The 144,179-nt window shown below is 38.7% G+C and overlaps 5 protein-coding genes across 9 annotated transcripts; 2 read left to right on the top strand and 3 right to left on the bottom strand.

Moving 5' to 3' along the window:
- Positions 1 to 18,471: 18,471 nt before the first annotated feature.
- On the bottom strand, positions 18,472 to 21,202 carry LOC146673760 (type-2 ice-structuring protein-like). The gene is made up of 7 exons (XM_085402325.1): positions 21,099 to 21,202; positions 20,924 to 21,011; positions 20,666 to 20,728; positions 20,281 to 20,387; positions 20,038 to 20,172; positions 19,840 to 19,948; positions 18,472 to 18,789 (listed from the first exon to the last, which is right to left on the bottom strand). The coding sequence occupies exons 2-7, from the start codon at positions 20,982 to 20,984 to the stop codon at positions 18,713 to 18,715; spliced, it is 552 nt and encodes a 183-aa protein (XP_085258451.1). The 5' UTR covers positions 20,985 to 21,011; positions 21,099 to 21,202; the 3' UTR covers positions 18,472 to 18,712.
- Positions 21,203 to 42,158: 20,956 nt separating this feature from the next.
- Positions 42,159 to 56,011, bottom strand: LOC146673759 (uncharacterized). Its single transcript, XM_085391208.1, has 6 exons — positions 55,910 to 56,011; positions 55,045 to 55,129; positions 48,261 to 48,593; positions 47,502 to 47,789; positions 47,048 to 47,197; positions 42,159 to 45,224 (listed from the first exon to the last, which is right to left on the bottom strand). The coding sequence occupies exons 2-6, from the start codon at positions 55,118 to 55,120 to the stop codon at positions 42,217 to 42,219; spliced, it is 3,855 nt and encodes a 1,284-aa protein (XP_085247334.1). The 5' UTR covers positions 55,121 to 55,129; positions 55,910 to 56,011; the 3' UTR covers positions 42,159 to 42,216.
- Positions 56,012 to 64,326: 8,315 nt separating this feature from the next.
- LOC146673758 (uncharacterized) lies at positions 64,327 to 105,031 on the top strand. The gene is made up of 34 exons (XM_085401013.1): positions 64,327 to 64,373; positions 65,374 to 65,488; positions 68,296 to 68,637; positions 69,034 to 69,321; positions 70,048 to 70,197; positions 72,026 to 74,094; positions 82,068 to 82,113; positions 82,330 to 82,437; positions 82,596 to 82,657; positions 83,146 to 83,256; positions 83,452 to 83,565; positions 83,764 to 83,850; positions 85,782 to 85,877; positions 86,230 to 86,328; positions 86,591 to 86,689; positions 86,938 to 87,129; positions 87,212 to 87,325; positions 87,448 to 87,546; positions 88,106 to 88,288; positions 88,674 to 88,796; positions 90,586 to 90,702; positions 90,803 to 90,898; positions 91,065 to 91,160; positions 97,715 to 97,774; positions 100,234 to 100,362; positions 100,446 to 100,514; positions 100,682 to 100,780; positions 101,198 to 101,209; positions 101,392 to 101,484; positions 101,804 to 101,926; positions 102,311 to 102,424; positions 103,759 to 103,845; positions 104,734 to 104,850; positions 104,966 to 105,031. The coding sequence occupies exons 2-34, from the start codon at positions 65,383 to 65,385 to the stop codon at positions 105,029 to 105,031; spliced, it is 5,766 nt and encodes a 1,921-aa protein (XP_085257139.1). The 5' UTR covers positions 64,327 to 64,373; positions 65,374 to 65,382.
- Positions 81,145 to 122,090, top strand: LOC146673757 (uncharacterized). Of its 5 annotated transcripts, none has more exons than XR_014910609.1 (12): positions 81,145 to 81,227; positions 112,293 to 112,338; positions 112,549 to 112,628; positions 113,378 to 113,434; positions 114,333 to 114,380; positions 114,672 to 114,785; positions 114,933 to 115,049; positions 115,984 to 116,097; positions 116,223 to 116,339; positions 116,729 to 116,842; positions 116,973 to 117,068; positions 121,813 to 122,090. XR_014910609.1 is itself a non-coding variant. In XM_085402323.1 (11 exons), exons 2-11 carry the CDS (start codon positions 112,299 to 112,301, stop codon positions 117,009 to 117,011), a joined length of 840 nt encoding a protein of 279 aa, XP_085258449.1. In that variant the 5' UTR covers positions 81,145 to 81,227; positions 112,293 to 112,298; the 3' UTR covers positions 117,012 to 117,673. The 5 variants fall into 5 exon arrangements, 2 of the variants coding, with proteins under 2 accessions (XP_085258449.1, XP_085258450.1); XR_014910608.1 differs by lacking the exon at positions 121,813 to 122,090 and adding an exon at positions 118,621 to 120,814; XR_014910607.1 differs by lacking the exon at positions 121,813 to 122,090 and adding an exon at positions 117,279 to 117,673.
- Positions 122,091 to 137,178: 15,088 nt separating this feature from the next.
- On the bottom strand, positions 137,179 to 140,613 carry LOC146673756 (sialoadhesin-like). Its single transcript, XM_085401012.1, has 4 exons — positions 140,530 to 140,613; positions 138,794 to 139,057; positions 137,794 to 138,042; positions 137,179 to 137,288 (listed from the first exon to the last, which is right to left on the bottom strand). Exons 1-4 carry the CDS (start codon positions 140,558 to 140,560, stop codon positions 137,179 to 137,181), a joined length of 654 nt encoding a protein of 217 aa, XP_085257138.1. The 5' UTR covers positions 140,561 to 140,613.
- Between the last annotated feature and the right edge of the window lie 3,566 nt (positions 140,614 to 144,179).

Raw genomic sequence — 144,179 nt, 5'->3', positions numbered from 1 at the left:
ATGGGATCAACAAGACAAGGTTTTTAGAATATCAACAAATTAAATCCATAGTAAAAAAGAAATTTAACCTCAGTCAAGTTGAATTACAAACACCACTAAGTGCGGCACATTTTCTTACTCTTAAATCCCCCAAATTATTATCTAAAATATACAGAACACTTTCTAAATTAGATGAATCAATATCCCTTCCTACTGCAAAGTGGGAAGCAGATTTATCAGTCAACCTAGACCAAAACTTCTGGTCTCAGATTTGCTTAAAAACTTTTAAATTAATTAAAAATCCCAGTCTGCAATTAATACAATACAAAATACTTCATAGAGTGCACTATACAGGTCATCGGATGTTCAAGATGGGCTTTACATCTTCCAACAACTGCTCACACTGTCAAGGCAATACACCAGACAATTACATCCACGCTCTTTGGTTCTGTCCACCAGTGCAAAAGTTTTGGCGCGAGATATGTGAAGACTTATCAAAGTGTCTGAAATGTAACATTCCAACTTCCCCCTTAGTGTGTCTACTGGGCAGCTTAGATAATGTCACTTCAGAAAAGAATATAGCCCATATGATCTTCACTGCCCTATGCATAGCCAAGAAAACAGTCCTCATGAACTGGAAAAATAAAAATAATCTTAATTCTAACCAATATAGAAATTATCTATTAGATTACATTAGTCTTGACACAGCCTCTGCCACCACATTAGATCAATTGCTCTGGGCCCCTTTTATCAGCTCCATCACCTAGTGGGGGTGGGGGGTCATAGTTTGGTCCCGCCTTCACTGTTGTGATTGGTGAGGGGGTAGGGACAGGCTTAGGGCGTCGGGGGGTTCCCCGGAGGCATCTTCCTTGGGGGGCTCAACCCGGGGTAGCGGTCACGTTCGGTTGGGGGCTCTGTTGGCTCTCAGGTGACTGTTTCCTCGCGGCTGCGTGCAGCGGGGCTAGGGGAGGGTCTGTGCTGACGGACGTGGGTTACTGACCTGGCAACCTGGCTGCCCCTGGGTAGTGAGGTTCTGGGGGCGCTCCGTCTCTGGGCTGGGGCCCGGGCCGGGCCTCGGGGGCTTGGGTCCTGGTTGGTGTGTTGCCGGGGTTGTGGGCGGGTGGGTGCATGGGGGCCCGGCCCTGGAGCAGGGTGCCGCCGGTGCGTCGAGCCGCCTGGGGGGCTCTTCAACTGGTGGGGGGGATGGTCACATCTTGCAGGAGCTTTCTTCTCTTCAGGAACTCTCTGCAGGAGGGGGAGATACAGGAGAGGTGGAGGAAGATCTCAGCCTGGGCGTTTACCGTCTTATGTAGTCTGGAAGATGTGTGGATGGTGGGGTGGGTGCAGTTTTCTCTGTGGTGGGGTTGGGTGGACTGTCCAGGGCTCTGTGGAGCCGGAGGGCGCTACTGCACTGGGCCCCGGTCTGATGGGCCTGGGCCCCCCTTCCCTGGCGGGTCGCGAAGGGTGGGAGTGCCTACTGGGGTCAGCGGGGGAGCTGGCCCCAGGGAGGGGTTACCTGCCCCTCCCTTCCTTCCCTCCCCATCTCCAGCTGCCTCCCTCTTCCCGCTCCTCCACAACCACCCACACATGCAGGGCCTTGGAGTGGGGGTATGTCACCAGGGTGCAGAGGAGGCTACCCCCCCCCCCCCCCCCCCCTGTCCCCTTCTGGCTGCCTCTGCCTCAATTTTATCCCACAACTTAGACATTCACATTATTCACACTCTCATTACACATACATATAGGATCTTGGGGGTGGGCACAATCACGGAGTCCAAATTACCATCAGGGTGTATACCTCACCCCTGACGTCGTTGCCCACCTCTCAATTTTAAATACACTTAGTCATTGAGGGCTAGCAGGAGGGACTATGCGCTTACCTGCTGCTCCTTGGCAGGTAGCTCCATGCCCTCCTGGGTTTTAATTGCACCTTAGAACACATATGCATCAACACTACAATGAGCGGGTGGAGGGAGGTTTGGAGTCTTCTCCCACCCCCATTCTCTGCGGCCTGCTGGAGCGGGAGGGCTAGTAGGAGGAGTTGGCCGTCCGACTGCGGTCTGGGGTGTGGGGCCTCCCTGCTGCTGCGGAGTCGGGGTGGTCTGCCTCTCCCCACCGCAGGGAAAAGGGTAACACCACCTGGGTCTGGGTGCAATTCCCCCCTCCAGGGGCAAGGGTACCTAGACCCGGTTTGTAGAGTACGCTTGGGGAGTGTGATTGTGTGTACAGCGTCTCTTTATGTCTGTCTCCACGTTGGTTGAGTGTGGAGTGAGTGCATATGAGAGCATGAGGGTGGGAATGGATGTTTGTGTCTGTGTGTGCCTGTATGTCTGTGTCTATATGTCAGGTTGGGTATCAGACGCCACCTCTCTGGGGACACCTCAGGCCCTCCAAGGTTTGGAGGCCTATCTCCACCCACCACCACTTCCCCTGCCGGTGGCGGACTCCCTCAGGTGTCGGTGTGTTGGTGGTTCTTTGTGTCTGGGGGTGGGCGTCCGGGTACACACCGGCTCACTCCTTGGCGGCCGCTTGTCGGGGCCTGGGGCCTGGGGCTCGCTCGGGCCCCTTTGGAGGTGGGGTGCCCCCGGCCTCTCGGCCTGGGGCTCGGTCACTCAGGCGCAGTTGGGGGCCGGCGGAGCTCACGGGCGCGTCACTGCAACTCCCCCTGACTTCTGCTCCGCGGCTGCTGGGCGAGCCCTCATCTGGGACTCTCCTCAGCTCTTACTGGAACAGTGGCGCGGTTGCCCCTCTGTTGGTCTTCCATGGTCTCTTGTGTTCTGGGGGCCTCTGGATGTCTGGAGTTTTGATCTCCTCCATACCCACTTCACACCCTGGAGGACGGGGCTGTGGCCCCCCCACACTCCCTAGCAGATCATTACATGGAGAAACCTTTGGAATGCAAGCATGCTGATCCACACAGGTATGCACACATGGGTATTCACAGACGCGGACTAAAGCTTTCTTGGCTGCTGCCTCAAAGCACACTGTGCGCTGTCTATCTTGCGTGCTGCACAATATCGTTTATTATTTAGTAAATATTGATATCTATGACTAGCTAGTTTATTGTGATGGTGCTTTGTTTTCTCTATTATTATGTTGCTCTTTGTTGTTTGCTGTCTCCTCTGTTTGTTTTTTTTGTTTGTTTTTTTTTTTTCTCCATACAGGTGACCCAGGAGTTCTTTTTTTTTTTTTCTCTCTCTTCCCCCCCCCTTCTCACCGTCTCTTCTCCCCTTTGGTTTTCTTTCTTTCTCTCCCCCTCTTTCTCTCATTCATTCCCCCTGTCCTATTTATTAAAAAAAAAAAAAAAAAAAAAAAAAAATGACAAAGGATGAACTGAAGCTCTGCCATCACGTAATGTCGCATACTGCTGTTTCTGATGTCATTTAAAAAAATAATAATAATAATATGTATGCATTACGTCTATAGTAACTTCATAAATTAAAAAAAATTGCAATAAAGTCCACAAAAAATAAAATACTTTTTGTTTTGTTTTTACACATATTTCATTTTATCTCTCAAAACTGTAAATACAAAATAGTTGCACAAAATAGTTTCCAACCACAGGAAATTTGTTTTGAGTGTTTTTATAGTTTTATTTTTGAGATTGGTTTTTTTATATACTGCAGGGAAATACTAATAATAATGATAAATAAATAGTATAATGCAAATTAGCAAAGAAAACAGCGTGTGCATGTGCATCAAACTAAACTATTTCCAGCACTGAAGTTTTAGTTCTTAGCATCCCAGAAACTATACAGAAAAGCATAAAGTCAAACATAACTTTTAAAAACACCAGCATGGGTTTATAAAGGTCGTTAAGGGAAAACCAAACTAAGTTTCCCACGAAATATGACGTCACTTCCGGTTTTAGCAGGTAATGGCGGACATGCGACAGTTCGCACCGATGTCTATTCTAACATAGGAAGTGTTACGAACAGCTGATCAGATCAGCAAAGCGTGTTTCTGGAATATTATGGGTTTTTTTTTTTTTTTTACTGCAAGTGCGTTTTATGCAATTTTTGCAAAGCCATATGGGAAAGGAAACTGTGACCTAGAACAAGCTGAATGCATAAGATTTAAGTACAACTTCTCCGGTTTGCTATGCAAAAAAATAAATAATAAAAATAATAATGTGCTAACTTATGTGGTTGCAGTTCTACCGGTATTTAAAAATAGATACGCAAAACGAAGTATTCCTGCTCCAATAGGTCTCAAACGGTTAATGATGACAGATTACCATTATCTCAAAATGTAAAATCAATTGACATGAATCAATTAAAAGAAGCTTAAATTATATAATAAATAATATTTGAGATTCACCAGCTGCCTACATTGGTTATGTCAATTAAATAAAGCTGATTTCACAAGACTTTGGCTAGGCATGATCTTTTGGCCTGCCCGAAATGATGCTATCAATTTCTGTCTTCTAGGAAAATGTTTGGCTGTGGAGTGATGGGACCCCTTTCCACTATACACACTGGTGCCCCGGAGAGCCTAATAATAGCGGCAAGCAGGATTGTCTGCAGATGAATTATGGCGGTAATTCAAAGCACAATATTTAACATGATTGCCTAATTTCTGAATAATTTTTTTTTTAATGAATTTACTAGTGCCGTCAGCATTAATCTCGTTAAAATGACATTAACGCCATTACCGTGGCTCACGCCGTGCATGGGCTGCATGGCATCAACCTGTCAGTGTGGTTGGTTCATTAACGCTTTGCAGCCGTGTGCAGCCCCTTGCATGGGGCGAGCTGCGTTGACTTGCTAAGGGCGATTTGCTGCGTTAATGACGGTATGGCGTTAACGTCATTTTAACACGAATAACGCTGACAGCAATAGAATTTACCGATTTCTGGTTTTGAAATTTGCAGATTCCAAGTGTTGGGATGATATGCAGTGTCACGAAAATCGGCCATCTGTCTGTGCCAAGAAAATATCAGAACACCAGGGCTGAGACTGAAGCATAAATTTTCCAGTAAAACACAAACCGATGTATAATAGTGTTTGTGTTATGCTTGCTCCTACTTCTTTTCCTAGTTACATTTTTCCTTTCTTGGTACCAATCTAAACATCAAAATGACAAATCAGCAAAAGCTGCATTGTCTTTTAGGCCTTGTGTCTTTAACAAGAGCAGACTGATTGTGTTACCACAGCATTGATCCTACAAAACTGTTGTTTCTTTGTTTTTTCTTGTTTTGCAACATTAAAGCTTTCAGTGAAGCATCTGTCTGTGTTACATCTCTTGTGTCAAGGCATATATATATTCAGCAGTCAAAATATACATATATTAAAATTAGGGAAATAAATATTTATCTGCACTTGCTGGTGTTAATAATATGTCCTTCTAGTCCAAGACTTTGGACAGTTAGAAAACAATATGTCATCATGGGAATTACAATTTGATCCCCCCCTTTTGTTTTGTTTTTTACTACTGTGTGGCTTCTATTAATAATATTCCAAATAAATTAGCCACTTTTTAGATGTCTCTGTGCAGTTGAAGTAAGGGGAGACAAATACGAGTCTCTTATTTTCCCTTACTCCTGTGGGTGGTCTTTATCCTTCAAGCTTGGGTTCTCTACCAGAGGCCTGGGAGCTTGAGAGTATCTTTGCTGTTCCTAGGACTGCGCTCTTCTGGACAGAGATCTATCTGCTGGAGCCACTCACCTAGTTTGGGATTTACCGCAACTAATGCTCTGATTACCACTGGGACTACTGTTACCTTAAACTTCCAACTTTTATTTCTTAAGATAAAGTGAACCAATTTTTTTGGAAATGATCATGACTGATGCTGCTGGTATTTCATAAAATCTCAGCTTTAACTTTGACAATGCTGCTGCCAGTAAATGAACTGGCCCTAGAGAAAACACCTCTTTCACAACCTAAAAAGAGACAACCAAAGGTAAAGAAAACAACAATTGTTGACACACATGACCAAAACACAGGCAGTTCTGATGAAGAATACACTTACCAAAGGATTCTGTGTTAATGTCTGGAATTGTTGTCCATTTTTGTAAACTTCCCTTGCCATCCATCCCCAAAAGTTCTCAACTTGATTTAGATCATGGGAACACGTAGGATGGTCCAAAACAGTGATGTTATCCTCCTGGAAGGAGTTCCTTGTCCTGCCAGCATTGTGTACTGTAGCCTTGTCTTTTTGAAAAACCCAGTTGTTACCACACAGACGAGGGCCCTCAGTCATGAAGGATGCCCTCTGTAACATCTGGACATAGTTAGCGGCTGACACCCTTGCACCTCCTGAAGCTCTATTGTTCCACTGAGGGAAAAAGCTCCCCAGACCATAATGGTGGCCCTTCACTGTGGCATGTAGAAAACATCTCAGGTGGGATCTGCTTGTAGATCTGCATCTAAAGGATAAAGGTTACTGTTTTGAGGATGCCAATGTTCACATTTTGGACAGAGAAGACAAATGATTTGTTTTTTGCCCTCCAGGCAAAAAAAAAAAACAAAAAATGAGAGAGAGAGAGAGAGAGAGAGAGAGAGAGAGAGAGAGAGAGAGAGACATGAAATTAATATGTTTGAGGATTATGTTTTTTTTAAGCTGGTGACCCTCTGAACGAGGAAGGCATGCCCAAGAATGCATTGCTAGTACAGGACACCACCTCTAAAGTTTTGGAAAAAACTTTAGTTGTCAAGGTAGAAATATAGTATATATAGCATTGTTGATTTCTGCAAAAACACGGCTGCCAATCTATCAGCTACTGACTCACCTCGTCTTTGTAACTGAATGCCAACAAGCAGTGTGTTAGTAGTAAATGAGAGACATAATTACAGTGTTGCTTTAAAGAATGAAAATTGATGATGGAGTCGAACTCAAGTCGAGTCGACCTCTGCTTGCATGAAACAGTTATATAATACACTGCCATTTAAGCGATTATATATTGTCTGGCACACTGTATACAGGAACTTCTGTCATCTGAAAAGACTGGAGGATTGTTTCGTGTCACTCACTTCTAGCTGAAATTACTTTAATTTAAGAAAAATACCCAGAAAGATACCCCCTTGTACTGTATTCATATCAGCTGAGTTAATCTATATGAACAGTGCAGGACACCCTAACTGCTCTCTCTTAAAACCCTCTCACGATGTCTGGTTTAGACACTGGTACTACCTACATTTAATTATTCTACAAACACAGGTCTACTATGTCTACTATGTTTGCATTTGGAAATAAATATCTGTATTTTCTATGTGTCTTTGTGTGTGAACTTTTTGAATTCTTATGTAACATAATTCTCCACCTTGGTATTATATACCAAGGTGGAGAATTGGTATGTAATACCAAGGTGGAGTAATAATAATTAAGCAACATGTCCCTCAGGTCCAGAGATGCACAGGCCTATAATACATCCAGGGCTAAGCTAAAGAGGGGTATCAATAAAGCCAAACACCATTTTAAAAAGAAGCAACACTTCTCCAACTCCAACCCCCGATGCTTGTGGCAAGGACTCATGACCATTAGATCGATGTTCCCTCTAATTTCTCATGTGTCTGAGCGAACGCACAAACTCCCTGAGCGGCTCCTTGGACCACTGTGAGCGACATCAGACGTGTGCACTGTGGTCACACCAGCATCAAATCCATCCAAGTTACATGGTTTATTAAAATAATCAAATTACAGCATTTACATTTATGTTAGACTACTTTTAATTAACTGCTTTAATCCACTTACAATGAAAGTTTAAACACATCTTGTTCATGACCTGTTTAGTATGTTAACACTATTGGAAGTAAAAATAACTTGAACTCCAATTTTGACAACACAACTTTCTTTTCTTTTTTTAATATAAAGCTCTGACTTGTATTATGAGATGAATCAGATGTCTGGGAGTGAGTCCTGTAACTCTGCAAAATACAGTATATAATAACCAATGTTTGGCAATTAATTGTATAGTTACTTCTTCAAAAAAGTAACTGAGTTATGCAAAAAACAAAGTTTTTTCCAGCTGTTTAACTAAAAATGCAGCCAAGGCATTTTTTTAAATAAACATTTCAAACTATTTACAGAACAATCAGGTGTTCTGCATCAAATTTGATGCCACACAAATTATTTGTGCAACTCCAAAAAATAATTTGTGTCCACTATGAGATAAAGAAGAACAACAGGCTGATACCTGCAGGCCTGACAACAGGAGATGTATCACTCCTGTAACACCTGTAACATTTAGCAATCGCCTCATTGTTCTGACACACACAACTAAACTATTGACTACACTACACACTAACTACACAGATTTGCATTAAATGTTGCAAATCTGGCCTGCTTTAAATCCACCTCCATCGTCCTGATACCCCAAAACTCCAACCCATCAAGCCTCAATAAGTACCGCCCAGTAGCCCTCGCCCCCATCATTACTAAGTGCTTTGAGTGGCTGGTCCTAGCACACTTCAAATCCTGTCTTCCCCCCACCCTGGACCCCCACCAATTTGCATACTGTCAGAACAGGAGCACGGAGGATGCAGTCTCCATCGCAATGCACTCTGTCCTCTCACACCTGAACAATAACAACACCTACGCCAGAATGCTGTTTATAGACTTCAGTTCAGCGTTCAATACAACCCTCTCCTCACAACTCATCAGGAAACTGACAGACCTGGGCATCAGTTCCCTCGTGTGTAAATGGTTAGTGTACTTCCTGATGAACCTGCCCCAACATGTCCGTCCGGCTGGATAACCACTGCTCATCTACAATCACAATGAACACCGGTGTACCACAAGGCTGTGTGATGAGCCCTTTCCTCTACTCCCTCTTCACTCACGACTGCAGACCTTCTGATGGTTCCAACACCATCATTGAGTTTGCAGATGACACCACAGTGATTGGCCTCATCAGTGACAACGATGAGGCCGCCTACAGGGAGGAGATGGATCGTCTGGCTGAGTGTTGCGACACAAACAACCTGCTGCTTAACACCGAGAAGACCAAGGAGCTCATCGTGGACTACAGGAGGAATGCTGACCCACATGTAACAGGTATTACAATTAAATAACATGAGATATGCATTAAATTATTGTCTCGACAACTTTGGACCAGTATCAGAAAGTTCTAGGTAAGACTATGGAGCCTTGAAAGGATCAGCAGAGAAGGAACCACACAATGATAGATAAGATGTGATTTGAATAGAAACTGTATTGAAAGTTGTAAAGTTTGCAAACCCTGCCTGTCTAAAGCTGGCTTCCTACAGTGCACAAACGCACATTAAAGGGCTCAAAAATAAAATCAAAACAAGATCCTCTTTAAGGAAATTCTCCAAAGAGTTTCAATTAAAGAGCTTCCGCTCCTGTTGCTCAGTCCACTTCTTTTTGGAAAGAGAAATTAGATATGGATATATCACTGATATGGAGTTTTTCATGTTTTACATAAAGACTTAGAGCTGCTAGTTTCCTAGTGGCATTTTCTCATTTAAACCATGGTGACTTAAAAGTTTAGTAGCAAGACACTTGTTTCCTTTGTTCCATCAAACATTTCTTTCAGAGATCTGTGTTTATCAGAGCGATATGTGACTCATTTTTTATTGAATCACCAGGAAGTACACAAATACAAGATTAAATATTTTATTTATTTATCAAAGATACATAATTACACATTGATACAATGAACAAGGTGTTTATAAAAATTAAAAATTACACATGGTGTAAGAAAAACATTATAACATACAAATAAGTGTTTTATGATAATCTGACATACTTTAAAAGCATAAGAATAAAAGTTTAAAAAAATCATGTTCTTTGATGATCACATTACATGTATCATATTTTTAAAGCATAACATAGGGAGCAAAGAAACACTGGGTTGCAGAGCAGTTGGTAAGGACTTGTATATTTCTGGAGAGTCTGCAAAAAGCTGTCTTCCTCGTGCTCCTGATTGGATATGTGGAGCCCGGCTCTGATATCTCACTGGTGGCAGCTAAAGGTATGCATGCCTTGGGGGCAGAGTTGGTCTCGGGCGCAATCTTTCAAACGAGCCTCACGGCATTTCAGGCAAACTCAGGCCAGAAACAACATCCGGTCACTCGCGGTCAAAATCCACGCAGAGCTGATCTAGCGTAGAGAGCAGATGCTGTCTATCGTGTGTGGAGAGACGGATGTTCTTGCCTGTGGATCGCTCAAGCACTGGTTGAGAAGAATTCGGCAAACTCGAAAAAATAAAGGTGTCTGAGATATCTAGAAAGTTTGATAAAAATGAAAAAGAGGGTAAATGTTTTGTTTTTCTTGTACAATTAGCTGTTAAGAGGGCGAATAAGAATGAACCAAACCTACCAATTCGATCGAGAGAACCAAAAAGAGACGAGTTGAGCACGCTTATCTCAGAGTGTGAAAAGAAGTAACAACGAGTATTTACAAACGGGAAAAACAGTAAAATATAAACATTATATGAACAAGAGTGAGAAAAATGAGGTACAAACGCACTTTTTAGCTCTGAGTGTTAGAGGCGAGCTTATATATATTTTTAAAAAGTGTATTCCAAGTGTTACAGAGCCTATTTGCATGGCTTTTGAAGATGAAAAAGCTTTTTTTGACAGAATGGTAAAAAGGAAAATGCGAAAATGTAGTTAGAGGGGGAAGATTAACACTTACTGAAATGATATGCGGATAAGGAAAGAGACGCGGAGCGGCGCCAGTTGTTGATATGGCTGAAGGCAGAGGTCTTCTGGGAGCTCGACGGCAGTCTTAACCTCAGCGGGAGATCATAAAAATCGCACCTGCAGCAGATTGGCTAACCGGAGTGCGAAGGGAGCCGTGCCATTGTTATGTGATTGGCAGGGGGGCGAAGTCAGGCGGAGTTGGTCTCTGGCGGAAATTTTCAAACGAGGTAAGCAGCATTCGGGAGCAGAGCGGGGAGCGAACAAGCAGGAAAAATTGTGCTCTGGAAGCGGTTGCAGGTCGGTGCGATTAAGAGCGAGGTAGAACTTAGACTCTGCGTAGAATTTTAGAGGTAGCTAGTAAGAGGGATGGTTTTGAAGAAAAAAGACTAAGGATTTTTCCCCTGTTTTTGAATATAAGGTTTTGGGAATAGAGGGGTACATAACAAGTTATTCTAGGGTTTTGGAGAAAACGCGGAGGATTTTTTAAAGGAGTTTTGCCTTTTGCTCGGTGGAGGATCGGTGGGCGGGAGCCGCGGGGCGCTGAATTTGAGAAGAAAGACTAAGGATTTTTTCAGGATTTGCCCTGTTATCGAATATAAGGTTTTGGGAATAGAGGGGGTACCTAACAAGTTATTCTAGGGTTTTGGAGAAAACGCGGAGGGTTTTTCAAGGAGTTTTCCCTGCGTAAGGAGGGTTAGGGTTAGGGGATCGGCGAGAGTTTTTTTCTGACTATGAGTTTTATTCTAAATCTACAAATGCATATAAATCGAAATAAAGTTTTGCCCCAAGGCATGCAGCCTGTATTTCTGGCCATACTGAACGTTACAAAAGCAGAAGTTTAACTAAACAATTTTAATATGGTTTAACAGATTTTTAAACACATAAGCACGGAGCCCGAGAGAGCACGGTCCGGAGACACGGGTGCGCCCCGCGCGCCCAGACACACAGCCTCGGGCGCGCGCGCGCACACACTGACCCGCCACCAGATGGCGTTTTTTGAGCATAAAAAAGTAAAAACTTTTTAATGGTTTAAAAAAATAAAAGAATGCTATTTGATATATAAGAAACTTTGAAAATAATCAATTAGTTGTTTTTTTTGGGGGGGGGGGAAAGCAATGAGCTATGAGCTAGCATATATTTATGAATATCATATTTTTTATGAATATCATATTTTTATGAATATCATATTTTTATTACTTCCTTTATTACTTTATTACTTCCTGAGCTCATGAATAGTTTATTGGGCGCCATCAATCACTTTGGGGGGCCATAAATCACTCAGTTTGACATAAGGGGTATAATATCACTCTCTCACAAGGTCTTAGTGCAACAGAAAATATACCATAGATTTACCCTTTTGGGAATAAATAAACTTAGATTCACTCTCCCATATTTATCCTTTTAACAGCTCACTTTTAACTGTTCTTTTTTCAGATATTTCAACCTGAATTATTTCTCAGAAAAATATATCAACTTCTTTAAACATTAATACTTCAATAGAGTAATGAGATCCCTCACATTTTATAATCACATTTTATGAACTTTTTGCATCTTTATCAAATGAATTAACTTCTAAGTCAACAAAACTGAAAGGGTGCATTTAAGCACTACATGACAATATTAGGGGAGACCGGGGATAGTTGTAACATTTTTCACATTTCTGTCTGTAAATTGGAGCTCTTTTAAGGTAGTGGATTCAAAATGTAATGCAAAGTATTTACATGTCTCGGCTATTAAATAGTGCAGCTATTTTCTCTGCAGCACAATTACCCATTGCATGGTATGGTCTCAAACACAAAGAGTGAAATGTTACAATTAACCCCATAGTCTGGGTTAGTTGTAACATATCCTGGGGTGAAATGTAACACAATGAAATAAGGGTACTAACAAAATATTAACATGTAATCTTTGTTTATTCAACACATGAATGCACTTAGAGCCATTTATGTAGCTGTGTGTGTGTGACAGAATGCAGAAATCTAGCTTTTGAACATATTCCAACCCCCCAAAAAAGACAAATTATGGAATTTTCTGCAACTGAATATTTCATTAATTTTGGTTGGTCTTCCTTGAGTTTGGCCTCATTGGATCAGTGGGCATTATAACCTACAACTCTTGCACCAATTTTGAACATAACAATGAAGCTGAAAAAATGTAGTTGTTCACCAGCATCGCAATTCCATTACTTTTTATCATGGCTTACCTTGGTGTGGTTTGCAAAGTGCTTCAGAAAGATGAGGAAATCTGTTTCTTGCATCCATCCTGATTTATTTCCACTACCAGTACTTCCTACTGGTCCAACTCTGACACAGTGGTCTGCATAATGTATGTGTGGGAACACAAACAGTGGAGGAATTGTGTTGCCAATGGCATTAACCACATATACAAAAGCGACCAGTGAACCTCTCTCTGCTGATGTCGTTCACAAACTTGTTTAATATAAGTTAAAGTAATAGTGTGGTAAGTTGTAACATCTGCATTATTGTTACAACTAACCCAGACTGTTGCTGTTACAACTGACCCAGACTCCTATAGCCATGAACTAGCTAACATTACAGCCAACGGCTAAAACATTAGCACTAAAGACCTACACAGAATATATCCCCATAGACATACAAATAACATAATTTAGGTTTGATGAGTTTAACTGCAAAGCAGATAATGCTATTAGAAATTGAAATTAAGTAGAAAAACTTACTTTTTGGCATACAAATTACTTTTTTTCGTGTTAAATTGTCTGTGTTTGACAAAATGTGCTGATTTTTCACATGTGATAGCAGAACTGAATTGGGCATGCACAGGATGAGTCACATCATTTGAAACTTAGCCCTGATTGGAGAAATTAGAAGTGTTACAACTGACCCACGTTACAACTATCCCCGGTCTCCCCTACTGCTTCTCCAACGTTTTGGAAAGCTAACAAACTCAGATGAATCACAGTAATGTTAGAACACAGAGAAATCGCTAAGCAGTAGCTTAATACTAGCGGTTAGCTGGGCACATTCTAATGTATACTTTAGCACTTAAAATTAAACATCTGCACATCAGTGATGTTACAGTACTTTAAACATAAATATCACAACTCCGACTGGTTTTGTTTTTTAAAGCAGAAAATATATTAACAGCAGTCAACTACATGTCTTTATGGTGCTAACATTCATGTAGCATCCCTTACCGGAGCTCGTGGTGAGATAGCTCGTCCGGCTGACGCAGCTTCCCACGGCCGTATTTCACAGATCTCAGATCCTAATAAATAGCCATCTGTTAACAGCTAGTATGTGAAGATAAATTGCGAATTTAACTTTTATTTCAGCTTTTCTTACCAGGATCTTTCAGCTAATTTGGCGGTTGCCTCATGAGTAATGGCTTCCACAACAGGAAATGTTGACTAACAGAAAGTCATCTCAAGGCATACTCGCCTCCTAGCGGCGGGGAGGGAAAATTACACCTCCAACCTTATGCAGCAGCACAACCCAAAAATCTGATGTGGGTTACACACATCCACCAGTCTACATTAAGGGAACGGCTGTGGCGCGTGTGAGCAGATTCAAGTTCCTGGGAGTCCACATCTCCGAGGATCTCATCTGGACGACCAACTGCTCCAAGCTGGTCAAGAAGGCTCTCCAGCACCTCTTCTTCCTGAGGACTCTGAGGAAGAACCACCTGTCCTCAGACATCCTGGTGAACTTCTATCGCTGCACCATTGAGAGCATCCTGACCAACTGTATAACAGTCTGGTACGGGAACTGCTCTGCCTCGGACCCGAAGGCGTTGCAGAGGGTCGTGAAAACTGCCCAGCGCATCGCCGGAGCACCACTTCCTGCCATAAAAGACATCTACAGGAAGCGGTGTCTGAAAAGGGCTGGGAATACCATCAAATACCCTAGTCACCCATCACATGAACTCTTCACCCTCCTGCCCTCTGGGAGGCGCTACAGGAGCCTCCGGACTAAGACCACCAGGTACCGGAACAACTTCTTCCCTACAGCTGTCAGACTCCTGAATGCTGCCTCCTGACACATTAAAACATGGACTGGACATACAGAAACCCACAACCACCTACACACATACACACACAATGGACAACTGTACCCTCAGACACACAATAATAACATGGACTAACCCACATTAAACTTTTTCATGGATTGAACATACACACACCCACAACCACCTACAACTGAACACACAGACAGTGGAAAAAACAAGCAAATGGACAACTGCACTTTCATACACACAATAATAACATAGACTGAACCATACTACCACTTATATAACCCCACTGATCTAAACTGCACTACTGTAAATGCTGTATAGACAATCATTCTGTACAACCAATAATTATAATTCTACAACTGTTTACAACTGTCTATGCATAGTTCAGTGTTCTGTCCTCACTAGATGTGGGCGTGATTTAGCTTATCCGGTTTGACAGACAGTGAACAGAATGAGAAGAAGAGAATGCTTTGAACTGAGATTCTTCTTTACTTCGATCTGCATCTCCAGTTTACAGGCCATGTTACTGAGGCTTCTTATACATGGTATCCTTTATCCATTTTCATTACTCTCCTTTCTCTTTTCATTTTGTAAAACTAAATAAACACAAAACAGATAATTACCTTCTCATTCACTGAACATACATAATGTACTAATTGAAACTTAGTTTTCATGACAACCAGCAAAAACATAAATCTTAAGTTTGCCTAAATTAAACATAAACATCACCTTCAGTTAACTAGCATTATTGATCATAGCAAGTTAGTAAACACATGCTAATATACAGTCGCTAGCACACATGTAGCTTTACAGATGAGTAATGACCACACAGCTGAAATAGTAACTCAGTATATGCACATTACACATGCATCACAAATCAGATAGTTAAGGTTATAGTATGTAATGAAAACTTACAGGCATGCGTGGGCAAAGGTTTCACCTCCACTGAGCACTTGTAGCAAACTAGCTGGGCATAACAACTTCTCAAGTACCAACTGTGGCCACAAGAGGGTGCCAAATCATATAAACAAAAGCATATTACCACAATAAAGTTATACCAACACATTCAGATTTCTGTATATTTTTGATAATGATATCCTGTTCATAACCTGTACATAACTTACACACTCACTACAGCCTATACATACTTATTGTTATATCATATTCATAACCTACCTTCATACCATTCATACATACATTCATACATTGCAACATACCCATAATAGACCCATATTTTGTACCTTCATTCCTATAATAGACCCATTTCTGTAATATATCTATATCATGGCTAAAGCTCTTTTTGGATGGATGCAAACTGCATTTTGTTGCCTGTACTTGTGACATGTGCAGTGACAATAAAGTAGAATTCTATTCTATTCTAATGCTTAATAGATTGATATTATTCTAAAGTGTTGTCCAAATGTATTACTTACTCTGCGGTGGACTATGAATGTAATAGAACTGAAGATGTATCACAAAACAGACAAATTTATTACAATGCTAATAGTTTTAATTTGCATGCAGAAATGACCTGCAGCTCAATATACAATATAAAGCTTTGCAGAAAGCTTTCCTTTTTTTATCAGGCAGAATTTTAAAGAGAAAACCCAGTTCCAATTTATTGCATGTGATGCTTGATTGCTTGCATCATAGCAAAAATGCAGACATACAGAGAAAGAAACAGTAATGAAGACATTGTGCTTCTTACTAATGAGTCACAGAATTATTGCAGGATCATATGATAAGGTTTCCAGTTTCACAGTCCATGGTATCCAAGCATTCTCTCTTTTCTTCTGCAAAAAAACAAACAAAACAAACCCAAAACACAACAAAACTGCAATAGTTAGTCTCAGTCTGTGCCACTCAAAGCTCATGTATAATCAGAATCTCCATAATAATGAAACACATTTACAACAGAGGTGAAAGCGTTTAGCGAGAAAGTCTGAGTATAGTTTTTCAGTACTAACTGAGAAAATGTGTTTTTCTACATCTACATCACCTGACATACTCATGTGAGTGAAGTTGCCCCCCCCCCACCTTCTTCAAATCCAACAAAAGTGGTATCAAACGTTTGTGCTAGGTTTGTGCTGGTTTGTGCTGCAAAAAAATTTGTTTGTGCATTTTAAAGATATTAATAAAATAATGTCTTGATGCGTGCTTAATCATCCAGGGAAGTCAATCCCAAAAGGTTGATTCTGTTCATTTGGACATTTTCACTAATCCAAGTGACTTCTTCAGTCTCAGCTGACTGCAGGTTTCCCCTTCTTACATGTTTTTACATTACATGTTTCTTACATGTTCTAACATGTTTTTACATGTTTTACATTACTTTTGATGCAAGTGAAGAGAGATGTTACATCTCTCTTCACTTGCATCAAAAGTCACGGAAGCGTTGGAGGTAGTTCATAAGTAGGGCTGGGTATTGTCACTGATTTCTAGAATCGATTCGATTCAGATTCACAAGGTCCCGAATCGATTTGATCCACGATTCGATCCAATTTGATTTAAATCTGGGAAATTTGCCTCAGACAGTCAGAAATATTATAATTCAGATCAGTACATTTTTCATTTTTTATCTATAAAAAGGAAGCTGACACTCGCAAGACTTTATCAAAGGTGTGAGCATCACAGCAGATGCCTTTGTGTCAAAGTAGCTGAGAAAAACATGAAGGTGATTTTCCTGGCCTGAGATTTTATAAAAATATTCTGCAGTACATCAAAAACAAAAGAAAACCATTAATGAACATATAAACATCACTTGATGCTGCTGAAGTGAAGCAGAGCAAAGTTACAGAGGTTTTATTAGAGACACAGCGTTTTGCAATTTTGCATAATTTAAAAAAGTTTACATTTGTTCAGTAGCCTATTGAATGGCAGAAATGACGTTTTCTTTTCGGAAGTAAGTCAAAGGAAAAAAAAACAGCGGCCGACAGCGCTGTAAGAATGGTGGAGTTGTGCGTAACAAGCAAGCGAATAATGCAAAAAAAAGATTTTTAGACGGGAAACTGTTCTTGAAGTATGCTGAGCGAGAGAGAGAGAGCTGTGCATGTTGTGTGATTTTATCGTGGTGGCAGCAAAACAATAAGAGGGAATTCATGACGATGTTTATGTGAAGCATAGTTTGCTGCTTTTTTGCTGCTGGTTTACTCAATATTGTTTGGAGAGAGATAAAACCTGCAGCTTCAGAATCAGGGCAAAAAAGGCGTAAAGACAAAGCCGAAACTTCAGAATCAGCTCGTGTCCGGTTCCGTGCTTTCGGGAGAGAAAGAAATTTTGTGAGGTTTAACCTGAGACTCTGGCATTTCGGGGAAAATAAATTTATATTAAAAAATCGATTCAGGATTTTAATGAATTGATAACAGGTTATCCAAGCGAGAATCAATTTTAATCGATAAATCGATTATCAAAACCCACCCCTACTTCTCAGTATCTCAGACATTGGGGAAGGTGAAGGAGGCTCACTGTGGTGCTCAACAGGGTTAGCACCTCGTTCAGTTCCAGCCCCAGCTCGGACAGTCTCGGTCGTTGTGTCCTTGGGCAAGACACTTCACCCGTTGCCTACTGGTGGTGGTCAGAGGGCCCGGTGGCGCCAATGTCCGGCAGCCTCGCCTCTGTCAGTGCGCCCCAGGGTGGCTGTGGCTACAATGTAGCTTGCCATCACCAGTGTGTGAATGTGTGTGTGAATGGGTGGATGACTGGTTGTGTAAAGCGCTTTGGGGTCCTTAGGGAGCTATACAAATACAGGCAATTTATCCTTTTCAGGGTCGCAGGGGGTGCTGGAGCCTATCCCAGCTGTATAGGTGTACACTAAAAATTACTTACTTCATGTTGTGCTTTGAATATAGTAGAGCTATAGCTGTAACATGGAGCAACAGACCACCAGTTTCTTTCAATGCTTTAGTGTTTTAATTTACATAAGAATATGAAATACAGTCCACTTTCCAAAACAAATGTGTACATTGTGTGAAAGCATTCTTTTATTTTTAAAGACTTTTCAAACATAAAATCCTTCTGCAGCTGTGTTGTTTGATTCCTTATGCTGTAGCAACAGAACAGAAATACCAAGAAAGACTCAATAGCTGAAAAACACGTCAGTGTTTTTACTGATGAAGTGTAGGTTTGCATTAGTGATGAGATCACATGATAAGGCTACCACAGATAGATGGGAGCTTAGTCTCACACTTCATGTCATCCAAGCATCCTGCCTTTCCTTCTGCAAAAAACACAGAAAAAATAAAACAGGAATTGGTCTCAAACAGTGACACTATGACTCAACGATCCTCTTTCATCAAAATTTATAAAATGTAACAAAAACTTTCTGAAATGAGGGGACAATTTTTAGCAAAAAAATGAGTGTAGCTAGTTGCTAAGACACAACTAAATACAATATTTGTCAACTTATTTTAATTAATTACATTTGGCTATATCATCATTGATGCATGTGTACCCAGTTAAAAGCAGAGGACAGTTCTGTGGATTCAGAGGAATATGCATCAGTGTTCACCAGCTACATCAGCACATGCATTGACAATATTGTCATGCTACAAAACGTATCCAAACCAGAAGCCACGGTTGAACTGTACATGCCATGCTACATGCATGCTCCGCTGCATTCGCCTCTAGTGATGCAGATAGAAACAAAAAGGCCAGCTATGATCTGCGTAGATACATCATGGAAACCAAGAGGCAGTACAGACTGAAGCTGGAAGGATACTACAACAACAGGAAGGCTTTCCAGCGTGTCATTAAAAAGGCACACTTCATCAGTAGAAAACTGGCAGACGCTACAGGAGTGTGAAAGCAACGACAACCCGACTAAAGAACAGCTTCTATCCACAGTCTACTGAATCACTGACTAGTTGTTGTTGATTATCTTTGACCTGAAAAATTGCTATTTTGTACATACACAATCAATACAATACAACTTCATACAATATAAACATGTTAATATTGCATACTCTGTAAATATCACCACTGTGACAGTGTTGCAACTACTTGCACTTTATTCTAAATTCCGTCTACACCCACAGATAAGCTACAAAGCTCTTGTTTTACTTTATTATCTTCTGTGCTATACGCTCAGAGTTAAGTTTACTCTTTATTTTAGTTAGTTGATTATTTAGTTGTGTGAAGGGAACCTGCAAAGTAAGAATTTCATTGCTCTGCATCACCACTTGTGTTTTGCAGTGTATATGACAATAAACTTCTTGAATCTAGCAGTTTTTTTTTCTTTTTTTTGATGGGGGTTGGGGGGTAGACTTACCACCAAAAGTTATCTGCAAACAGTGGTGCTTATGTTTAGCTTCCTGTCCTCTGCAAAACTCAGCAAAAGCAGGCACGCCCATATAATCACTCCAGGACCAGGAAGGATTCTGTTAAAGCAAAATTTTAAAAAAGTTGCTAATTCATATTAATTAAAAATGCAATTGTTTCATAAACTGCTAGACACCATGCTATTTACCGCTGGAGTATTATGGCCTCCAACCCAAAACTGTCCATAGCCACGTCCAGCATGTTGCACCTCCTTTTGAATCTCGGAAGCTTGACTGGCACTATACACAGATGCAAGCTGTCCTCCACAAGACTGACAGTTTCTCTACAGCGTAGACAAACAGACAGAATTAAGTGACCAAGAAATTTTACATCATTAATGTACTCCAAGCTTTCATAGTATACTTAGTGTAAAAATCAATATCTTTGTTACTTGAGCCTCAGCCCAGGTCATGTATCTTGGAACAAAGAGGAGGCACTGTTGACTGTGCATACTCCATCCATCAGGGCAAGATGGAACCCAGCCACCAAAAGGGTCCTCTGAGGACAAATGGACAAGAAATGTTGATATTGAGCTGCCAGTGAATAGTTAATCTGTTGTCACTCTTCATTTTTTTTTGGCTTTTACGGGAAAAACTAAAATAAATAAATATTGTTATATTGCATCTGTTGTAAATGGTTTCATTCACCAAATGTCTGCATCTGCATGGGCTGAAAATGTTTTTGGTTGCAGTTACTAATGTAGAGCATGTGCTGTTCTAATTTTTTACAGGTGGATCATCGAGATATTCATCCTAAAATAACCATCTTACATTCACCTGGTACAGGAGGAGCATCTGTCAAGGGTATATTACTGTAAACTGGAACAGTTGCAGGGACAGCTTCAGCCACAGACAAGAAATAAAGAAGAGAGTTAACACAGTATCATAAATTCAGTACCACAAAGATAAAATGCTCATGAACAATTAACACTTAAAAAAATCAGACTGATTGAAACATCTAAAATCTGCTATTCTTCAATCACGTTTTGTATGTAAAATCTAAAAATATCTACACATTTGCCTTTAAATACTCACAAGAAACTTGGGCAAGAGCCATCATGGTACACACAAGCAGAGGCACAGTAAGCGCCTTCATCACGGAGCCTTAACCTCTGATAAAGACCTAAAGGGGTTTCATTTGCATTGGGTTTACAAACCAGTGGTGAGAACATTCATTTTAATGAAAAGAAAAAAACTTTTGCAATGTTACCTTCTGTTCTTCTTTCTTGGTCTCAGTCTGCGGATCCTGTGTGGGGAGCTGAAGACTGCTGGTCTTAAATATGCCTATTCACAGGGGGGGAAACAAGAAAAGAGGTCATACATACTCATAACACACAAAGAAAGAAAAGCAAATATAAATTTAGCATGAAAAATGAACCGGGGCTTTTACTGGCACATAAACGCCCTTATCCTGTGTCAATGAACTGCCGGAGGATCACCTGATTTTTCTCCAGCACAAGCAAAGTTCAGTTTATAATGTTCATGTTTATTCAAGGATTTATCAGTAAAGAAATGTGATAGATTTGTGTTTGAATATGAGACATGACCCAGCACCAGCCCTACCATCCACAAAGAGGCTTTATTATTTAATCCTGTGATGTCTGTAACTCTTTGTTAAAAAATCAGCAGTTAGACACCCTGCATGTCTGTTTACTTTATCTTTGAACCTTTTCCTCCAACTCCATTCTTTTCTCCCTCTTTTCTATTTCTACCCTGTCTTTCGCTAGTCTGGCTTATTATTGCAATCAACCAGAAAACCACTCTGATAACAGTGCACATCAAAAACAAACTATGAGCATGTACTGTGTATTTCTCTCCTCTGTGAATTACACACAATATGTTTGTAGCCAATGCTTATAATAACAGACGTCACAGTCATGACTTGTGTGTTTATGGTCCCCGTGTTGCATAAACTGTACTTGACAGCTTTTCTGAGTACCCTGTGTCACCCTACCCAGAAAAACTTCTCCACCCATATTTGCATATCCAGTATTTGATATGAGGGTGTCTGTTGGTCAGTGTAGCAGCATGCAGCAACAGTGCCAAACAGCATTATAGTAAACAGTAAACCCTCAAAACTGCAGATGATCTTTGGCGGAATGATTTTAAAAAGTTTATTTAATTGTTTCGAGGTTTAATTCACCGTGTTGGTTAAAGTTGATTTTTAGAAATAACATCTGACGATTACTCCCATTAAAATATAATCTCTTAGAGTAGAGTTATCTGCTGTGAAAAGCAGCTCCTTACCTTGCATTATCAAAAATAAACATGTCTTTGCCTTTAGGTTGTGAACACAGATTAGGTTCAGCAGAATATGTGTAACCTCCAAGCTGACACATTTGGAAATCATTTAAATAAATTGAACCAGAGAGTAAAACTTGTAAAATAAATGACCTTGAGGATGCTACTATTTACAACAGATGTGTATACACAAATATTTATTTATTTTAGAACATCCTGTTCCCAGTCGCTCCAGCACCAGGTTTCTTTTTCTGTTCTTCGAAACACAAGCAGAGGAACTCTGTCACTGCCACGTATTACTGGAGCAAACACAGCATCTCACATCTTCACTCTCTATCCCACACACACAGTAAGTGCAGAATGATTAAAGACCCCAGTTGTGTGTGTATAACCTGGAAATAACTAATTTTCAGTTCAAACATGCAATATTCTTATACACAGTCTTCAAATCTTAATGGATATGTATGAACATAGGGTTATATATGCTTCTAAAAGTATGTACTTTTTAGTACATATCAGTATGTGTTTATATATTGTATTTTTATTGTATTTATGTCAGTAAATGTCAGTGTTAAATGTTAGCTAGATGTCAGTAAAGTGCAGATAACAGGTCAGATTTCTTAGCCCTCCAGATTAAAAGTGTAAAGTCCTAGTTATAGGACATATGTGTTTTAATCAGCCAAGAGACACAAAAACAGTGCTGTGTGATACTACAGATTTTAGTGTTGATCTGATACCAAGAAAATACAGAGGCAGTATTGTTGATGCCAGTACCAATACTGATACTCCAAAAAAAAAGGCAGCTTGTACAGGAGAGCACTGTGTCATGATTTTTATTTCTATTTGGAAATTATGAACGGATTTTAATGGCCACTAAAATCCTTAATTTTGAATTACAAGCTTCCAGGCAAACATGGTCTGGTAGTTTGTGGCTGTGGTAGGAACATTGTTGAGCATCTGTGAGTAATGATGTCACTAGAGGGAAGCAACAACCGCCTGCTCTTCAGTGACTTACCGTATCAAAGTAGAAATTGCGATATAACCACACAAAGGTTCTTTCTCTAACTTCGAGTGGTTTAAATTCCTTCAATCTTACTACACTCTTGGTGTCTTCTCTCAGTATAGCAATCAACAATTGATTCTGTTAAGGAGATCAGGTTGCCTTAATCTTACTACATTATTAAAATAATTTAAGATGTTTATGTTTTTTTGGCATTCCTGTTTTCTATAATTTTCTTAAACAAAAGTTAAAAAGAAAAGGTTTGAATCATGTTTGAGGTTGATGTCTTAAAATATCATATCAATAATGCAAAAATAAGGCTCTGGCTAGACAGCAGGGCACTAAATGTTTAAGCCTTCAGAAAAAAAAGAAAAGAAAAAGAAATCATCCGTAACAGTAAACCTGAGAGTCTGATTTACTCATATTAATATTCAAACTAGAAACAAACAAACAAACAAACAAAATCCCCCCACAAATTTCACATTATGTGGCCTTGCAGCAACCAGCAAAACATGTGTTAAACATGTACTATAGAGTCACCTTGTGGAAAAAACTGGAAATAATTAAATCAGAAGCGAGCCCATTTAAGCTGTACTGAGGTATAATCCTACTGAAGGTTTATTAGCAAGAAAAGTCCCAATAGGCCAGTATAGGATGATCTAGGATTGGCAGGAAGCCAAGGTATAAACATCAATAAGGAAGGACCACACCAGGGTAAACAGTGCACAAATTGTTATATTTGACTATATCAGCTGCAAATAAATGTACTTAAAATAATAAAATAAAATGCTAAATATCCCCCCCCCCCAAAAAAAAAAAAAGAATAACAAACTAAATTAAAGTGCGCACATATAGCTTTTCTCTGAGTCATATGTATGAATGAATAATGTCTGATGACTGATGGATCATTGGGACCTGTTCTGTTTATTTAACTGTTGTCCTACCGCTGTAAAAAAAAAAAGTTTGTAGTCTTGCAGGTATCTGAAACTTTGATGGGAACGAAGCTCTAGATTCAATAAAACCTCAGCAAATCCTATCCACTTTTGAACAATAAGTATCAGTGTAACTTTTATCTTAATATAATAACTATAATATTGGCCATATCATATTTACACTGACATAAGTCTCATGAACAACATTAGCTAATTGTTATTTACTAGCTAATCTTAAATGACTGTTCAGCACAGAAATGAAGCCCAACAATCATGTTTTACAGTCCTGTGGTCTCAGCCTCAGATACTTATTAGATCACACAAAGCTTGTGTAGAAACAAACAAACAAATGAACAAAATATGCTCTCCTTCATTTCTGTCAACCACACGTTTCCAGCTATCATGGTTGCTAGGCGACCTGGGCAGCACGACGGAGGCTAGACCGTCCCGTTTCACAAGCCTCGCACTTCAGGCCTTAGCGGTCTTTGAGTACGCGGCCCTTGAGGACCGTTGAGGCTGCGTACTTTAAGGCTGCAGACCCTGAATTGGGATACAGCCTGTGTCTGAACTTCTCTGTGCCATAATGGTTCTGAGAACTACTCACATTTCTGTTATGGTGAACAGAAGAAAAGCACCTCAGTGTCCTTTATGATGTCCAGCTAAATTTGTAGCAAAACAGTTATGTATTTTATATCTGAAGTGAACTGAATAAACGAAAACAAATATTGAATCACTCCAAAGAAGTGAGGCATCAGCCACTTCCGGGTAGGGTGTTGTTTCAGCTCTAGAACAGCAGTCAGCCATGTGTTGCGACCCCTGGCCTCATGTTGGTCCGCCTTCCTGTATGGAAAATCAAGTATGCCAGGAATCACAGGTGATTGGCTGGCCAGGGACCTATGCCCGCCAAACTTCATGCAGATTGGAGTGTGCCAGTCCACACACACCATTGGCTGCTGCTGCATCCTCGGACGCAGTGGACCAATGATGTGGCTGCCTGCTTTTACCTGGTGTAACAACCCTTATTGTGTTATAGCACCACTAGGGGGGAGTCTCCTAGGGGTGTGTGTGAGTATAGCGTGGCAGCCATTACATGCTGCTCGTGTTCTGTTCTCAGGATAGACCTCACCATTGTAACGGCCTGGCGCCGGCGACTACCGATCCCTGCACATGTATGTACGGACAGTGTAGAGCCGTGGAGACCTGGCTTGTATGGTCTTATGTTGCTGACAAGGAATAAAGGTCTGTTGTTTAATTTAACTGACTGGCTTTGAGTTATCCGGCTAACCTCCACACCACATGCCCGTGGGACCTGCCAGCCGCTCCTTCCTCGCCAGACTGCTGTTACACTGGGAGTACAAAAAGCTGAGGATTCTTCAGTCGTGGAGGAGTCTTTGGTTTGAACAGACTGTGTAGGTTGTCCCTCCTGCCTCTGCCTTTGTGCTGGTGGCTTTTGAATCTCTGTTTTTGAGTTGCTGCCTGTGAGATGATTAGTGTTCTATTAGTGTTCTTGTGTTATTTGAATATATTAGTTTGTTTTTTTGTTTATTTAAATTGCCTCATTGCCTAGTGCAGACCTTCCCAAAGTGTGGGGCCTGCACCTTAGGGGGGGCGCAGAGCCATGAGGGGGGGGGGGGTCTTGGACACTGCTAGCACGGGGCGGCCACAGAAACGCAAGATGAAGCATCGCTGAATATGTTTCCAAACCAACTTCATTCCAAGCCAAAGACTAGAAAATATGGTGAAGCATATCTTCCCTTTGGCTTCACCTGCACAAGTGTCGAGGTAGGTCTCCCCTGCATAACTGCTTTTCCCTTCCTTTCCCTGCGTCGAGAGCACGCGCTGGGCTCTTCAAATCACAGACGAACAGAATCCCACATTCTTGATTTTTAGTTCACAAACTCTTGTTGTAATGACTAACTACTCCTGACATTTTGGAGATGTTAGCTCTTTATACGGTAAAGTTACAGCGGGATACAAATAACATCAGGCTAATCCTGCCACGATTTGTTCCCCTTGTCCAAATCCCGGACTAACAGTATCCCACAGCTGTTTATGTTTTTAAACCCATTTTGCACACAGAGGCATTTTTTGATTTGATTGCAATGTTGAATATTATTACACAGGAAAAAAAAATAACTACAGTAAAATACTCACACCGTGACGCCTCTGCCTTTGTAAATGGAGGGACATTAACTGCGTGTTTATATGTAAGCATGTAAAACCTGAAGATAGTCAGATTAACAGTATTTTGTCTCTATCTGGCATTCTGCAATTCATCTCATGTAAACAATAACGTGGCGCACAGCGTGACGTGAAAAAAGGCACATACCTTTGACGTTGCGTGACGAACTCTGTATTCCTCGTCCACACATAAACGCAAAAAAGGAGTTTAAAAATTCTCCGTTTTCGGTGATTCGAAACGACGTTTACGTGTGGACGAAACAGCTGCGTTTTCAAAAACACCCGTGTAGGTGCAGCATAAAAGAGTTAGTAGTTTATTTTCTTACTACCTGTAATTTATTGCAGATTACTTGTATTTGCTTAATTGTTTACTAAATGTTTGAGGTGTGAAATAAACCGCAATGGAGCAAAATATGGGTGTGTGTGGTTGGAGGATGTGTGCACGCGCTCGGGGGGATGGCGCGAGCATTTTTCTTGTAAAACAAAGGGGGGCCTAGCAAAAAAAGTTTGGGAACCACTGGCCTAGTGAGTCATTTCAATAACAGTTTTCAGTTGTGGTAATAAACCTTGAGTTTTTTTAATCTGGGCTCCTTTATGTTACCTCCCCTGTCACCTAGCAGAGTCGGGGCGTAACACAGTGTAAGGTGAACAATGTTTTAATTAATTGTCTTTATCACTAAGGATTATCATGATTATGATAAGAAAGAACATACTGATAAGCATTGCTACCACTTCCTACCTGATACAGTATCAGCTAACAAAATCAAGATGCCTATGCCCGGCTCCTCATAGTGGATTTGGGTCTAAACTTTTACATGACCACTGAATGTCAGCTGGTGCTGGATGTGCTGAGGAGCTGACGTCGCTTTCCTACATAATTACATCAACTACCTAACGTGTTAAACTTCAGAGATGGAACAGTAATGTTTGTGAAATTATATCTCATTATCAAGGATATCTATATTGAGTCCTCTTAAACTGAAATTGCTTCCTTAGTGCTCATGAGTTTGCTATGCATCGTCTTGCTTATGTAATATTTAGTTATATATAGTCATAATATATAGTTATCTTTTGTTCACTGCTTGCCTTTGTTAGGGTTTTTTCCCCTTGAAATCTGTCTTCATCTTTTCTATTCTGTGTGTAACATTCGTTGGTGCAATTCTGGCTTTGGTCATATTTTGAGTTCTCTTTGTGCTTTACTTAGTATGTTATATTTTGTTCTTGTACAGGGAGTGCAGAATTATTAGGCAAATGAGTATTTTGTCCACATCATCCTCTTCATGCATGTTGTCTTACTCCAAGCTGTATAGGCTCAAAAGCCTACTACCAATTAAGCATATTAGGTGATGTGCAACTCTGTAATGAGAAGGGGTGTGGTCTAATGACATCAACACCCTATATCAGGTGTGCATAATTATTAGGCAACGTCCTTTCCTTTGGCAAAATGGGTCAAAAGAAGGACTTGACGGGCTCAGAAAAGTCAAAAACAGTGAGATATCTTGAAGAGGGATGCAGCAGTCTCAAAATTGCAAAGCTTCTGAAAAGTGATGATCGACCAATCAAGCGTTTCATTCAAAATAGTAAACAGGGTCGCAAGAAGCGTGTGGAAAAACCAAGCCGCCAAATAACTGCCCATGAACTGAGAAAAGTCAAGCGTGCAGCTGCCAAGATGCCACTTGCCACCAGTTTGGCCATATTTCAGAGCTGCAACATCACTGGAGTGCCCAAAAGAACAAGGTGTGCAATACTCAGAGACATGGCCAAGGTAAGAAAGGCTGAAAGACGACCACCACTGAACAAGACACACAAGCTGAAACGTCAAGACTGGGCCAAGAAATATCTCAAGACTGATTTTTCTAAGGTTTTATGGACTGATGAAATGAGAGTGAGTCTTGATGGGCCAGATGGATGGGCCCGTGGCTGGATTGGTAAAGGGCAGAGAGCTCCAGCCCGACTCAGACGCCAGCAAGGTGGAGGTGGAGTACTGGTTTGGGCTGGTATCATCAAAGATGAGCTTGTGGGGCCTTTTCGGGTTGAGGATGGAGTCAAGCTCAACTCCCAGTCCTACTGCCAGTTTCTGGAAGACACCTTCTTCAAGCAGTGGTACAGGAAGAAGTTTGCATCCTTCAAGAAAAACATGATTTTCATGCAGGACAATGCTCCATCACACGCGTCCAAGTACTCCACAGCGTGGCTGGCAAGAAAGGGTATAAAAGAAGAAAAACTAATGACATGGCCTCCTTGTTCACCTGATCTGAACCCCATTGAGAACCTGTGGTCCATCATCAAATGTGAGATTTACAAGGAGGGAAAACAGTACACCTCTCTGAACAGTGTCTGGGAGGCTGTGGTTGCTGCTGCACGCAATGTTGATGGTGAACAGATCAAAACACTGACAGAATCCATGGATGGCAGGCTTTTGAGTGTCCTTGCAAAGAAAGGTGGCTATATTGGTCGCTGATTTGTTTTTGTTTTGTTTTTGAATGTCAGAAATGTATATTTGTGAATGTGGAGATGTTATATTGGTGTCACTGGTAAAAATAAATAATTGAAATGGGTATATATTTGTTTCTTGTTAAGTTGCCTAATAATTATGCACAGTAATAGTCACCTGCACACACAGATATCCCCCTAAAATAGCTAAAACTAAAAACAAACTAAAAACTACTTCCAAAAACATTCAGCTTTGATATTAATGAGTTTTTTGGGTTCATTGAGAACATGGTTGTTGTTCAATAATAAAATTATTCCTCAAAAATACAACTTGCCTAATAATTCTGCACTCCCTGTATATATACAGTATACAGACTGTTTACACTTCTGCCCTCGGGACGGAGGTTCAGAAGTGTGAAATCCAGAACATCCAGACTCAACAACTCCTCCTTCCCCACTGCCATCAGACTCTTGTACAGCTGACCTAGTTTTGAACAGTAATTATAATTTTTTGCACATCAGGTCACCCTGCATATTAAGCTATAGCTCTTTTGCACACATCTCTGTTTCACACTTTAATATTTTGTCCCCTTTTCTTTCTCCTTTAGAAAAGGGGACAAAATATCTCCAAAATATCTCCTTCCAAACCATAATCGGGCCAGATGTGGCCCGATTATGGTTTGGTTTTTGTGGCCCAGGCTCATAGAAAACTGGACTGGATATCCATCCAGGTTGTACACTCAGAGGTCCTGATGACCTCTATACTGTCAGCAGCAGAGTGACTGTGGAGACTGCAGGTAATCTTACTGCGGTGTCCCTTCAGACTCCAACGAATGAACATCAACCATAGCAAAGAGACACATATACATGTTCCAGGTAAAGTTCATGCATATCCTAATGTAAATTCTTTGGAAAACCTGGACAAGTTTGGTCAAATTATATATGACCTATTGTACATTAAAATTAAATTTCAATTCACTCAGTTTTGTTTTTATAGCACCAAATCAGAACATCAGCTGCCTCAAGGTGCTTTTTATGCTTTTTAAGGTAGAGACACCTGTGGAAGAGAGCATGAGATTAATAATGACAAATGATGAAATGCAGATTGGTAGTGAGTGATAAAGGTGAGTGAAGAACAAAGACTAAGTGCATGAATGGAAGCACCCAGCAGCCTAGACCTATTCCAAGCTGTTGTCACTTCAGATGATTTCTCCATGGTCATCGGTCCTTGTGAACTACACTTCTTGGGCAGGGATAGCTCAGTAGGTAAAGTGGTCACCCCATGATCGGAACGTCGGCGGTTCGAATCCACTTAATGGCTACCCTGAGGTACCCCTGAGCAAGGTACCGTCCCTACACACTGCTCCCCGGGCGCCTGCTTAGTGGGCTGCCCACTGCTTCACTGAGTGAATGGGTCAAATGCAGAGAAAAACAAGTAATTTCCCCATGGGGATCAATAAAGTATCCGTTATTATTATTATTCTACAGAGTCCTCTATGTTGCATTGTGCATAGTATATAGTATTTTTTGCTATAGTGACATATTTTGGTTTTTGGTCTTCATCAACTGCAACTTTAAAATGATGTTTTTGGTCTGGGCCCCCCCACACCCTCTAGCAGATCATTACATGAAGGAACCTTTTAAAAACAAACGTGTCCTTGCTCACAGGTGTACACACGGGTGCTCGCACACACAAAACTACACCTTTTTTGGCTCCTACCTCAAAGCACACTGTGCGCTGTCGATCTTACGTGCTGCACAATAATATTTAATATTTAGTATTTACTGTAAAGTATAGTTTAGTATATTCCCATATATCATCATGATGTTGTTTATTCTATTGCTCTAGTTGTTAAGGAAAAAAAGTTATTTTGTGCTAATAAAAGTGTTCATATTTTATACACTGTAAGAATGTATCAAAATGTACTCATCATCATGCTTGTGTTTTGCAGAACAAAGTGTTCATTTTGCTGTTGACACTTCATTTAGATATTTTGAGACTAGTTATACCGGAAAGAAATGCTATCACGCGCAAGCAGCTTAGCTTAAACAGGAACTGACTGTATTACGTAACTCTGCATGCTGTGCTATAAATAAAGGAAACGCCTGCAGTCCGGTGTGAGACTTCGCTGAGCTCTCACCCATGCACGTTCTAAAAAACAAACCCAAGGTCTCTGTGTTTTATTGCTCCAAGTATTTGTTTAAACCAGGTTCTCCACTGACACTAGTCTTCTTCTGCTTGTTTTCTCTTTTATCTTTTTCAACAGGTGATCCAGGTGATTGATATATGTATTTTTTGTCTGCTTATTTTGTTGGTTTTTGTTCTTTGCCCTTTATCCCCGTCCCTCTTTTCCGCTGTTTTTCTTTCCTTCTTTCTTTCTCTCCTTTCTTTTCCCCAGTCAAGTCTGTCCCGTATTTAGCAAGTGAAAATAAAATAAAATAAACAATAAATGGTGAATCAAATAGGCCATTGCGGCAAGGCTGGGATGGTCCATTTGGGAAAGTAAATCCGTTGGGCATCTTTCTTCGCCTTTAGACAATAATTCTGATGGCAAAAGAGCCAAACAGGACAGGCAAAAAAGATCCAAAAAGATCTAAAAATAGACTGTGGACCATCGTATTTTATTTCTGTCAATGTTCCAACAGCTCCAATGAACACTGTTTCAGCACCATCTGAGAATGTAGGTACGAAAATACTTCAATAAAAGCAAACAGAATACAACTAAATAAATACAATTAAACATATTCACATTTTTACATGTATTTGTATTTTCTTGTTTCTCTGTTGTTGTTTTTCACAATTAAAGAACAGTTTAGGCATCTAATCAGTTGTTCTTTTATTTAAATGTTACTACAAGGGAACGTGTAATATTTTAATGATCTAACAATGATACCATTCAACAGAAGTAACATGGTGTTACGTCCCTCTGCAGCCTCTAATCTGCTCAGTGTGTTCAGCTGGTGCTAATTGGCCACACCTAGTCAGGTGTGGATAAAAGCATACCTGAGGCAAGCGTCCAGAGGAGCTCACTAGTCTTTGCATCGGTGGCACCAGCCATTTTAGCCAACGTGATATTCCATTTTAAGATAAAACCTCTTTTCACCTACACTCTAGTATTCGTCTCCTTTTTTATGTTGCGGCTTTTGAGCTGGGTCATAACACATGGTACAAATGATTGAAGCAGGTTTAAATTGTACGACTTAAAAAATTCTGCACAGGTATACATGTGAAAATAGATTATACATATGATTTACAATGATGAGTACTTTCAAATTATATACATTTCTTATTATTTTGACAATTGTAGCAGTTAAGTAAAGGTTGTTGTTTTTTTTGTCTTGCTTTGTTTTAACTGCTCCTGTCATATTTCCTGCCAGGTCCTCAAGATGACCTTTACTCTGACATTGTAATCGCATTGTCTTTCCTTTGGTTGGAATGGATGACCATGAACAGGCTGGTAAACGTGTCTCAAAACTTCTACATTTCACTCATATGAAGCAATTTTCATCTCTGGCTAAATTTGACTGTTTTTTAGATTAATGTGTGATATTTAATAATGGTAATTATGTATAAATTTGATTTGAATGATTCACACTAACAGCTACATTATTCTCCCATTTGTCATAAGTCTGTATTTCAGTAGTTATTATTGCATAAACTGAAACATTAACCACAAGGATTAAATTATGGAAAATGTCATTTTGGATGGCACTGACATGTTTGTGTGTATCTGTCTGTGTGTGCAGGTACAACTTCAAGCCAGGACACAGACTGTACAAATTGTTGCATCTGTTGCAGTTTTAACACATTTCTGCGACACTGCTGTGATTCTTTATGCATTTTACCTGCTGCTTTTTGTGAATTATGCTTGTCATTTGCCTGTGACACATGCCTGGACTAATTTCTCAGCTCTTTATTTTAAGTTAGGACATCCCAGAACTATAAAGTTTTGACTCTTTGGATATTATGGAGATTACGCCTACTGTGCACTTTTCCATTGCTTTCAAGAAGACAACATATTGCTGACTTTCCCTATACTGTGCCCATTTTTTCCTTTATCCTATATATTGTTTAGGTGATGTCTGTTACTTTCAAAATTACTTTCTAAACCGGGATGTCAGTGTGAAGTGAATGGCTGTCTCTTTTGCCTGTGACCTGCTTGCAATAAATTACCAAAAAACGGAAAACAAATGATCTCTTTTTAAATAAATTGTTCATGTAACAATACTATAAAGTACATAGTCAAGGTGGTTTCACACTGAAAGTGCCATTCATTCATTTATTCACAAAGACTCTAAGATTTAATGCTTATTTATTATTATTATTGTTATTATTATTATTATTATTATTATTATTATTACATTTTACATTCCAAGTGGAATGTAAAACAAAGTGTCAGGAGAGAAAACCATTGACTAAGCCTCCAGATAAATTAACTGTGCAGTCAAAGGAATTTATTTTACAATATCAAACTGGTCCCACAAATTTGTCACTTTTATCTTATCTCTCCTAAATTCATCTAGCAAAAACAGCACTAATCCAGCAGCCATTCACTTTTCAGTGGCGAAATGGCAAGGGGTACCTGCTGCTGGAGCTACACATGAGGTTCCTCAAATGATCAGAATGCTGTTGAGTTTTGGCAATCAGGTGTGGGAGACCTAGAACGATCATGATTACCGGTATGATCAGTATACTTCTACTGGGTCAGCACTGGAACATACATAAAGAAAAGAAAACTCACTTGTGGCTATAGGTGGCTCTTTCCTCCTTGCTTGCTAAGGATTATTTGGTACATGTGTTGTGCTGTCCTGGAGCATTTAATTTGTTTGTGCAAAGTTTGTGGTGGGAGTAAGAGGACTAGGTAAGTCTGGGGGACCCTGTACATTTCCACACGTAGGATGTTTTCTGTTAAATACTCTAGGTTAGGAGGTTGGGGCCACACATACAATACAATTTTATTTATATAGGACATTTAAAAACCAGAGGTACGCCGAAGTGCTTCACAGAATCAATTAAGAGCAATAAGAGATACAAATACAAACATACTGACAAGTAGGTGGGAGACATAACTATCCAATATACAGTAGGCACAAGCCAAAAGGCTGAAGGTTAAATCATTATAAATGATTTAACCTTCAGCCGATAAAATACAGTAAAATACGATAAAATACAGTACCCTTACAAATGCGGGCTGTAGGAAGCCGGGAAGGCTAGGCTAAATTAACATATTTTAATCAAGATTTAAAAGACTGAATTGAATCAGACGTGCGAACAGCTCAAGGTAGATATTTCCAGGTATACCTCTGGTCTTAAGCTGTGATCTCGTTCGCGCCAGGAGCATTTGGCCTGCTGATGTAAGCACTCTCCCGAGGATATAAAAGCTGAGGAGATCAATAAGATAGCTGGAGACGGTATGTTTATGATTTTAAAAGTGAACAATAAGATTTTAAAATCAATGCGATATTTAATGGTTAGCCAGTGTCGGTCGGAGAGAACTGGAGTAACAGACCAGTAACGTACCAGTCCCAGTTAAGAGACGTGCAGCAGCAATTTTGAACAATAAGAGATACAAATACATGCCCATGTTCACAGACTGCAGCTCGCAGTCTGTGAACATGGGCAGACTGGAGACCAGTATAAAGGGAAATAGAGTAATCTAATCTAGATGTAACAAAGGCATGAATACGTTTTTGAAGGTCCTTATGTGGTATGTAGGGCTTGGCCATAGAGATTAGACATAATTGAAAGAAACTAGATTTAACTACAGAGGACAAATGTTTGTCCAGTTTGAAGGGACTGTCCAAGACAATACCCAAGTTCCTCACAGCAAATGCCCTAAATATATCGGTGAGTTTAGCCTGACCAATGGGACTATCGAAGATTACAATTTCCGTCTTCTTATCATTGAGAATGAAATAATTGCTCAGTATCCAAAAGTGTTGCAATGATGATATGACATCCTCAGCCAGTTCAAAATAGATTTGAATGTCATAAAAATGAAAAGAAATACTGTATTTTTCAAACATTTGGCCCAAGGGTAACAAGTATAAAGAGAACAGCATAGGACCCAGCACAGACCCCAGACTGAAGTTTTTCCTCGATGTTGTTTGCATCCAAATAAGTTTGAAGTTGTATTGTTTGTGAGTTGAGGATTGGGGCATTTTTCTTTGTCTTTGTTTTCCTCCTTAGTAAAGCTTAGCTACGTTCTGGTTTTGTGTTACTCCTCCTGCCAGCTAGAGGGGTGTAAGATTAGTAATTCCCAATTGTATTATGCCTAGGTGGATGGGAGTAAATATATGTGACTGTGTGAACATTGTTTAGTTATACCTGACAATGGCTACTATAATTCTGTAAAAAAATCATTTTTTAAACCAATCTTTTCTCCTGGCATTGATTCAGATGTCCACAACTTTCTAAATTACCAGTTTTGATACATATCAGAAAGTTACACAAGTAACACAATATATCAAGATTAATTGTTCATTACTTGTTTCATCTGAAAAAAAAATACAATGGATAATGTTCATCTTGGTCTTTAGAAAGACTAGCTGGTAACTGTCATGATCCCTGTGTCTGCCCAGCCGGCTCAAATAGGCTACAGGTATTTATTTGTTATTGTTTTTCTCCCCCACTCTCTCTCTCCTGTCTCTTTCTCACCTGGGGCCCGTTCTTCGTACCTCGCTAAGTAAGTTAGCTGGATTTGATTGTTGACGATTTCGCGTGATCTTGGATCGTTCAGTTCCCCGAAGCTCATCCGGGACTTGCTGTCATAGCAACAGAGCCGTAAGCGTAAACCTGCTCGGGAGCAGGTTTACTTTATGTAAACAGGATTAGATCGCGGCCACTCAGGTATGTCCACTTCATTTATACGAAAGCAACAGCGATATTCCACCACTGTTTCACCATAAATAAATAACATCAATGTAACTAAAGATAATGCAGCACTTGATCCTGTTATTGATGTCACACAGATACATACAGGTCACTTCCTAAAAAAGGGAAATGTACTATTAACATTCTATTACATGTATGTGATTATTACAGATGTAATTCATATTTCAGAGTAGTAATTGTAAATTACTTCGTGTAATCAAGATGAGAGACCACGGCTATAAAAGCGAAGGTGGATTTGGGAAGTCTGTCACAGCCATGTCCTGTCCGTTTACGCGAGCCACCCATTGCGGAAGGTGCAAGATTGATAAGGAGAGTCCTCAGAATTCAGCGTATATTGCGGGACAGACAGGATCCTTTAGCTCAGCGCGGCAGTGTGCTCATAGAGAGATATCGATATTCCCGTGAGGATATTATTTACTTAACCAACTTGTTGACGAGGGGGTGCAGGACCACCACCTGTCTTTTTTTTGCTCTGCCCTTTTCTTGGTTGCTGTTATGAACAAACTAACAGATTATTTCAGGGTCTCTGTCCAAGAGACGAAAAGCAATATAAGTGATAAATATTACCATTCTGTAGAATATTCTTATATTTCACTTTTACTTGTTCCCATGTTCTAGTGGGTCCTGTTGTGGCTCTAATGTGAAAGGAGATATAATATAACAATATAATATAATGTAATATAATATTGGATAATATAGTGTAATATAATAAATCTATAAATAAATAATAAAGTGACTGAATAGTGGTATTGTCATGCGCTTTGGGTGCCTTGAAAAGCGCTATATCAATCCACTCCATTATTATTGTTATTATTAAATTACTTACGAGTTTAATTTGTCAGCAACTTTCTGCCAGCCCTCTCTCTTTGCTTTTGCAGCCGCGTTCTGATTAAACTCTGAAACTCCTGAAATCCCTCACTCAGGAGTTCTTGCTCTGCTGCCGAAAAATACCGAACGCGCTCCTTCGACATTTTCACCGACCAATCAGAGGGTTGCCGATCAATGTTTCTACTATCGATGCGTAGCCCCTTTTACTACACCCAGTGATCTCACATTACTTCATCCAGCTGTACTAATCGTCAACAGCAGGTGTGTTCGGAGAACCGGATTAGCGAGCTCACGGTTAGCGCGATGATTTGGTCTTGGATGTGTCATTTGATCTTGGATGTAGTAAGCGACGTACGAAGAACGGGCCCCTGGACAGAGCTCACTGTGGGCTCCGCTTTTAGCCAACACACCTGCAAGAGATTGCTCACCTGTGGCTCACTAACCTGCCTCTCCCAGCCACAATTTAAGACAGTGATTCAGTCCTTCTTGTTGCTGGTACATTACTCTCGTTAGTCTTCCCTGGCTCTAAAACTGTGTTGCCTTTGTGTTTTTTCTAGTTACGATTGTCTCGTCTGTCTTATCTAGATTCCCTGGTCCTGTCCTTGTTCCCGGTCCCTGCATTAGTTGAGTGCAAGTGTGAATCGCAAGAGTGGAGTGAAGTGGAGCATGGCAGAAGAGGATCGTGTGTCGAATTCCCCTCACCATTCCCCATGGAGCCTTGGACCCCCTTTCCTTCCCTCACCTCTTGTATATAGTTACAGCAATGAGTGTTATCAAACAAAAAAGAACGAGAAACAAGAATAGACTGTCAACTTTCACTCTATGATGCAAGTGGTTCATGGTTGGCTAGCTGAACTGAAACTAGAAGATCCACCTGTTAGCTGCAGCATTAAGGTCGATAGAGCACTCTCTAAATGAGGACTGTGTGAGGACTGCTTGTTTGACACGGGTGCACTGTTGATTCATGTCCCAAAGAATCTGGGGGAAAAGCAGCCTAGGTACTTCTGTTGCATGAGGAGTAATAAGTAACTGAGTTAATGATAGAATGACTTTGAATTGAACTTTGAATGGGGTGATCATGGCTCAAGAGTTTGGAGTTCGCCTTGTAATCGGAAGGTTGCCGGTTCGAACCTTGGACAGTCTTGTTCGTTGTGTCCTTGGGCAAGACACTTCACCCGTTACCTACTAGTGGTGGTCAGAGGGCGCCAGTGTCCGGCAGCCTTGCCTCTGTCAGTGCGCCCCAGGGCAGCTGTGGCTACAATGTAGCTTGCCATCACCAGTGTGTGTGGATGACTGGATGTGTAAAGTGCTTTGGAGTCCTTAGGGACTAGTAAGATGCTATACAGGCCATTTACCATTTGAATTTAAAAATTGTTTCCTCTGTGAAGATCTGACTCTTACTCCACATTGTTTGTCCTCCATTTTCCACAGAATCCTGGGGAAGTGACGTCCCATTACGCTTATTATTGACTTTGTTAACACAATTATAACAGACAACAATGCTTTCTATTATTGCAATAAATTTGGGCTTGGAGGCTTAAAATCCTTAAACCTCAATCCATTGCTAATGCAATTTAAAGATGAGTCAACTGAAACAAGTGTAGATTCCTCAATGTGTGCAAGGAAAAGCTATTTGCAGGCATGCAACATTTATATGTTTAACAGTTTATATGTTTTAAATTTGATAAATAATTAAGCATGGTACAATTTGTTAAATATATTATGTCGAAGACTTAACGGTAGTCTTACTAATAATGTATTGCTCTCAAACCGCCCAGCAGAAGGCCAACAATGTATTGTATCCATCGCTGTAATTTTAAGATGCGTACATGTTGAAAGATGCAGGAATCACTCACAAAGGATTTACAGAACACTGTTAAAAGCAATACATATGGAAATTATAACAGAGTATAACTTTAAAATACGCAGAATTTCTACTTAATGGAATGACCTGACAAGCTAGAACATATCCATTTAGTTTCTTTAGGTCCACTCAGAAAGAAAAAAAAAGTTTTCAGTGCAGAGATGTATATAAAAACTCTATCACCAAAATATCCCTCTTTTTATATTGGGGGTAACTGTGAGAGCATGTACTCTTTTCCTTTTAAACAATTTTACAAACAAAAACAAAAATTTAATATCAAGTAGGAAAAACTAGTGGTGTGCGATACTGCATATTTTGGTATTGATCTGATACCAAGTAAATACGGGCCAGTATCAGCAATTCCGATACTGATACTTTTCAATAAATACGACAGATGCGTCATTGAATTGCTAAATAAAACACTAAAAAAGTGTTTTTTGTGATGTTTCCTTTTTTATTATTAAATAGTTAAAACCCAAGACATAATTAGGAGAAATAATTTATTTATAATTAAATAAAAAAATGCTTTATTATTGTGGCAGGTCGTGGTCTGCGATGTTGCTGCAGGTGAGATGGACTTACCTTCACGGCATCTACAATCATGCCTCGCCGCCTTAAAACCTGTTCTCTGCTTGTGCTGTTGTTGTTTTTGGTGTTGATGTGTACTGGCAGCAGGAGAGCTGCAGCCGTTGAATGTACTGTTACAGCGACTGTGTGATTATTGTAAGAATAAATGATGCTGCGAAGCATGAAAAAGCCATCGGGTCTGCCGTGGTGGCGGTCTTTTTTTTTTTTTTTGAAAAATTTTAAGTGCACTCAAACCAGTGAAGAAATTAATACAAATACTGTTGATAAACTATAATACAAAAATTACAATTAAAATTCTCAACAATAAAAACAACTGGTAAAAATATAATTAATATGTAAACAACTTAACAACCCCCAAAGTGTCTAAGTCATGTGAGTGTCAGCGCAACACCGAAACATAAGAGTGGGGGAGAGGGAGCAAAGTGTTCCTGCTCTTCGCTGACACAGGAGCGGTGAGTCCAGCGATCTGGCTGTTTCGTCTTTGCCGAAAGCACAGCGTTTTGAAAGAGCAGTACTCAAAGTAAAGAATCGCTCTCACCAGACTAGTATCGATCCGATGCCGACTTGGTATCGATACTATCAATATTTGGAACGATCCACCCACCACTAGGAAAAACTTACATTTATGGAATTTGGGTAGTAGTGTAGATGCCACGTCTTCCAGTGTTACGTTTTAAGGAAGGCACCATCCTCAGTCTTGTCACACATACCCAAAGAAATAATTCCACAAAACTCTGTCGAAGCAGCTGAGAAAAGTTACACACCCATGCATAATCCATCAACACTCGCCTAAACAAATTTCAATTTAATTTGCAAGGTTCAAACAGAGCTTGAAAAAATATTCCTCTCTCAGATACAACTATCAGACTAAAAATTTGTAAAAAAGAAAAAAGGCAGCGAAGGACCAAAGAACAACTTTGAAAAACCTTCATAAAATATATAGAAAGGATGAGTACATTAACATGCATGCACAATATTAGGGTTTAAAGAAATCTGAAGAATAATTTAAAATATTAAGTTGCAACCAAACAGAAAAAAATATAAGCAATCTTAACAAGTAACAACCAAGCAAACAATAAGCTAAATGGAAAATTAAGTTCTATATGTCTTAGAAATTTTCTGAATTATTTTTCTTTTAAATTGTATTTATTTGATTAGATTGAAGTGGACAAATAAAGAACTGTTTATTAGAAATAGAGGCTAGTCAAACAACGAGGAACCATTTACTACTTCAGTGACAGAGAGTGAAAGAGGGCCATATCCATGACTTCTTAACATAAAACTCATTGTTTCAGCTACAGGCAACAATAAAGTGACCCCATTAAACTGAATTTTAGCTTTAGCGGCCTTATTTCCCCCTGAGTTATTGGTTCTGTTACTAGTTAGCTAACACAAACTAATGCAAGTCTATTACCAGCAACCAACCAAACCACTGACATAGCGTTCTGTTCTAGCACAAGATGGTGCTAAATCCAGCTTCACAGACAGTGTTACATCTATGCCCGTTTTTGAGAGAAGGACTTTGTTATGTAAATTATTCTTTTTCTTATGTCCACTTTAAGGGCCCACTGGCAAGTTGTTTATAATACAAGTATAATAAAAGGGGGGGGGGGAGTCAATCATTCTTTGGTGTTTTATCATTGTACTTTTGTGGTTGCTGGTCTGCTGTTGCAGCTCTCTGCTGCTGAGAGCACATACAATACAATTTTATTTATATATAGCATCCCAGCTGAGAGAGCTGGGATGCTACAATTCAGCTTTGCAGATCTTGTTTGTGACTTTACTGTAATTTAATTACAGTGACATATAGAATGATGGCATTATAATCAGTGATGGGAATAACGGCGTTACAAGTAACGGCGTTACAAGTAACGGCGTTACTAGTAACGGCGTTACAAGTAACGGCGTTACTTTTTTCAGTAACGAGTAATCTAACTAATTACTATTCCTATTGTTACAACGCCGTTACAGTTACTAACAAGGAAATGCGGTCCGTTACTATTTTTCAATAAACAGATAGTTGAAGCTTTCTTCAGCTTACCGCATCTTATATCAGTTGCACGGAAGTAGCTGTAAGTAATCTGGGCGCTACAGCTTTAAGCAGCTGCGCGCGCTCCCGCGGATGATAATCATGATCACTGTCTAGCACAACACCTGGAGCTAAGGGGGCAAAACAATCGCATGAGTGCTGCTGTTTGACTGAGGAAGAATAAAGTAGTCGTGGTGAGCCAATCACATGACCACTTAAAGACAAAGCAACAAGGTGATATATACCAGTTTATAAATTGTGTTGATAGGCCACGTAAAACCAGAGTCATGATAAACAATATATACGCGGTGTTTTTTCCTCAATAGTTTCGTCATGTTTACTGTCTAAGGACAGCACAGCGAGACCTCTCTGCTTATGAGAGAGAGAAAGAAAAACAGGGCAAGTTTTAGGAGTGATGGCGAGAGAGAGAGAGAGAGAGAGAGAGAGAAAGACAGCAGAAAAAGAGAAAGAGCGCGTTTTGAGATGTGAGAGATTTGTGACATTTAGCATGTTTGCAGTGTGTAGTTAATGTGTTGTCTTGTGTAGTTAGTGTGTAGTGTTGTGGATAGTTTTGTGTTGTGTGTCAGAACAATGAGGCGACTGCTGTCTCCAGGTAGAAACAGGAGTGATACACCTGCTGCTGTCAGACCTGCAGGTATCAGGCTGTGATGTTCTCCTTTATAGTGGACAGAAATTATGTTTTTGGAGTGGCACAAATAATTTTTGTGGCATCTTATTGATGCGGAACAGCTGCTTGTTCTGTAAATAGTTTGAAATGGTTATTTACAAAATCAAGGTAAAAGGTAAATGGACGCAAATAACTTTCTTGTTTGCAAAACTTGTGCACATGATTTTAAAATTGACAATTTAGACTTGGATTTAAAGTTATGAAATATGATTCATTAAACATGTTTGTTGCTGTTACAGTAAAAGAATAACTTTTTCTACTCAGATCTTATGTTTTTGTCTGATTTTAGATCAATTGTGTTAATACAGTATGCCAAAATGAAAACATAACTGTAAATTCAGACACATGAGGTTGTGCTAAAAAGAATGATACCAAACAAGGCAAAGTAAATAGTTTTCAAAGGTAAAATGTGGAGGGAAAATCACAGAGTAAATGCAGAACTGAAGAATATGATATGAACAGAAGACATATTATCTTTAAATGTGTTTTGATGCATTAGCAGATATATTTATTCAATAAAATGCCAACATGAAATAAATTAATTTTAAAGTTGAATATTTCCAAGTCACATAACCTTCAAATTGACTTTCTCTTTGCAGCAGAGGTTTTGAGTTTTAACTAAAACAAGCTGCTCTTTTGTTCCTGAATGTTAATCCACCTCCATCTGATCCTGCAGATCTTCATGGTTTTCTTTCAGACATTCTTGTGAATCTGTTTGAACTGGCAGCTTCTGCTGATCTTTGGTCCATTGAATGGGTTCATACGATTGTGATGTTGCAGCATATTGACTGTGAGCTGCATCATGAACATTCATATGATAATCATTTTGTTTTTTCACATACTTTTTTGGCTTTTTAAAATTCTGATGCTTGCGTGGTCTTCTTTCTTCCTCAACTTTCTGTTTCTTGACTGGTAGTGTGCAGACCTCATTCAGTTTCAGTGCATTTGGACGATGTCTAGTCTGGATATTCTTTTGATCAAAATCACATGTTCGTTGCATCGGCGGCTCCTCCTGTTTTTCTTCCACACAGACTCCTCTCTCTGTGAGACTGACAGATTCTTCCAGCTGCTGTTTTTCCTTTACCTTCACTCGTTGCTCCGCCTGCAGCTCTCCTTCATGTGGGAGTTGTAGTTTTTCTCTCTCCTTGTCTTTCCTCTTTGTTTCCTCAGATCTGAGCCCTTCATTAACCTCCAGCTCCTTTCCCTGAGCTCTTTCTTTCCTCTCTGCTCCTCTCAGTTTCTCTGGCTGCTCTCTGATTTTTTCTCGGCTCTGTTGACATGTTTCCTCTGGTTGTTTCTTGTGGTTTTGTCCTTGTATTTTCAGATGTGTATCCAGTGGAACTTGGACTGATGAAATCATGCTTTCTGTCTGACCCCTCTGTTCCTCTGGTTGGTTTTTATTGTCTTTCCTTATTTTCAGTTCTCCCTCATCTTTCTTTCTTTCCCTTCGTGTCTCTGATTGAAGCTTCCTCTGGTTTTCCTCTCTCTGTGGTTCTGCCTCCAGTTTTTCTCTCTGTGTCTCCTTCTGTGCCACAAACACAGAATATAGATTGTTTACTTCACCACTGTTTTCCTCTGCTCTCTTTTTCTCAGTGTCTGACTCTTTCATGTCCACATTTCTCTCCATCTGTCTTTTTTCTACAAGCTGCTCTTGTTGTGTCTCTTTTTCTCTCCATGGTTCCTGATCACTGCTCAGATGAAAAGAAAAATTAAAGGACTTTTCTTCTCCTAGAAGCATGGTCTCCTCTTTATGTTCTTCTGAATATTCTTCAACCTCCATCAGATCTTCATCATTTTCTTTCAGACATTCTTGTGGTTCTGTTTGAACTGGCAGCATCTGCTGATCTTTGGTCCATTGCATGGGTTCATACGATTGTGATGTTGTAGTACATCGACTGTGAGGAAAATTGTCAACGTCCATAAACTGATAATTTTGTTTGTTCTCTTTTACCTTTTGGGAATTCTGATGCTTCCTTGCTTGCATTTTCTCTTCCTTGACTGGCAGTGTGCAGACCCCATGTGGTTTTCTGCTCTGGGTGTCGACCTCCATCAGCTCCTCCTCCTGTCTTTCTTGTAGACAATTTTTTGTTCTTTGATTCTTCCTCTCTGTTTTTTCTTTTGTGCGATATTGGTTTTTATTGTCTTTCCTTATTTTCAGTTCTCTCTCATCTTTCTCTCTTTCCCTTCGTGTCTCTGATTGAAGCTTCCTCTGGTTTTCCTCTCTCTGTTGTGTCTCTTTTTCTCTCCATGGTTCCTGATCACTGCTCAGATGAAAAGAAAAATTAAAGGACTTTGCTTCTCCTAATGGCATGGGCTCCTCTTTATGTTCTTCTGTAAACGGTGAAAACTGACATCCTAAATCAGTTTTTCCTGCTTGCATCTTTTTCTCTCTTTCACTTTCAGCCACCTCAGCTTTCATTCCCCTTCCTGGCATCTCCTTTTCTTCATCTGTTTCTTGTTCTGTTGTAGACTGAGACACTTTTTCAATCATAATAAACTGATTTATCCTGTCCCTCCCTGTCCTCTGTGTTTTTATGTCATCTTTATTTCTCAGCTCTCTGATGTCCACATTATGTGTTTCATGTCTTCCTCTCCTGCTCTGCTCTTCAAACTGAGGCTCATTCACAGTCACAGCAGATGTTTTTGTTCCTGGACTGTCAGTGTTGCTCCTTTGCTCAGTTTCTTTTGTTTTTTGGTTTTTATCATGATCATTTTGTTGTGTCTCTTTTTTCTGTTCTTCTCTTCCTGTCATGTCTTGTGTTTGTTCTACTGTAATCAAAGACTCTTTGTCACTAACAGTTAATGGATTTATTCTCTTTTCTTCTGGCCTGTCAGTGTCCCTTATTTGAACTGTTTCTGTCACATGCTGATTTTGTTGTGTTTCTCCATCTTTATTTCTCTGCTCTCTGATGTCCACATTATGTGTTTCATGTCTTCCTCTCCTGCTCTGTTCTTCATGTGTTTCTTGTTTCATTTTAAACTGAGGCTCAGTTTTAGTCACAGCAGATGTTTTTGTTTCTGAACTGTCAGTGTCCACTTCTTTGCTCTGTTTCCTTTTGGTTTTTTTCATGACCATTTTCTTTTGTCTCTTTTTCTTTCCACTGTTGTTCACATCACCCTTTTCTTTGCTTCCTGTCATATCCTGTGTTTGGTGTTCCATCTTAATCAAAGACTCTTTGTCATTAACAGTAGATGCATTTATTCTCCTTTCTTGTGGACTCTCAGTGTCCCTTCCTTGCTCCGTTTCTGTCTCATGAACAGCTTGTTGTGTTTCTCTTTCCGATTTAAAGTTTTTCTCTTCTCTGTTGCCCACATCATCTTCTTCTTCTCTTCCTGTCACTTCCTGTTCTTCTTTTGTTTCTTTTTCTATTGTAATCAAAGACTCTTTGTCATTAACAGTAGATGGATTTATTCTCCTTTCTTGTGGACTGTTTATCTTCTTTATTTGTTCTGTTTCTAAAACAAACTCATCTTGTTTGGTTTCTCTTTCATCTTCATGTCTTTGGTCTTCTCTGCTGTCCACATCATCATCTTCTTCTCTTCCTGTCATGAGTGGTTTGCTTTGTTCTTCCACCACCTGCATCCCACTGTTTTTAGGGCTGATCGTGTTTTTCTTCCTGGCCTGTTCAGCTCCGTCCTCCTCACTCTTCTTTTTTTCTGTTAAATAAAAGAAGCAGTAGAAATGGATGAAGAACAATATGAAACAAAGTTCTTGTTGTTTTTTTGTAAATAGGTAAAAGTGAGAAAAAATAAATAAATAACACATTAAAGTATTTGAAGCAACCTCAATAAATGAGCAGTGATTGAGATTTGGTGCCATCTAGTGGTGAATTTACAGATTACAACCAACTGTTTGCCTTGCGGATGCACAGAAACAGCTACAGACATCACCAGTGTTTGGGAGTAACGCAATACACGTACCACCGTTACATATTTAAAATACACAAAATGAGTAACTGTATTCCGCTACAGTTACCGTTTAAAAAGGTGGTATTCAGAATACAGTTACTCTGTTGAAATAAATGGATTACACGGTGGTATTTTCCAGTTTCATATGTTAATCTATGCCCTCTCTATTTTTGGTATTTCCACATCGTGGAAACCAAACAAAACATTCATTAAGAGGCTCTAATGTCTGTGTCTCAATCTCCCAGCCCATGTCACCTCTACTTCCGGTCCACATACTGACCTGAAGAAATATTTTTGAAAGTGATTGTTCAAAAACTTATTCAATATGAAGGCAATAGGCAGAGTGTTACAGGCACAGCCCTAAAGAATGTAGCCTCATGGCCAGTGTAGCCCAGTTGTAACTAAGCTATTAAGACTCGACTGCAGCCTTTCAACGCCTCTCTCTGTCTCTCGCTAGCAAAGTTGACCCAGACAACAAAGTAAAGCTAGTTTTCGGCTACGAGCCCGACATGAACCCGACGTATTAGCCAGAGGTCCGTTTACTACGGTTCGGAGCCGCAGACCTGTTTTCTATACGCGTGGAATAGTTTTATATACGGGATCACTCCAAAAAGGCCAGTCTTACCTAATGTCCACCCTACTCTTACTCATTTTATATTAAGATTTAAAAATCTAGTTGGTATTGGTATGGCAAGTATCCTTCAGTAATAGTAATAAATCACACAGCCATAGTACATGCATGTAGTTGTAAAAAGCATGATAATATATTAAGTAATCCAAAGTATTCTGTTACGTTACTCTCATTGAGTAACGTAACAGAATATATTACAAAATACTGTTTGGGGCATGTATTCTGTAATCTGTAGTGGAATACATTTTAAAAGTAACCTTCCCAACACTGGACACCACACATGAGTAGTCATCTATATTCTTGAACTTTTTGGCTCCATCTATCCTAATGACCTCATAGTACCAAATCACCCCAATATAACACGTTGTCATGAGACTGATATCTAAAATATTCCCTCTCTCATGCTGTCTCCCTCCTCTCCCTTTGTCTTTAACCAACAGTAGCACTGTTTCCATGAGCATCCTGTTTATCAACAGCTCTGGAGACACTTGTTGTTAATCCAAGCCTCAACAGATCCGGTATGGAAATATGGGACCGGCACTGGGAGTACATTGATTTTTTGGGGGGAAAGTTTGCGTCCTGTGGGTTCCTAGTTGGTGACAGTTTCTGAATATGTTTTTCTTTTATTCCATTCATTCATTCAAGCCAAAATACATTCTTACAGCCAAAAAATACAATACACTAGAAATGTTGGTGGATTTTGAGTTTCTCTACTAATAAACAATGATGAGCAGAAGACAACAATTCTACTCTTCAGGTGATTTTTGTGCTAATAGATCCCTTTAAATCTTTCACACTGGACTCAGAAATATTTTTAGAAGTAACACATAAAATAATTTCTTGATAGATTGATTGATTATAGGAGAAATAATATTAATTATTATTATTATTTACGAGGTTAAAACAATTATTCATCATTCAGAGAAAAAAAATGACTTACTGAATTTGCCTCTTCTCCACTTCCATACAAAGAAAACTGCACCAATTAGAAGAAGAACAACAGCAACACTGACAGCCGAGGCAACAGTGACATTTGGATTACTGATTGGACGACTGGGTGGACCAGAAGGACTGACCAAGAAGAAATCATCTGAAATTAATAAAACAATTCATAATTCATTGTTTACAATATATATTATACATAAATACTTTTTTGCCCCACTGTATATATTAGTACAATATCATTCTTTGATTCATATCTTTAACACTTCTTCTCTCAGACCTTTATGGGTCACCAAATCATATGCGTCCATCTCTCCCCATCCCAGCATCCTCCTCTGTCACCTCTCTTACGCACTTGCCATTGCTCGTTGTCGCCCCCCCCCCCCCCCCCCCCTCAGTCCCCCAATTCACAAAAATTTAATTCACACCATTAAATAAAACATTCGATTTACCTGGAACATGTATGTGTGTCTCTCTGCTCTGGTTGGTGTTCCTCTGTTGGACTCTGCAGGTGATGTTGTTGCTGTGTCTCTTCTCCACAGTCACTCTGCTGCTGACAGTATAGAGGTCATCAGGACCTCTGAGGGTCTCTGTAGGTCCAGCAGAGAGGAGGTTTCCCTCACCGTCCAACCACAGCAGCTCAGGCTCTGGATACCAGCCTGCAGACTCACACTGTAACACCACTTTACTGATGGATTTATTGAGGCCTGGAAAAGTGATATCAGGTGAGGAGACGGCACCTGGAAAAAGAGGCTTGTCTCACTTCACAGCTGGTGGACTTTGAACATAGTTCTGACTTCAATCTTTTCCTAACTGATAATGAGTTGTGTAACTTAATGAATGATAAGGCTTGTTTACTTTGTTGTAATATTTGTAATACTGGACACTACTACCAGAGAATACTGGAGAATAGAGAGATTATTTCTCAGCATAAACAAATGTTTTTGTGATATGTACCAATTGCTTGCCATGAAAATTGTCATGGAAATTGAAATATTGTCTTTATCTTTCTCTCTGCTACTAGCCTCTGAGGTGTGTGTTATGGAGACAGATTTTGGCTTTTTCAGGTAACTTCATGGTTCAATTCTTATCAACTCTGAGTTTCAGAGTTTTCTATTCTTTTGGCTAATGTTAGCCAATGTTAGCTGATGTTTAATAGTAAATGAATTGTTCTTAATAGAAGAAGCTAAATAACTTAGACATCCACTTACTAACAACAAGTTGAACATTAGAGTCTTTACGCAGGTCTGGAACAAAGCATCTGTATTTTCCCTCATCAGACGGTTTTACTCTGGAGATCTTCAGAGAAAGTTCTCCATGTTTCATTTCATTAATAAACAGAGATGTTCTGCCCTTGTAGGATGGATTTTGTAACTCAGGTCTCTCCGGCCACACATGGACTAATCTGAGGTCCAGGTCAGGTCTACTCCACTCCACAGTCATGTCTGAAGCATCCATGGTTGGGTAGAGGTAACATGGCAAAATGATGTCATTACCAATGGTTGCAGCAACTGGCTGATTTGCACCAATCACCTCTGACTGACCTGAGACAACAAAGGCTTCTGTTTTTATTTCACACAGAAATGAACAACAAACCTTGTTATTACTGTAAGCACATAACAGTTTGGTATAATTCCAGTGAGTCAGTGACTGGCGAACTTAACTAATGTGGTAACTTTGAATGTCTAAAAAAATAACATAAGCAGTTATGGATATTATTAATTAAATAATATAAATATCACAGATGGGGCCAGTTCATCGTGTTATTCCCAGTGAGAAAAGTAATAAAGAACTTAACCTTGAGATCAGAGTATGTCATGGCTGCACTTACAGCCACACAGTGGCAACATAAACCATATTAGTGTAGAGGCTTTTACATAACATTGCATTTACATTTGTGTTTAAATATAGGAATTAATTTACAGGACAATGAAGTTTGGTTTAGAATTAATTCACATATCCACATAACACTGCGTGTGTTACTGCGTTACTAAAACCGTGATTTTTTTTTTGCGACAATGTCTCATGACATTGACGTAAGCGAGTGCGACGTTCATGACAACAGATCAACAATGGATAATAAACTGAGTGCGGGAGAGAGTATGACTGTGCAGCGTTTAAAGCGTGGAAGTACTGACCTTATTTTAAGTTTGATTCCATAAAAAGTGACAAAAACATTAGTGTCCGTTGTGCGTGGGAAGAAAACTTCTTTTTACAGCGAAAAACCCCCCTAAACTTCCAAGCAAGCTCCAAGTGCGCTACCACGTAATGGGAAACTCACAGAGAAACTCGCGGATTCTTCAACTGACCGCTGCAACACACCTGCACCAGGGTAAACCTCCGCCTACCCTACTCCTGGTTTACAGGTGAAAATAGAGCAACAGGACCGCTAGTCTTTGATTTTATTTATTTTCTGCTGTGTTTTACTTGCATCTATTTGAAAGACTGAGTGTAAACACAAAAAAAATATTTTATTTTATGTGCTGGAATGTGTAGAAAATAGGTTTAAATGTTAAACTAATTTCTTCAAGTCAGAGAATATTGCATATAATTTAATTTTTACTTGATGCATAAATTTAAAAGATTAAAAGTAATAAAACAAGTTTTATTGTTTCATTAGTTTTTTATTATTTTTTAAAAGGGACTTTTCCATTTGATTACATTTTGTATGATCGATTATGCAGAAAAAGTAAAATTGGGCTGAAAGATCTATCGCTTTATCACCTATTCAGGTTGTAAATCGTGTTTTTAAAAAGTAACTAAGTAACTAAGTAATTAATTACTTTTGAAAATAAGTAATCTGTAAATTAACGGTATTACTTTTTGGGGGAAGTAATCTGTAATTAGTTACTGATTACCTCCCTGAACCTGGTTTCTGCCTGTTAAAAGGGGATTCTTTCTTCCCACTGTTGCCAAAGTGCTTGCTGATTGGGGGTCATTTCATTGGTGGGGTTTACTCTGATCTCTCTGTATTATTGTTATCTTTACCTTTTAATACAATGCACCTTGAGGCAACTGTTGTTGTAGAAATAAAACTGAAATGAAATTAATTGAAATAAAAGTACACTGAGAAATTTTACAAGAAAAAAAAACATTAAGGCAGTTTTTTAAACAGAAATAGATTTTGGGAGTCCTATGATATAAAATAAATACAGTATCTAAAGTTGCTTCTATGAATAAATTTGCTCATAACCTGCCAGAAAAAAAAATGCTTGCTTGTTTTGGATCTTGACTTTGTCTCTTTGTTGATGTTGCTGGCCTTTGCATTTTATTACTTTTAGAGTAACATTTTGTGTCGGTTTTTTTAAACAGTGTATGAGGTATTTGTACATGGTATATGGAAGGCTGTTAAGATGTTTTTAGTATATTATATGTGTGTGTGTGTGTTTGTGTATGTTTATGTTTGACCACACACAGTGCTAATAAATTATTATTAGTAGTATTATTAGCATCATTGTTATAGATTATTAAAGATTGTTATTTACTTGCTCTAAATTGTAGAATATTTAGTTTATTTTGGGTTTGGTACATTTTTTAATGACTGTTATTTGTAATTTCATTTTCATTTTCTTTACACCACTAGAAGGAGATCCTTTCAGATTCAAATCACCATGGTTAACTGGAGTTTGTTGGATTTTCCTCTGTAATTGTAAAGCTTCTACGTTGGTAAATGTAGCACCACCACTGTTTGTGTGTCACCATTGTTTTTGGACTTCTGGAACTCATTGGCGCACGTGATTATGGTCACGTGATCCATGTCAACCCTTGACTGTCTAAAAAGTAACTCATTTTCAACTCATCAGACATGCACTGTCCAGACTTAATCCTTAATCTGAGAAACTGGGCCCTATTTCAGGAAGCCGGTTTAGAAAACTCAGAGTGAAAAACGATACTCAGGGTTGAGTAACCCTGAACTGTCCAACTCGGAATATTCGGTTTCAGAAAGGCTGATAACAAGTAGTTCAATCAACGCGGAGTTGCTTTAACCCCAAGTTAAGCGCGCGCACGAGGATACATAAAGCCCTGATTAGTGGAGCAAAGATTAAGCGAGTCACCATGGAGACGGAGGGAAAAAAGGCGCAGTCAATGTATTTTACAGCGCTTGAGGCCGAAATTCTGATGGCAGCATATGCTGATAACATGCAAATCTTGCAGGAAAAAAGTAACACAGCCACAGCTGCGAAAGAAAGGGAGCATGCATGGCAAAACATAGCCGACAGAGTCAATGCGTGAGTGTTAATTTAAACATTGATCTAGGGATTTCCACCCATTTAACACGTTATTTTATTATATTTCATTTTTTATTTTATACATTTTATTTTGTGACGTGATGTGAGCGCAGGTGCAACCCAACAGGCCCCAAACGTGCCTGGCAGCAAGTAAAAATGAAATATAAAAATATAGTCCAAACAGGTAAGGTGTAATTGTATTATGAGCCATAGTGCTTGGTCTGTTTGTCCGATGTAAATCAATTGCAGTTAGAGGCTACATTAATTTTCTTTCTGTAAGCACTTATTGAAATTATCTGAGCACATTACAAGTAAATATTTGCTTACTCTGTATGCTCAAATGTGGCCCGTTATAGCCAACAGAAAAAAAGCGGAGGCCCGAAAAACAGGTGGGGGTCCTCCACCACCACCACTCACAGAGGCTGAGCAGTTGGCTTCCACATTTGTGATAATGTTGGCAGCATCACATATGATCTTCACAGTGCAGAGAACACAAATTAGCATCCATTACTATAATGAAATAATTTGTTAGTTTGAAATGCTACAGGGAACTATGTACCTGTACATTAATGCTGTGGAAAGACTTCCTGTTCACATAGTCTCCTTCATTTACTGAAGGAGCAATGATTGGAATGTGAGTGCCATCTGTACAGCCAATCACGCCTGGGAACCCTGAAAATAAATGTGAAATTTAAGTAGTAGTCCAAGTATCACTACATCATGAATTAAGTTTTGTTCATCCTGATACCTGCAATTTTGTGGCATCCCTCTTTGATGAATCTTGTGGGTCTATGACCAGGGAACACCACAAACGCGTACAGGAGACGTTTCAGTGCAACTGTAACATTCCTGACTGCCCGACAGACGGTAGCCTTGGAAACGTGCTCAGCGTCATCAATATTATACAGAAAGCTCCCGTTTGCAAAAAACCGAAGTGCAATACAAATAATATGTACAGAACTGAGAGGATGTCCGCGATGTGTCACATGCGTAATATATGGCCTGAGGATGTTATCCAAATAACTTATAGATTGTGCTGAAAAACGGTAACGTTCGCACAGAAGATCATCAGGAAATGATAAAATGTCCAAACGCGCTCTAATCACTCTCTCCCGGCGGAGAGCTCTGCGGAGAATTTGGGCTTCACGATCTACTGGCTCTTCAAGGAAGGGGCACGCCATGTCCGACACTTCCTACAGTCAGGTCAAGGGTTAGTTGAAGTAAACCTGCTAGGGGGCAGGTTAGCTTCACGGAGTGTGTCGTCATAGTAACTCATTCAGGATTAATCTAAACTCGCTTTGTGAAACCGAAAACCCAGAGTTTTCGTTAACTCAGGGTATACTTACTCAGAGTTTGCACTAAACCGGCTTCCTGAAATAGGGCCCAGGTCATAGATTTTGTTCCATCAAGTGTACACCCATAAGGAAGAGGATTTCATAGTTAAAATCTCATCATGCTTTAATATTTTCATAATGGTTTAACTATGTGTCAGTAAATATTATTATTAATAGAATTATTATTTTGCAGGTTCAACAAACTCACATAGCTTGATTCAATCTTTAATATGTACAGTTATTTCAACTGCTTCAGATATTATAAGTCCATTCAATGGGTGTCAGAAATCAGATTCTAAATTGACTGATAACATCCGAAGCCAGTGGTTATTTAGCAAATAACAGACTTTGATATAGTCCCTCAATACTATAACATTTGTGAATTAATGTGTCAGATGATTTGTAATACTAATGCTCTTACCATCAGAATTAAGAGATATCAAAAAATGTGTTGCCACCATGAAATTATACTAGTACTACTTGCTAGTCATGACATTTCATGATCTGATATACAAACCCAGCTTCCAAAAAGCGGGCATGCTCTAAAAAGTAATTAAAAATAAAATGCAATGATTTGCCAATTACAGAAAATCATTTTAATCATAATAGAACATAGAAAATATTGTAAACCTCAGACATTATGCTATTTGACGAAAACTATTAGTTCATTTTGAATTTGTTTGCCGCCACACGTTTTAAAAACATTGGACCAAGGAAACACAAGGCTGGAAATGTAAGTGATATTAAAAAGAAAGAACATCTGGAAGAACATTTTTCAAGTTATTAGATTAGTTGGCAAAAAGTCAGTAACATAACTGTGTATAAAAAGAGCATCGCAGTGTGGCAGAGTATCTCAAAAGTAAAGATGTGCAGTTCAACAATCTGTAAAAGGACTGTTTACAAATTGTGGAACAATTGTAGGATAATGTTTTACAACGTAAAATTGTGGAGACTTAGAATATCTTATCATGTACAGTACATGATATTTTAAAAAGATTCAGAGAATCTGGAGAAATTGCTGTCAATGTACATACACAGAAAAATTAAACAAAATAATTTCATCACAGTAGAAACCAGAAAAAATATATAAATGCTTTAGCTGTGTAAATATACCATTATAAGAAAAATATTAAGTATGTGATGACAGCAACACGTCTCAAACATGTTGGGATAGGGCCATGTTCACCACTGTGTAGCAGAGCTGTAAACATCTGGAATCTGAGGAGACCAGTTGCTGGACTTTTGGGTGAGAATGTTGTCTCATTCTTGACTGATACAGGATTTTAGGTACTTAGCAGTCTTCTATCATCTTTGTTGGATTTTGCATTTTATAATGTGCAAAATGTTTTTTAACTGGTGAAAAGTCTGAACTGCAGGCAAGTCAGTTAAGAACTTATATTCTATTCTACTATGAAGCAGTGCTGTTGTAAAAGATGTGGTTTTCTATTATCTTGATAAAATATGTAAGGCCTTCCCTGAAAAACATGTCATCTAGATTGGAGCATAAGATCTGTATTTACCTTTAACCACTGATGATGCTTTTCCAAGATGTGCAAGATGCCAATTCTATAGGCACTAATGTAGCCCTGTACAATCAGAGATAACAAGATGGTCCAGAACACGGTGTCCATTTTTTCTTAAAATGACTTAGACCCAGTCATGTACTGTCCTGTTGCCAGTTAATGTAATTAAATGCAAAGTGTTCCTCCAGTTGTTTCTTTTTAGTAATACTTACTTTTCCAGGATTACCTTTCAAATTCAAAATAAATAATGTTTTTTGTAGTGGTTGTCTGTCTTTTTGTGTTAGCCCTTTGACAAACTGGCAACCTGTCCGGGGTGTACCCTGCCTCGAGCCCTGTGGTAGTTGGGACAGGCTCCAGCCACCCAGTGAGCATTAGTTACATACGCAGAGGATGGATGGAATCTTTCTTTTGTTCAATAATAAATAAAATATGTGTTTTATGTAATTTGCAAATCATTATCTATTGTATCAATATTACAAATGATTTAACACATTCACTCATGAAGCCAAGCAACTATATCAAAAGTTTAATACTGGCTAAACACCTGTATAAATATACTTAAGTCAAACAGTGTCAGTTTTTCCAGCCTGCAAACCTTTTTTTTCCCAGCATGTCATTATATGAGTTTTTGGAAGGTGTGTGCTATTGATATGTACAGTTAAACTATTATGAGATGGCCAGTGTCTGGCTGTGCAGTATGGTAGTCACTGATTATTTTTATACAGTGGACACTCGAGATGGTCCCTTAATCATACATAAATTTAAATATTCATTTCTGTATGTAAACATACGGTTGATTCTGTTTATCTGGACATTTAGGATTTTCTTACCTGGATGATTGAGCATGCATCAAAACATGAATCTACAATTTATCTTTTATTTATATAAATGAATGACTGGATAATTTACCTTGACACAAGGATATCAGACCAAGGACAATACAAGTGTACAAAACACTGAAGACATCAAAGCAAGGATTAAGCATCCTACAGGTCTGGGGAAAAAAAAAGAATACAGACAGACACTTAATACTTATTATTTATTATAATTTTCTTCTATGCTATGGATAAACTACTTAAACTGTATTCCTGTTCCCACTAACTGTAATGATATCATAAGGACAAATCAGGTGACGTCACTGTTTTACATTAAGAAGTGAACAACATGGTCCGGTCCGAATAAAGACGTATAACAGGCTGGATCCATCAAATCTTTTAACCCAATTATGCAATAGTTCCGTTCATTTTATTCAGAATGTACTGCTCGAAAAAAGACCTGTTGCTTTCCTTTGTGTACTCCGTCATCTTCGAAGCAGAACAGGCTTCATCTTAGTTTCACTTTCATTTGCAGTTACATTAAAACAGACTTCTATGGAAATGTGTTTTTACATAAATGTGTCTTATTTTAGATGTGCAGCATCTGGATTATTTAAAAAACAAAACGTAATTATTTAAAGCTTAATTCAGTATTTCGTGACGTCCAAATCAAAAGAGAAAGTCCAGCAGGAATTCGGTGACGAAATTAAATGTCCCTGAATTAACTTACAGGCTATGAAAACGAAATGGTCCGATTATATGATGCTAATGTATTTGTATTTATTTTTTACAACTTTCTATAATAAAAAAAAGTGAACAAAAAAGTACAAGTGTGGTAACCTGCGCCACTCCCACAGGACAAAGGCAGCACTGTCCTTGTTTTAAATTAAATCAAAATAATCTTTTTTTCTCCTCGAAAGTCCGAGCAGAGCACATTATACACATGTATGGAATCATACCTGCAAACCCAGTATTTCGGAAAGCTCCCTGTCAGCGATCAATGACCAAAATCAAAGAAAGAGTAATGAGTAAATACTGTTTCCGCTCACTTGCTGCAAAAGGTGAGCTTCCGCATATCTTTGGCGGCTGGACCGATTAGATTTGTTTACGTTTACATATTCCACTCTCCGTGTTCCAAATGTTGAATCCGTAGATTCATCATTTTCACTTCAGGGAAAAAACGGTCTCCAGCTCGTGCAAATGCATACGCGTATCAACATTATATTATCTTCAGACAAGGAAATTATCCTAATTTAATTTTTTTTTTTTTTTTTTTTACAAAGTATTCCGCCTGGTAACCCTCTCTTACAGATAACGAGCCGACGTCTTCCTCAAGGCACCACCGATCAGCTCGACTGATCCTGAAGTTACAGCCTGTTCACCTGATAGGGAACAGCTGAAGGGGAACCAAGTTACCTGGCGACGGTCGCGGTTTAATGTGGACTACGGTGGCTGGGAAGTGCAAAGCGCAACAAATTAAAAAAACAAAAACAAAACAGCAACATATTAAAAATCCATGCTGACTTAACAAAGCTTCAAACCTGCTTTTCAGATGGTCTAATATTTAAAATAAACAGGTTTCAGTACAGATCTGTTCTCCACTGTATCACTCTTTTATTTTACACACAACAGTGAAACTAAACTCAGCGGAGACGGCAGCAGAGAGGTCACATACATCACACAGGAAAGAAAAGTGTTGTTTTTCCAGGATTTATTGTTTACGAAGTTTACCTTTGACGTCATGTCCGGCTGTGGGGGCGCCAGATTACAAAACAGAGACTTGCATTGTCTCAAATTCTTAAAATATTTCATTGAATGAGTCTATCTTCTTCCAAACCTTAAACACGTTTTATCTTGTTCACACAGTTTTGACATCATGTTGTGGAGCCACTTTTCAGTAAAACTCTAAACAGTCACTGAAACCCATTTTTCACAGTGATTTACTGATGACACGGGATCGAAGCAACTGGAGGCAACAACTAAACACGACTACAACAAATACAACACTAGTTAAACACAACAACTCAGAATTGTTCACACCTGCTGCTGATTGCCGATGTCATTTACATGCATTGAGCCAGAGCCAGGAGGCCTGAGCCAACAATGCATGGACAAAAAGAGGCAGGGGAGGTCAGGGCCCTGTTTCAGGAAGCCGGTTTAGAAAACTCAGAGTGAAAAACGATACTCAGGGTTGAGTAACCCCGAACTGTCCAACTCGGAATATTCGGTTTCAGAAAGGCTGATAACAAGTAGTTCAATCAACGCGGAGTTGCCCTAACCCCAAGTGAAGCACGCGCACGAGGATACATAAAGCCCTGATTAGTGGAGCACAGATTAAGCGAGTCACCATGGAGACGGAGGGAAAGAAGGCGCGGTCAATGTATTTTACAGCGCTTGAGGCCGAAATTCTGATGGCAGCATATGCCGATAACATGCAAATCTTGCAGGAAAAAAAGTAACACAGCCACAGCTGCGAAAGAAAGGGAGCATGCATGGCAAAACATAGCCGACAGAGTCAATGCGTGAGTGTTAATATAAACATTGATCTAGGGATTTCCACCCATTTAACACGTTATTTTATCATATGTTATTTTATTTGTTATTTTATACATTTTATTTTGTGATGTGATGTGAGCGCAGGTGCAACCCAACAGGCCCCAAACGTTCCTGGCAGCAAGTAAAAATGAAATATAAAAATATAGTCCAAACAGGTGAGGTGTAATTGTATTATGAGCCATAGTGCTTGATCTGTTTGTCTGATGTAAATCAATTGCAGTTAGAGGCTACATTAATTTTCTTTCTGTAAGCACTTATTGAAATTATCTGAGCACATACAAGTACATATTTGCGTACTCTGTATGCTCAAATGTGGCCTGTTATAGCCAACAGAAAAAAAGCGGAGGCCCGAAAAACAGGTGGGGGTCCTCCACCACCACCACTCACAGAGGCTGAGCAGTTGGCCCTCAGCCAAAACAGTGGGCGCCCTGTGGCTGAAGGCATCTCTGCGGGGACATCCTCTGAGTCAATAACCCTGCAAGACACAAGTGCCTACATAGGGGGTAAATTCAAAATAATACATGATGTGCATACATCCTTTCTTCACAGTCACCTTTGCAGTGCTGCTCATTCATTTGATAAACTCTTTACCATAATGGATTATTTTGTAGTGAAGTTATTTTCCTACTGATTTTGCCTTCCCTCAGTCTTGGTTGTCTTTGAGAGCATAATGACAATGAAGTGTAAGGTGATTGGTATGTTTGTTAATTGCCATTTGGTCCCTTGTAAGTTATAAGTGACCTGTATAAACCTCATATTCTATCAGTTGATGGTGGTGGTGTACTGCATCTGGTGCAGCCTCCTGTTGAGCCAGACCAACATGCAGTTGTGAGTAATACTCCACAGATTATATGAGTTTACAGTAGAACAGCAATGTTGTTTATTTCTTTACTACAGGAAAATAATGAAGAAACATTGACAGCTGTTACAGAGGAGGAAGCAACAGAGACACTTTATGAGGTTTACATCTTTTAATACTTTGTGTACAGGAAACACAGGCGACCAATAAAGCCAGTTGAACAAAAAATCTGTTTATTCTTCTTTCAACATGTTGAGGTGATGGGTCAAAAGAAATGATTGTGACATATGGTGTCTCTGACTGCGCTTCCATCTTGTATGTCCGTGGGAGGGTCAGGATGTTCATGGTTTGGATCACTGCTGATGTTTGGTTCAGAAGGACAGTGTTCTCCTCTAATTGTGGCAATGTTGTGAAGAATCACACATGCCACAATAATGTCACATGCCCTTTCTGGGGTGACCCTGAGTCTTTGCAGGCACTGGAACCGGGCCTTAAGCATTCCGATAGTCATTTCAACTCTGGCTCTTGTCCTGCAATTAGCCAGATTATATCGCTGCTGTGGGCCCGGTTCAGGGTCAGAGTAAGGGGTAAGCAAATAGGGTAAACATGGATACCCCCTATCACCAAGCAAGTAGCCAGTGAACTCTCCTAAGACAGAAGGATACACTTCAGTTCAAATGTCCCTGAAGCAATTGGTCTTTATATATTTTAAAGTATTCTCAACTCACCATGTCCAAATTTTGTGCTCAGTGTACATTCACGGAATATTTGTGAGTCATGGACAGAGCCTGGCCACTTGGCTTCCACATTTGTGATAATGTTGGCAGCATCACATATGATCTTCACAGTGCAGAGAACACAAATTAGCATCCATTACTATAATGAAATAATTTGTTAGTTTGACATGCTACAGGGAACTATGTACCTGTACATTAATGCTGTGGAAAGACTTCCTGTTCACATAGTCTCCTTCATTTACTGAAGGAGCAATGATTGGAATGTGAGTGCAGCCAATACAGCCAATCACGCCTGGGAACCCTGAAAATAAATGTAAAATTTAAGTAGTAGTTCAAGTATCACCACATCATAAATTAAGTTTTGGTCATCCTGATACCTGCAATTTTGTGGCATCCCTCTTTGATAAATCTTGTGGGTCTATGACCGGGGAACACCACAAACGTGTACAGGAGACGTTTCAGTGCAACTGTAACATTCCTGACTGCCCGACAGACGGTAGCCTTGGAAACGTGCTCAGCGTCACCAATATTATACAGAAAGCTCCCGTTTGCAAAAAACCGAAGTGCAATACAAATAATATGTACAGAACTGAGAGAATGTCCGCGATGTGTCACATGCGTAATATATGGCCTGAGGATGTTATTCAAATAACTTATAGATTGTGCTGAGAAACGGTAACGTTCGCACAGAAAATCATCAGGAAATGATAAAATGTCCAAACGCGCTCTAATCACTCTCTCCCGGCGAAGAGCTCTGCGGAGAATTTGGGCTTCACGATCTACTGGCTCTTCAAGGAAGAGGCACGCCATGTCCGACACTTCCTACAGTCAGGTTTCCGACAAAGGGGCGGAGACAGTCAGGGTTAGTTGTAGTAAACCTGCTAGGGGGCAGGTTAGCTTCACGGAGTGTGTCGTCATAGTGACTCACTGAGTCTTCATCTGAACTCTCTTTGTGAAACCGAAAACCCAGAGTTTTCGTTAACTCAGGGTATACTTACTCAGTTTTTCCACTAAACCGGCTTCCTGAAACAGGGCCCAGGAGAGTAAATATAGTTTCAGCAATTCGGAAACCACAGAATGATAATGATAATAATTACGTGGAAAAAGTTTAACATATGATATTAACATATGCCACACGGAGATCATATTATCTATTAACATATTTCTTACTTCAACACCCTTTTTATACATGTTAACTTTATTTAAAATTATAATTTTTTTATAATAATGAAAAAGATAGTGATTTAAATAAGAGACAGAAACAAAGACACTACAGATAGTGTTACAGATTACAGATTGTTTTACAACTGTTTGGCACATTTTTTGAAATGTTTACTTGGTAAAATTAGAAAATTAACTTATACTCTCAAAACATCAAATTCTTCTAGAAAAAAAAAAGCACACAACAATGTGCTTAACAGTTGTTAAAACCTGTTCGTCATTCAAATAAAATGTGTTATGCTCGTCAACACAGACCTGGAAATAAATTCTGAATATTTAATCTTCAAAAATGCATTTCTTTGTGCTGTCATTGTTGTTTTTAAAACAACACAGCAAGCAGTCTCATATAGGCTCATGTTATTTCTGTTGTACTTTAAAACTGGTGGTCCTAATATCCCCAAAGCATTGCACATGTGTTTTTTTTGTCACGGTTCTGAGTCAGTGTTGACCCAGCATTTTGAGTTTCTTATGTTTGCTCAGTGTTGCGTCATACTCTTACATTATCTGTGTGTTCCGTCCGTCTGCCTGCCCAGTTTATTTTTGTATTCTCAGTTTAGTTTAGTTTCTGTTCCGTTGCTCCAGCAATAAAGCTGTGTGTTTTGAGTTCACGTCTGCCTCAGAGTGCTGCATTTTCGGTCCTATCTCCCTGTCTGCCCGCACACAGCCATGACATTTTTGGGTGTAAAAGAAAATGATGTTATGTCTTTTTGGTTAATAATTCATTTTGATGATTAAACCTTCCTTGTTTAAACATGTACCATGGTGTGTTCTCATTTTGCTTGCGACTTCTTGATGCTTTTTTATTAATAAAATAATATATATAATAATGTACAAAAAAAAACTTATGATAGGTAGTGCTTATGGTTTGAAGTACTCCCCTCCATCTGATTATGTAATTAGCCATTGAAGTGGTACATTTATATATAATATACTACAAGTTATATATTATAACTATATGTATTGTCTGTTTTTTATGTAAATTTCTGACCTGCGAACAGAATTGCTGATGAACTGGTTTTTACTTAGGAACAAGCAGAGCACCTCTTCCTGGCACCATGTCTATAATGATTAACCACAATGGTTCACTATTTCTCACAAAAATCACCAAAACGCGCATGAATCCCACTAATGATTCAATTCCTTATGGACTATAGATATGGGGTATAAGAAAACATGTGTGGATGACAACTGTAAAGTAATAAAGTGCTGGTTTGCTCTTCCACGAAGTTCTTGTGACATTTTGTACATGGTGTCAGAAGTAGTTGACGGTCATGTCTCAAAGCTGTAGTTGTAGCAGTGATGATGGCAACGTTTAATACATCTAATTTATTGGACTTCACTCAACCAGTGGAAGCAGTGTTTTAATCGCTTCTGAGTTTCTACTAAACTCAACCAAGAGGATTGTGATGTGCAAGTAAATACATGGTTATTGCAATGATGAAATAGGCAGAACCTATATTCAGTGCTTTCACAATTAGAAGTTGAAATGAAGATGAAGATGAAAATGATCATTACTATAAGGTGGGGGTGAAGAAGTTTGATGAACACAAAAAGCTTCATAAGCGTGTGAATTTCCATCACCATTCCCAATGTCACAGTGAGAGCGTCGACGCCTTTGTTAGAAATCTCTGTCAGTCAGCAGAACATTGGGACTTTGGTGCCAAGAAAGATGAACAAATACAGGGTTGCATAGTCATCGGTATAGCAGACAATGAAGTGCGGCTGTAGATGGATTAGATGGAGTCTGACTTAACCCAAGTATAATTCCCTCGAAGCACAGGCAGACACAGTGGTTTTCTATCACTGGCTTATTTGAAGACTTCTCTCCAAAGCCACCATGAAAACTATACAGCATTAACAAAATAAAACTCAACGTAAAAAAAAATAACACTGTACAACAAAACACGATAAATCAATAATTATCTCGTTGGCTGCATGCTGCAAAAAGGGAATTAGCCACCGCTCTTCTGAGGTTTCCTTTAACCGTGTGTAGTTAAAGCCCATTAAACACAACCTTCAATAAAGACCTTTCTTGCTGCACGCTTACATGTGTTTTTTCCTCCTTTCTCCCCCAAAAAGGAAAGTAGTGCAACTTTTACGCTAGCTTGACTTTCAAAATAAAAGCACCAAAACTTTGACTACATAAAATAACAAAACATAAAGTCATGTACAGCTTAAACAATTTATAATGATGACATGGCCCTTGACAAGATAAAGAAATAATCCAAATAATATACAATATCATCATGCCAACAGCTACACCTGGAGAGTGTATGTATATTGTGCAGGTTCTAGCTTACAATATAAAGCGTCGGGAGGACGAGAAGGACTGAAGACCACGAAGAGAACAATCTGAAATAATCAAACACGTGGAGTTAATATAGACTTTATAGCTAAGTGCAGTCGCAATGAACTTAGATTTATCTGGAGTGTGTTTGTGTTTCTCTGCTCTTACTGATGTTTGTTTTGTTGGACTCTACAGGTGAAACTTTTGATGTGTCTCTGGTCCGCAGTCACTCCTGTGATGTTTGTTCATCTTGAGTGAGACAAATCCCACTCCATCATTAAGATCTAATATTAGCATAGAAATGGAGTCCACCTATTTCTTTTTTTTTCAATCTGTAGATTGTGTATGAAAACTTTAGTGTATTGCATTTGAGAAAACAATGAACTGCTGGAGAAAAAAAAGAAATGTATTTTAACTCTGAAAAAGACACCTGTGGGTAGAACTAAAACGTTCTGTATCTGTTTGATTCCTCTTTGTATTTATGAAATAAAAAGCCAGGCTTAAATTATTCAACTGCAGCAAACCAAAAAGGTTGTATGCTTCTGTGTGCTGTCATCATTTCATCACATGTGCTGGGGCGTGCAGTCAGCTGTATACCTCAATTAACCCTTTCACGCATAGTGAGTGGACAGCTATTCAAATACTGTTTTCTTGTATTTGTGTCAGTGTTGATGGTATAATTGCACATAAACCACTACATTGGACACTGATGTGTCGCCCCATACCCTGCCACCCACTGGTCAGCATGGTGTCCATCTAAGTTGGCATGCAGAAAACTCTTTGAAAAATACATGTTTAAAAAACAATTTCTAAAAACTTTTTTTTTCATGCCTAAAGATGAATAAAAATACTTAAGAAAAAAATCCTGATTGAGGTTGTCATAATTCGTGTATAAAAGGGTTAAAAAAAATCAAATATTTCACTGAACAATCTTAAATATATATTCACAAAATAATAGTCATTTAGAATATTTATTTTACCTGGTTAAAGTGATGTTTGCTCCTAAATCTCAGGACACAGCGTTTGCACATTAGGACCGTAAGACATCCCCTTCATCTTTATTGTGTTTAATCTGGAAATGCCCAGCAACATCTGGCTTTTCGTTGTTTCTCACCACACATGAAGCATACTGCTAAAGCAGTTTCAGTGAAGGCAAATGACTCTGTCCACATAGCATCAAACCTTCTGTTTTCTTCACTTTTACTTTCTTGAATTTATCCATGGGTGACGTACCAGGGGTCGAAAAGCTCATGCCCGCAAGTTGTTACACATCGGAGGTTATGAATCTTCAAATTTAGAATTACATTTTAAAAACTAATGAACTACAATAAAAAAAAGTATTTTAATTAAGTACTATTATTTATTTTCCAAAGTCACAGGGAGCTGCAGCAGAAGGATGAAAGAGCCACATGCATCTCTGGAGCAGCGGGGTGCTGAAATCTGCTCTAGGGCATTAAGGCCAAAGTCAAAGAAGAAAAAAAATAGTCGTTTTGCTCACCTGGCACTTCATTGTTCACCTGTAATCGTGCAGCGCCACCACCTGGACAAAGATGAAACATGCCAAGTGATCAACTGTGATAGATGAAAAAAAGTTACTCATTTATTTATTTAAGTCTAACTATAATTTCTTTAAGCTGATTGAAGTCTACATTTAGCAAAATAAACATAGCAAGCAAACATTAATAATACGGAATACATCACAGCTTAAGGTGCGTTAATTCAGAAAAAAAAAAAAAGAAGCAGGAAACACGGAAGCGCTCCTTATTCTCCAGGTGACCGGAAATAGCATTCCCTGAAATCACGCTGAGGACGCTCAGAAACAGGTATGCAGAAGCTTCAACAGATTTTGTACCTATACTAGGTCTTAGGCTCGGACTTTCTTGTGGGCTCATATAAATGAAGATAGTGGAGTGTGTCCCGTGGGAATGGCGGAATCTCCTCCACTTTCGAAATGATCTCGGTAGTGCGCAGATGAACGCCAGGTTTGAAAATTTATATATGAATGGTGACTTTAAAAAGCTTTAAACCTGCTTTTTTCTGCTTTTCAGATGGTCTAATATTTCAAATAAACATTTGTCGGTATAAATCTGTTCTACACCGAATCGCTGTTGTATTGTAAATGATAGTGAAACTAAACTGAGTGCTGACCGCAGCAGGAAGGACAAAGACCTCAAACAGGAACGAAAAGTGTCATTTTTCTAGGATCTAGTGTAATGATTGAAATCCGAACTCAAACCAATCGCACAATTAATTTTCTCACCGTGATTATACTGCAGTTTATTTCTGTCGCTGCAAGTGAACTTGGAACTCTGTCGTCACGTGCAGCAGGGGGCGCCAACTCCCATTCTCTGAAAATCCCAAAATAATACAGTGAATCAGTCCCTCCTAAGCAAAACCTTAAACAATTTTCATCTTGGTGGTGAAAGCTTCATGTTTCTTTTTCTTACAGGTTCTTTACAACTGCTTGGTTTCTTGAAACCTAACATTTTCTGTAAAACATGCAAAACATAAAACTCTTTTGGAAGCAACCACAAAACAAGTGTGTTAGTGAAAAACTATGACATTATTTTGTCAGAAATCCACATTCAGATTTTTATATGGCATATTATCTGAGGCCACACCCAACACATCTTATATAGCATTATACTGTGTATTGATCCATGTTATTGCTTCTAATCTCACTTTAAACCCAGACTCCAAGGTGGTGGTGGTGGTGACTCTGATGGTGAATAAGCTGATAAAATGATGTTTTCAGCATCTGTTAAACAGGTTTTGGGTGCTGCAAACATATTCCTCACAATGCTTTTTCATTTCTACTTTCAGAATCAGACCATGCTCCATGTGAGAGCTGGACGAGACGTTATGGATCTGTTTGATCGGTGCAGCGTCCTGGTTTTCTACACAGCTGCTGTCTTTGCCCTGATACACCCATGCAGAGGTAAGTGAAACACATCAGTGTAACAGAGTTATTAATCATTTTTGTTGTGGATTTCCGCAACAATGATTTGAAGTTTGAAGTTTTACATCCACCTGTTGGCATAATAATGTAACTGTCTCCAGTCTGAATGTGGATGTACGTGAGCAATACTGAATTTCATATTTTAAAAATGCAGTCAGCAGTGACTTGAGAAATTGAGAGTCAGTTGCAATAAGATGATGTTACCAAGGCAGAAATGATTCATCAAGTAATTCAAATAATTACATTACAAAAAAGCCTGAAGACAAATTCTTTGCTTTGATGCTTTGTTTGATGCACAGCTCTGTAGTGTTCAGTCGTCACCATGTAAACCTGAGCATTTTACCCACAATTGTGCCTAAAAAAGACCTGCATTAAAAAAAAGCCTACACAGCTCCTAGTTTTTGAAAAAAAAACAAAGATTGCTGATTCATCGTCATTGCAGCAGTGATGATGATGCTGTCATAGTTTAACGTGGGGTATGTCTACACTCACACCACAAAGAACAAGTAGGTGGGTGTTAAGGTTATCTAAGCACAAACCTTGCTGGAACGTTAAGACAACCAACTGCGGCCACAAAACAAGACACAAGACAGAGCTCTTCGTGTGACCAGTCGCGAGGGGAGCCGACCGAGGTCAAGCCATTCCTTCCACTTGAACCCAGCCGAACTCGGGCTGGATCCCCTGTACCACTTCCCAAGAGTTTGCCCAAGATGATTGGCGCCAGGTGCCTCCTGGGAGAATTGCGGGCAGCTAAGACATGAAACTGAACAGATATAAAGTGTTTGTTTTGCCATACCATATATCATAAAACAAGATGCGACCTTCCCATGAACTTCCCCCTCTTCCCAAACAACAGAAAGGAGTAAACGTCCTCCCATCTCATGTGGCACAGAGTGCACACAGAACCTTAACAGACCTAAATAAGGATGAGATATTTTATCAACATACAAACGATTATATATCTCTAAGCACAAATGACATTAAAACATTAACATTCACAGTGGGGCCATTATCAAGATGGTGAGCTCAAGTTGAGTGAAGAAAGAAACATCCAAAACCGCAGTCTTGTTCCTGTACTCACCATTAGGAAAAACTAGCAGAAGTCATCAAAGCACCTGATCAACAAACTCCAACATGAAGAAAAGCAAACTTTCTAGCTGCTCCATCCACCACTGTTTGTTTTACATTGAAAAATCTGCAATAAACCTCCAGCAGTTAAATTGAAATATGTAGAACTGTTAACTTAGTCTTAGATACCACATTTAAGCTTGCTGAAGGCCAAATGGTAAATGTACTGGTTCTTATATTGCACTTTTCTACTCTACCTGAGCAACCAAAGCACTTTACAACTGACAGTAGGCATCACATTTTACATGACAGTGATACCTGCAAGCATAACAAGCAGGGGTGAGTTTAAAGGCGGGCATGGGGTGTATTAGATCATATTTATTTCAAGGCTTTCGTAACATTTTTCAGATTGAAAGATAAAAAATATAAAATATTGTGTTAATTAAATTGCATTAATATTTAAAAATATAACAATTAAAGCTATTTCATAAGCCAATAAAAATGTACATGGCCCAGTAAAACTCTGAGCCACTGGCCAGAGGGTTGTTAGGTTGGACACTGAAGCATTATCAATTATTAACATCTACATCATGAAAATGTCTTGTTTTCAGCAGCACAAAAGCTTACCATCTTTCCATCAAACACAGGGTGAACATAGTGATGGTAGGCTTGCTTTTTTTTCACTGCAGCCACCACATGCTCCTTTATCCCTTTAAAGCCACTCCCCCCCCCCCCCCCCCCCCCCCGCGAAAAAAAAAAAAAAAAAGATTTTATTCACTTTGATCTTTACCTGTCCTTGAGTTTATTTATTTTTGCATCTAAGAAAATCTTTTATTTTTTTCAACTAAATTTCAATATGACAACAAAATACAATCAGAGGGTTTTTACCTTTTTTTGACAGATGTTTTAGTCATTGAGCAGTTCATCTTTGAAATACCTATGTGTTTTAACCTTTGAATAGTTACAATGTCTCATAATAGACAGCCGTAGTTGTTACTATTGGGATTTAAATTTCTTCTGACTTGTAGCTTGACTACTGCACTGAAAACTGAACTATGGTAGTTGAAGGTTTTGTCACACAGCTCAGACTTGTTGTAGAATTGACTTTGTGGCGGAAGTGTGGTCCCTGGCTCAGCTGCAGGGGAGGGGTTGTGCAGTGAGCCCAAGGGGCGGTGCCAGGGAGGTTGGAGGGACTGGTAGAGATGATTGATCTAATGAGGTTTTCCCTTTGTATAGTGAGGTTGGAGACCAGAGGAGTGTACAGACAGCTGAAAAGCTGGCTGATGTGTGTGCCGAACCGGGAAGAGTCATATGAGTGGAAAATCAATAAAAACTCATAGTGCAACCAGAAGAACAGTGTGTGGGGTTGCAGTCCTTTACAGACTTGTTATTTAAAAAGGATAAAACGTGATGGAAGTTAGTGTCAGAGGCGACAGTGGTCTTCTAATTTTTGGTTAGTCAAAAGACAGTGTGAGCAGGCGTCCCATGTAAAATTTGGGCTTAAATCCTTAAAATATTATGATTTTAGAAGCTGAACAAAGATGAAAAAAAAAACAGTGTGCATGATGAACTTTGGTCTTTTAAAAGAGAATCGTTGGTTTTTCAAACACTTTTCAACAGCAACTGTAAAATAAGTCTGGAAAGTCTGGAAATCTAAGACACAATCCCTGTCTGTTACAGCAGCTTTGTGTCACTGGAAATATACTTCTTCTCATCAGGTCAGTCAGAGGTTATTGGTCCTCTTCATCCAGTAGTGGCTTGGATTGGTGATGACATCATTTTGCCATGTAACCTGGACCCTGTTATGGATGCTTTGGACATGGCTGTGGAGTGGGCGAGACCTGACCTAAACCCCAGATTTGTCTTCGTGTGGCGTGATGGTGTGGAGCTGGAGTCTAAAAAACATCCGTCCTACACCAACAGAACATCTGTGTTCACAGACGAACTGAAGAATGGAAACATTTCACTGAAAATCTCCAAAGTCAAACTGTCTGATGAGGGAACGTACAGATGTTTTTTTCCAGAGTTAAATAAAGACACTACAGTTCAGCTTGTTGTTGGTAAGTAAAAATATTATGAGTGTAATTGCATTGGATTTTTAAAATAGTAGAACTTTTTCTTAAACTCTGATTCATAAGTTGACATTAGTGCTGTTTTAGTAGCTGCACAGCCTTGTTCTGTGGAAAAATGTCTTCTTTGCTATTTTGGGCAGTAGGCTGTTAAACTGTGAATACTACTCTACCCATTCACCTTGGATGCATAAACTATATATACAAAAAATATAAAGATATATTTTGGGTTTAATATTCAGAAGTGCATTCAGAAGAACCTCCAGACCATATTCAAGAGGTTTTTTATTTTGTTTTTTGTTGCTGTTGTTGTATTTTTTTCTTTCTTTCTTTTTTTTAAATAGCTAATAAACCAATGTCATCACCTGTTCTGTTTTTGTTTTCCAGGTGTCGTCTCCTCACCTGTTATCAGTTTTGCAGGCCTCAATAAATCCATCAGTAAAGTGGTGTTACAGTGTGAGTCTGCAGGCTGGTATCCAGAGCCTGAGCTGCTGTGGTTGGACGGTGAGGGAAACCTCCTCTCTGCTGGACCTGCAGAGACCCTCAGAGGTCCTGATGACCTCTATACTGTCAGCAGCAGAGTGACTGTGGAGAAGAGACACAGCAACAACATCACCTGCAGAGTCCAACAGAAGAAAATAAGCCAGAGCAGAGAGACAGACATACATGTTCCAGGTAAATCTAATGTTTTATTTAATGGTTTGAATTTCATTTCTGTGAAGGGGGGGGACAACTGTAACACTAAAGATCCAAGGAGTAGACATACTAAAAGTAGATTTTAAAAACTTGGGGACAACGATTCCAAGCAATGGAAAGTGAACAAGAGAGGTGAAGAAGGGAGAGCAGGCAGGGTGGCGACGAATGTCAATGTCTGCCATCCTTTGTGACAGAATGATAGCAACAAGAGTGAAAGGTAAAGTTTACTACATTTGTTATGAGAAATTCTGTTATGGTCGTTATGAGACCCAGAGACAGTGGCACTGACAAAAAGACATTAGGCAGAGGTGAAGTTGTAAAGATTTAAATTGGAAGTGACCAAAATTAGAAACGGATACATCAGAGCAACAGCTCAGGTAAGAAGTTTGGATACAGAGTTAGAGAGGAAAGGCTGAGATAGGACATGTGGAGGAGGGGGGGTACTGGGTATACTGGAAAAAAGATTAAAGATGGAGCTGACGGAAAACAGGGAAATCCCAGAGAAGATTCATGGATGAAGTAGGACATGCAGAGAGTTGTTGTGACAGAGGAGGATGCTGGGATAGGGAGAGATGTACGCATATGATCTGCTGTGGTGACCCATAAAGGTCTGAGAGAAGAAGTGTTAAAGATATGAATCAAAGAATGATATTGTACTAATATATACTGTAAACAATGAATTATGAATTGTTTTATTAATTTCAGATGATTTCTTCTTGGTCAGTCCTTCTGGTCCACCCAGTCGTCCAATCAGTAATCCAAATGTCACTGTTGCCTCGGCTGTCAGTGTTGCTGTTTTTCTTCTTCTAATTGGTGCAGTTTTCTTTGTATGGAAGTGGAGAAGAGGAAAATTCAGTAAGTCATTGTTTTCTCTAAATGATGAATAATTGTTTTAACCTCGTAAATAATAATAATGATTAATATTATTTCTCATATAATCAATCAATCTATCAAGAAATGATTTTATGTGTTACTTCTAAAAATATTTCTGAGTCCAGTGTGAAAGATTTAAAGGGATCTATTAGCACAAAAATCACCTGAAGAATAGAATTGTTGTCTTCTGCTCATCATTGTTTATTAGTAGAGAAACTCAAAATCCACCAACATTTCTAGTGTATTGTATTTTTTGGCTGTAAGAATGTATTTTGGCTTGAATGAATGAATGAATGGAATAAAAGAAAAACATATTCAGAAACTGTCACCAACTAGGAACCCACAGGACGCAAACTTTCCCCCAAAAAATCGATGTACTCCCAGTGCCGGTCCCATATTTCCATACCGGATCTGTTGAGGCTTGGATTAACAACAAGTGTCTCCAGAGCTGTTTATAAACAGGATGCTCATGGAAACAGTGCTACTGTTGGTTAAAGACAAAGGGAGAGGAGGGAGACAGCATGAGAGAGGGAATATTTTAGATATCAGTCTCATGACAACATGTTATATTGGGGTGATTTGGTACTATGAGGTCATTAAGATAGATGGAGCCAAAAAGTTCAAGAATATAGATGACTACTCATGTGTGGTGTCCAGTGTTGGGAAGGTTACTTTTAAAATGTATTCCACTACAGATTACAGAATACATGCCCCAAACAGTATTTTGTAATGTATTCTGTTACGTTACTCAATGAGAGTAACGTAACAGAATACTTTGGATTATTTAATATATAATCGTGCTTTTTACAACTACATGAATGTAATGTAACAACTACATGTGGGTTCCTAGTTGTATTTTCCTAGCCAACATACATTCTTACAGCCAACAAATACAATGAATGTACTATTGCTGTGTGATTTATTACTATTACTGAAGGATACTCGCCATACCAATACCAACTAGATTTTTAAATCTTAATATAAAATGAGTAAGAGTAGGGTGGACATTAGGTAAGACTGGCCTTTTTGGAGTGATCCCGTATATAAAACAGGTCTGCGTAGCCGAAAACTAGCTTTACTTTGTTGTCTGGGTCAACTTTGCTAGCGAGAGACAGAAAGAGGAGTTGAAAGGCTGCAGTCGAGTCTTAATAGCTTAGTTACAACTGGGCTACACTGAACATGAGGCTACATTCTTTAGGGCTGTGCCTGTAACACTCTGCCTATTGCCTTCATATTGAATAAGTTTTTGAACAATCACTTTCAAAAATATTTCTTCAGGTCAGTATGCGGGCCGGAAGTAGAGGTGACATGGGCTGTGAGATTGAGACACAGACATTAGAGCCTCTTAATGAATGTTTTGTTTGGTTTCCACGACGTGGAAATACCAAAAATAGAGAGGGCATAGATTAACATATGAAACTGGAAAATACCGCCGTGTAATCCATTTATTTCAACAGAGTAACTGTATTCTGAATACCACCTTTTTAAACGGTAACTGTAGCGGAATACAGTTACTCATTTTGTGTATTTTAAATATGTAACGGTGGTACATGTATTGCGTTACTCCCAAACACTGGTGATGTCTGCTGCTGTTTCTGTGCATCCGCAAGGCAAACAGTTGGTTGTAATCTGTAAATTCACCACTAGATGGCACCAAATCTCAATCACTGCTCATTTATTGAGGTTGCTTCAAATACTTTAATGTGTTATTTATTTATTTTTTCTCACTTTTACCCACTTACCAAAAAACAACAAGAACTTTGTTTCATATTGTTCTTCATCCTTTTCTCCTGCTTCTTTTATTTAACAGAAAAAAATAAGAGTGAGGAGGACGGAGCTGAACAGGCCAGGAAGAAAAACACGATCAGCCCTAAAAACAGTGGGATGCAGGTGGTGGAAGAACAAAGCAAACCACTCATGACAGGAAGAGAAGAAGATGATGATGTGGACAGCAGAGAAGACCAAAGACATGAAGATGAAAGAGAAACCAAACAAGATGAGTTTGTTTTAGAAACAGAACAAATAAAGAACATAAACAGTCCACAAGAAAAGAGAATAAATCAATCTACTGTTAATGACAAAGAGTCTTTGATTACAATAGAAAAAGAAACAAAAGAAGAACAGGAAGTGACAGGAAGAGAAGAAGAAGATGATGTGGGCAACAGAGAAGAGAAAAACTTTAAATCGGAAAGAGAAACACAACACGATGTTCATGAGACAGAAAGGGAGCAAGGAAGGGACACTGAGAGTCCACAAGAAAGGAGAATAAATGCATCTACTGTTAATGAGAAAGAGTCTTTGATTAAGATGGAACACCAAACACAGGATATGACAGGAAGCGAAGAAAAGGGTGATGTGAACAACAGTGGAAAGAAAAAGAGACAAAAGAAAATGGTCATGAAAAAAACCAAAAAGAAACAGAGCAAAGAAGTGGACACTGACAGTTCAGAAACAAAAACATCTGCTGTGACTAAAACTGAGCCTCAGTTTAAAATGAAACAAGAAACACATGAAGAACAGAGCAGGAGAGGAAGACATGAAACACATGATGTGGACATCAGAGAGCAGAGAAATAAAGATGACATAAAAACACAGAGGACAGGGAGGGACAGGATAAATCAGTTTATTATGACTGAAAAAGTGTCTCAGTCTACAACAGAACAAGAAACGGATGAAGAAAAGGAGATGCCAGGAAGGGGAAAGAAACCTGAGGTGGCTGAAAGTGAAAGAGAGAAAAAGATGCAAGCAGGAAAAACTGATTTAGGATGTCAGTTTTCAGCATTTACAGAAGAACATAAAGAGGAGCCCATGCTATTAGGAGAAGCAAAGTCCTTTAATTTTTCTTTTCATCTGAGCAGTGATCAGGAACCATGGAGAGAAAAAGAGACACAACAAGAGCAGCTTGTAGAAAAAAGACAGATGGAGAGAAATGTGGACATGAAAGAGTCAGAAACTGAGAAAAAGAGAGCAGAGGAAAACAGTGGTGAAGTAAACAATCTTTATTCTGTGTTTGTGGCACAGAAGGAGACACAGAGAGAAAAACTGGAGGCAGAACAACAGAGAGAGGAAAACCAGAGGAGGCTTCAATCAGAGACACGAAGGGAAAGAAAGAAAGATGAGAGACAACTGAAAATAAGGAAAGACAATAAAAACCAACCAGAGGACCAGAGGGGTCAGACAGAAAGCATGATTTCATCAGTCCAAGTTCCACTGGATACACATCTGAAAATACAAGGACAAAACCACAAGAAACAACCAGAGGAAACATGTCAACAGAGCCGAGAACAAATCAGAGAGCAGCCAGAGAAACTGAGAGGAGCAGAGAGGAAAGAAGGAGCTCAGGGAAAGGAGCTGGAGGTTAATGAAGGGCTCAGATCTGAGGAAACAAAGAGGAAAGACAAGGAGAGAGAAAAACTACAACTCCCACATGAAGGAGAGCTGCAGGCGGAGCAACAAGTGAAGGTAAAGGAAAAACAGCAGCTGGAAGAATCTGTCAGTCTCACAGAGAGAGGAGTCTGTGTGGAAGAAAAACAGGAGGAGGAGCCGATGCAACGAACATGTGATTTTGATCAAAAGAATATCCAGAGTAGACATCGTCCAAATGCACTGAAACTGAACGAGGTCTGCACACTGCCAGTCAAGAAACAGAAAGTTGAGGAAGAAAGAAGACCACGCAAGCATCAGAATTTTAAAAAGCCAAAAAAGTATGTGAAAAAACAAAATGATGATCATATGAATGTTCATGATGCAGCTCACAGTCAATATGCTGCAACATCACAATCGTATGAACCCATGCAATGGACCAAAGATCAGCAGATGCTGCCAGTTCAAACAGAATCACAAGAATGTCTGAAAGAAAACGATGAAGATCAGATGGAGGTTGAATAATATTCAGAAGAACATAAAGAGGAGCCCATGCCATTAGGAGAAGAAAAGTCCTTTAATTTTTCTTTTCATTTGAGCAGTGATCAGGAACCATGGAGAGAAAAAGAGACACAACAAGAACAGCTTGTAGAAAAAAGACAGATGGAGAGAAATGTGGACAAAAAAGAGAGCAGAGGAAAACAGTGGTGAAGTAAACAATCTTTATTCTGTGTTTATGGCACAGAAGGAGACACAGAGAGAAAAACTGGAGGCAGAACAACAGAGAGAGGAAAACCAGCAGGATCAGATGGAGGTGGATTAACATTCAGGACTTTAGTTTTCAGCAGTTATAGAAAAACAGAAAGATCAGCTCAGGAGAAGCAAATTCCTTTTTCTTTTTATGTTTGTACTCTGATCAGGAGCCACAGAGAGGAAGAAGAGACATGAGGAAAATAGATCATTGAAGAAAGGCAGTGTTGAAATGAAAAAGGTGATTATCAAGTGGAGGATGAAGGAAAAGCTCAAATTAAATATGATAAGTTGTATCTTGGGCAGCACTGTGTTCATCACTGTTGCCGCACAGCAAGAAGGTCCTGAGTTCAATTCCACCATCAGGCTGGGGCCTTTCTGTATGGAGTTTGCATGTTCTGCTCGTGTTTCCATGGGTTCCCTCCAGGTACTCCGGCTTCTTCCCACCGTCCAAAGACATGCAGCTGGGATAGTCCCCGCGACCCTGAAAAATATAATGGATGGAAGTTATATCTCACCGAACGAGGATGGAGCTTCTGCCATCAAAAATATGTCAAAAAAGAAAAATGAGTGGAACTGGAACTTTCAGCACTAGCTGACTTTAAATAACTTTTATTTTTTGTAAACATATATTCATTTCTGCTCATAGTGACTGTAATGTGGTGTTATTTACAGGTTGTTACCAGTGATTAACAGTCTGAGTGCCATGATGCATCATTCAGTGTAATAAAACCACTTTTCACCTTAAAAGGTTAATGTGGTGAAGAGTCCTGTTTTTAATTTAAATCACAGCCTTCTGAACAAATCCAAGATTTTAAAACAATTTTCACCAGAGTTAACATTTGCTTCTAGGGTTCAATCTGAAATTATGGTTGAAGGAGGGTTAGGATAAAGGTGTTGTACTTAGGTGATGGTAAACTTATATTCATGAGACTTAAAATGCATTAATGTTACAGAATCTCCTCACAAAGTGGAAGATGTAGCAGTGACTCAAGGGGGAACACTGGTAATAGAAAACCTCATCCTAACAATGTCAGAGTTGTTAATGTGCCCAAAATAAATAAATAAAGTCTGAATATTTGTCAAAAATATACAAAGAACAGACAAACAGATTTTTTAAAGTACTGTTATTAGTGAGATTAGACATACCACAAAGTCCAAAGCTTTTTTTCCTCAGGACCAGAAAGTAAAAAAAAATATTTATGAACAATTTTAGGTTTAATGTATGTGTTGTAGGTTGAAAAGCTAGAATGCTTCTGTTTGCTCCCTATGTAACCCACCCATATGAGTATGTGCACGACCTCCATAAGGGGAACAAGCAGCCTTGAGAAGAACAGACTCTACTCAATGAAGGAAGCCACCTGGCGGAACAAGATAACGACAACATCCTGGGAGGGCTGCACTCACATCATATAACCACACACATCGTATAACTACGCTTGCACAACACACTTTGTAACCATATATAGCAATTTTTCTTAGTTAAAACAGCAACAAGCTTTATGAATATTTATGTGTGTAAACAATAAAAACGACCTGCACAGGGGAAGCAAGTTGAAGTGGGTTGGAGACAAGTGCTTCCCTCTCGCGAGTGAAAACTTGAGCTCTGCGTGACCTTTTTCCTGAGTGAGTTTTGGTTTATCCAGCAGTATCGGGTGAAACTAACAAATTATTTTTATAACATAGCTTCAGTTTCACAAAAATCTCATTGCAGCTCACCAGCCTCATAAGGAAAGACAATTTATTCTTTCAACAGCCTCCAGATGACATATTGTCATTAACTCTGGTGATCCTCACACTGTTCATCCAGTTTCATTCGATTCAAGTTTAAAAATGTCTTACAGTTTATTTTGTGACCAAATGGCTGGAAAAAAAACCCCAAAACGTCAGTTTCAGTTGTCCTTTGTTTTTTGTCATAGTTTTCTTATGGTTGCTTGCTAAAACATCATCTTTACATTTTTGTACTTCTTACTGGGATATTTAATATTCCCTGTGGTTTAGGAGGAGCACTGTCACATCCACTCATACTGTCTAATAATGTTCTTGACCAAAATATTGAACCCAAAAATGTTCCTGAAGGTGAGAATCATGTTTCTTCACTGACGTTGGTCCACATGTGTTGTTAACAGCTGAATAAGAGCACTTCAGTTAAGTAATTTTACATTTAGTTATATTCAGGAAATAGAGTGTAAGTATTGCCGTTACATGTAATATTTTCTCACTGTAAATCAGTGAGGTGTTGAATAAAATGTTGATGTTTGATCAGTACACACAGGGTGTAAAAAGACAGTGACATGCATTTTGAGTTGTTATTGCTGAAGACTTAAAAATGTATATAAACTGCAAATACTCTTTTTGAATAGATTTTTATATCCTCATATGTTTGCCTAGTTAGTCATGCCTTATAGATGTTTAATCTGAGGTCTGTGATAAAATTGTGTTGATACATGTGTGAATGAAGTCACTGATGAAATCAGTGTTTCAAGGTTTCCGCATTTATTCAAAACAGGTGCCTTTTCTGATAACTTTTGATGCCAGAGGGGCATGATGGGAAATAACTGATCTGTGGCTCATAGCAGTAATTTATCAGTCTAGCTGCATTATAAATTCTCTTTAAAGTCACCTGCAATTATGTGAACACCGTCCGGGTGGGCCCACTGCTGTTTGTTAATGGTGTTCATTATAAGATCTCCTGTTTAGTTTTTAATACTGTTATATAATATTTTTTATATCCTAGTAGTTTCTTAAACGTATCTGTTCATAATATAACTTGTGGATTGCAGTGAATTGATATTTATTAAGCAAAGGAGTGCTGCAGAGGCTATTCATGGTCGTTTGATGCCCTCTGTTGGATTCTTGACACCTTGCTTGTTGAGGCTCAGGTCGTTTGTTGGTGTTGACCTTCATTGTTTCAACTGATAATTAATGACTCAAGACAACTTTGAGGACGTCTTGTTGCATGCTCAATTATCCAGGTAAGTAAATCTCCAAAAGTTGATTCTGTTCATCTGGATGTTTGGTCAGTGGCTGTTGATCAATGGTCATGAGAATTTGCATAAATAAGATTAAGGAATTCACCTCCCAGCCCATTGTTCCTTCAGTGGGCTGGTTTCAGTCATTATGCAAATGTACTGTTTATAAGATTTGGGGAAAGCTGCAGTCAGCTGAGACTGAAGAAGTCACTTGGATGAGTGATGAAACGTTTCTCCCACAAAACGCTACGTCCAGATGAACAGAATTAACTTTTGGAAACCTTGAACACATTGCTTTACCAGCTACTCTGATTACTGTAAATATGATTTCTTGTGGTATTTTTGTATGTCACAGCCTTTGGAAAATTCTGAATGCCCGCATTATTTATGGGTCTGCCAAAGGGGTGACAGGGTTGTTCTGTGTCTGCTGGTCAGTCTTTGGTCCAGATTAGTGCACGCCAACAACCATTTGATGGATAAAGTCAGAGTTTGTTGATTCCAGAGAACTGTCTTCTTGCTTTATATTTGTGGTTTAAAGACAACCAGGAGATTAAATGCCAAGGTGATTTATTTATTTGTTCTCCAACATCCTCAGGTTTAAATTGCTTAAAGTGCTTTTCATTACTTAATGACCAAATCTCATCAAAACAAATGGTAATGTCCTATTCAAGAAATGTTTTCACTGTGACATACTGAACCAACATACTAGCCATATAACATAAAACATCAGCATGTCAGCATTGTCATTATTCACGTATTGTTATGCTAACATTACTTGTAAGGTGTATTGCCACAGCAACAATTATAGTAAATGGCCTGTATTTGTGTAGCGCCTTACTAGTCCCTAAGGACCCCAAAGCGCTTTACACATCCAGTCATCCACCCATTCACACACTGGTGATGGCAGCTACATTGTAGCCACAGCTACCCTGGGACGCACTGACAGAGACGAGTGTCCTAAAAAGCTGAACTTGAGGAAAAATGGGAACCATGGAAGCTGATCCCATTTAACATTTGATAACATTTTGTACTGTAACAGAACACCACAGTCTAAAGCAGTGTCATTCCAGTGAAACAGGAAACTGATCAGAACTTGAGATAAAGAAGTGAAGCAGCTGTTATTACACTGAATGAACTGAATATTTGTGGTGACCTCATGCTGTCATTATACATAATCCTGCTTGTGTTTCAGTACATAAATACTTCTATTCTTTTGTTTTCTCTTTTCTTAGATTAGATCAGTGAAGGTTAGAAAAGCTAACTGATAGGTTTGTAGTTTGAACCTATTCGCTGGAACGGTCAAGACAATTTAATTACACAGCAAAAGCAAGACACAAGTAGGCAAAGTTCTTCGTGTTACTTATGCATGAGGGAGAGAACCACGACAAGTCGCTCTCGTCTGCTCCCCTGTAACACTGCTCTTTTATTGAGGTTACATGAATATACATAGGTTCATTAACATATGACGTCTACATACAAACAAAGAGTACCTTGCCTGTGCGTTGTGTAAGTGTGTGTGTGGGGGGTCAGAGTGTGACCCTTTGAAGACTCCCCAAAGCTGGTGCCAGGAGTCTAGAGGTCCATCTAAGCAAGAGACTCTTACACTCAAACAGATATACGTGTGTTTGCTATACCATATATCAGCAAGAGAAGATATGACCTCTCCTAGGAGGTGTGTGATCTATGCCAGAACACTGTGTAGAGGAGTGAATGCACTCCCCTCTTCATGCTACACAGAGTTGTTACAGACCTCCTAGGATGAGATATTCTACAAATGATTATATACTTTGAGCATATATGAGTAAATATTTCTAAGCATAAATGAGAATAAACAATACAAATCTAACACTAACTTCAATAAAGGCACAAAACTAAAAGGAGGATTTATTTGATTAGCTTAAATAATAATAAATGGACAACTAATAATAGTGAAACAATATACAGAGAGCGTTAAATTCTGTTTTTGAAGGCAAACCGATTCCAGATACTTATTATTGGCTGCAATTGCTCTGAGTTTAGCTTGAGACAATACACATAACTTACTCTTTATGTATTTATATGTATTTACAGGTTAATGTAGTAATGATGAAAATACAAGATGAAATACCATATTCCTAATATTACTGTAATAATAGTTCTATGGTGAAGCCATGCTATTTATTTTTTATTTACCATTTACTATTATTATTACTATTAAATATCAAACGTTAAGCTTGGTGAAAGTGGGTTTTAGAAGTTGATTTTGATTGACACTGATTTCATGTTCTTTGTTTTCCTTGTTTATTTGTTTTTTGGTCATGAGACCACTGTGCTTTGGGATCTCCTTGGATCATGGACTGTATCTAACATGAGTAAAATGCATATTTGCAATGCTTTGAGCAGCAGGAGAAAAAAACAGGCCTTGCCTGCTGTCCAGTTTTCCTTTTATTTCTTTAGATCTCATGTCAGGGTTACACGCTCAAACTATAATGAGAGCTCAGATATGCCACCTGTCACCAGTTTCCAGAGAAGAAGGAAACTGATCAAATGTTAAGGTGAAAGAATGAAGTAGGGTCTGTTTTAAAGAGAAAATGTTAAACAAACACAGCATTTTTCCCTTGAATTCTGTTGAAGGTCACGTGCTCGACTGTTTCTTTACAGTTTGAGTTTACTGGTGGGAGGAGCTTTTTTTTCTAATGCTTGTATATAACAACAAAGAGGCTTAAGACATGATGGTACTTAATGGAAAAAAATACTGTGAATGTGGAAAACATGCAAACAGACAGAAAAAATGAAAAAATATAAATAACATAAACAAAAGACGTGTCATTGTGTGTAGTGCTGTGTCTTTGTTTCTTTTTCTCTTTCTTCAGCTGCAGTGCTCTGAGATCTCTTGGTCACTTGACAAAAGCATAAGTATGATGTTGGTTCTTAAAGCCCGATTAATGACCTTTGTGATATTTCCAAGTATTTCCAAACCTTTGGCCTAAACAGTACCAGAAAACAGGTTCTTCATTTAAATTTCATTTATTCATTTAAACTAATGACAAACAAACAAAAAGTACCCTGTCACAGACAAATATAGGTTGATTACCTTTAAATCCTGTAATATAATTCTCAGTTTTTGAACTACACCTCTGGAGTCTTTACATTGTCTACATTTGTACTGTCATGTTGTAGATTGGAGGTCAGTTGAAACACTGGAGCTTCTGGACTAAAGTGACCTGGTGTCCAACTGTATGTAGCATTTATTATTCCCTGTCCCACATTGGGTCTAATGAAGTCAGCACATGAGTCTAGAATCGTGTTGTTAACAAAGAGAGAAGATGAAGTACTGAAGCATAGATTACCCATCAGAAAAGCAGCTGGAATAACAATAATGTGGTTTAATAGAAAGCAACAACAGGGAGGTAATACTGTTCAATAAATTGAGAAAAACTTTAGTTATCATTTATGCTTATTGAATTAACTTCATTAAACTACACTGTATTCATCATTCAATATCGGAGAACCATAGCTTGTTCATTTATTTATTTATTAATTTTTGTTATTAAAATTACTTTCAAGCATCGCAATATTTTTGCAACATATTTACTGTGTTTGGTTGACTTGTGTCCGTCCATGTTTGTGTGCACAAATGTAAAGTATGGACACACTCAAAAAACATTTCATCATAGAAAGGTCAAAGGTCAAGGCCTTAGGTTTGTAGCAGCTGCCTAACCAGATCGCATCACGCTGGCATTAAAAGCATTTGATGAAGTTTCATTTTAACATCACATGAACTGATTGTTTGTTTGCAACACACATTCTTTTCTTTCATCAGACTTCTGAAGAAACCACGCCTCCTGTCACCACAGGTGAGTGTTTTCCTTTAACCAGTGCTGAAGGAGTCATGCTGCACAGCCTCACTCACTGCAAGGAAGCAGATGCATCAGTTTCATTTATGAGGTAAATACTGGTTGTTTGGTTGTTTGCACAACTTACTGTATAATAGAAACATAATGTGTGTCTCTGTGGTTCTAACTAATCTTGCTAATCTTGTAGCCTCAAAAATGTAAAACTTTAGTTCTCAGATGCAGATTTTGTGGTGATTTAAGGTGTATTTGCTTATTTGTGAGGAAATTTACAACAACCTTCATTGTAATAGTTATTATCCGTCTATGCTGTACATTACACAGTGTGGTGCAATGAAGGCCATCTACAGAGAAGAAAGAGTTTAAGCATAATTATGTCAAATAATTTAGGCCTCATTTACATGAACTCCTATGGTTTTCACTTAAAATAAATAAAATCAATTAGTCTGATCATAGTTAAGTGTTGATAGATCATCACATCACGGGGTGGCTGTAGCTCAGGTGGCAGAGCAGGTCAGCCACTAATCAGAAGGTCAGTGGTTCGATCCCAGGCTGCCTCCTGACTGCATGCCAAATATCCTTGGGCAAGATACTAACCCCATGTTTGCCTACTGGTGGTGGTCAGAGGGCCCGGTGGCGCCTGTGTCCGGCAGCCTCGCCTCTGTCAGTGCGCCCCAGGGCAGCTGTGGCTACAATGTAGCTTGCCAGTGTGTGAATGAATGGGTGAATGACTGAATGTAGTGTAAAGCGCTTTGGGGTCCTATGGACTAGAAAAGCGCTACACAAATGCAGGCCATTTACCATTTACAAACTGGCATATGTCAAAGTAAAGTTAGGATGCTGTTTTTAAACCACTTCATTTTTTTTTTTTTCATTTCAACATGAATGCAGAGGTATATCTCTTTAATGTGACGATTTTCTTCTTGTTTTCCAGAACAAAATGAGCCTAAAAAACTGGTTTGGATTCCCAATCAGCCCAGGTAACCTGACACAAGTATTTTCAAATCTAAAGCTCAGTACTTGTTTATATGTGTCTAAAAATACTTTAGAAAACTTGGATTTTCTTCACTTGCTATTTTTTACTGGCAGTTAGATGACAAATAAAGAAACATTTTTGTTTTTTTTAAATTAGAGATTATTATTAATATTAATATAGTTATTTTATTTTCATTGTTTTCTTTAATTTTTCACTTCAGATAATTTGACTCCTACTCCGGTGCTTATCTGCATCTGTATTACTGTTGTCTCCGTGCCCATTCTTCTTGTTGTCATTGTCACATACAAGTGTAAACAAAAGAAAAACAGTAAGTTACAAATTCATTTTTCAGTCTGACACAAGTTTAATGAGCTCTATGAATAACTTGTTTCATTTTAATTGTATTTTAACAGATCACCCAGATTAATTAAGAATTTATAAGAATCAAACTAAACACTAATCTACAACTTGTTGTGTTTCTGACAGGAGGGAGCAAACATGAAAATAAGACTTTGAGCTCAGGAGAAACAGAAAATGACAACAAGCATGTAAGTAAACAATGGACATTACTTTTATCTACTTCTGATGAAAAAAGAAATAGAGAATTGTGTGTCAGAGGGGAGTCTAACCTGAACAACAAGGTTCAGTCAGAGCTGAATCAGAAGAGAGAAACAAACAGGCTGCACTAAAAACAAATTACAGATGGTGTAAAAATGAATGACTGTCATGGCTGTGAGTAAAGGCATGATGAAAGGACAAACTTAGACAAATGAAGAAATAGATACCACAATAAAAAGAAACTCCATTGTAAAGCAAGATGAGTTTTTAGAGGTGTTGATTTGTTGACTTTTGACAGCTTGTTTCAGTCTTTATAGTTAGTGAAATTATGCACCTGTGCATTTGTTGCCTACAACTCTTAATTTCATTTGTCTTCACCTATGATGCAGAAAAGATTGGCTGAGCCAAACTGCCCACAGACATGTTAAATGGTGTGCTTCACCACTTTAACTTGTTTTATTTCTCATTTCTCTCCCAGTCCAAAGTCAGAAAAACTCAGAGTCAGAAGGATGAAGGGCACGAGAAGCAGGAAGTTGAGAAGAAGATGAAGGCAGAGACTCTGAAGGCAAATGAGATCGAGGGGAATGAGGTACATTGAGTTTCTAATTATTTATCCTCTTCACAAGGCATCGTTATTTATTCCAGTAATGTTCATATTTGGTGTCAGTTTACAGTAACTCCCAGTAAAAACTTAAATATGATTTACACCAACAGAAGCGGAAGAGAAATTAAAACCTCTAAAATTCAGATTTTTTTTTTGTTGCATGTTTACTTTAAAAAACAGTCTGAGACTCAGAGTCAAGATGTAAAAGCTGAAGTCCGGATGGTCGAGGATCAGAATGAAGGGAATGAAAACCTGCAGACACCAAACAAAGATCTGAAGACTGACAATGCTGAGGTTAAACTCTTTGCTTTAATACTTTAGTCTTTAATTCTTAAATGTTATCAATTTTAAATTATTTTTTTTTATTTTTAATTTTAAAAAAACAGTAACACTGATAAATTATGGAACAGAATAACAAACGATAATGCAACTCTGTATTGCTCATATCACCAAACAATCATGCTGCTGACATACACTGACACTGACTTTCAGCTGCAGCTGTCAAAGTCAGATGATTTAAAGAAGACCAAACCTGAACCAGAGAAGCAGAGTGTGGAGATCAGTACACCAAAGGAGGAGGTGTGTTTGCCCTCGGACAGCTTTGCATGCACAAAACCAGCTCAGATGTTTCCCCAGTTATTATCTAGTCTATGCTCAGGGCCCTATTTCAGGAAGCCGGTTTAGTGCAAACTCTGAGTAAGTATACCCTGAGTTAACGAAAACTCTGGGTTTTCGGTTTCACAAAGCGAGTTTAGATTAATTCTGAGTGAGTTACTATGACGACACACTCCGTGAAGCTAACCTGCCCCCTAGCAGGTTTACTTCAACTAACCCTTGACGTTCTCCGCCTCTTTGTCAGAAACCTGACTGTAGGAAGTGTCAGACATGGCGTGTCCCTTCCTTGAAGAGCCAGTAGATGTTGAAGCCCAAATTCTCTGCAGAGCTCTCCGCCGGGAGAGAGTGATTAGAGCGCGTTTGGACATTTTATCATTTCCTGATGATCTTCTGTGTGAACGTTACCGTTTTTCAGCACAATCTATAATTTATTTGAATAACATCCTCAGGCCTAATATTGCTCATGTGACACATCGCGGACATTCTCTCAGTTCTGTACATATTATTTGTATTGCACTTCGGTTTTTTGCAAACGGGAGCTTCCTGTATAATATTGATGACGCTGAGCACGTTTCCAAGGCTACCGTCTGTCGGGCAGTCAGGAATGTTACAGTTGCACTGAAACGTCTCCTGTACTCGTCTGTGGTGTTCCCCGGTCATAGACCCACAAGATTCATCAAAGAGGGATGCCACAAAATTGCAGGTATCAGGATGAACGAAACTTAATGTATGATGTGGTGATACTTGAACTACTACTTAAATTTTACATTTATTTTCACGGTTCCCAGGCGTGATTGGCTGTATAGATGGCACTCACATTCCAATCATTGCTCCTTCAGTAAATGAAGGAGACTATGTGAACAGGAAGTCTTTCCACAGCATTAATGTGCAGGTACATAGCTCCCTGTAGCATTTCAAACTAACAAATTATTTCATTATAGTAATGGATGCTAATTTGTGTTCTCTGCACTGTGAAGATCATATGTGATGCTGCCAACATTATCACAAATGTGGAAGCCAAGTGGCCAGGCTCTGTGAGTGGTGGTGGTGGAGGACCCCCACCTGTTTTTCGGGCCTCCGCTTTTTTTCTGTTGGCTATAACGGGCCACATTTGAGCATACAGAGTAAGCAAATATGTACTTGTATGTGCTCAGATAATTTCAATAAGTGCTTACAGAGGGGAAATTAATGTAGCCTCTAACTGCAATCGATTTACATCGGACAAACAGACCAAGCACTATGGCTCATAATACAATTACACCTCACCTGTTTGGACTATATTTTTATATTTCATTTTTACTTGCTGCCAGGCACGTTTGGGGCCTGTTGGGTTGCACCTGCGCTCACATCACGTCACAAAATAAAATGTATAAAATATAAAATAAAATAACATATGATAAAATAACGTGTTAAATGGGTGGAAATCCCTAGATCAATGTTTAAATTAACACTCACGCATTGACTCTGTCGGCTATGTTTTGCCATGCATGCTCCCTGTCTTTTGCAGCTGAGGCTGTGTTACTTTTTTCCTGCAAAATTTGCATGTTATCGGCATATGCTGCCATCAGAATTTCGGCCTCAAGCGCTGTAAAATACATTGACTGCGCCTTCTTTCCCTCTGTCTCCATGGTGACTCGCTTAATCTGTGCTCCACTAATCAGGGCTTTATGTATCCTCGTGCGCGTGCTTAACTTGGGGTTAAAGCAACTCCGCGTTGACTGAACTAATTGTTATCAGCCTTTCTGAAACCGAATATTCCGAGTTGGACAGTTCGGGGTTACTCAACCCTGCGTATCGTTTTTCACTCTGAGTTTTCTAAACCGGCTTCCTGAAATAGGGCCCAGGTCTCAAATGAGTGGACTATTAATCCTCTCACCTGTGCTTTTGTCTGTTAGTTGGAGAAAAATGAAGTAATGGCACCTGACATGCTTAAGAAAAAGCAGAAGACTTCTTCACTGAAGCTCGACCTTGCTGTCACCAGGAGGAATAAAGTACGCAACATCCCCTCCTACAGCCCACATGAACACAATTAATTTTATAACTTTATTTATATTACACCAAATAATGACATCTGCCACCTTATGGTGGTTTTTTTTAAGGAACCACACTTGAATGTCACTAGATAAATTAAACAGTTACCCCTTCAATGAGCACTCGGTGATGTTTGGAAGGAAAGGTTTTGTTTTAAAACTGAGGCCCGCTGAGGAAGCACAGCCATATTTGATCAGTAGCTGATCTTTGACTTACTTTATATGTTAAAATCAAGGGGAAAAAAATCCTGCTTCAAGTCTTTTGATCGATCTATATGATCGTGACTCATTTCAAACACTTTTCTTTTTTCAGCTGGAAGATACAGTTGATCACTTTTTCAGTGGTAAAAATCAGTCAATGGAAAACGAGCTGGATAACCTGAAGAGGACGCTGCACGCCAAAGAAAAAGAGGTTGATTTCTTCACTTCACTTTTTATAAATTGGCATTTATCCTTTTATATTTAGTTTATATGATGTTTATTTTCAGATATATCCAATTTCAGATATCTATGTTTAATCTGATATCAACTATGAAAAATGTGTCCCCTGCACAGACTTATGCTTCATTTGGCTATTCAAACTTTGTAAAGTTACAGTCATCATTGCTGATGACTACAAGCTTGAGGCCAAGTATAAGCTATGGTGCTAACTTAACCGTGTTTGTGTTTGTTAGCTGGAGAGATTTAAATGGCTGAGAAATTACCTCATTTATGAAATCCCTGAGTCTTTTTCACAACTGAAGTTTAAGCTCGCCATCAGCAGGGTGCAGAAGGTAAACACACACAAACATACACTCTTCTGTAACACATGCACACATAATGTCAGGGCTGTTGGATTCACCTGAATCTTATATATAGGTGTACCATAATATACCAAATCATAACAGAGAAATGTCAAGACTTCCTACCTCAGTATTATATACTATAAAAAGAAAAAATAGATTTTGTTTTCTTTTCGTATTAATCTTGCCTTTTAATGTCCTGCTTAATAACACAGTGTGTTTCGCAATTTATATTTCAGCTGGAGGACAAAGTAGAAGAACTACTTCATGGTAAAGATCAGTCAAATGAGAAAGACTTGCAGATCCTGAAGTGGAAGCTTCAGGCCAAAGAAAAAGAAGCTGCAGCCCTGAAGCTCAGTGATGAACAACGGACTGAGGAAGGAGATGAGAAAAACCTGCAGACACTGGAGAATAACTCACCAAACCATGTTGTGAGCAACATTTGCAAATTCAATCTTCCAAAACTTAGAACATTTATTTTAAAAGCTGTAAAATTTTTGTCTCTAATCTCAGGTGGATGAGGAAGTAGCTGTGGGACAGCAGCAGCTGCAGTGTGAGGAGCAGCACAGGGGGCATGATGAGGTGAGGATGCAGACTCTGAAGAAGAGGCTGGAGAGCATGAATGAGGTGGTCTAAATGCATGAAACCAGCTCAGATGTTTCCCCAGTTGTCATCTAGTCCATGCTTAGCTGTATGCTAACCTAAATGAATGAATAATTGATCCTCTCAGCTGTGCTTCTGTTTGTTAGTTGGATAAAACTGAGGTGATGACACCTGACACACTTAAAGAAAAGCAGGAGGTCTCTTCACAGCTGAACCTCGGCCTTGCTGTCACCACAAGGAACAAAGTAAGCAACATCACCTCTTACAGCACACATGACCTTATATTACACTAACTCAGGACAACCATGTTATGGTACTTTTTAAAGAACTACATTTGAATGTCAGGAGATAAAGTAAACAGTTGGTGAGCACATGGTGATGGTTAGAAGGAAACGTCGTCTTTTAACAATAAAAAAAAGTCTCTAACAAACTGGGGGTGCACAGCCGTATTTGATCAGTAGCTGATCTGTTACGAAAAAAAAAAATCAGTGAATGGAAAAAGAGGTGGATAACCTGAAGACGACACTGCAGGCCAAAGAAAATGAGGTGGATGTCTTCACTCTACTGTTTATTAATTGGCACTTATCCTTTTATATTTAGCTTATATGAGGGTTATTTTCAGATATGTTTTACCTGGTAGTTAATAAAGGTAGAAAAATGTTTCTCCTGCAAAGACTTGGCTATTCTAACTTTGTGAGGTGTAAGTCACCATTGCTGATGGACCATTCCACCAAACCTGTGTTTTGAAGAGAAGCAAAAAGTGATTTTAGCATTAAAATGTAAACAGATTTTGATCTAGATCAGGAAGTAGCTACAGCACAGCAGCAGCTTCTGGGTGAGGAGCAGAGGAAGGTGGATGTTAAAGTGAAGACAAGGCTGGAGAGCAAGAACGAGGTGATAGACAGAGTGGGCAGGTTTGAGCGGAAGCTCCAGGGTGCACAGCAGCAGAGTAGGGAGGATGCTGAGGAGCATCTTCAGGACAGAAAAGTGATATTTGAAGTTTTACTGTATTTACTGTACAACTAATTTCAGTTTGAAATGCATTGAATTAATTCATTATGTTTTGTTTTATTATTCTTTTTAACTAATAAGGAAGCCAAATCACAGTGTGACACACTCGGCAGTTATGGGCTTTATTACAGCAAAATTCAAATGTTTTTAAGCATTTTTAAGCCGTCCTACCTTTGTTACTGTATATAATTATGAGTGATGGTATAAAACTTAGGCCCTACTGGCTATTTTTCAATTACATATATTAAATATTTACATAACTGTGATTGTAAACCACTTACAGTGGAAAATGCTGCTTTGATAAGATTTATTTGAACACAGGTTTCATCCTGATTTGTGTCTCTTGGTTTGTCTGTCGTAGTCTCCTCTCTCCTGTGACCCTGAAGATTTACTGAAAGTCATTGAAGAGATGGATGCAGAGTTGAAAATGAAAGACAATGATGTGCAGACGCTGAAGAAAGAGCTGGAAACCAATAAAAAACTGGTTATTTCCTTTAGTTTAACTCCATGAGTTCACCTCATTGTCTCTTACATGTAGTTTGATATCATATCCACTCATTGTTCTAACATTAATGGGGTTCAGCTGCTGCTCTGGAGCTGACACAAGTTATCACTGATATTTGTGTTAATTACATTGTTGCAGTAATTGTTTTTATTCATCATCATTTGTCCCTGCATTTTTGTCTCATGTCTCAAAAGACTACAACAGCTTTACTCAGTTCTGGTGTTACCGGGCCGTTATAACTAGGGATGGGTACCGGTGTCCGGTGCCATGATGGCACCGGTTCTGACATAAACGGTAGTAACCAGACCGAAAAGCAGTGCACATTTCGGTGCTTTATTTCGGTGCTTTATTTCGGTGCTTTTTTTTCCTGAGCTGTGATACACTTTAGATTCTAGCCAATCATTTTACGTTTCCGAGGATAGTAGGCGGGGCCAGGTACGTACGTTCTTTTAGATCAGAGCTACAGATTAAAAATGCCCAAGGAGAAGCAGTCAAAAGTCTGGCTGTACTTCACAGCAAAATATGCAAACTCAGCAGCCTGCAACAAGTGCTTTAAGGTGATACTGTGATACTGTCAAAGGAGGTAACACCTCAAATCCGATGAAACACCTGGCGACACATAGCGTTTTTTTTAAAAGCCGAGAAATGCGCCATATTTGATAGCTTGCTGCGAGCCCTCACACCGAGCACATCTACTGCGGGTGGGTTGCCTGTTATGCAACATCCCCCAAAGAACCCGAAGAGGAGAGTCCTGGCCCCTAGCCCTGCCAGTGTAGCAGAAATGATGATGGATGATGATGGCAGCAGCAGCCGTTCTTCTCTGCGTGAGTAGCTTAATGTTGTTCGTGTGTAATTTACACTGAGTAGGCTAACCACGTTATTACATTAATGCATGTAAGGTGAACTAGCAAACATCATCATAGCTACATGCAGCTGTCTTCTTGTTTGATGGCAGATACTCCCTTCACCCTGGACAAAAAGGCTAAAATGACCAAAGAAAAAGTGGAAAACAGTTAAACATGAGAGGTTTTTGGACAGAGTTTGTGTTTTTTCCATTGTTTAAACGCTGCTTCCAGCCAAGCGTGATACCATATATGCCCCATAGCTGCAGAAAAGGCTAACATTGTTATCTTTTTACAAAAAAAACAGCTGAACATGAGAGGTTTTTGGACCAATTTTGTGTTCTCCATTCTTTAAGCACCGGTTTGAGCACCGTTTAAGCACCGGCACCGTTTCAAAAGTACCGATTTGGCACCGGCATCGGATAAAACCTAAACGATACCCATCCCTAGTTATAACTGAATCTGTCTGAAAGATTAATAAATGTGAATAATTGACACAATGGGTTAAAATAAATGATTTGCTACTCTGTGTCTCAATTTAGATTTACAAAAACAGGAGGTGTCTTAGTTTAAAAATCTCATTTGTTTGTGTGATTTATAGAGCCATCAGCCATCAGCTGATCATGTGGACACAAGTCATACTATTGACGAGCTAAAGAAAACCCAAAATCTGCTGGTAGCAATAAAGTGTAGATACATGTAGATACATTATTTGTCTGATGCAACATTGCATCAGACAAATAATGTATTTTAGCCATAATGCTAAAATAATTAATTTTAGCATTATTGCTTTTTTCCAAATCGCAAATCCAAATTTTAACAAAAAATAAGTAAATGTAAATCTCCTTATTAAACCCACAAAAAGGACATGTCTCATCTTCTCTAATCATTTTCAAAGACTTACATTCTCCTCTCTTTCCTCCCAGCTTGAAATCAAGGTAAGTGAAGTCCAGCAGCAGCTGAAGGATGAACAGCAGAGCAGAGAGAAAGCTGAGAAAGATGTGCAGACTCTGAAGGATGAATTGGAGAATAAAAACAAAGAGGTGCATATTCATTATATAAAGATCTACATATCCACCATAATATTTGTGTGTTTTTCAAGGCTTTACAATTTGTTCAAAATCCTTCACGTTTCTTTGTTAGCTACAAGAGTCCAAGTTTCAGTTTGAGTCTCTCACAGAGGTGAGCCAAAAGTCTGAGCGACAGCTGAGTGAACTAAAAGAAAGATACAAGGAGGAGGTCAGTGAGTTTATAATCTGCTCTTTGAAAAACACACTTCACACAGGAGGGAAGTGAAACAAAATCTCACCATAAATGTTCAACACAAGATTAATAAAATTAATTTTAGTTTTAAATTTACATTTATATGTATATAAATGTGTTTTCTTTCTTTCTTCTCTTGCAGTTCAAGAAGAAGATTCGGGGTGAACAGCAGAGGAGGAAGGAGGTTGAGGAAGATATAAAGGCCCTGAAACAGGAGCTGGAAAACAAGATAAACCAGGTATGTGCCCATTTTTAAAGATCTTTTCTATTTTCCTATTTTTGTTATTATGAATCATTTTATGTATTAATGCTCCATGCTCATTTTAAGGATCGCCAAAGTTTTAGATAACGAGGTTATTGCATGTACAAGTAATATGTGTGAGCCAAAAGCTTATGCTTGAGACAGTTTTAAACTTTTTTTTAAATTCTGTATGATGTCACTGAGAGGTAATACATCTATCATGTTATCCCAGGTACAGAAGCCACTTCTGTTCAAATCAGGAAAAAGCTGCCATTAAAGGATAAAGAAAGAGTGGAAGCTGGGCTGTTTTAGCTGGGCTGGAATTATTACATTATGCACTGTGGGCTATAATCACAAAAGTGTTTCCAATAATTACACTGCTGTGTCTTTGTGAGCACCAAAGATAAGGTACACAACAACAACAAAAAAGGATACAGTAATTGTAGTGGAATTCATGAGCAGAGAAAGCTTAGTGTAAGCTACGATGTTTCAGATTCATAGCAAAAAATGAAACACCACACTGAACATTTCAGAGGGTTGCACTGCAAAGGTAAAAGTGTGTCACAAAACGGCCAAGTACCAAAGATCAAACCCACGTGCAGAAAACCCAAAGCAGAGGCTGAGGAAAGGGTTTGACAAAGGTTTATTAACTAGCACAAAAATGATGTTTACGATAGCGCTTGACACATGGGGCGTGAGGGTCTTGGCCAGGGGAGAGGGATAAGCAAGGGGACAGGTCCAAGAAAGCAGCGGGAGCTGCTGGTGATTAGGTGCGTACTGGAAGAGAGGAGAGCAGTGTTAGAGCAGTAGCCAATGAGGAGTTCTGGAGAGGGTGGAAGCTATGAACATCTTCTGTGCAGGGAAGCGTTGAAGGAGAGGTGGTGCGGTCCAGGTGGGTTTGGTGGTGTCCTGAGCGATGAAGATCCCGTGGTGGTGTAAGGTTGCAAGACGACACTGCAGGCCACAAGATTGCAAGGTTAGGTTGAGAATCATAGGCATGAAGCGTGAGGCCCGGTTACCAACATAGGGTAGTTGACGAACTGGCGAGGAAGCAGGTTAAATCTACGACCTGATTGCCTCAATCAGCTTCAGGTGAGGGAGGTTGTAGGCTCTGCCCATGGGTGGATACCAGGGAGGTCCAGACCTTCACACACCCAGACCATGACAAAGTGGTTCTTATTGTGTGCATTAATTCTTTGCTTTAGTTACGAAAAGCCAAAGAAGAACCTGAGGTGGCTGTGAAAGAATGTGACATCTCTGGAGATGAACATTTGATGCCAACAGAACCAACCAAAGCTCCGGACAATTAATTAAATATTTGATGTCAGTAATTCAATATTTCTTTTACACGATTGTTTATTGAATCAATTTCAGAATTTTTGAAGGCTACAGTTTTTTCTTACTGTGAATTTGTATTACTGGACAATCTATGCAGTAATGTAATACTGTGACAGCGGGAGGATTTCAATGCAGATGTGTGTACTTTAATTTCTGATGTTTCACGTATATGTTTACTTAAATGCCACTGGCCTTTATCATACTCACATTTAGTTTTGTGCTTTCATTCACTAATTATTGTACTAGTGTAACAGTCACATATGAAACTATTCTGTCATTATTCTGACTGTGTGACTCTGTATTATTATTGTTACGTCCCCCCCCACCACGGCGGGGGCAAAGGCAGGAAGGGGACAGCAACACTGGACAACCACAATCAATGAAGGAGGAAGACCACAGAGCAGTTAGGTATCAGGCAGAATTTATTGGTTGGACAGTCAATCTTAACAACAGAGAAGAGGTGGGGGGGGGGGGGGGGAGGACTGGGCGGTTGATCCAAATCAAAGAAAGTAATAAAACAAATAAAACAAAAAGAGGTCGGTAGCTTCCAGGGCCTAGCCTAACTGAAAGAAAAAATGCAAAACAAAAGGCCTACCTAGCTACTCGATAAAAGTCAGTGAAAACATACAAGGGTGGCATCAACCGCATAACCTAGTGACTAACAGAGTAAAATCTACAACCAGTGTATAGGGTACCCCGGCCTACCTGTCCAGCCTCCCAGAACACACAACATAAAGAAGCCTGTTCGCAAATGTTTGTCAAAGCAGAAGCCAGCAGCCACCAGCCATACATATGTCTATGTATATATATCAACATACAAAGAAACAAACATGGTATAGCATGTTTAAGCGAAAACTAGCGAGATAACTTCCTGTTAACTTCTAACTGTAATGTAATAAATGTAATAAATTCTGTTTTCATGGATGCCTGGATGTTAAACTTCATCGTTACACCTGGTAAAGCAGCAACACTGATCATTTTATTAAAGATGGAAGAATTTAGAATGCTTTTAACTCTCAGTGATGCTGCAGTGTTCATTTGACTTTGGGACTGTCATGGCTCTGTGCGGGCAGGCAGGGAGAGAGGACCCAAAATCCAGGACTCACAGAGGCAAACATAACTCAAAACACTTTGCTTTATTGCTGGATAGCAACCGAACAGAAAACTAACCAAACTGAGACTATAAAAACAAACTAAACAGGCAGGCAGGGTAGCAAAGAGAACACACAGTGAAACTGAGGGTATGACACGACAACAAGCAGTGGAAGACGCAGACACTAAATACAAGAGGTGAACAGGACTAAGAGGAAACAGCTGGGAGACACAGCTTATGCTGATTACACTGATGAGACAGGAAGAGCACAAATAGAACACACTGATAAAATACACTGACCTTCAAACTAAAACAGGAAATGCACAGACTGGACTCAGAGATGCGGTACAGACAGAACAGAGGAAGCACAAAACCAAACCTCTAAGAACCAAAGGGTGTAAACCCAAACACACAATCAGCATAAACTAGAACAAAGAATAATAATAACAACAACAAAATAATAATAATGAAAATAAACACAAAACACTGGGTCAAATGACCCAAGACTGTGACAGGGACCTGAAGCGGAAGTTTTGGACCCAGATTACTCTGCAAGGCTCCTGACTATGGCAGCCGTAATGCTTTGACAATCCATCAAGCAGTGCGGCTTCGTAGCTTACCAAAGTCGTAAAAGATTTTTTGACAGATTTTTGAGCGCCGTGTACCACATAACATTGGTTAGAGGTCAGTGAGCACAACCAGAATTCATACATAAGGCGCACCGTCGATTTTTGAAAGAAAATTAAAGGACTTTAAGTGCCCCTTATAGTGCGGGAAATACAGTATTTTATTCATGTTTTTTGATGCCCTGTGTTGGATTATTGACCCCATGTGTGTTAGGGTATGGGTGGTTTTGTCAGGGCTGTGTGTGCGGGCAGGCGGAGAGGAGGATCCAACCGCAGGACTCGAACACAGAATTGTAAATCAAAACCTCAGCTTTATTGCTGACATGAAAACCAAACGTGAAGTGAATACAGAAACCAAAAACACACAGACATAATCTGAAGGTACGACATGACACTAAGCACAGGAAAACACAGTGCTAATATACACAGGGTGGTAATCAGGGAATGGGCAACAGGAGGGAGACACAGCTGGGAGAAATTGGACTAATGAGACAGGAGGAGCAAAACTGCACACACTAACATAAGACAGACTTTCACAATAAAACAGGAAATAAAACACAAGGACGCAGACTAAGAAACACAGACTTAACACGGGCAGAACTAAAAATAAACCGGAATAAGCTGGAACATAGAACATCATCATCATCATCATCACAAGCACTAAGAGAATAAGAAAACAATCAAACACACCAAAGTAACTTGATTCAGAGAAACATAAAGGACAATCCATCATTCAAAAATAAACCAAAACATAACTCAAAATACTGGGTCAAACTGAACCAGAACCGTGACAGGTTTGTTTAGTGTTGAGCACACCTTCATTGTTTCAACTGATAATTATTAACTCAAAACAACATTGAGGACATTGCTTTACCAGCTACTGTAGTTACTCTAAATACGATTTCTTGTGGTATTTTTGTATGTCACAGTCTCTGGAAAATTCTGGATCCCTGCATCATTTGTGGCTCGCCTTCAGGAATGACAGAGTTGTTCTGTGCCTGCTCGTCAGTCTTTGATCCAGATAAGTGCATGTCAAAGACCATCTGAAGGAATGAAGTCAACCTTTATTGATCCCAGAGAGCTTGAATCGTCCCAATTGTCCTCTTGCTTCATGGTTTAAAGCATAGGTGTCAAACTCTGGCCCTCGGGCCAAATTTGGCCCACAGCCTAATTACATTTGGCCTGCAAAGCCATACCAAATTACTATTAGAGCTGGCCTACTGGTATTATACAGCTAATATATAAACATTGTTTAGTATTAAGCTTTGCTTGTTCCACATTCAGTTTTTCAGCAAAACTTGTTTGAGTCCATAAGAAGAGATTCATTCTTAAATCTGGAGGAAGATATTTTTCAATAAATATTAACATTAGCCCGCGACCTTGTTCTAGTTTTGAATTTTGGCCCACTGTGTATTTGAGTTTGACACCCCTGGTTTAAAGTCAGCCAGTGGATAAAATGCAAAGGATATTTATTTATTTATTTGTCCACTAACATCATGAGGTTTAAATGTAAAAGTGCATTTCAATACTTAATGACCAAATCTCATCAAAACAAATTGTAATGCCCTATTTAACAAGTGTTATCACTGTGAGATCTTAAACCAAGATACTAAACATAAACATCAACATCTCAGTATTGTCATCATTCACATGTTGTTATACTAACGTTACCTGTGAGGTGTATTGCCACAGCCACTAACAATAATGTCCAAAAAGATTGGACTTGGGAAGACATGGGACCATGGAAGCCGGTCCCATTTAATCTGTGAGCTGTAACAGGACACCACAGTCTAAAGCAGTGTTGTTCCAGTGACACAGGAAACTGATCAGATCTTGAGATAAAGAAGTGAAGCAGCTGTTATGACAAGTAATGCACTGAATATTTGTGGTGACCTCATGCTTTCATTGTCCAAACTTAGTCATAAACCTGTTTGTGTTTCCCTTGATTTGTTTTCTTTTTTCTTAGATTATATCAGTAAATGTTATCAACTAAAGCTGATTTCAATAAAGGCAAAAAACTAAAAGGAGCATTTATTTGATTTCCTGAAATAGTAATACATGAACAACTGATACTAGTGAAGCAACATACAAACAGCTTTAAATTCTGTTTATAAAGACAAACTGATTCCAGATATTTGCTTTTGGCTGCAATTACTCTGAGTTTAGTTTGAGACAATACTCAGAACTTACTTTTTATGTACACTTTATGTCCAGATTTCCTTTTCCTTCTTTAGATCACATGTCAGGGTTACACGCTCAAACGATAATGAGAGCTCAGATATGATGTCATCAGTTTCCAGAGAAGCAGGAAACTGATCAAATGTTAAGATTTAAGATTTGTTGATTTGTCAGTTTGTGTCTGTCCTGGAAACATGTTTGTGTGCACAAATGAAACAAGGTTTGGACACACTCAAGAAAACATTTCATCATAGCAAGGTCAAAGGTCAAGGCCTAAGGTATCTAAGGCCTATCTGTAACCGGAAGGTCGCCGGTTCGATCCCTGGGCTCTCTGTCCTGGTCGTTGTGTCCTTGGGCAAGACACTTTACCCTACTTGCCTACTGGTGTTGGCCAGAGGGGCCGATGGCGCGATATGGCAGCCTCGCTTCTGTCAGTCTGCCCCAGGGCAGCTGTGGCTACAACTGTAGCTGCCTCCACCAGTGTATGAATGTGAGAGTGAATGAATAGTGGTATTGTAAAGCGCTTTGGGTGCCTAGAAAAGCGCTATATAAATCCAATCCATTATTATTATTATTATTAAGGTTTGTAACAGCTTAACCAGATCACATCACGCTGGCATTAAAAGCATTTAATGAAGTTTCATTTTAACATGTGGACACTCGCAAGAACCGATTGTTTGCAACACACACATTCTTTTCCTCCTCAGACTTCTGAAGAAACCACGCCTCCTGTTACTGCAGGTGAGTGTTTCCTTTAACCAGTGCTCAAGGACAAATGCTGCACAGCCTCACTCACTGCAGGGAAGCAGATGCATCAGTGTAATTTATGAGGTAAATACTTTATGTTTGGTTGTTTGTATAATTTACTGTATAATAGAAACATAAAGTGTGTCTCTGTGGTTCTAAGTGACAACTTGTTGCCTCAAACATGTAAAACTTTAGTTCTCATATGCAGATTTTGTGGTGATTTAAGGTGTATTTGTTTATTTGTGAGGCAATTTACAATAAGCTACATTGTAATAGTTAATATCCGTCTATGCTGTACATTACACAGTGTGAAGGCCATCTACAGAGAAGAAAAAGTTAAAGCATAATTATGTTAAATAATTATAATCATTTACATGAACTCTAACCTTTTTTGATTCAAAATAAATAAAATTAAATAAAATTAAGTGTTGATAGATCATCACATAGTGGCATACATCAAAGTTGAATTAGGATGTTGTTTTTAAACCACACGATTTTTTCTTTTTTAATTTCAACATGAATGCAGAGGTATATCTCTTTATTGTGATTATTTTCTTCTTGTTTTCCAGAACAAAATGAGCCTAAAAAGCTGGTTTGGTTTCCAGGTCAGCCCAGGTAACCTGACACAAGTATTTTCAAATCTAAAGCTCAGTACTTGTTTATATGTGTATAAAAATTCTTCAGAAAACTCTGCTTTTCTTCACTTGCTAATTTTTACTGGTTGTTAGAAGATTATGAAGAAACCTTTTTGTGTTTGACATTGGAGATTATTATTATTATTATTATTATTACAGTTATTTTATTTTCATGATTTTCTTTCATTTTTCACTTCAGAGAATTTGACTCCTGCGGTGCTCAACTGCATCCTTATTATTGTTGTCTTGGTGTCCATTCTTCTTGTTGTTACTGTCACATACAAGTGTAAGCAAAAGAAAAACAGTAAGTCACAAATTCCTTTTTCAGTTTGCTACAAGTTTAATGAGCTCTATGAATATTTTCCCCTTATAATGGTATTTTAAAAGATGTTGGATAATGAGAGATACAACCCAAGTTACTTAAGACTTTTTAAAAATCAAACAAAACACTAATCTACCATGTTTTGTGTTTCTGCAGGAGGGATCAAAAATGAAAATAAGACAGCTGAGAGGAATTCAAGTGAAGCTTTGAACTCAGGGGAAACAGAAAATGACAACAAGCATGTAAGTAAACAATGGTCATTACTTTTATCTACTTCCGATGAAAAAAGAAGCAGAATTGCGTGTCAGAGGGAAGTCTAACCTGAACAACAAAGTTCAGTCAGAGATGAATCAGAAGCACAAAGATAAGATAGCAACTCAGGAAAAAAAACAGGGGGAGGAGAGAGAAATGAACCAGCTGCACTTAAAACAAATTACAGATGGTGTAAAAATTAATGACTGTCATGTCTGTGAATAAAGGCATGATAGTGGGGCAAACTTAGATAAATGACAAATAGACTCAAGGACAGCTTTTACAACAGGGCAACGGCCCTAATCAGTGCAAACAGTTGACCTGATTGGTTACCTCCCAGGACTTCTTTTGGGGGGTAACAAAAATAACAATAATAATATTTTTGTATTTTTATAAAAAAAAAGGTGCAATAATAATTAATGTGAAATAGTAACAGTATGCAACACTTAGTCGTCATTTTTATTAGTGGTGTGCGGATCGATACTGAAATATCGATTCTTCCAATACCAGCAATTTATGTTCTAGAATCGATTCTCATATTATAATATCGATATTTTAGTACTCTGGGGTAAATTTGTAGTTTTTCCATTAAAATGAACGCAGTGGAAAGAAACTATACAATTCGGATCGTCTAATTTGGAAGGAACTACTTCCTCTTACGCCTTTCATAGTCATATGCGGATTACGGCTGTATAAATGTGTGGCAGCTCCTGGCATGCACACTCACAACAATGGCTGAGCGCAAACAGAGTCCTGTGTGGACACGTTGTTGTGGCAACACCACTGACTCAAACACTCGTCAAACACCTCGGAGTAAATCACATCACAGAATATGATAAGCTTATGTTGAGGCGAACAGAAGAGGGGGACAGGGACAGGTGCTGCTAGGGCGAGACAGACGTCTCTCGCAGAGTCCTTTAGTGCTGCAGGCAGGCAACATGCTCAAATAGCGCACAACGTCAGTTTTTTTTTTAATTTCTATATGATTATTCTGCATTATTAAGCAATAAAAACAAGTTGTCTGATGTCCTCTAATCATTATGAAGCAATATGGTTATGTTATTATTACAATTACATAATACAATTATATATTGTATTATGAAATGCAATGAAACATTAAGTTTAAGAGTATCGGTATCGGATCAGTATCGCTGATACCACCCTGAATTTTACTTGGTATCGGATCGGAAAGGAAATCAGTGGTATCGCACATCACTAATTTTTATTAGTTAAGTTACTGTGTTGTGTTGTGATGTGTGGTATCGTGTCATGTTGTGTTGTATCTAGTGCTGACGTTGGACAGTTTTCCAATTTCATTTTACTATTGTACTATGTATGACTGTGCAATGACAGTAAAGCGTTATCTTACCTTATCTTAGTGAGACTCCATTGTAAAGCAAACATGAGTTTTTAGAGTTGCTGCTTTGTTGACTTTTGACAGCTTGCTTCAGTCTTTATTAGCCCCACTGATGAAACAATATTTTATAGCAAGTACAACTACAGTGAACAAGTACACCACCTTCACAGAATCTGTGTGGCCAATAATTATACAATCTCTAAATTCAGCAAAGTCATTAAAATAAATAATCCATTAGATTTGAGGGACCACAGCCATATTTGATCAGTAGCTCATCTTCCTCTTATTTAAAAAAAATGATGAAATGTTCTGGCTTTAAGTGTTTTTCTATGATCTATATAGATTCTTATCCTCCATCAGAAGGATGCATTGCAGAGTGTCCATGATATAATGCTGGCAGTTTTATTGTGTTAAGCTAAATGACTGTAAATAGTCTGAAATTTCACTTTTAGAGCATTTCCTTCATACACACACAATATTCTTTATGTCTGATGATCGCTCCAAAACGTGCTTCTTTTTCAGAATGTTCTACTTTTCTCCAAGTTGAAAGAAAAAGAAGCTGCAGCCCTGAAGCTCAGTGATGAACACCAGACTGAGGAAGGAGATGAGAAGAACCTGCAGACACTGGAGAATAACTCACCAAACCATGTTGTGGGTAACATTTTTGCAAATTAAATCCTCCAAAATTTTGAAGCTTTATTTTAAAAGCTCTGACATTTTTTCTCTAATCTCAGGTGGATGCGGAAGTAGCTGTGGCACAGCAGCAGCTGCAGTGTGAGGAGCAGCACAGGGGGCATGATGAGGTGAGGATGCAGACACAGAAGAAAAGGCTGGAGAGCATGAATGAAGTGGTCTAAATGTATGAAACTAGCTCAGATGTTTCCCCAGTTGTCATCTAGTCCATGCTTAGCTGTATGCTAACCTAAATGAATGAATAATTGATCCTCTCAGCTGTGCTTCTGTTTGTTAGTTGGATAAAACTGAGGTGATGACACCCGACACGCTTAAAGAAAAGCAGGAGGCCTCTTCACAGCTGAACCTCGGCCTTGCTGTCACCACAAGGAACAAAGTAAGCAACATCACCTCTTACAGCACACATGACCTTATATTACACTAACTCAGGACAACCATGTTATGGTACTTTTTAAAGAATCTTCTTTGATTAAAAATACTTTTGTTTTTTTTTTCATTCAGAAGACACAGTTATCAGTTTTTCAGTGGCAAAAATCAGCCGATGGAAAATGAGCTGCAATGGCCATCGATGCTGATGACCACTGTACCAAACCTGTTTTTTAGAGAATTAAAAAGGACTTCTAGGATTAAAATGTAGACAGCTTTTGATCTAGATCACTTAAAATCATATTTGTTTTGCAATCTGATTACACTTTTCACCAATTCAAGAATATGTGTATTTTGTTAACAATGCTAAGAAAATGTACATTTAATATACAAATTTCTTATGTTGTTTTTTTCTCTGTGATCTCAGGTGAATGAGGAAGTAGCTACAGCACAGCAGCAGCTGCAGCGTGAGGAGCAGAGGGAGGTGGATGTTAAAGTGAAGAAAAGGCTGGAGAGGAAGAAGAAGGTGGTTTGTCTTGTATGATGTTCCTTCATTCCTTCTGTATTGAGTTGGAGAAATGCAGATTTTTTTGATTACCCTTCACTTCACTCTTCTCCTAGTTTAACGACATAGTGGCCAGGTTTGAGCAGAAGCTCCAGGGTGCACAGCAGCAGAGTAGGAAGAACGCTGAGGAAGATCTTCTGGACAGAAAAGTGATTACATTTATTTTAATTTTTAATGTATCTATAGATATTTTTATATATTTTTTCAACTAATAAGGAATTAATACGGACAGCAGTTATATATTGCAACAAAATTGAAATGTTTTTACGTTCTTAAACCGTCCTACTTTTGTAACTATAAATAATTATGAGTGATGATATAAAACTTAGGCCCTGATAGGCCCTACATATATTAAACATTTACATAACTGTGATTGCAAACCACTTACAGTGGAAAATGCTGCTTTGATAAGATTTATTTGAACACAGGTTTCATCCTGATTTGTGTCTCTTGGTTTGTCTGTCGTAGTCTCCTCTCTCCTGTGACCCTGAAGATTCACTGAAAGTCATTGAAAAGATGGATGCAGAGTTGAAAATGAAAGATAATGATATGCAGATGCTGAAGAAAGAGCTGGAAACCAATAAAAAACAGGTTATTTCCTTTAGTTTCATTCCATGAGTTCATCTCATATTTGTCTCTTTCATGTTTGATATCATATCTAGTCAGAGGTTCAGCTGCTGCTATGAAGCTCAGTGCCTCTAATCAGGACAGAAGTTAACATTGGTGTTTATTTTCATTATCTTTGTTGCAGTAATTGTTCTTATTTATTATCATTTGTCCCTGCAGTTTTGTCTCATATCTCAAAAGACATCAACAGTTTTACTCTGTTACTGTAAATCTGAATGAAAGATTCATGAATGTGATTAATTGGCACAATGGGTTAAAAAATGATTTGCTACTCTGTGTCTCATTTTATATTTACAAAAATATGAGGTGTCTTAGTTTAAAAATCACATTTGTTTGACTGATTTATAGATCCATCAGCCGTCAGCTGATCATGAGGACACAAGTCAGACTATTGATGAGCTGAAACAAACCCAAAATCTGTTGGAGGAGAAGAATGCAGAGATCAGGGAGATCAGGAAAAAGGTATAGAGATTGACAGACCACGTGACTTTCGCGCATTGCATGCCGGGAACTCGTGGCAAAACAATCCAAGTACCGCATCAAATGCAAGCATTTGCAGCACCGCAAAAGGTTCATTCTTCGGTTCCAATAAATTCTTGCTTTTTCTTTGCCCCCCAAAAACGTATGTACAAAACGAAGGAGAACAATGCCGGTCCGTACAAAGACAGACTTGATGAAAAGTCAAAGAAAAGATACGAGGAAAAATCAAAGGAGTGAAAGGGTCAGACCCTTACGAGCACACAGAGTGGACAAAAGACGTTAGCGTGCTGCCCAACTTTCGCCACGCTCAGATTTATAATTATATGGTTCTTGCAGTGAGTGCACACACTCATGAAGTTTAGTAACTTCAGGTCACTGCAACAAGGCCAGGTACAGTTTACCGACGGATGGGTGCAGGACCTTGAAATGCACCGTGTAGAACGAAAGACCATCGAACAAAGGTAAGTTTACCAGTCTCACAAATCGTCTTCATAAATACACATTCGTTAACCGTTTATTAATAGGACCTTTGAGCTCAACGGTAATTAATTAGTAGTGGAAATAATTTCTGGTAGCATCACAGAAATGTAGCAGTGACAATAATATTGTATGTTGTAATCGCACTGGGCAATTAGTGATACAAAACAACTGTTTTATCCTGTGAATAAAAGTATATGTTTTTGTCAATGTACCATAATAACAGAAGCGAAACGCAATATTGTGTCAGGACAATTCACTCTTTATGCACAATAAACAAAGGAGCATAGCGCGACAATTTCTGTTCAGCGCCAGACTTGCTTGTAACCTATATCACCAATTATGTTAAGAAAAATGACGTATTAACTACAACAGCAGACTGACCTCTGTGGAAATGCTTGGAGCAGACTAACCTGTGAGCTGGAGTGTTCTGGGACGTTATATTTTGTCTTTCAATGGCTGCAATCCAGTTGCCTCTTTGTTACTTCGGAAACATGGCTCAAACAATTTCTCTTCAACGATGTAATCCGATAAAAAAAAAAAAGAAAAGATTTCCGTGGCTTTCATGCGACCGGCTATTGCAGTTAATAATACAACAGCTTCTTGCCATTTTTTGTGTTTCTTTTTATCGCTGTATAACTGATTTCAATTGAAAGCCTGTGTGCGCTAGTACCTCTTGCCACGAGTTCCCAGAATTCTTTGTGGTTTTACCCCTAAGTGACGTCACATTTTCAATCTCTATACAGAAAACCACCTTCTTAGTCTGGTGACCCGTTTTAAGACCAGAGACTGGGGATGTCTGATCTTTTGGTTTCATTTTGATCATCCTTTTCTTCTAGTTTGAGAATGAACTCAATAAAGAGAAGCGGAGACATAAGGAAGACCTGAATTGCCTGAAGGAGGAGCTTGAGGTCCAAATCAAGAAGGTTAATTCCTTGATTTTAATGTATATATTATTCATATGATTTTAGCTAAAACACAGATATAAAAACTACCTAAGAAATGAACTTGATTTTTTGGGGGGGTTAAATTGTGACTGATTTACAAAAGTGTTTAGTGGGGTTAGACATCAAGGCAGCCAATATTTGTCCTCATATTTCCACACATAATCTACAAGAGACACCCACTGCTCATTAACTATAAATATACTTCCTTTTTACTTTCAGCTTTGTGTCATGTTGGTCACAGTCCATTTGACAAACTATATATTTTTGGGGCATAGTAAAGGTTGTCATTACATAGATACTGTAAGTCACTCGAACGTTTTATTCATTTCTGCGTTCAGTTTGTCAGATTTACATAAATCTTCGATTGCTAGCATTGTGACGCTGAAGTTGATTTCATTCTATAATATTGGACTTATATTTGTAGGAAGGTTTGAACTTTGAGAGTGTTTAAATGAGAGAGAGAAATGATAATGCTCGTGCTTGTCTGAGAAAAGTGTATAAAATGTGTAGTGAGGGGTTTTACAGCCTTAAAACATATAAGAATATTATATATATTATATATATATACAATAATTGTAAAAAAGTAAAGCTGACTACTTTGCGGATTTTGCCTATTGAGGGATATTTTTAGAAAGTCACTCCCGTGATTAACAAGGAATTGTAAATTGTAAATTGTAATACATTTGAACACGAGGATGCTGAAGGTGCTGCTGTAGCAATAAAGTGTAGATACATTATTTATATGATGCAATACTGGTATTTCAGCATTATATGTTTTTTTTTCAAATCGTAAAAACAATAAACCAGCTAACACTTTTAATGGTAAAAAAAAAAAAATCAATGTAAACTTCCTTACATTCCTGCCAGCTTAAAGACCAGGTAAGTGAAGTCCAGCAGCAGCTGAAGGATGAACAGCAGAGCAGAGAGGAAGCTGAGAAGAATGTGCAGACTCTGATGAATGAATTGGAGAATAAGAACAAAGAGGTGCGTATTCATTACATTAAGATCAACATATGCACCATATCCGTGTGTTTTTCAAGGCTTTACTATTTGTTCAAAATCCTTTGTCACACTTTTTGGGTGTTTTTTTTTTTTTTAGCTACAAGAGTCCCAGTGTCAGTTTGAGTCTCTCAAAGAGCAAACCAGAAGTCTGACAAACTGTTGAGTGAACTGAAAGAAAGACACAAGGAGAAGGTCAGTGATTTTATAACCTACCCATCAATTCTGTATCAGTATTCACCTTTAAATGTTTTTTGTATAATCTAAAATTGTAAAATCTGAGATTTTTTTAAGATGACTAGATTCTACTTTTCTATATAAATCTCTCTCTATATATATCTATGTATCTATCTATCTATCTATCTATCTATCTATCTATCTATCTATCTATCTATCTATATATATATATATATATATATATATATATATATATATATATATATATATATATATATATATATAGTCAGATTGTAGCTGACTGTTAAAAAAAAAGAAAAGGAAATCTTTCCTTTGTCTTGTTTTCTTCAGCCTATAGTATATATTTGTATTGCAAGAGCAGTGCAGAATAATAACTGAGGCATGTGGAATATTTACATTATGCGTTGTGGGCTATATTCGCAAAAGTGTTTCCAATAATTTCACTACTGCATCTCTGTGGTCCCCAAAGGTAAGCTCCTACTATTATGTCTAATAACTAGAGCTACAACAACATGAGTGTGGCCGCTAAAAAACAAAGGATAGAGTCATTAGTGGAATTAATGAGCAGAGTAAGCTCACTGTAAGATACGACTTTTCAAATTCATACCAAAAAATGAAACACCACACTGATCATTTTCTGAGGGTTGCACTACAAAGATAACTCTGGTTCTTATTGTGTGTATTTTTTCTTTGCATCATCTGCAGAAAACCAAAGAAGAAGCTTAGGAGGCCATAAGAATGTGACACTGCTGGAGATTAACATTTGGTCCCAACAAAGCCAGGCCAAGCACTGGACAATCTCTAAAGTACTGAAACAAATAATGATGTCATGGGCCAATAAAGTTCCCCTGAATTGTATTTAACCCTTTAATGCCTAGTGCATCATATTTCATGCACAGCCTACAGTTTTTTTGCCAGTTTTTGGGACTTCAACATCATCAGTGTGATTTCTTCCCCCTAAAAAAAACATAAATAAATGGTACAATACATTTTTATGTAATTAAAAACACAGATAAGCAAATATGATACAAATTAACTGTCATATATGGAAAATGAAATGTGATTTATTGAAACAATTACAAAAAAATTAGAAAATTTAAAAAAAAAAACTATTTAAAAAAAAATGTGTTAGCTTGGTGTCCTCTCTACAGGAAAGGGCAGAGAAGTTAAGGACACCAGAAACAAAATTGTAGACCTTCTCCAGGCTGGGAAGACTGAATCTGCAATAGATACGCAGCTTGGTTTGAAGAATCTGCTCGACTGTTTCTGTACAGTGTGAGGTTACTGGGGAAAGGAGCTTTGTTTCCTAATGCTTGTGTACAACAACAAAGGGGCTTAAGACATGATGGTTTTTAAAAACATGCAAAAAGAAAGACAAAATTAAAAAATTAAAAATAACATAAACAAAAGCCATGTTATTGGATGTAGTGCTGTCCTCACTTGTTTCCTGCTTTTTCTTCAGCTGCAGTGCTCTGAAATTTCCTGGTCACCTGAGTAAAACAGGTTTATGTTTCTAAATAAACAATCAAACCAACAAGTAGGCCTATGATGCTTGATCTTAAAGCCTGAGATATGACCTTTGAGATATTTCCAGGTATTTCCAAACCTAAACCTTGGCCTAAACAGTGCCAGATAACAGGTTTAACAAACTCCACTCAAAACAGATTAAATGTTTGCTTTGACTTTACTTTTAAAGCTTAGCAAACAAACAAAAAAGATACAAAAGATACACTGTCACAGATAAATATAGTTGATTACTTGTAAAACCTAAATCAGTTTTTGAACTACACCTCTGGAGTCTTTACATTATGTACATTTGTAATATAATGTTGTAGATTGTAGGTCAGTTGAAACACTGGAGCTCCTGCACTAAAGTGATCTGGTGTCCCACTTTATGTGGCATTTATAATTCCTTGTTCCCATCATCCCACAAACTGGGAGAATATCCACATTGTATTGGCTCTAGTGAATTCAGCACATGAGTCTAGATCAGGGGTCGGCAACCTTTCTGATGATGAGTGCAATCTAAAATTTCCTAAGAAGTCAATATGTCATATGATTGCATTAGCAATAAAGTTAACAACGCTATATATCAACAGTTACACACTATATAGAGCAACTTTCTAGAATTATATCTGTTTGCAGATGTTGGCAGCTATTAGCAAATAGTTATCAGCTATTTAAAAAAAAGACACTTTTTATCCATAACAAGAACTCCATAACAGCAAATGAACTACACAACAGAAAAAGCAAATGCTATTTAAGAAAATAAACTGGGCCAATGTGGCATGTTTTTTAATACAGAGATACACATGTTAATGGGATCTCCGGTCTCCCACTCAGAGACACGGGTCTCCGAGTGTCCAGCATTCAGACGACTACCTGAGGACACTCACATGAGAGAAAATCTGCTCACACAGATATGTAGAGCCAAATACTGTCAATAAGGCCTCTGCAATGTTCTGAAGACAGTTAACCTTATCAGGTAGTGATGTCCAGACGGTGAAAATGCAGCTCCATGAACACGCACAGCTATGGATTCCAACTGCATCTGTAGTTCTGCAAACTTTGACCCCGACAGAGTTGAGGTTTTCAGTTCAATCAGCTGCATTTCGATGTCCTCTGTGTCCAGCCAGTTAAAGAGAGAAAAAATCCAGCTGCTCATTAAAACTTTCTGACAGGAAAAGAAAAGAAAACTGGTCCATACACCTGAAAGTCCCGAAAACACACTGTGAATTCTGTCTACGGATGTATCCATGTACAGTGGCTTGCAAAAGTATTCGCCTCCTTCAACTTTTGCACATTTTGTCACATTACAGCCACAAACATGAATCAATTTTATTGGAATTCCACGTAAAGACCAACACAAAGTGGTGCACACGTGAGAAGTGGAACAAAAATCATACATGATTCCAAATATTTTTTACAAATAAATAACTGCAAAGTGGGGTGTGCGTAATTATTCAGCCTCCTTTGGTCTGAGTGCAGTCAGTTGCCCATAGACACTGCCTGATGAGTGCTAATGACTAAATAGAGTGCACCTGTGTGTAATCTAATGTCAGCACAAATACAGCTGCTCTGTGATGGCCTGAGAGGTTGTCTAAGAGAATATTGGGAGCAACAACACCATGAAGTCCAAAGAACACACCAGACAGGTCAGGGATAAAGTTATTGAGAAATTTAAAGCAGGCTTAGGCTACAAAAAGATTTCCCAAGCCTTGAACATCCCACGGAGCACTGTTCAAGCGATCATTCAGAAATGGAAGGAGTACGGCACAACTGTAAACCTACCAAGACAAGGCCGTCCACCTAAACTCACAGGCCGAACAAGGAGAGCACTGATCAGAAATGCAGCCAAGAGGCCCATGGTGACTCTGGACGAGCTGCAGAGATCTACAGCTCAGGTGGGGGAATCTGTCCATAGGACAACTATTAGTCGTGCACTGCACAGAGTTGGCCTTTATGGAAGAGTGGCAAGAAGAAAGCCATTGTTAACAGAAAACCATAAGAAGTCCCGTTTGCAGTTTGCCACAACCCATGTGGGGGACACAGCAAACATGTGGAAGAAGGTGCTCTGGTCAGATGAGACCAAAATTGAACTTTTTGTCCGAAATACAAAACGCTATGTGTGGTGGAAAACTAACACTGCACATCACTCTGAACACACCATCCCCACTGTCAAGTATGGTGGTGGCAGCATCATGCTCTGGGGGTGCTTCTCTTCAGCAGGGACAGGGAAGCTGGTCAGAGTTGATGGGAAGATGGATGGAGCCAAATACAGGGCAATCTTGGAAGAAAACCTCTTGGAGTCTGCAAAAGACTTGAGACTGGGGCGGAGGTTCACCTTCCAGCAGGACAACGACCCTAAACATGAAGCCAGGGCAACAATGGAATGGTTTAAAACAAAACATATCCATGTGTTAGAATGGCCCAGTCAAAGTCCAGATGTAAATCCAATCGAGAATCTGTGGCAAGATCTGAAAACTGCTGTTCACAAACGCTGTCCATCTAATCTGACTGTTTTGCAAAGAAGAATGGGCAAGAATTTCAGTCGGTAGATGTGCAAAGCTGGTAGAGACAAACCCTAAAAGACTGGCAGCTGTAATTGCAGCAAAAGGTGGTTCTACAAAGTATTGACTCAGGAGGGTGAATAATTATGCACACCCCACTTTTCAGTTATTTATTTGTAAAAAATGTTTTTGTTGATGATTTTCGTTTCACTTCTCACGTGTGCACCACTTTGTGTTGGTCTTTCACGTGGAATTCCAATAAAATTGATTCATATTTGTGGCTGTAATGTGACAAAATGTGGAAAAGTTCAAGGGGGCCTCAATACTTTTGCAAGCCACGGTATTTCCACAGTGCTGATGCTGCACTGAGCTCACAGCTCCTGAAGCATTTGAAGTGTTGGAATGTGGAAATTTCAACATCGCTTGAAAAAACTGCCAGCTAGCAACGTCCCTCTCACCAGTAAGCTAAGTTATTGTTAGCGAATTACAAATTAAATCTAGTAGTTGGAGTTGTTAGCTAAGATACCGTCATTAAGAAGTGGCACAACTGATGTGACTGATGTGAGCTAATTTGCGATGTGCACCACTGGCCCGGCCATTTAATTTTTAATGCATCCTCTCAGATTAATTCACTGCGTGTCATGCACAGGGCTGGGCTGGGACAAAAAATCAGCCCGGGCATTTTGACTAGAGACCGGCCCACCAGGTATTACAGGAAAAGCCATAAAGCCTTTTATGGAAAGCCTTTGGAAAAAAAACAACAAACGCTGTTGTGACAGTGATATACACTGTTTTGTTGGTATATGTATGATTTCTATACATTTTACATCAGACAAAAATTTTGGTTGTAAGATTCAGATAATTATTTGTTAAAAGCTAGACATTTTAAATGAGAATAACAAAGTATTTCCTTGTGCCCCCCTTTCCCTTTTAATGCCCTACCTGGCCCCCTGGCAACACTTTGCTAGATCCGCCCCTGCACAGTTACCAGCTGTCAGCTACATAAAAAAGGATCCTGGGGTTATTTGTCTCTCAGAAACAGTTCAAAACTTCCCTTCAACTCATTCATGTCACCTAAAAGGTAAACCTGTTTCTCCATCACCTGTTCAGCTCTGATGATTCAGTAAGGACATCTCCTGGTTTCATCTTCATGTTTCCCTCTCACCATATATCCAAATCGATATCATGACCAGCAGCTTTACAGCTGTGGCGCCAACAAACATCAGCTGATACTAGAAATTAATATTAAATCAATTCTAACAACAGCTGATCAAGCTTAAACGTGCTGCTGTTGTTTAGCGTGACATCTGCTGGTTTCCTCTTTCTGGTGCAAAGTGGGCGATAAACAAACAAGAGAGACGGGACTTGCGTCAGAAAAGCCGATCAGCTGATCATTGATCAGTTTCATGATTGAAGTAGCAACAGGAGAGGGAGGGGGAGAGAATGAGAGAAGAGGCAGCTGTGCAGCGTAAACACAGAATAACTCCAGCTTTTTCCATTCTATCTGAAGTCTGGGACAAACTGTTCCTTTTCACCTAAATACGAAACGCGTAATATTTTCTCTGACGGGTCGAATCCATTTTTACGGGACTACTAACTAAGCTTATGAATAAAATAAAGTTCATTATCAGTAACATCATAGCACCCACCCAGCAGTTTAGAAACTCCGTCCTGCTAGCTAGTACGCACTACGAGTTATTGTAACTGACTGTAAAAAGTCAGCATAACTAAAATAAACTCCACCTAAACTTGGTTTATATCTGACCCAGATAGACTGCAGGTCATAACTTCTTACCTGAAGTTCAGTTCACCTGACACTCGGACCGCCTCAGGTCTCTCCTCCTCCACCAAAAAACTGAGTTATTTTTCACACCGGCCAGCACCACCTTTCATTGTTTACACCGTTACTAGAAAAAAAAAAAAACATTCATAAAAATGAAAAATCGCCATCGGCCCACTGGACAAATGGTCGGTATGCCTAATGGCCAGTCCAGCTATGGTCGGACCATAGCTGGACTGGGCATCGCGAAGGGGTCGGCAACCCTGGGCACGCGTGCTGTTGCTGACCCCTGGTCTAGAAGCATGTGGTTAACAAAGAGAGAAAACATGAAGCACAGATGAAGCAGCTGGAATAACAATAATGGGAAAATAGAACACCAGAAAGGTACAAAGGCTAACGCACAATAAAACAGTTCAGTTATCATTTATGCTTATTGAATTATTAGTATTCATCATTCAATGCCAGAGGAGCATAGTTTGTCTGTTCATTTATTTATTTATTTATTTAGTTAGTTAGTTATTATTATCAAAAACTAATTTAAATCAGTAGTAACATTTTTGCCACATATTAACTTTGTTTTGTTAGTTTTTGTTTGTCCTGGAGACATGTTTGTGTGCACAAACAAAACAAAGTATGGATACACAAGAAAACATTTCATTATAGCAAGGTCAAAGGTCAAAGGTCAAGGCCTTAAGTTTGTAATAGTTGCTCAACCAGATCATATCACTGACATTACAAGCATTTAATGAAGTTTCCTTTTAACATGCGCACACTCAGATGAACTGATTGTTTGTCTGACAGGCACACATTCTTTTCTCATCAGACTTCTGAAGAAACCACGCCTCCTGTTACTGCAGGTGAGTGTTTCCTTTAACCAGTGCTGAAGGAGTCATGCTGCACAGCCTCACTCACTGCAAAGAAGCAGATGCATTGGTGTAATTTATGAGGTAAATACTTTATGTTTGGTTGTTTGTATAATTTACTGTATAATAGAAACATAATGTGTGTCTCTGTGGTTCTAACTGATAGCTTTAAACTGTTAAACTTTTAGCCTCAAAAATGTAAAACTTTAGTTCTCATTTGCAAATTTTGTGGTGATTTAAGGTGTATTTGTTTATTTGTGAGGCAATTTACAACAAGCTTCATTGTAATAGTTATTATCTCTCTATTCTGTACATTACACAGTGTGTGTGCAATGAAGGCCATCTACAGAGAAGAAACAGTTTAAGCATAACAAATCATTACGACCTAATTAACATGAACTCTTACCCTTTGTTTTGAGTCAAAATAGATAAAATCATTTATTCTGAATATAGTTAAGTGTTGATAGATCATCAAGTTGAGATAGGATGCTGTTTTTAAACATCTACATTTTTTGAGCACAACATGAATGCAGAGGTATATCTCTTTAATGTGACGATTTCCTTCTTGTTCTACAGAACAAAATGAGCCTGAAAAGCTGGTTTGGATTCCTGGTCAGCCCAGGTAACCTGACACAACTGTATTCAAATGTAAAGCTCAGTACTTGTTTATATGTGTATAAAAATACTTCAGAAAACTCTGCTTTTCTTCACTTACTAATTTTTACTGGCAGTTAGAAGATTATGAAGAAACCTTTTTGTGTTTGACATTGAAGATTATTATTATTATCAGAGTTATTTTATTTTCAGTATTTTCTTTAATTTTTCACTTCAGAGAATTTGACTTCTCCGGTCATCTGCATCGGTGTTGTTGGTACTGTTGTCTCGGGGGCCGTTCTTCTTGTCAAATACAAGGTAAACAAAAGAAAAACAGTAAATCACAAATTCCTTTTTCACTTTTCCACAAACTAAACACTAATTGACGATTACCAATTTAGGTGTTGTTTTTTGAGAGAGCAAAAATGAAAATAAGACAGCTGACAGAAATTCAACTGAGGCTTTGAGCTGAAGAAAAACACAAAATGAAACCAAACATATAAGTAAACAATGGACATTTCTTCTGTCTACGTCAGATGAAGAAAGAAACAAAGAGAATTGCGTGTTAGAAGGAAGTCTAACCTGACCAACAAGGTTCAGTCAGAGATGAATCAGAAGCACAAAGCCAAGAGAGCAACTCAGGAAAAAAACAGGGGGAGGAGAAAGAAATTGACCTAATACACTAAAAACGAATTATAAATGGTGTAAATATGAATGACAGTCATGGCTGTGAGTAAAGGCATGATAGTAGGACAAACTTGCAGAAATAGATACCACAATAAAATTACCAACCATCACATTGAGACTCTGTTGTAAAGCAAACACAAGTTTTTAGAGGTGTTGCTTTGTTGACTTTTGACAGCTTGTTTCACTCTCTCTTTAGTGCCACTGGTGCCACATTTGTGTGTACAAATCTAAACAAAAGTAAAGGTGCACTGATGAAAACATTTTAAATAGTATGTACACTAAAAGCAAACCATTAAAAAAGCATAAAAAAATCCACTTGCATAAACTGAAACAACTTCCTCAACATGTATGTACTGAGCTCCTGATCTTTTTAAACACAGAAGACACAAGCTGAATTCAAGAGGAAGGATGAGGAGATTGAGGTGCTCAAAAATGAGGTAACTCTATATAACAAATTAAAGCATTGTTCTAGTCTGGAGGGAGTGCCCAGGGCAGATCCAGGACACAGTGGAAAGACTACATGTCTCTACCAGCTTGGGAGCTGCTTGATGTTTCCCAGAGCTGAAGCAGGGAGCTGGGAAGATGGAGTTCTTGGCTTTCTTGCTTACACTGCTGGCCCCATTCTACAAGCCTGGATGAGCAGATGAAGATGGATGGATGTGATAATATGTCACTCCTCTCTTCATTTTTGACCCGAGACAGATTGGCAACTCTTCCCCCATTTATATGTAGCTATTAAGCTAAGCTCTGGGATAACCAGTATGACTGATGTAACATTGATCCTCCCCACTTTTGTTAGCTGGAGAGACTTCAGTGGCTGAGAAATGACACACTTAAGGGGTAGGGGTCACAACGGAAGTTCACCAAGATTACCTCTGCTATCAAAAGGATGGAGAAAGTAAATCTCAAATACATACACAAACCTTCTTGTACAATGTCACCACTGTTCCATTAAGTTTGTGTCAGATCACAACAGAAGTCATCTCAAGGGACTTATATGATTGGGAAGCAAAACCACTTATGGAATGAAGCCTTTGTTAAAAGCAGAGTGAGGATACGCAGCAATGTTTACTGTCTCTTCAGTTGAAAGGCAAAGTAAACAAATCTCTACATAAATTAATAAACATTTTATACATTTCTAGAACCAAATCATGTAATCTGAAGGTGCGTTGTAGGGAAAGGTCAAGATTTTTAGGTGACCCTGGTATTAGAGACACAGCAGAAATACATTTAAACTTAATACAACAACATGGTTATTCATTTATTTTTCAGTTGGAGGAAAATGTAGACTTAGATAGGGTCCAATCACTCTTTTCTAAGAATGAATCGTTGCAGAAAGACCTGCAGACCCTGAAGACAGAGCTCGAGGACAGCCAATCAGAGGTTATTGTCTTTTATTTCCTTTACCTCTGTACATTCAGTTAGATATCAAGTTATATCTCAATGCACTGAATATTTCTATATGACCCCATCAACCTCCTTCTAAAGGAGGACTAGAATGAACAACATTTAGCTATTCTCTAGTGCTAAGATTGTTGCCAGTTGCTATAGCATCAACATGAATGCTTGTTCACCAACCAACTGGCTTTCTGAGAGAGTTCTTCACTTCAGTTAACCGTCAACTCAACTGTAAAGTGATTTCTCATTTTGAAATAATGTTTCCCTTTGACCAAGTTAAAAGACAAAGCAGATGAAGTCATGAAGCTCCGTGCTGAGAAAAATAGGAGCACAGAAAATGAAAAGGAACTGCAAACCATGAAGCTGAGGATTGAGGACAAGAATAAAGAGGTACATGATTTTGAGGTTACTTAGAATCATTCAAAGTGAGTACTCTTACTCACAGGACACACACAGCAGATAGTGGTTAAAACATTTATTTCAAAACATTAAACAACCTGAAACCACCACAGCATAAATCTTTTTCTCCTTACTCAGCTGAATGATGAAGTATCAACACTACAACGTTTACTTAATAAAGAGGAGCAGAAGAGGAGGGATATTGAGATGGACGTGCAATCCCTGAAAACAAAGGTGGAGACCAACGATAAAGAGGTAACTTCATTTTCATTTTTCTTTTTATTATTACATTAACCTTTTACCTTATATCTTTTATTTTATACATTCAGGTTTGAATTTTACTTCAAATACCAACATTTTTGAAGATATTATATTTTAGTTGCAGTTTCTGTCATGGTCCTGGGTCGTGTGACCCAGCGTGTTATGTTTAGCCTATTTTGATGTTTATTGTTTGTTTAGGTTCTCTAAGGTAGTCCAGCCATTTGTATATATTACCCTTGCATTAAGTCTCCCTTGCCCTTCGTGTGTTTATGTCTGTGTGTCTTGTACTGTCAAGTTCATGCTGTCAGTTATGTCATCTCCCCTGTACTAAGTTTCCCTGGGTCATGAGTCCTGTCTGCGTGGTTATGTTTAGTTCTTGTCGTGTCTAATTTCCATGTTTCCTGTTTTACTTTGTAAGTCTGTATTCATTGTCAGTGTATTCAGTTGCACCCTCCTGTCCTGTCGTTAGGTTCATGTGTGTCAGCTGTGATCCCATGTGTGGCCACTTCCCCTGATCATCCCTCATGTGTATTTAGTCTCTGTGTTTCATGTAGTCTGCGTCGCGTCGTCTGTGTTATCTCCCCTACCCCTTGTCATAGTTTCCCAGCCTTAACTAGTCCTAGTTTGTACCTTGTTTAGCCATAGCTTTCCCAGTCTATGTTCAGGTTTTCCCCTCAGTTGCTTTGCTGCCTTGTTCCTTAAGTTTTCGGCCCTAAATAAAGGCTCGCCTTCTGTTAAGTCCGGTTTTGTGTCCTCACCTCTGTTTGCTCTTGGGTCCTCCACTCACTCCACACGGTCTGCCCCGGCGGCCCGTGACAGTTTCCCTCTATTCAATGTCCTTTTTTGAAGATAATTACTGATGTTTAAAATAATTACATAAACTAAAATAATCAGGTTAAATGTGTTCATTGTTTCTCTTTCCCCTGAGTTAAAAGAAAAAGAGGCTGAACTCTCGAAGCTCCGTGCCGAGAAAAATAGAAGAGAACGAGATGAGAAGGAGCTGCAGACCATAAATAGGAAGGTTGAAGCCGAGAAGAAAGAGGTTCATATTTTGTTACTTAGACTTAATGTCTAATATTCGAATGCACAATAAAAAGTTGACATGCATTTTCTTCTGTAATTATGTTGTATGCAAATGTATCTCTACCATTTTCCCTCTCCTCCCAGCTGAATGATGAACTAGCTGAAGTTCGAAATCAGCTCAGGGAACAGCAGCAGAAGAAGAAGAATGCTGAGATAACTGTAGAGACACTGAAGAAAGGGCTGGAAACCAACAGTACAAAGGTTTTTTACTTCAGTTTTTTCAGTTTTAAGTATTATTTCATTAGCCCATTACACCATATATTCTGTTATATTGATTCTGTGTTAACTCATGCTTTATTAATCTGTTATAATTTCTCTCTGGAACCAATGATCTCTGTTCGCCACATATTTTGTTTTTAAAATTAATGTTGATATTTTTAATGTTGACATTGTCCTTTATTGTTATTATTTTCTTGATGGCCACTGCAATTTTGTCTAAAATCTGAACGCAATAACAGCTTTATTCCATCATTTTGGTTGGTAAATATTTTCCTTATCATAGTTGAACTGAACAAATAGATAACCTACGCAGTACCTAACAGAAGCTTTTCTCTTTTATTAAGAATGACTCTGTTTTCCTTTTCTTCAAGGTCAAAGAGCTAGAGGCTGAACTTTTGGAGGTCCGTGCTGAAAAAAATAGAAGAGAGCAAGATGTGAAGGAGCTGCAGACCATAAATATGAAGCTCGAAGCTCAGAAGAAAGAGGTTCATATTTTGTTCCTTAGACTTAATGTCTAATATTTCTATAAATAAATAAAAAGTTGACACGCGTTTTTTCTCATCACAGTATGTAATCATGTTGTATGCAAATGTACATTTTACCTTCCCCTCCCAGTTAAATGAAGAAGTAGCTAAATTAAAGCGTGGGAAATAGAAGCAGATGTCCTGATGTCCTTCCTGAATGAAGGAGCTTGAGACCAAAGACATAAAGGTTTGTATCTTTCATTTAGATGCATTCACCAAGGTCTTCATTACTGATTTTTCACTGAAAGACAAATGTATTCAAATAACAAAAAATTCAAATAAGGAGTTCATCAAACTATCTTTAATGTGATTTTAGTTATTCTCTGTTTAAGTGCATGGAAATATATTGGTTTTATATTTGTACATTTTTTTAAAATTTTGTTTCTCTTTTTTTCAGCCTCTCAGTCATTTGTACACATAGTAGGTCCCACCCCACTTATGTATGTTCAATTCATAATTATTAACTACTTTTATATTTTTACATCACTTTTTATATTATACTACTTAGACATAGACAGTAGGGTTGTGGGTCAGAATGGCCTTTTAATCATGCCAGCTTGCATACTATAAAAAGTGCCTGCGTGTAGCTGTTAGGATGCCTGGGTCATTGACTCAGGGTTTTTGAGTTTATTATTTATTATTTCTAGTGTTTGGTTTCTTTGAGTTCTGTCTTATGGTTTATGTCTCTGTCTTCTCTAGTTGCTCTGTCTCCCCTGTCAGCTGTATCCCTTTGTCTAGTTCGCGTCTCTGTGTATCCTTAGTTGCTATATCCCCGTGTCCAGTCAGTGTCTGTGTCTGCCCTGGTCCCATGTCTTTGTTCCCTTTGTTGCAGTGCCTGCATGTGAGTCTGTGTCTTTTGTTCAGTCTGTGTTATGGGTTTCCTGTTTTACTTTGAAAGTCCACGTCTGATGTTAATGTGTCTGGTTTTGCTTCCCCTTGTCTCGTTAGGCCTGATTTGCCCCAGCTGTGTTTCCCTCCTGTTACCCATTCCCTGATTGCTCCCTCTGTGTATTTGAGCCCTGTGTTTCTTTGTGTCTGTGTCAGGATCTACCGTTTACCTAGCTGTGTGTTCTGTCAGTCCTCTGGTTTAAGTCTATTTTGATTTTTTTCCAGTTATGTTATATTTTGAGTTTAACATTAAAGCTGTTTTGAGTTCACGACTGTCTCTGGAATCTGCACCTTGGGTCCTATTCCTGTCTGCATGCAGCCACTCATAACAGTAGCAGGAGATCTAGCTAATTTTTTTTATTTCCTTCTAATTTTTTTGTTTGTTCTATTTTGTTTTAGTTATTTGTCTGTCATAGTAAATACCATTATCATACACGTATTGAGAGTGATCTAAAAGTTATATAGTTATACTCGGAGTTTATTCATTTATTTTGAATTGATAGTGTCATGAAACCATCGTAGAATTGACCATGAGAACGATAAAATTACCTGTTTATCTCTGTATTGTTTTATTGTACAGTCCAGTATTACACTGCAGTTTTTCATCTTTGAATCTTACAGTCAAGTTAAATGTTATACATCTTGTAATCATATGCATCATAACATGGATTTATAACAAATTATGTTCTGGGTGTGAAAAGTGAAGCCAATTAAGCAAAGTTTGTTCAACTTATATTAAATATAATGACCAGCAGGGGGAGACTACTGTGCAAATAAATGTACTCAGCTCTAACTTATGTAGTCATTCATTACAGATTAACCTCTCTTCTTATATTTCCTTCTCTCTCAAGTTTGAAGATAAAATAACGGAAATCCAGCAGCAGGAAACAGATGAACAGCAGAGAGAGGAAGCTGAGCAACAAGGGGAGGTCCTAAAACAGGAGTTGGGAATGGGATTTACTTAACATGTGTATATTTGTAAAATAGATGCATTATTAATTTAGGAATTAACAACACATTTTTATTTTGAACATTCATAATAAGCAAAAGGTTTTTTTGTTAAAAAGAAGAAAAATATAGTTAAAAAGTATAGTTTATACATGAAGCTGAAAACCATTCTCCGGGGCTGTTCATCCACAAACTGGCAGCAGGGTCCCTGCACAGTTTAATTAATATAACACCGTGCATTGTTTGCACAAAAACAAACACATATGATAAATGTTAGTAACAAAATAGATAAATAAAATTTTTACAAAAGACTTTTTGTCATTGTCCTCCAGTCCTCTTGTGCTCACTCACTGTGGATGTGCATCCGTATGTACATAGTGCTACATGGCAGTATGTACAGATGTTTTTTTTTCTCCAGACCTAGATGGACAATTTACTTTCTACTCATTCTTGGTAAGGGAGATTTATTTATGTACATTTTTTTTTGTTTTTTTGTATCTATCTACCTGTTTTGCCAAGATAAATGTTTTGTTTATTTTTGAACATGAGGTCAAAGTAGTCAGAAAATCACCTCAAATTTGAAAAAAATGAAATAAAATAAAACACAAAACTAAACCCAACAACAACCCACAATACCTCATAAACTGACGATCCTATTTTATTGGTAGCTTTCGCTTCACTCCACAGCCATGCTGAGGCCTTCTACTAAAGGTAGCATAGCCTGTTATGTATAGGTCAGACATGAGTGAGAGAGATAACTAAAGCCATACTGGCTTGGATGTCACCTCAGGTCCCTGTCAGGTGTTGGGGAACCAGGACTCAATGTTGAGAAGTGGACTACTGGACTAAGAAAGTATAGACAGGGACAAGGGATTAGAACAGGCCTAATGATCCCACTACTGGCCAAAATAAAGGCAGTGTGTAGAGAATTTTTATAACTATTGGCAGCAGGCTGTCCATAAGTGAGGGCTTGGAGACTGCCAAGCAAAGACTCTCAGAGATTTGGGAGTCTTTGCACATTTGGGAGTCTTAGCTTGAGAGTCAAGGCAGGAGAATGAACCAGCTGTACTCTGAGTTGCAGGGGAACAGGATTCCTGATCCAACCCCACCAAGGCTGGAGATGGAGGGATACTGAAAAGGGATATGAGAGAAGGACAGAACACATAACAACAATTTTTATTGGCTAGTGGATCACTGAACATCAAACTGATAGACAGTGATAAACACAGAGACCTGAACTGATTCATGCCTATTGGCTAAAGAAGCTAACTGCACTCCAAGAGCATCTGGCAGCACAAATGAACCTATTAGCCTATAAATGAACTGCTATTAGACCATGCCAGACAGTCCTGATCTCCAAGAATACCCAGAAGAGACCACTGCCATCCAACTACCAGCCAATAACCTGATTCAGTATCACATGGAAGCTTCTGTCAGCCATCATATCAGTTAAGATGAACAAGCATACTGCATGGTTCAATACACGAGTGGAGCACAGAAAGGAAGTGGCAGGGGTAAAACAACAGAGCAGTTAGCTGAGACTGCAAGACCAGACCTACAAACCCCCACACATGGATCCTGGAATGTTTAGAAATGTATGGACAACATTTTAATTTTTTTATCTTGCAGATTTTCAAATCAGAATTTCAAATGCACTGTGGTGCCAAGCACATATTGTTTGCCAAGAACAACTCGGTAAAATCTCTATAGGCTCGTTTTATTCACGTGAATCTCTTAAGTATTATTATTATTCTTTTCTACTTCTTATTTCAGTTATTACATTATGTGACAATGTCTAAGGCAGGAAAGGCTGGAGGAAGAAAGGGGCACATTTAATCAACATCATTTCAATGATGTTGAAATTATCATTGTTTGGCAAGTTTCCGTGTTAGCACAAACAATGATGTGCTCCAACAGATCTGTATTGTTGTGTAATGGTACATGTAATGCAAGACTCTTCAATTCTGCTTTTTAAAGTTTTATCTGCTTTTTAGTTCACACACTTTATTTGTCTTTGTGATGAATGACATCTACATCTACAAATACATTTATCTTTGTATCACACATTACTCCTTGCATACAGGTGAGGAAGGGCACTGATGCTCTTCTGCTTTGAAATTTCTATGACTTGTAACATTGCATTTAGTTAATAGAACTGTTTCCTTGTACAGTGTTTAGAAGACAGAGGGATTAGATGGATTTCAGTTTTTGTGTAGTTGTCATATTTTTGTTTTGATATAATTTGCTCAAGATAAATTTTTAGTCCTCATAATTTGACATTGTGTGCTTAGCGCACCTGAGTTTCCTATCTTAGTTTCTAGTCATCTTTCTAGTTGTGTAATATTTGTTATCTTTTTTCAGTGCTATCTTTTATTTATTTTTTTTATTTCCTTTGTATTATCGGGTATATTCTTATCTGCTCTGGTCCCCAGTTTCTGTCTTCGCTCTTTCCTTGAAATCTGCCATGTCTCCAGTTTGTTTCTTTGTTGTAATCTTTCTCTTAGTATCATTAATTTCTTGTTTTACTTCTGTGTGTGTTCTTCCTTTATTTGGCGTCCAGTTTTAGTTCCTCCATAGGCATTTTGTTAGTTATCTGTGTTCTCCCCTCTTGCCTTCTCTCTCCTTATCCTCTGTGTATATATTGTCTCAGGCCTGGCCTTTGCCGCGTTCCCCATCTTGCTGTGTATTGATTTTTTTTTCTTATTTGTTCCTTGTAGTTTCCAAGTTTCCTCATTCCTTAGTTTGTAGGTTCTACTTCGCCTAAGGTTTTGATTATGAAATTCATATACTTTAGTTCAGCAATAAAACAGTGCATTTTTCATTTTTCAACAATTTGACATGTTTTTTATTCTTCTTAGAGACTTGCAACACAGATTCTGTTCTAGGGTTCGGAAAAATACTTCAAAAACACTCATACTTTTCTAGTTGGTTCACTCTTCCGTTATGGTGTTCAATATGAATCACTGCTATTATACAGTAGCTAGCTTCTTCAGATTTAACTTTGTTGCAGTCAAGAAAGTCTATGTCATTGAGTCTGTCTCCATGATTCTGTCCCTGAGTAATTAATTTAAAAAAATGTCTGCAAAATGTGACAGTACAATCTGACCACGATATGGACCCAGCACACTCCGAGATGTACGAGCATCGGGAGGCAGCCTTCACCCAGCTGGAGGAAGAGCTCCACTGGAAGCCGTGGTGCGTCCCTGACTATGAGCACATCTTCCGTGTAATTCAGCCGGCTTTTGGACGTCCCCGGAGCTGCTGAAAACCCTCACTGTACTGTCACTGACTGGGACAGAAAATGGACAGAATAATAAGGGCTGTTTGTGAAGTGATTTTTGATTGCAGATTTGTTTCTCCCATTTTTGATTTGAAATAAATGCAGTACTGTTATCACTTACTGTGTTTGACCATCTCCAACAGCAGAATGATTTTTTTTCTCCATGAGCACAAGTGTTTAAAAACATCCAAATCAATTACAAAATGGTAAAAATTACAAATAGTTCTATGGTCACAAAAGCACCTGAAAATAAATCCATGTTCAAAACCACAACACTTTTGTGTGCATGAAACAGCGCCATGGTCTATGGAAGGATATTAGTGAAATTCAACTTAAAACCAGTCTATTTGTCCTAGAAGAAAACTGGAATGGGTTAGCAGGGGAGTCATGCGTTCAACTGATTTTTGAAACAAAGGGCAGAACTCATCCACTTTGACTGCAACAGTATATTTTCAGAATCAGAATCAGAATACTTTATTGTTCCCTAGGGGAAAATATTTTTCATTACAGTGCTCCATTATAAACAAACATTAACAAAGACAGAAAATACACTAAGTAAGAATAGCACAATATATACAGGCATGTATATAAAAGTCACTTATTAATAAATAGCTGAAAAAGAACATGTGCAAGAAGGGTGTAGCTGTTGCAGTAAACAGTGGATGCATTGTACAGGGAGATGGCCACAGGGAGGAAAGATTCTTAACAAATCCTACCATGTGAATTCATGGATTTTTTTTTCACATTCTGTCTCTCACAGTTGAAGTGTACCTCTGGTGCAAATTACTGACCTCTGTCATCATTTTAAGTGGGGGAACTTGCACAATCGGTGGCTGACTAAATACTTTTTTGCCCCACTGTAAATCTAACTTTGCTTGCATCTGAACTGCGTGAACACAGAGGTCATCCCACATATGGTCCACCCGTTAAAGGGGGACAGAGGGCCTCAGGACCAAGGAGACGTGGACATTGCAACACTAGAGTGTATGTTGTAAGTGATCTCTTTGAGAAAAGAGATCAAAGAGGGAATTGTGAGATTATTCTGTTATCATATGTTACCTTATATATATAATCAAAGTAGTTGAATTATGATACTGCTGTAGATCATATTATACCCTTTAACATAGAGTGTGTGATCAGTATGTAGTTTTAGTTTGCATTATACTTCTGACTTAAAAGAGGGTGAAAATCATTAGATCTATTAGATTGACCTGTATTACTTGACATGGTTGAATGTGTTACACTGTTTCTTGACATGCTTTACTGCTGAATCATAAAAAGAAAGGTTGTATGCAGGAGACTCTGTGTCTAAGACAGGGGAGATAGACCACATTCCATACCCCCACCTTCTGTAGAGCAGAGAAACAAGGAGCCGAGGTCATAACTTAGGTGCCGTAAGAGAGAAAGAATGTTTAGGCTTTTACGACTAGGTGGGGGCCACTAGAGGCTATAAGAAGCTGAGTAACCCGTCACCATTTTGAGACATGCTGTGACCCTCTGCAGGCATCTCTCCCGTCCGGACGTTCTTATGCTCTTAAGTGTTGAATTGTATGGAAATAAATGATTGTTGATTGAGCATCTATACACCGAGTACTGTCCTTCCTTCAGCCCAAAGATTAAAAGAATTGGGAGATTTTCAACAGTGTTCATACTAGAGTGCAAAATTAAAACCAATGGAAGATGGACAAGAAAAGTTTGAAGCCATCAGGTGCTCGGTTTAGAAAAAAAAGAAAAGAAGAGGAGGAGAAATGAGCAAAAGATGCAGGTAAGCTGATGTGTCATTGGATAATGGCAGGTCATCCTGAAACAACCAGAATCAGAATACTTTATTAATCCCTAAGGAAATTATGTGGATTACAGTTGCTCCAAGAAGAAATGGTAAAAATAGTAACAGTAACAGACAGATGTAACCCACCTAAAATTTGCCTCATGAAAATGAACTGCTGTTCCCAAAGCATGTCAGTAGGTGGCACTATGAGATTGTTTAGTGCTTGTGAACTTGAGTTGAGAAGGAGAATAGCGCTAAGGCTACGTATGCTGGTCGGAGCTACTCACCGAGTTTTTCTTTAATCCTTGTTCAAGAAAAAGGTTATGTGTGAAGACACAAATTGGATTTTACTCTTCCGCTTGTTGGGAAGCGCGGACACTTTTTGTTGATGCTGATGTACCTGTTTTTGTGTTTTTTGTTCATTTCCGGTGAGTTGACTAACTGCGCTAGCATAGCAAGCTAATCGTTAGCTAATCATTAGCTTAGTATAATGTAAATTTCATGTGTTCCTTTTAAGTGCTGTATTATCTTTTTATTTCTTCACTTGTGAATGTTTTAAACCAATCGGAAATATTTCTTTGGAAGCTAGTAGGTAAGTTTTATTTATTGTAATGAGATGATAAATATGAGCAGTCTTTGGCTAAATAGTACTGCAACCACGTTTTGCACTTTCCTCGTGCATCAGTAATGTACATTCTCTCAATTCATTGGATTGATGTGACTGCTGTTCACAAAATATGAGATGTGGAAATTGTTTTAAGGTTCTTTGATTAATTTTATTATTGATTGCATTAAGTCGTTATATACAAAGAGTGAGAGACATTTGGTCACTAGTATTGATTAAGTTGTTATATGATATTCATGTAAAATATGTTCACTGCCCTGTGCAGGTTGGTTTTTTTGTTGGAGTCTAAAGTTGCGAGCCAGGATTCCGGATCCCCAGCTGCCATGCAGGAAAGATTTCCAGCCTATTTAGAAGTGACTTCTTGACAGATAAGCTTATGAGATCTCAGAACAATACACTACCCGGGTAGTACTATTAACATTAACATTATACACACACACTCACACACCTGAACTGAAAAGAACTCTGAACTCTAAAACTGAATACACAGACTGACAAATATGGACAATTGGAACTGTTGTGAACTGTTGAATGACTGTTTTTGGTTTTGTTTTGAATAAATGTTGACTGTTCTTTTAGCTGTGTGTCATTCGCTCCTTAGTCGATTCCTAGAGACCATAAGCCTAAGATCCTAACTTTCTCTACATTCAGTAGTGGTAAAGTATCGTGTGTTACAAATACATTATGTTACAGAATTTAATATTAATTAGTCATTGTCAATTGTTGATTTGTCCTGTTCTCGTTGTATGACGAATTATGATGGCTGTTTGGTAGCCGTTTGTATACTATGCATACTCTCTCTCTCTTCATATGTGTGTGTGTGTTGGGGGGGGGTGGCGGCGGCAGAAGGAGTGTTCACCCAGGGCGCCAAACAGGCTAGGACCACCACTGGCAATAAAGCAAGAGATTAATCAGTAAGAAACCTGACAGCTCAGTAGGGATGGGTACCGGTGTCCGGTGCCATGATGGCACCGGTTCTGACATAAACGGTAGTAACCAGACCGAAAAGCAGCGCACATTTCGGTGCTTTATTTCGGTGCTTTTTTTTCCTGAGCTGTGATACACTTCTAGCCAATCATTTTACGTTTCCGAGGATAGTAGGCGGGGCCAGGTACGTACGTTCTGTTAGAGCAGAGCTACAGATTAAAAATGCCCAAGGCGAAGTGGTCAAAAGTCTGGCTGTACTTCACAGCAAAATATGCAAACTCAGCAGCCTGCAACAAGTGCTTTAAGCTGATACTGTGATACTGTCAAAGGAGGTAACACCTGGAATCCGATGAAACACCTGGCGACGCATAGCGGGTTTTTTTTAAAGCCGAGAAATGCGCCGTATTTGATGGCAGCAGCAGCCGTTCTTCTCTGTTGTTCGCGTGTAATTTACATTGAGTAGGCTAACCACGTTATTACATTAATGCATGTAAGGTGAACTAGCAAACATCATCATAGCTACATGCAGCTGTCTTCTTGTTTGATGGCAGATACTCCCTTCACCCTGGCCAAAAAGGCTAAAATGACCAAAGAAAAAGAGGGAAACAGCTAAACATGAGAGGTTTTTGGATAAAGTTTGTATTTTTTCCATTGGTTAAGCACTGCTTCCAGCTAAGAGTGATACCATATATGCCCCATAGCTGCAGAAAAGGCTAACATTGTTATCTTTTTACATAAAACCAGCTGAATATGAGAGGTTTTTGGACCAATTTTGTGTTCTCCATTCTTTAAGCACCGGTTTGAGCACCGTTTAAGCACCGGCACCGTTTCAAAAGTACCGATTTGGCACCGGTATCGGATAAAACCTAAACGATACCCATCCCTACAGCTCAGCATCAAAAACCACCAGATTTCTGTCTGACTGAATAATATTTCATGATTAATGAACAGATTAGTGTGTTGGGGTTGTTGGATATAAAGAGGGCATACCGCAGTTTGTCAGATCCATGTCACTGGTGAATGATACATGTCACTGGTCCTAATATTGAAAGACACCTGGCCTAGAGAAGAGGTCTGCAGGTATTTGGTTCACTAGACAAAGAAATGAATAAAGGTTGCTCTGTTGACTGAACTCTGCTTTGTGTCTCTCATGAGTGCCCTTTGCAACCCTAAGAAAAAATTATCCACAAATGTTTGCTCGGTCTATGTTTAATTCATTGCTTACCTGTCTTGTGAAGGTGTCCTTTGATCAGTGTGACAGCATGCAGCAACACTGACAGTTATTAGTATGTTTAGCTTTACGCACTAATTGGTAAAACAATGGTGCAACATTGTTTTAGGAATCCTGAGTCTTAGTTTGAATTTGGTAAAGAAATGTCCATGGTACTCATTCACACTGTCATATGAACAGACACATTATGTGGTTTAAAAACACGAGGACTTACACATGAGCTTTAAATGAGCAGTTCTTACCTTTAAATCTAACCTCTCCTCTTCCTCTCCTGTCCTCTTTCTTATTTACTCAGCTTTGATCAATGGTCATGAGAATTTGCATATTAATAATCAAGGAACTGACCTCCCAGCCCATTGTTCCTTCAGTGGTGCTAGTTTCAGTCATTATGCAAACGTACTGCAATGCAAATGTTTATCAGGTTGTGGAAACCTGCAGTCAGCTGAGACTGAAGAAGTCACTTGGATGAGTGACGAAACATTTCTCCCAATGAAAATGCTGCATCCAGATGAACAGAATCAACTTTTGGGGATTTACTAACTAACTAACTGGATGACTGAGCATGAATCAAGACAAAACAACATTAACCTAATGATATTAACTATACACACCACCTTTATAAAGCATCTGTCAAAAAAGAAAAAGTGAAGATGTGGGTAACCGTTCTGTCAGATTAATTATTTTATATCTGTAATTCAGCGGGTTTGTGTATGTCTTGTATGTATGTGGCATCAGCTGTTACCTGTGTTTTCCTTAGCTGTAGGGTTCTCAGATCTCTTAGTCACTAGTATAAATCAATGCTTCCAAAATAAGCATTTTTTAAAAATGTATTTACTTTTGTTGTGCTTCAATCCTAACATACATGGTGAGTGCATTTCTTATGTCAACTTTTACCTAGATCTTTTTAGCATGTTTAAAAAACTTTGGCCTACAGAACAGGCTGAACCTGTTAACACTACCAGGTGATGAGTAGATGTCAGCTGGGCTAGAGTTTCAGCTTTCATTCAGCCACATGATAAATAAGCACAGTTTCGTGAACTTGAAGACCTTTCAATCAAGTCTCTTACATGCATTTTAATTTGCTGTTCTTCTGGATTGTTTCCATCACAATTATAATGTGTCTGTGTGCTTCCATTGGTGAATATGTGCTATGATAATTTTATGAGGTGTTTTGATCTAAATTTTGTTTGTTTAAATTGTTGATTTCTGTACATTTCTGTGTACAAATCTAAACAAAAGTAAAGGTGCGCTCATAGAAACATTTTTTCACAGCAAGGTCTAACATAGTGTAGCTTTTAATGTGCAGCAGGTGAATATAAAACACTGCCATCTAGTGTAGTTTTGTTCTGATGTACACTAAAAGGAAACCAGCATTTAAAAAAACCAAACCAAAACGACTTCCTTGACACAGAGCACAGAGCTGTTAGCAGTGTATAAAGGAGAAGTTACAGAGTCATACTCACCTTAAGGACCACATTCAGCTTTTGACCATTGAGGTAAATATTGACTGTGTGGTTATTTGGTATTTTAGACTGCAAACATATTTCGTCTATTTATGCATCTGTTAAGTTATAATTATGCTAAAATGAAGCAAATTATTGTTCACATATCGCTTTCTTTATTTTGACACCTAAACTATTCAAAATGAACTGAAAGAGAATAATGAGGTATAGATTATTCATTTTAATGTAATTGTTCTCTCCATGTAAATATGAAGGCCATTTTTAAATGTCACATTTTTCCTTTCAGAAAAATTTCCCTTCATTTGACCTTGTGCATTTGTGGCTTTGTTGTCCTTACTCTAAGTGGAAACAAAAAGAAAACCAGTTAGTAAAAAAAGTTCTAATGTGACACAGGTTTCTTAAGCAAAATTAATAAAGATTGAATGTATTTTCTTAATATTTATTGTATTTTCGAGTTGCTACAAATTCCAAGACTGCCTGGATAAATGAAGGCTTTTTGCAGAAAAAACAAAATACTAATGTACAATTACCAATATGAATATTATGTTTTTGAAAAAGAAGGAAGCTAAATAGAAAAGTATTTCAACATTTTTAACTTTCAGCTGAGAGGAAGTCAGCAAATATTTGAGTTCAGGTGAACCAGAAAATGAGACCAAACCAGTAAGTAAACAAACATTGTTCTTATCTGCTTCCAAGGAAACAGTGAGATGCTTGGTTCAGAAGTAATGTCTAATCTGAATAACAAAGATGTTCAGTCAGACATAAATCAGAAACACAAAGCTGAGAAAGGGTAATTTAATAGATTGAGAAGGAGATGAAGATATAGAAAAATTTCAAACAAATTTCTACTGAATGTTTCTCTGAACACAGGAATGAACTTGCGGTAAAGACTTTCGGGACTTTATTTACACAGTTACTTGCAGAAGGGAAAATAAGGTTAATAGGGTGAATGGTTGATCCAATTGCTTGTCAGGACAGAGGCAGAGACCAGCGTCTTTCTGGTGTGACTTCTGATTTTGAGAGGGACATCAGAAACAGAAAGTATTAAAATAGCTTGGTGCTTAACGGAGCCAGACACCACAGCTCTCCTAGTTAGGGCAAGGGAGCACAAAGCTTAGGGGCAAAAATTTGGAAACAGAGGGGAAATGTCCAGGAAAAACTGAGAGGAAGCACCTGAATTCACACAATAGAACAAAATATCAGAGCTCTAGCAGATGGAGACTGATTGAGCTAATCTAACAGATTCCCCCATTCCACCCCATAGCTCAGTAAGACCTCACTCACAAAGCCTTAGACAAAGCCTGGGCGGAATGCAGTTTTTCTCTGGAAATTGCTGTTTCTGTTCAATGTCTTTTTATGTTTACATTAATTACACAAACTAAAATAATCAGGTTAAATATTTAATATTTGATTTGTTCAGTTAAATGTGTTCAATGTTTCTCTTTCCCCTGAGTTAAAAGAAAAAGAGGCTGAACTCTTGGAGCTCCGTGCTGAGAAAAATAGAAGAGAACAAGATGAGAAGGAGCTGCAGACCATAAATAGGAAGCTTGAAGCCGAGAAGAAAGAGGTTCATATTTTGCTCCTTAGATTTATTTTCACAATATAAAAAAAGTTGACATGCATTTTTTTTTTCTCATTACAACTTTATTGTATGTAGAACTCTTATAAATGTACCTTTACCTTTTTCCCTCCCCTCCCAGTTGAATGAGGAAGTAGCTAAACTACAGCAGAGGCTTGGGAAAGGGAAGCAGAGGAGGCAGGATGCTGAGATGGCCCTGAAGTCCTGAATGAAGGAGCTTGAGACCAAAGACATAAAGGTTCATATCTTTAATTTAACTGCATTTATCAAGGTCTTCATTACTGATTTTTCATTAGACGACAAATTTATTGAAATGGCCTAAACTTTACATTGGAAGTTCATCAAACTATCTATAATATGATTTTAATCCCTTTCTGTTAAATTGCATTACAATATATCAGTTTCATATTTGTTAATACCCAGCATATAGATACATACTCTAATCTGACTTTAATAGAAGTTACTTTTGGTGATTAATTCATCCTCAGTAAGTCATTGTTGATTCTGCCCCCCATTTATGCACATAGTAAGTCCCACCTCATTTACATGTGTTCAGTTCAGTTTATTACTAACCTATACTACTACTAAAAGTAGCTGCGTGTAGCAGGAGATGCAGCTAAGTTTGGCAAATTGCATTTGACACATTGTGTGTGTGTGTGTTTTGTCCAGAATTACACTGCACTTTTCATCTTTAAATCTTACAATCAAGATAAATGTTATAAATCTTGTAATCATATGCATCATCAACAAATTATGGTCTGGGTGTGAAAAGTGAAGACAATGGAGCAAAGTTTGTTCAACCTCTATAACCAGCAGGGGGAGACTGCTCTGCAAATAAATGTTCTCTGCTTTAACTTATGTAGGCGTTCATTACAGATTAGCCTCCTTCCTTATATTCCCTTCTCTCTCTTCCAAGTTTGAAGATAAAGTGACTGAAGTCCAGCAGCAGGTAAAAGATGAACAGAGGAGGGAGGAAGCTGAGTGAGAAGTGGAGCTCTTCAAAGGGGGGTTGGAAATGGTATAGTCCTGAGTCTGTATGAGTCGAGTACATAATTACAATGTCATTGGCTGTGGATATGGTTCATGTAGTCTGGGTCTAAAGCACTCAGATTGTTTCCTCTTCGTTCCTAAACCTCTGTTTGTCTTCTTTTCTCTGTATTTGTCATATTATCACAGCACTAAAGTAGAAGAACTGATAATGGGTTTTTTTTAGATTCACACTAAAATCTGAAAAATAAAGCAAATGATTTACAGATCATTATATTGGTAAAAATGAAAGTGTAACGTGGTTTTTGTGTGTATATCATCTTTTATTCAGCCAAAGACAGCAGCAGTGAAATCTTTGACAGCATCTCACATTTTTGGAGGAAACTGTGATTAACCCTTGTGTGGTGTTCATATTTTTGTTACTCAGCCAGTGTTCATGGGTCTGGTGGACCCGCTAGAGTTTTGGCTTTCCAAATTAACACTATCAAACAATTTTATGTTAAATTACTCAACAGATGTTTACTTCATCCCAATTACAAGCCATATGAACAGCAAACATGGTTATTTTTTCCCTTTACCTTTGTTAGATCACATTTATGAATTAATGTGCTTCTCGTTTTTTGGGGGTTTTTTTCATAAAATGTTATAAAAAAATAAATCAGTTATAATCAAGTGGAGTGAGTGGAAAGACACAACACATTTACACGTGAAGCAATATGTTTCACAACTAAATGGCATCAGCTGCTCATCAATGGTGACATTAGGCCCAGGGTTGTAAAACAGGGGGAGTCGGTGCCCACACTTATCCCACACTGTCCTGATGGCAGCTAGCTTGTCTCTCTGCCGTCGAGCTGGTCTGTCGTCTCGGTTATCAAAACGGATAATCCTGGAAATTTTGTGGAAGTTTTTTAGAGACATTGATGCACGGAAAGGTTCTTGCCAGTTTCTGCATCCCACAGGGATTCTGTGGATTCCCCTTTGGACCTGAAAACTCCTGCAAGGATAAGAACCCCAAAGTAGGCCTTTGGGGTTCTTAGATGAATTTGGTCTATCTCCTTCCACCTCTCTCCAAAAATAAACCTTCCTTCTAGATTACTGCAATCCAGAATAATTTTCTGGATGGAATCTGGGATGAAAAGCTCAAATGAAGACTTGATGTCCTGCACATGAGTACCTGTCAGCCGTGTTGGCCCTGGCTTATCACAGTAACAGCTCTGCAGGGTGGCTCATTTCTTGGGCAAGAAGACCATTCAATTTCACCAGTTATTGAGATCCATATTTCTTCACTTGCTGTCTGGTGGGCTTGTTCTGGTCCTGGAGCTGGCTGCAGATGCGGTACTCGTCTTTGTTTTGTTACTAAATGGTGCTCAACCTCATCCTCTTCTTCAAAGTCACTGTCAGACTCAGAATTTTCAGAAATGTGAAATATTCTGAAACCTCTTTGTCAACATCATCATCCGAAGCTCCTCTCTGTTCCAAAATCAATTGGATGGCCCTCGCAGCAGATAATCTTTTGCCATCTTGATCAGTTGTGATAAAGAACCACACCGGCACAGTCTTATTTATAGTATTATGCCCCTAATTTGCAGGTGGGACAGGGTATGAGAAAATAAAATTTGGATCCCTCAAGAAAGAGGGTAAAATGTGTGGGAATGTAAGAGCAGATGGTGTCGATAGTTGGATTTTCAACAATGTTGCAACTTTGTGCGGGAGCAGGAGGGGAAGAAAACACTATCAGCAGCACCAGAAAGGAGGAAGACAGAGTGTGGGAACACAGGACCTACACTTTCAACACTTTTATTAGACCTGGGTCCAGTGGACCCGAACACCTTGTATGTAATGTAAATGCGTGGGGGGAGGTACAGTATGAGGTCATTGAAAATTAGTTCAGATTTATGTTCTTCACAGAAAATAAGCCAAAGCCAATGAATTTCAGGTTGAAAAAATAATTCATTGTTTAATTTTTCTTTTGAAAAAAACTGAAAACGGGTCTCACAGACCCGAACACCATACAAGGGTTAAAAGAGATATTTTATCTGGGTTGCAGGGCGGCTGGAGCATAACCCAGAATTGATAGAAGGCGGGTTAACCTTGGACAGGTCGCCAGCCCATCGCAGGGCTAACACAAAGAGACAGAGATCCATTTAGCTCTCATTCACACGTATAGGTAATTTGGAAGTGTAATTAATCTAGGTCTATTAATTGCATGATTTTTAACTGTGGAAGGAAACCAAAGTAGCCAGAGAGATCCCACTTGAAACTACACTGATTGTGAATTTGAACCCAGGACCTTCTTGCTGTGAGGCAACCGCACTAACCACCACACCATTGAGCTCTCAAGCTAGGCTTAAAAAAAGTAGGAAAGCTAAGATTACAGTGATTTTACTGACATTTCAAATCTCATGTGATCTTGTGAATTTCGTGAGTCCAGGCAACTAAGCACTCTCACTAGATTTTAACATGTCATCTCAACAAGAACAAATTAAGTTGTTGAATTTCATGCAGATGCTACATGATTTAATTAGGTTCACCATAGAAACATGAAATTATTTTGTTCAATATAAAAACAAAGTAATTTCCATTTTTTTAGTGTATAAACCAATGACTGTATAAAAGATGGACAATGCGGTATAGGTGATAAACCCCGCCTCCCCCACGTTAGCGGAGGGGAGGCGGGTCAGACTAAATAAATTTATTCTCCTCAGATAATTTTTTTCCAAAGATTCTTTTTTTTGTTATCAATAGTTCTCATCACGCTGATTGATGTCCAAGGGCTCTCCTCTCCCATAAGTTTGATTCTAATTCCTACCGCGGTGATGTTAAATTGGGGTGAAACGTCATCATAGCAGCTTTGACTGGCAGCTGCAGTCACGGAGAAACTTGCGTATCTCTGTTCGGGAATAGCAGATAGAGCGTAGGCTCTGAGAGGAGGGCCAGCGTTTACGCTACGAAAACACGACCGAGTGTTTTAACCTGACAGCCTGAGGTGTTCTTCAGTAAACTGGACTACCCGACAGAAGGACCCGAGGCCCCGCTGCACTGTTTCGGTAAGTTAAACGTGTTTGTCAGCTAATCCGTAACTACCGTCCTTAGCTCGGTCCTGAGACCTAGCTAGCTAAAATGAGAACTCGGCTGTCAGGGTTCGTTTAGCTAATCTGTGCAGGTGAATGAATTTACACCGACTAAAGAAATCAAGAGAAACGCTCCGGGCTACTCAGTCACTAATTACTGTTACTGTACTTTTATTACAAGTATTATACTGTAAAAGCAACAGGCTGCACCCTGCTTCAGCTCCTGTGCAGAGCTGATTATTAAATATGTGCCAACAAGAGCATGTTTTCAGTCTCTTGCCACATCTGTAAAGACAATAACTTTAAAAAAAAGCTTGTACCTTGTAGCTCCTCATTAATCAGGAACTATGGATTAAAGTACTGTAGTGTACTGTAATACTGAAAAAATGTAAGAGAACAACTTCAGATCCTGAGTGTGTGAGGACAGAAGAATCAGCTTTATTTCAGATTGGAGAGATAAACTTTATATTTTAGTTTGTGATGGTTCTGTTCTCTTTGTGATTACAGGAGCTGCCCTCAGATTCAGACCTCAGCACCACCCAGTGACAGCAGACAGATCATCCAACATGTTCACATGTTAACTGCAAAATGAACTGATGTAAACAGTACAAAGGTTAAAGTACCACATGTGCTGTAGTGAAAGCTGCAGCTGTTTTATTGATAAAGTTAAAGACAAAAAAACAAAAGGATTAATCACCCATGTAACTGTGTCACTATATATCAGCATTAACAGGACCTCAGTTTTTATCTCAGACCTGCACAGCTTCCGTTTTAAACACTTGAGGTACTCAGCTGCATGAAGAGCATATGAGATTTTCTCTGACACAATTAAATAAAACCTGATGAAGGTCAAAGGTCGTCACTTGTATGATGAACTACAAACTTGTCATCTGGAATTCTTTCACAGTTTTTTGCAGATAGTGTGTTATTTAGTTATTCATACCAGAGTAACCAGAGAGGATCACATATTTTTAAATATATAACTTTCTACAGGACTGAATATAATATCTTTATGTAAAAGTCCGGAGCCTCTGGGGAGTATCCAAGTATTTATAACATTACACAAGCCAAAGGTCTCCATCACAGTGTTCATGAAATGCTGGGTTTATCCATCTTCTGGGGCGGGCCTACGGAGGAGTGCTGAAGATGTCCCTGTGAGGGAGCTGCTGGTGAAGATCATGAGTCCTGCTTGATCAATGCCATGCGCTTCAGTCTTCCTGGTGTTTTGTAAATGATGCCTCTTACAGTGGGTCAACAGAACTTATGGCACAGGACAGCTGTGATGAAAGAAAGGGAAGAAGTTTCTCCAAACCTCTGGACCCAGAGACCCAGCTTAGTCCCTATGGTCTCCCTCACTAGTTTCTCTCCAGGGTGAATGTAGCTGTTGATATAATATGGACTCTATTATTAAATGAAAAGAACAAATTACACTACACTACTGAAACGTTCTGCTGCTGTTTTAAAGGTTTCCATGTTACCAGGCTGTAGAGGGGTCTGAAGATTTAAACAGTTTTAGATCCATTACACTCACAGTCTTAAGGACAGCATTATATTTTTGATATTAACAGTAACTAAATCTAAACTCTTTAAACGTCAAAGTTGATCATTAGATTGTTTTATGACACAACAGTGGTGAGTGTTCCCACCTTCTGCTCTTTGTAACTTAATGCGATCTTTCCGTTTTCGAGTTTTGGACATGATTTTGGAGTATATCCGGTAGCGATTGACCACAAAGTAAAGCTACCGGAAATGTACAACCCTACATCCGGTCTCAAACCAGGAAGTTAGCATTTTCTCGTGCACAGGGTCTATTCCCAGTTTATGTTCACAAACAGAAAAGTTCATAAATATAATGATTTCATGGTTTTTAGTGATTTAATGTATTTGCATTATATGGTTGATCGCTGTAGCAATTTTCCAAATGTGTAAGTCAGTTCTAACTATGCATTTATATTAATCGACAATGACGGCAATACTGTCGTGACTATGACAGCAGGAGAAGTTAAAGGTTTAACTAAGGTTTAAAAAAGAGTGCATATGAAAGCATTTAAATGCTGACGAATATAATGTACTTTTTTTGTATTCCATTTTTCTTTGTTAAAAATAAGAAAAATATAGTTTTATAAATGCAGCTGAAATACAGGTTAACAAACTCCAATGTATTTTTAGATCAGATGAGGGTGGCTGTACAAAACGGTATAGAAGTAGATATAAATGTATAAATAGTGTACAAATTCTCTACATGAAACATGTTGTGAGCATGCAGTGTGTGTCATTACATTTTGTGTGAAGGCAGAATCAGAATTGATCTTATCTTAAAGTTAACAGGGGACAGTCAATTTTCTGCACTTATGCACTCAAGGAAAAAAAAAACACATTTAGTACACAAACTAAAATGCAACACATAGAGTTCATTCATGACCACCATTATCAAAAATATATATATATTATTATTTTTATTTATTTATTTCTTAAATGGGTTTACTTAAAAAGAGGCCAGTGGGGATTTACAATTCTAGTGTATTTCTTTATTTCGTTCTTTCTTTTTAATATGTATATTTCTTTGCAGGTGCAGTGTGGAGCACAAAGTGGGTTAAAGTGCTTAAACATATCACCGTTATCTCTTCATCAGCTGTCAGCTTTATATGTCAGCACAGTGCACGACGTGTGTGTGCAAACGCATCTGTATGCAGCCTTAGATGATAACAACAAGGACCTCTTCCTCAGTCGTCGACCTAACAAAAAAAAGAAAAAAGTAAAGATGCAAATGACCAGACAGGAAATGAGCATGCTTAGCACCAACATGTCGGGGGCATTTCACTCATATGAGTCATTTCTGGATTGTGGGACTCAATGTTTAAATTTGAATTGGTGCCATTATTATGATTATTATTATTATTATTATTATTATTATTTAGATTAATAACAAGGTCTCTGTATATGTGTGTTAACCTTTTCTCCTGCACTTTTGTGTGTAGATGACTTCAGTGTACAGCACGACCACAGGGTCAATTTTACCTGCAGCAAAAAAAAACAAACAAGCAAAGTGTTGCAGAGCATTTAAATGATAAAAGTTGGACACATGTTTATTTGTTTCATTTACAGTATTTTAGCGGAGTGAAACTGTAACAGTCTTCTGATTGTTACTCTTCATATCTCACAAGATAGTAATTTCTTCTGCATGCATACCTTTGCTGCTGACGCTGAGCAGAACAGCTGAGAACAATAAGAGGAAGATGCAAGCCACAGGAAACCGAAAGTGTGTCAGGCCAGGATGACGCAGTTCAGGATGTCCTGCTTCAAAGCACAAAAACCACAGGTTAGCATGATGATGGAAACAACTATGTCCACTGTGTACATGGCTCTTTATTATTCTTTATTTTCATCATCAGTGATTTAGGGCAGAACAGAACTGAGGATCCTTCGATTTGCCAACCAATTTATCAGGAACAGAAAAGAAAGTCCCCTGACGTCATTGCACTATTTCACCTCCTTAAATCTGTCAGCTGCACATGCATGACACATCCAGTTTAGAGGATTTCACTGTTGTCACTGGAGAAGGCTGTGAAGTCTAAGCTTAACCACAACGCTCCTTCAATGTGTGAGACGTCACACTTTCTGAAGATGTCGAGGAATTCTGCTGTTTTGACAAATTAACATGCATAACCATTACTGCACAATGCCAGAACATATGTAATGACAGGTGATGAAACTGGATAACTTGCATGAGCATAATCATCTTACTCCTACTTCCTCTCTGTATCTAAGATGGTGAACATTGGCAGCAGGGAGTGGACCGCTTCACAATCAAACTTTTACTTTTATTACACCATCAAGTACCAGCAAAGTCTGTACTGGTACTTGTCAGGATACATTTTTTGACTTAAAATAGCACTTTTAAGTAAAAGATTAGATGAATTTATCTTTGTAAGCCAACAGTTACGTTGTTAAATGCGATTCACATAGTCATCAACAAAACTTTCAAAATACGACCATCCTGATATCATCACACTGCCAGGAGCAGTTTGATCAATTTAAAGCAGCTTAGATTCAGTAGGCGTAAGCCAGTATACATTTGTTCCTAATAAAATTCACTCTACAGTTAAACGAAGTAATAATAATAATAATAATAATAATAGTCTTACCTCTGACAGTCATCCAGCTGTCAGGTGATTCTCCTGCTCCAGAGATGTTGCACTTGTAGAGTCCCTCATCACATTTAGAGACTCTGTAGATAGTCATGTTTCCTGTTGAGCTGCGCCCAATAAGAAGCTCATTTTTGTAAAATTCACTTATGACATTATCATAGAGAGTGGCCATGTATTTACAGTTCAGAATTACAGTATCTCCCTCCATCACAGGATGAACGGGACTCTCCAGGATCACAGAACCAGCTGAAACACAAATATGCAAAAGGTCAACGTGATACTGGAGTCTACTCAGTTCTGGCTATTTTAATTGAAACAAACAAACAAACCAACAAAGAGCAAAACTTCTTCTTCTTGTCACGCTATAAATTTACAAAATCAAGAATCCATGCTGGTATAAAAAAATCTAAGTTAATTAAGTAATGAGAAAGTACATTAAGACATACATTATACTCAAACATGCATGTGCACTCTGTCAGGTTAATATTAATTATTGGACCGGGTATGTCAGCAGTGTCACCGGGAAAGCAGGAGGACGGCACAAATGCAAACATTGCGTTATTTAAGACTACTGAGCTGGGCAGAGGGTGGGAGAGTTATGTCTTCAAGCAGACTGTAAGCAAATGGACATGGAGGTGCTCAGGAGCTGGAAGTATTTTTTGTTTCTGTTATACGTAACAGCAAGGAAGGTTTATGTAAGTTTATGTAACTTTGCTTGTAAAGTTTCTTCTAGATGAATACCTCCCTACCACAGACAGTTTGCAGTATATTCCACAACTGCATTTCTTGAAGCCCTAAATCACAACTGAACTGCTTTTATCAGCTTGCCATTTTCACATGAGTTTGTTTTTCATCATCATTCATTTAGAGTCCTTAGAACAGGAATGCAAAATATTTTTAAAAAAGAAAGAATTTGAAACACATGACCTGACAATTAGATTCACATTTTAAGTCCATTGTTAACAGAAGAATGAAACATATCTTAGTGGAAACCTACCTGTTACTGTGATGGTGACAGCATCGAAGCACTCGCCTGCTGCAGACTCACACCAGTAAACTCCAGTGTCTGCTGGGTAAAGGTTACTGATGTTGCAGTGAGATTCATCTATTCCATTTGAGGATGAGGGACATGTTGTGTTTATGTATAAGGACGTGTTCCTCTTAATACGCCACACTGAGGAGTTGTCCTGCTGCCCACAGCTCATGGAGACAGACTCATACTGGAAGAACTGGGATTTGTTGGGAATGATTCTTAGAGAAGCTGCACAAAACAGATAAATGATGGAAAGCTCAGATTTTTAATTAAATGCACAAATATATTTAGGTTATTAGTGGAAACATTCTTATTGACTGACACAAAGGCATACTTTGCAGGAATGAAAATTTATGAGTATTTTCATACTATTGTCCATGTTTATGAAGTTGAAAATAAAGTGCCTAAACCATACATTAACCCTTTAAGACCTACCATAGAACCAAGTCCACCAGAGCTTATATTATATTTTTACCTGCTGTGGAGCCATTTTTGGGAGCATTTCAAGTTGCTATACATCAATACAACCATTATAGCCCAGGTTTTAATATTGTGTCTGCATCAAGTGCATAGTAATTACATAAATTGCAAAAAAGTGCAATAAACTACAAAAAAATTGAAAATGTTTTTTGCTTTTTTAACATATATTTCTAGTTAGAGAAATTCAATAGGCTTATCCCTCAAAACTGTAAATACAAAAAAGTTGCACAAAATAGTTTCCCACCACAGGAAATTTATTTTGAGTGTCTTCATAGTTTTATTTTTGAAATACACCAATTTTTATACACTGCAGGAAAAACGAAAATAAATATTGTAGTGCAAATTTGCAAAAAAGCAGCATATGCATCAAAATAAACTATTTCCAGCAGTGCAATATGAGTCCTAAGCATCCCAGAAACGACACAGAAAGTCATGAAGTCAAACATAACTTTTAAAACCACCAGTATAGGCTCATGAGGCCTTGATGGTAAACAAACTACATTTCCACGACAATGACGTCACTTCCAGTTTTGGGCAGGTAATGGCGGAAATGCAAAAGTTCGCGCTGACGTCTATTCCAACGTAGGAAGTGTTTTGAACAGCTGATCGGACCAGCAAAGCGTGTTTCTGGAATATTATGTTTTTGTTCCTGCAAGCGCTTTTTATGCAGTTTTTGCAAAGCTATATGTGGAAGGAAACCATGACCTAGGACAAGCTGATGGCATAAGATGTAAGTTCAACTCCTCCGGTTTCATATGCAAAAAAAATTATTGCGCTAGCTTACGTGGTTGCAGTGCTACCGCGATCTAAAAATAGTTACGCAAAACAGAGCGTGCCATCTCTGACCGGTTTTAAAGGGTTAAATCAAAAGTTGCTACAATGAATAAAGTTGGTCTAATTTAGCCTTTAAGACTTTAAACATCCTTAAACTAAAGTTGAATATTTTCTCAACACACACCAGAAAAAAATTAATAAAAACTAGTAAACTTTAAACATCAAAATTCAAATATTTGCTACTTCTGCTAAATCGTGTCACATTGCCTCCAGTTGTGAGAGCAGATGTGGAAGTGAACTGTAAAAGAAACCACTTCCTCATCACAGCCCGGACTAAATTTTGATGTTATTTGAATGTTATTGTCTTTATGGAGCACAAATTAAACACATTAGCCAGCCGCTAAAGTGGATTTCAGACGGCACTCACATATAAATACAGTACTCACCAACAATAGCACAAAGTGTGATGACCTCCATGATACTTGGCTGCTGATATACTCACTGGCTCAATGGTGGCCTGAGAAGGTTAAGTCACACCGCTGTCACAGAGGCCACAGCTTCCTGCTGGTGTGGATACGTAAAGTATCACATCTCACAGTCAGGGGTTGTGGCTCCACCTTATTTACTTCAAATCAACCACCTTCACCTAAACAAGTACAAAAGCCTAACCCTCTGTGTGTATCGCATTAAATGTGTAACAATTAAGATGTAAAGACTTGTGCATTAATACTGTTCAAAATGTCACGATCCTGGCACGTCCTCCCACCCCAAAATGATCCTGTTTTTCACTGAGATTTATTGTTATCATTCATTTAGAGCTGAAAGATAGATTTTGGTTACATATTGTCATGACCCAGCTCCTAGTAACTAATTGGCAACCAATCGCCATAATCATTTATATATTTATGTTTATAGTGACCAACTGCCATTCTCATAAGTGAGAAAAAACAGCCTCTGAAAAACATAAAGATACCCATATGGAAAAGATATATATATATATATATATATATATATATATATATATATATATATATGATCTCACTCAGTGAGATCATTAACAAGACTGGCTACGGATACCGACTACGGAACGGAGCAGTTGTCAGCCACCTCCTGTACATGGATGACATCAAGCTGTATGCCAAGAGTGAACGAGACATCGATTCACTGATCCACACTACCAGGCTATACAGCAATGACATTGGAATGTCGTTCGGACTGGAGAAGTGTAGTCGAATGGTAACAAAGAGAGGGAAGGTAGTCAGAACTGAGGGGATTGAACTACCAGAAGGCAACATTGCAGACATAGAGGACAGTTACAAGTACCTGGGGATCCCGCAGGCAAATGGGAACCATGAAGAGGCCGCTAGAAAGGCTGCAACCACCAAGTACCTGCAGAGGGTCAGGCAAGTCCTGAGGAGTCAGCTGAATGGTAAGAACAAGATCCGGGCCATCAACACATACGCCCTGCCCGTGATCAGGTACCCTGCTGGGGTAATAGGCTGGCCAAAGGAGGAGATAGAAGCCACTGACATAAAGACAAGAAAGCTCCTGACCATGCATGGAGGGTTTCACCCCAAGTCCAGCACCCTGAGGCTGTACGCTAAGCGGAAGGAAGGGGGCCGGGGACTGGTGAGTGTCAGCACCACAGTCCAGGATGAGACAACGAACATCCAAGAATACATTGGGAAGATGGCCCCAACTGACCGAGTGCTCAGTGAATACCTCAGGCAGCAGAAACCCAAGAAAGAGGAGGGAGACGAGGAACCATCATGGAAGGACAGGCCCCTGCACGGTATGTACCACCGGCAGATAGAGGAGGTGGCTGATATCCAGAAATCCTACCAGTGGCTGGACAAAGCTGGACTGAAAGACAGCACAGAGGCACTAATCATGGCAGCACAAGAACAAGCTCTGAGTACAAGATCCATAGAGGCTGGGGTCTATCACACCAGGCAAGACCCCAGGTGCAGGCTGTGTAAAGATGCCCCAGAGACAATCCAGCACATAACAGCAGGGTGCAAGATGCTAGCAGGCAAGGCATACATGGAACGCCATAACCAAGTGGCCGGCATAGTGTACAGGAACATCTGTGCCGAGTATAACCTGGAAGTCCCGAGGTCAAAATGGGAGATGCCCCCAAGGGTGGTGGAGAATGACCGAGCTAAGATCCTGTGGGACTTCCAGATACAGACGGACAAAATGGTGGTGGCTAACCAACCGGACATAGTGGTGGTAGACAAACAGAAGAAGACGGCCGTAGTGATCGATGTAGCGGTTCCGAATGACAGCAATATCAGGAAGAAGGAACACGAGAAGCTGGAGAAATACCAAGGGCTCAGAGAAGAGCTCGAGAGGATGTGGAGGGTGAAGGTAACGGTGGTCCCCGTGGTAATCGGAGCACTAGGTGCGGTGACTCCCAAGCTAGGCGAGTGGCTCCAGCAGATCCCGGGAATAACATCGGAGATCTCTGTCCAGAAGAGCGCAGTCCTGGGAACAGCTAAGATACTGCGCAGGACCCTCAAGCTCCCAGGCCTCTGGTAGAGGACCCGAGCTTGAAGGATAAACCGCCCGCAGGGGCGTGCTGGGTGGTTTTTTTTTTTTGTTTATATATATATATATATAAATCTATAAAGGTTTGTATCTGTCTTGTGTAAAACTTGTATGAAAAGCATACAAGAGTGAAAACAGATATAAGATCCCTTGAAAAATTATATAAATGGAACTTGTATGTTTTGGATACTTTGGATACTTACTTAAACAGTATATGAAAGTTTCCACTTTCATGAGTAAATCATATCATATAAGCCTTATATGATTCACTATATGAAGCAAGCTAAAGCTGATGCAAGTCTTTTTATACGTTTTTATTTTCCATATGGGTATGTAAAACAGAATTGTCAGGATTGCACGTGTGTGTGTGTGTACATAATATTCATTCCTGTCTCTCAAGAGACGTTAGGCAGGGTGTCACAAAGATATTATCTTGTGGGGAAGATTTTGTACTGAAGATGTTACTACAAAGAAGCTTATACAAAAAAGGACAATTTAACAAAACAAAAACAAGCCCCTATTTTGTCTTTAGTGTCATCTCATTGGCTGATTTACTGTGTAAAACTGTAATACTCACTGAAGACAAAAACACCTGAAATAACCTCTTGGTATATTTTAAATGGGAACTCAAATTCTGCATCTGGACTCCAGTTAAATGAACTGTATATAAAAAACAAGCTACAACATGTATAAAAGTACACGAAAAGAAGTCTGTAGTGGAAGCATGTTGAACACTGAAGAGAGTATTTTGATCCAAAACCATTGCTGTTATCAGTAAATCATGTGTAAAGGCAAAATTTAGGATGGATCCATGTTTTTAGGCATATGAATCATTTGTGGACATATTTGATATGAGAGCTAACCCAAAATTGATAAGAGGCTAAATTATGAGGGGTCTGTTTAATTTTTAGAGTTAATGGACCCAGAAAATTTCATTTCCCATTTTTTCAGTTGTACAAAGAGTAACTAACACAATAAAAATGTATTTAATTTTTATTGTTTTATTTATGTAATTTGTATTTCAGTGATGTTTTTCTTAAAAACACATTTTAAAAGTCTTTGCAGGCTTTGTGAGTCAGCTCATGGTGAGACATTTATTTACAGACGAGTCTTTGGAGCCTCAGAAGAGAATAAAGAGGATCTCTTCCTCAGTGGTTCCCCTGAAAAACAAAGAACATAATTCATGAAAAACGTGAACCACACCTTACACTTACACGTTTATATACCACCTACATGAAGTCTCACAGTCTACACACACTGTGAGACTTCATGTATGCAGGCTTAATTCTTGTGATGTTTTAAAAATTGTATCTCCAAAAGTTGATACTGTTCATCTGGAAGTAGTGTTTTCAGCGGGAGAAACATTTCGTCACTCATCCAAGTGACTTCTTCAGCCCCAGCTGGCTGCAGGTTTCCCCAATCTTATAAACAGAGTGTCCTCAGCAGCCAGAAGAGAGAAGAATGTGACACTGAGGATGTGGACAAGTGGGCGAAGAATTTGTCTGACAGACAGCTCACCCAAACAGAGAAAAACATCCTTGCTAAA

Source organism: Rhamphochromis longiceps, linkage group LG3, assembly GCF_057381845.1.
Source record: "Rhamphochromis longiceps isolate RC_006_pf linkage group LG3, R_longiceps_female_GT1.1, whole genome shotgun sequence".
In the NCBI taxonomy this organism is placed as follows: Eukaryota; Metazoa; Chordata; class Actinopteri; order Cichliformes; family Cichlidae; genus Rhamphochromis; species Rhamphochromis longiceps.
This window is presented reverse-complemented; position numbering and strand designations above follow the sequence as displayed.

Coding starts and splice junctions, on each gene's coding strand:
- LOC146673760 (XM_085402325.1), bottom strand. CDS start 20,984: ATGAAGGCGCTTACTGTGCCTCTGCTTGTGTGTACCATGATGGCTCTT. Junction 20,388..20,665: donor AGATGCTCCTCCTGTACCAG/GTGAATGTAAGA, acceptor ATTTGTCCTCAG/AGGACCCTTTTGGTGGCTGG. Junction 18,790..19,839: donor TTTGCAGATAACTTTTGGTG/GTAAGTCTACCC, acceptor TGTTTTTTGCAG/AAGGAAAGGCAGGATGCTTG.
- LOC146673757 (XM_085402323.1), top strand. CDS start 112,299: ATGAGCCTGAAAAGCTGGTTTGGATTCCTGGTCAGCCCAG. Junction 112,339..112,548: donor TGGATTCCTGGTCAGCCCAG/GTAACCTGACAC, acceptor TTTTCACTTCAG/AGAATTTGACTTCTCCGGTC. Junction 113,435..114,332: donor TTGAGGTGCTCAAAAATGAG/GTAACTCTATAT, acceptor GAATCGTTGCAG/AAAGACCTGCAGACCCTGAA.
- LOC146673758 (XM_085401013.1), top strand. CDS start 65,383: ATGCTCCATGTGAGAGCTGGACGAGACGTTATGGATCTGTTTGATCGG. Junction 70,198..72,025: donor GTGGAGAAGAGGAAAATTCA/GTAAGTCATTGT, acceptor TTTATTTAACAG/AAAAAAATAAGAGTGAGGAG. Junction 82,438..82,595: donor GTGTAAACAAAAGAAAAACA/GTAAGTTACAAA, acceptor TGTTTCTGACAG/GAGGGAGCAAACATGAAAAT.
- LOC146673756 (XM_085401012.1), bottom strand. CDS start 140,560: ATGGAGGTCATCACACTTTGTGCTATTGTTG. Junction 138,043..138,793: donor TGTCACCATCACAGTAACAG/GTAGGTTTCCAC, acceptor TTTGTGTTTCAG/CTGGTTCTGTGATCCTGGAG. Junction 137,289..137,793: donor CAGCTGGATGACTGTCAGAG/GTAAGACTATTA, acceptor TTGTCAAAACAG/CAGAATTCCTCGACATCTTC.
- LOC146673759 (XM_085391208.1), bottom strand. CDS start 55,120: ATGCTTAATCCTTGCTTTGATGTCTTCAGTGTTTTGTACACTTGTATT. Junction 47,790..48,260: donor TAATGTTCAACTTGTTGTTA/GTAAGTGGATGT, acceptor CTCTTTTTCCAG/GTGCCGTCTCCTCACCTGAT. Junction 47,198..47,501: donor GACACACATACATGTTCCAG/GTAAATCGAATG, acceptor TATTAATTTCAG/ATGATTTCTTCTTGGTCAGT.